Source organism: Macaca nemestrina, chromosome 8, assembly GCF_043159975.1.
Source record: "Macaca nemestrina isolate mMacNem1 chromosome 8, mMacNem.hap1, whole genome shotgun sequence".
In the NCBI taxonomy this organism is placed as follows: Eukaryota; Metazoa; Chordata; class Mammalia; order Primates; family Cercopithecidae; genus Macaca; species Macaca nemestrina.
The window spans coordinates 78937548-79059443 of NC_092132.1; the positions used below are offsets into that span (position 1 = coordinate 78937548).

Genomic DNA, 121896 nt, shown 5'->3' on the forward strand with positions numbered 1-121896 from the left:
AGAAGACTTGAACCAACCAAGCTCTTTTCCGCCTCAAGATCTCCGCATAGGTTACTCATTCTACCTTGAAATCATTTTCTTATGATCTTCTCAGACACCACCTTCAAGGAGAGACCTTACTAACTCCTCTCTCTACAGTAATCACCTCACCCAGAAGCTTATATATATATAAGCTTATATATATAAAAAAGCTTATATAAAAAGCTTATATAAAAAAATATATATATATATATATTTTTTTTTTTTTTTTTTTTGAGACAGAGTCTGGCTCTGCCGCCCAGGCTGGAGTGCAGTGGCCGGATCTCAGCTCACTGCAAGCTCCGCCTCCCGGGTTCACGCCATTCTCCTGCCTCAGCCTCCCGAGTAGTTGGGACTACAGGCGCCCGCCACTGCGCCCGGCTAGTTTTTTGTATTTTTTAGCAGAGACGGGGTTTCACCGTGTTAGCCAGGATGGTCTCGATCTCCTGACCTCGTGATCCGCCCGTCTCAGCCTCCCAAAGTGCTGGGATTACAGGCTTGAGCCACCGCGCCCGGCCTGAAGCTTATATTTTTAAGCTCAATGGTTAATTTTATTCCAATAAAGAGACAAAGGTTTTTATTTTAATTTTATTTTTATGTATTTTCAAGAAAAATGTTATCTTGTGTATATGATATAAAATAATTTAACCTATGTTAGTAAAAAAATGAGTAACATAGAGTCAATCCTGAGATAAAGAAAATCCTCTTAAATACTATTCAGGAGAAACACATCAAGGGGGCCATTGGGTAATTTATATACTGTCAGATTATATATAGATTATAAAGCAATTTCTGGTTTGAGTCAAACATACAAACATTTTGCCATTAGCGTGTTTTTCACAAATTAACACAGTCAGGTTTTAAACATTAACACTGTGTTTCTTAGAAGCAGACTCAGTGACTTGGAAAAATGATAAGCTTGTCAGTTTATAGCGTTACCGTGTGTATCATTTTATATCATTTTCATAATGGTTGCTCTGGGTATTTCAATATACACGTGACTTATCATAGTCTAATGATATCAGCATTTTACCACTTTGAGTGAAGTGTGGAAACCTCAATTCCATTAGGTCCATTTACCTTTTCCATTTGATTCTATTTTATTTTGTTTATTTATGGTTTTTTATTTTTTATTTTTTATTTTTTTGAGATGGAGTCTTGCTCTGTCGCCCAGGCTGGAGTGCAGTGGCATGATCTTGGCTCACTGCAACCTCTACCTCCTGGGTTCAAGCGATTTTCCTGTCTCAGCCTCCCAAGTAGCTGGGATTATGGGTGCCCCCCACCATGTCTGGGTAATTTTTAAATATTCTTGGTAGAGATGGGGTTTCACCATGTTAGCCAGGCTGGCTTTAAACTCCCGACCTCAAATGATCCGCCCACCTTGGCCTCCCAAAGTGTTAGGATTACAGGCGTGAGCCACTGCTTTGGGCCTTTTTCCATTTTAAAAGTACATTGTCTTAAGTATTAGATAGTGCTATAATTTTTGTTTTGATAATCGTGTATAATTTAGAAAACTTACAAGGAAGATAATCTATTATATTTGCTAATATTTCTGCTGTTATTCTTTTTTCCTGCCTGATGCTACAAGATTTCCTTTAAAAAAATCATTTCCTTTCTGTTTGAAGAAATTCCTTTAGTCATTCTTTAATGGTAGGTCAGCCAGCAACAAATTCTTTTAGTTTTCATTTATCTGAGAATGTCTTAATTTCTCCTTCATCCCTGAAGGATAGTTCTGTGGATACAAAATTCATGGTTGACAGTATTTTTCTTCTCAGCACTTGAAAAATGTTCCATTTCCTTTTTGTCTCTATAGTTTCAGAAGAGAAATCTGAGAAATATGCTGTCATTTAAATTGGTGCTTCTTAGAGGTAATGTGTCCTTTCTCTCTGGCTGCTTTCAAAAAATTTTCTGTCTTTAGGTTTCAGAAGTTTAGGTGTGATATTTCTTGGTATGGATTTATTTGGAAACCCAGAAACCCAATTATTAGAATTCACTAAGCTTCTTGAATATACAGTTTCATGTTATCTTAACCTAATTAGTAAAGTTTTAAGCCATTATTTCTTGGAATACCCTTTTAGCCACCTCTTTCTCTTATTTTAAGATTCCAATGATACTGATGTTGCATCTTTTGTTGTTGCCCCACAAGTGCCAGATGCTCTGTTTTTTTCCTTTTTCTCCCTGTTTTTATGATGGCTCTTCTAAAATTCTTGTCAGATAATTCCAACATCTGATTTATCCAGATGTCAGTATCAGTTGATTGTCGTTTCCTCATTCAAGTTGTGAATTTTTGTTTGTTTTTTCGTATGATGGGTGATTTTGGCTGTATCCTGGATATCTTGGCTATTTTGTCAGGAAGTACTGGATCTTATTTAAATATTTTATTTTGACAGGCAGTCACCCTGTTTAGGTTTAGCATGCAAGTCCTGGTCTACTTTTGTGGGCTACAGTTTTTTTTTTTTCTTTCATTTTGTGACCAAGCAATGGTTATGGATGGCCTATGATTTTAATAGCAACTTAATTTGCAGAGACTTTGTGGTGCCATTTTTGTCTGCTTGGATTATCTGGTGCCCTTGTGGCTTTAGCTGATCTCTGGTGGTCCTGCCTGAGGTGGTGGAAGTAGCTTCCCCAGGTCTGCATGACGGGCTGGTGGCTCTAGGTGAAGGAGAGGTCTCAGGCCTGGTAGAGACAAAGGACACCTCTAGGGCCACCTCTAGGACAAAGGACACCTCTAGGGCCATGTCTGCGGTGCCAGTTGTGTTTCAGAGAGGGTTCTTAGGCCTTTTTAGGAAAGCCCTTCCTTGGCCACTTATTGTCAGCATAGCACAGATGGATTCTTCTTGCTGGTTCTACTGGGCTTGCTCAACCCAGAAATGTTATATCCCAACATCCTCATTATTTCTTTCATTGTACTTGTTATTTGAAGTAATATTTATGTATTGATTTTCTTTTTTACTGTCTGTTTCCCACACTAGAATATAGCTCTTTGAGGGTAGAGATTATTATTTTCATTTTTAAAAATTTACTGCTGCATCTCAGCACTTGGAAAAAATAGGTTCTTAGTACAAAGTTGTTGAAGGAAAGAAGAAATTCCAAGAGATATAAAAGATGGTGACAGCTGTAAGGAGGACATGAGAGCAGATTGAATTCTTAAGATATATTGCCTATCTGGGCAATAGGACTAGGACTAAAATTCATTAACTATTTTGCTTCCTAAACACTTAGTGAGTTCCTCTTCCGAACCAGATATTGTGTGTCACGTGTGAATTCGAAGTGAGCAGGATGCAGTTTTGGCCCCAGGCAGCCTGTGGTCTAGTTGAGAAGACAGAACTATTGAACTGTGTATTCTCCAACACCGGCAAAGGCCAAGAAGTTGTTATATGAAACATTGAAAAGACCTGATTTGGGGCAGTCTGTCCCACCTCCTTAGCTTTGGATTAATTAGATAGTTCTTAACCAAATTTAAGCAAGGATTCCTCTTCCCTGACTGTTCCCAAAAGAAGTTCTAATAACCTTAAGGTTTTTTACTTGAGCGAAAGAAATGATGACCAGTACATCTGGTACTTTCAGGACAAGGGGTGGGTGGATTTCTTCCTCCTTGCCATATTTTCACAAATTCTTGCTGGGTATTGATCACGTGCACTAGGCTAGAGATACAAAATAAGAGAAGACAAGGTCCTCGCTCAGAGTCTATTCTGGAGGGACTTGTGGAAATTGTTACGAAACAGTAAGACGGTCACTCCAGTGGAGAGAGGAAGAAGGTGCTGGGGGTATGGGAAGAAGAAACTCCTTTATGTGCGGTGGAGTCAGGGAAGGCTTTCCAGAGAAGCTGGGCTTCTGGTTGTGCCCTAAAGAATGACAACTTTCCTGATGGCCAACCAGGAGGAGGCCAGCCCTTCTGGAAGGACGAGCTGCTGTAAATGGACAAGCTCACATGGTAAGTTTGTGGATCTATAAGAACTTTAGTATTGTTGGCACGAAAAAGCAAAAGAAACAAGAGATGAAAAAAGAAGTGGAAAGTAAAGTGAAGTACCAGACTGAAGGATCTGCTGTGCAAGCAAAGGCGTTTGCCTTTTATTGCCTGGGGTGCTGGGATTTTTAGACTGCAATTAGAATTACCTGGGGAACGCAGTGGCTCGTGCCTGTAATCCCAGAACTTTGGGAGACTGAGGTGGGCAAATCGCTCAAGTCCAGGAGTTCAAGACCAGCCTGGGCGACATAGTGAAATCCCGTCTCTACTAAAAATACAAAATTAGCTGGGTGTAATGGCACACAACTGTAGTTCCAGCTACTTGGGAGGCTGAGGTGGGAGGATCACCTGAGCCTGGGAGGCGGAGTTTGCAGTGAGCCGAGATCAGGCCTTTGCACTCTAGCTTGGGCAACAGAGAAAGACCCTGTCTCAAAAAAAAAAAAAAAAAAAAAAAAAAAAATTACCTGGGGGAACTTCTGATTCAATAGGTGTGAGATTCAATAGGCCTGAGCACTAGAATTGTTTTTAAACTTTTTCTTGAGATGTAATATACGTTCATGTTCAACTTCTACTCCCTTCACTCCTGCTACTGGCTAGTCTCCAAATGTGCTGTTTTAAAATTTTTCTGTCTTTTCTTTTGTGCATGCTTTTCATAGAATGTCCTTGAGTTTGACCCTGTTTCTCTAACTGTTAATTGGCTATCATGACTCACTTCTAGCATTGCTTCTTCTAGGAGGCCACCCCTGGCATTTCCTGACAGTTATGAATCCCTCTCCTGTATTTCCGTAGTACCTTGCACGTGATTCTCTGTGACTGGCATCTAGTTGACTGAGCTTGGGTCTTGGGTAGAATACCATGAGTTAGTCATTCTACCCAGATTGAATTCATTGGGGAAGTCAAAATTTGAAATGAACACTGGGCATCAAAACAGCAAGTATACTTTTCAAGTTTTGTAGACCCATTGTTCCTAAAGATATTTAAGGTGCCTGTCTTTCTACTAGACTGTGAGTTCCTTAAGGGCAAGTATTGTGTGGTATTAATCTTTGAATCCTTAGGTCCGAGGCAAGTGCTTGGCTCAATAAATGTGAAGTGAGGCATTCCTGCCCTTAGTCTTAAAGCTATGGGTTTATTTTGAGGTCTATCTTGAGTGGCATTTATCCTTTCTAAAGTGTCTGCACTTTATTCTGTCAGGCTCCCCAGGGCTTCAAGGATGAAAAAAAAAAATGCATCATAGCTTTTGAAACTGTCATTCACCAGAGAAAGTCTTTGAGAATATCTAAATCCTTTTCACTTGGCATCCTGAAGAAGGGATGCCAGAATGTAAGGGTCAGTGATGGGAGGACGGGGGAGCGTGCAGCTGGAATACAAATGCCATGAACCCATGGACAAATGTCCTCTCTACCTGCCAGAATTCAGATTGGTGATAAGGAAGACAGCAGAGGCTTTTGGACTTAGGATGAGAGGTGCCCAACACAAAATGAATGAGATGGGTGGACAGGCCAGAATGGAGGTGGGGAATGTTGCCTTAATTCTACCATATCTGGTGAACTTTCTCAAAGGATTGCTTTTAACTTATATTTAAAAATTGGAAGGGAAAGAAAAGCTGATCACCAGGGAAGCTGACACCTAAGTGTTAGCTTATAAGCACATTTTCTCGATCCTGGGTCATTTCATAGTATTTCTCCGGAGAGGAGAGGAGTGTTTTTCCACCAAACTTACTACTTCTTCAGGGGCAGACTTGGATTTGGTTTTATGAACAGTAATGTTTTTTTAATAAGATGTGCTTTACTTTCACCCAGGATGGTATGATTCATAAAATAAAGCTATTATGCCTTAATTATCCTTTCCAGGAATAAACCTGATTTCCTGTAGCAATCATTCCTATTGTAAACCAGCTAGGTCCTTGTATCATTGATTGTTGTCTTGTCTAGCCACACTAAATGTTACAAAATACTTTAGAGTGAGAGATGAAAGACAAGAAAGAAAGCAAGAGGAGAGAAAATGGCCGAGTGACATCTGGTGGGCCCCCCAACAAAGAATGTCTCAACACAGCACATACCTGTTGGAGCTCTGGGGAGGGAGATGGAGGAGATGGCAGAGCATTTTCATTGAATGACCATCTCTGTAAAAATTTGCTTGAGTGATCAAAGCTGTCTTTTCAGTGCTGAAGATGAATGGACTTACCTGTCCTCTCCCCTTCCTTCCTCACCTCCCCTACCCATCTGGGCAGCTTGGACTACAGAATTCCTTAATTAACTCAATGGAAATAATGATTGCTGTAGTGACCTTCCTGGCCTCCATTCCCCCTTCCCCTGGTGGTACAAGCATCTTTATTTTCCCCTGGAGTAGGGGTGCAGGTGACCACCCGTCTTGCCTGTCTATGCTTCTTCCATCTGAGACCTGAGGTTGGCTTACAGAAAACAGTCCAAATTCTTTGGCATGGGAAACAAATAGGCAGCATAATGAAAGAGATATTTTGGGAATAATAATATAGCAGTAGAAACTAAAGGCAGGGAGTAAATTAGCAGCCAATTAGAGTAGTTTGGTATGATATTGGCCTCAACCAGGAAGGCATTGTGCCAGAACTATTATTTAGAAATAATTTGAACAAAGAATGTACACTGAAAGCCTTTCAAGAGCCAAGCCCTGGGCTAAGTACTTTACATTCAGGATCTCATTTATGACAAAAGTAATTCCCCTTCCAGGAGCCTTTTATAGCAGCCATACTTATCTGCTATAGCACTTTTCACAACTGGTAACTACATAACCATTTATGTGGTTACTTGTTTTAATGTTTGCCTCTACTCACTATATTTTCAACTATGTGCCTGGCACATAATAGATGCTCAAAATGTTTGTTCAATGAATAAATGACTATGTTTTAGTTAGGACTCTTGAACTTAGATTAATGGGAAGAAAACTCATGGGGAGAAAACCCGAATAACCAGAATGCAGGAAGGGGCTAAGTAAGGCGGCTCTGGGAACCTCAGCAATTCCATCCTCACTCCAGAACTTGGCCTTTAATGTGAATCAGTTCTCAATGCTCTGGGACTTTGGCTCTCTGTTTAAATTGTTGAGAGAGGTTCTGATTGACCCGGCTTAGTTGGGTGTTCACTCATGACCCACTCAGCTATGATCAGAAGGGTAGAGTCAATGGGAGGTACACAGTCAATGGGGGTCCTCCTTACCCCCGTTGTGGGTGGTAAGGAGGCAGTTCTTGGAGAAAGGGAATTTCTAAAGGTTGAGATGGTAACCCAAATCATATTTGCTATAATACAGGACTGGAAACAAGAATGTTACACTATGTGTAGAGATGTTTTGAAAAGATGTGCACTGTGACATGGTTTCCGGATGCCAGGGCTCGAGTCCCAGACTCAACACTTCCTTCCTGTGTGATCCTGGGAAGACAACTTAATCTCTTTGTGCTTTAGTGTCCTTATCTGCAAAGTGAGGATTCACAATAGTATCAACTACTTGGACTTGTTACAAGTTTTACATGAGAGAACGCATGTGAAACACTAAACACGGTGCCTGGCATTGTAAGCACTCAGTGGTTGTCAGTTAGCATCAGTCTTGCAATAAAATCTAAGGAATTTCCACCTAGAATATCTTTTCTCTTTAGTAAAATAAAGAATCCCATCAGGACTTTCTTAGGATAGGTAACTTCTGGAAGGGAGTAGGGCTTAGTGTGATGGAGAATTTCAAATTTGAGGAGATATGATCTAAACAAGTCCAAAGCATTCATGGATCATTTGATCCTCAATTCTAACAGCTTATTAAAACAGCAAAGTAGATTTAACATCGATCTCCACATAGGCCCTTAAAAAATCACTTCTGTACTTGCTAGTTCCACTAGGCTGTGAAGTTCGGAGATTCCGTTTCAGGGTCATTTTCTCTTCACCTAGACCCAATGTTGAGGCACAGAACCCACAGGCCAGTGCTAACAGGAAAGTGATGCAGTAAGCCATTAACTGTTGAGGCTTCTGACCTAATCACTCTACTAATGCTTTTGAAGGTGTGCAGTGAAACTTGTAATCTGTAGCTGTTGCGGTAAGCAGATCAGGCAACTGGATATGACTATGGATCTACTTAAATCAAAGGTCATTGATTTTATTTCTTCACATTTAGCATTATAATCAGAAACATAGATTACAAATGTCAACCTGTACTTCTGGAAGCCAAATGAGCTCCTCTGCCAAGTGTCAGAAGGGACATCGAGAAGCAGGTTGGAAAAAAGACCCTTCAGAAACTTTATGAAAAGTGATTATACATCAAATGTGAGGTTTTCTTTCAACTTAATCATATCTGCCTTTTGGTCCCCTGAGGTCTGGGTTTCTGCTTTCCATGCCAAGGGATATATGGATAACAACCTCCATTTAAAGTCAATTTATATAAGGTGATATTATATATAATTAGAGTAATTCCTTTGAGATTCTGATTGCTTTTTGATCCTAAAATTTCCTTTGATTGTCAGGTCATGTATCACTTAAATGCAGATGCATCTGCAGGTGGAGAGTTAAGGAGAAGAGATCTCTTTCTTTAAAAACACATGGGTCTAGGTTTCAGAGAATCTCAGCACTGGAAAAGAATGTAGAGATCTGCTGGCCTGAACCCTCTATCATGTCAACTGAAAAAAGATGAAATTCAAATTTAGAAAGGAAAGCTTTATTTCTTATAAAGGGTTGCAGCCTGCAGGGCAGCCATTCTGACAGGCTAGGAAGCTTAACCTCCGGTCTCCAGCCGGAAACAGACACCTTGGGGGTTGGAAGAGTAAAACAGGGATTTATGCAGGACAGGGTGGCCAAATATACATATTCAATAAGCTGTAAGAAGAGTCTCAAATATTTATTTATTTTTATTTATTTTTGAGACAGAGTATTGCTCTGTTGCCCAGATTGGAGTACAGTGGCACAATCTTGGCTCACCACAACCTCCGCCTCTCGAGTTGCAGGGATTCTCCTGCCTCAGCCACCCAAGTAGCTGGGATTACAGGCATGTACCTCCATGCCTGGCTAATTTTTGTATTTTTAGCAGAGACGGGGTTTCACCATGTTGGCCAGGCTGGTCTCAAACTCCTGACCTCAGGTGATCTGCCCCCTTTGGCCTCCCAAAGTGTTGGGATTACAGGCGTGAGCCAAGGAGTCATTAATATTTATGAAGGGAGAAACAAACACATGCACAATGGAACTTCATGCCTTTCTGTGGGTTCTAGGTTAAAAAAAATTACGGCCTTAGTATGATCCAGAGATGGAGTTTTTGGTGCTCTGACATCAAAGGGTGAAGCAGAGGACACAAAAACCCTCATTGCACGTCCCCTGTAAACTGCCCAGAAACTGTGGTTAGTGGTTTCTCATCAGGAAGGAATGCTGGTGGATTGTAGTGTGGCAAATGCAAGAGGAAGGGGCAGCATCAGGCAGTTGGTTGATATCAACAGTGGAAAGAGTCTTTCAAAAGGGCTGCTTTCTACTTAACTTTTAGGGAAGAAAGCCTAAGGGCCATTAGCGAGAGGAGTATATAAGAAGTGTATTCAATCTCTCATTTTCTCAGGGCTAGGAAATCAGTTTTAAGATCATCTGGGGTCTTCTTGGCCAATAGGGTTGGGGGATTCATTCATTCATTCAAGAGGGTTGGGTGATTTAGGATTTTGTTGTTTCTCAGCATCATATATGAGAAAACTAGAGACAAGGGAAGTTACATATTTAGCTCAAGGACACTCATCTCTAGAGGGGCAGAGGCGAACTTCTGGATGAATAGACGAAAGTCCTCACCACTGAATATGATGAGCAAAAACCAAGTCAGACTCCTGTCCCTTACCTTAAGACAAGTTGGTTACTGTGAGGATTATTTTGTTTTACCATTTGGGGCTTTGACATTGTTGTTCAGACAGCTCTACTTTGGATGTTTGTTTTCCAGGGTGCTTAGAGCTCTCAGTAGTATGCTTCTGGATGAAAGGTTCTAGATAATTCTGTCAGATGCAATTTCATGCATTAACTTTTGGAGCTGAGATTATGGTTTTGGTTAGTTTAATGACTGCTGTAATTCCCATGTGTGAGCTTAAGCCAAAAGGCTCAGGATCCGTCATTAGATTGACCAATATAACCTTATTTGGTAACTTCCATTTTCATGAATAGGTGTAAATATGCTCTATTCATCAAGTATTTTCTTCTAGCGATGTGATAAAGCCCTCCTAAACCAAGTATAATATTAGGAAAAGTCTAGTGAATTGATGTATGCTCTTAGGTGGTAATCTTTTAAACATTAGGAAAGGCTTTTTAAGTCTCTCTGTAGGAAGATCTTGTCCCATCTATTAGGTTTTGAAGGGAAGGCGAGGGTTAAAGAAAGACACACACACACACACACACACACACACACACACACACACACATGGCGGCTCAACAATAACACAGGTATATTGCAGACACCTACGGAGGTGGGGGACCAGGTTAATGCCAGAGTCCACCGCCGCTTACAGGCTAGGGTATTTATCGGTATGGGCAGGAGGGGTCTAGGCAGTATGGCTTGCTGCCCGGCAAGATATTGATAAGACGTTCCTATGATCAGGTGGTTTGGCCCCTTTTCAGGTGGGATGTGATAGGATGTTCCTTGGACCTTTGCCCGGTAGGGTCTGATAAGAATGTTTCTTCAGCTGGGTCTTTGTCTGGCTTGTGGTCCGGTGGTTAGGCAGGGTGTTTCTCACGGCCCGAACCCCTGTGGGATGTTTCACTTTGACCAAGGTCTGAGGAATGGCAGGGGGCTTACAAAATGGTACATTTGGACTAATATTCTAGCCTTCTACTTTCGCATAAAAGGAAGAGGGGCATTGTTGATTATCTGGCTGCTTTCTGCTGAATAGGGGCTCTGTAATCAGGGTTTGGGTTTTGAAGCAGTGGGTGTCCGACTTCAGAGTTGTTTTCCTGGAGGCGCTGATACTGGACTTGGTGGAGGAGAAGGATGGTATCACTGTGTTTCTGGGTGGCTGTCTGGACAAGAGAGTTCAGCCTTTGGGAGATAAAGCAGGATATGAAGGTGTGTATACATTGGCTAATTATTAGTATTAGGAGGAGGAATATTGGGGGCTCTAAGAACGGGGCAACCTGCTATCCCAATGCTGAGTGCAGCAGAGATGTTTAGTCCTGCCAACAGGGGAATGAAGTGTATAGGCTGCTTGGTGTGTGTGGAGAAGGGGGAAATAGGGATTACTAAAGGACCCTGAATGGTCTAATGTTTAGAGATTGAAACACCAGGGTGTATGTTTTTGACCTACCTGCCGGCAGGCAAAGATAAGCGTTTGTTTCACACAGACAAGACTGGGGTTTGACAGGCAAAAGTTGTAACTGAAGGTAGCAAGCCATGAGAAGATGGGGGTGGAATCCTGGACAGCCTTTTTGTTCCAACTTTTTGTTTTTCCAAATTGAACAGCTGCTAGCAAGGGTAGCCCCTGGGAGGGCCTGATAGGGAATGTTGGTGAGGGAGGAGGCAAAAGGTGTCTGGTTTTGGAGAGAGAAGAAAATAGGTTTTTGTTAACTGATAGCCATTGCAGTCCTGAAAGGGCAGAGGGATAAAGGTTGCAGTTGAGGGAATTGTGTGCTGTGATAGTTAATACTGAGTGTCAACTTGATTGGATTGAAGGATACAAAGTCTTGATCCTGGGTGTGTCTGTGAGGGTGTTGCCAAAAGAGATTAACATTTGAGTCAGTGGGCTGGGGAAGGCAGATCCACCCCTTAATCTGGTGGGCACCATCTGATCAGCTGCCAGCGAAAAACGTGAAAAGGAGAGATGGGCCCAGCCTCCCAGCCTACATCTTTCTCGCGTGTTGGATGCTTCCTGCCGTCGAACATCAGACTCCAAATTCTTGTTTTGGGACTCAGACTGGCTATCCTTGCTCCTCAAGCTTGCAGACAGCCCACTGTGGGACCTTGTGATCACATAAGTTAAAACTTAATAAACTCCCATATATATATATATGTATCTCCTATTAATTCTGTCTCTCTAGAGAACCCTGACTAATACATGTGCCTTTTTTTCTAGGGAGTGCCCTTGAGTTGGATACATGGTGAGCAGCGCTGGCAGAGAGGGGAGGGGTTGGTAAGAGGTGTTTCATGGAATTGGGCTTGTAACATGTTTAGTTTTAGAGGCCATGAGGTGAAGGAGGGTGTCACCCCTGGGTGTGATGGTGTGGGTGGAGTCAATGAATTGGGGGAAAGGTGTTTAGTTGAGCGAGATTATAAACAGGTTTTGGGAGTGCATTGGTTGAGTAGGTGAGATGCAGGTATATTTTGGACCAGGTTTATGTGGCCAGGTTGACAGGAAGAGCTGTGAACTGCCGGATTGATGTGGACAATCAAATTTAACAGTTGGAAGAAAGAGGGAAGTGTGACTGATTTAAGAGGCAATGTGTGAGGTTGACGAAGGGGGCCCAACTGCCAGAGGTTGGGGGTGGTGACTCATTAATTTTATTTGGGGAGCATTATTACTCTTTAAAAAGTACTTACTTTTTCTTTTTATTCTAAAGTGTACCTTACACACAGAAAAGTATATGAAACCTGTAGGCACATTTTAAATAATTATTGTAATAACTCCCTTGCTTTTCTTTATAGTGTTACCACCAGTATATTATTTATTATTATTATTTATTCTTCAATAAAAAGTAAAGTACTTTCAAATGTTTTATTTTATTTTTTTAGTTTTTAAACTTTTATGTTAGGTTTGGGGGTACAGGTGAAGGTTTGTTACACAGGTAAACTTGTGTCATGGGGGTTTGTTGTACAGATTATTTCATCATCCACGTATTAAGCCCAGTACCCAAGAGTTATCTTTTCTGCTCCTCTCCCTCCTCCCACCGTTCCCCTCAAGCAGACCCCAGTGTCTGTTGTTTCCTTCTTTGTACTCAGAAGTTCTTATCATTTAGCTCCCACTTATAAGTGCGAACATGCAGTATTTGGTTTTCTGTTCCTGCATGAGTTTGCCAAGGGTAATAGCCTCCAGCTCCACTTACTTTATAATGTTTTATAAGATGAGACAATATAGTGAGTATTCTTTCTTTCAACACTACATTATGTATATCATATTTTATTCAACACTGTTGAATTCATGGTGAAATTCATATTGCTCCATGCAGTGGGAGTTTTAAACTCTCTTGTTGCTATATAGTATTCCAATTATGTAAAAATACTACAATATATTTACCTATTCTCATGGATGTCTATTTAGTTTGTTTCCAGATTAGGACTATTACTATCATGAATCATCTATAAATAAACTTGTACATGACTTCAACCACTATGTGGAAAAATTTCTGTAGAGTTTACACCTAGGAAGGAAATGCTGGGTCACAGAATATGCTCTCTTTCAAATTTACTACAATAATTATTCTAAATGCCAGTTTTTCAAAGTACAGTCTATCCTCATTATTTGTGAATTATGTATCTGCAGATTCTCCTACGTAATAGAATTAATTTACAACCCCCAAATTAACACTGACTGTGCTTTTGTGGTCATCTGGAGATTATGCGTGCAGAGTGAAAAAAAAATTGAGTTGCATGATTTACACATTCCTGGCTGAGATAGAACGAGGCAAAACTTTGCCTTCTTGTTTTAATTTTCTTACTGTAAACGAGTGTTGTTACATGTCTATTAGTATCACTTTTTCTGCTTTGTGGTGCTTTTGTTGGCTGTTACACTGTTTACAATGGCCTTCGGAAACAACAGATGTTGGAGAGGATGTGGAGAAATAGGAACATTTTACACTGTTGGTGGGAGTGTAAATTAATTCAACTATTATGGAAGACAGTGTGGCAATTCCTCAGGGATCTAGAACAAGAAATACCATTTGACTCAGCAATCCCATTACTGGGTATATGCCCAGGGGATTATAAATCTTTCTGCTATAAAGACACATGAACACATATGTTTATTGCGGCACTATTCACAATAGCAAAGACTTGGAATCAACCCAAATGTCCATCAGTGATAGACAATGTGGCACGTATACACCATGGAATACTATGCAGCCATAAAGAAGGATGAGTTCATGTCCTTTGCAGGGACATGGATGAAGCTGGAAACCATCATTCTTAGCAAACTAACACAAGAACAGAAAAACAAGCATCACATGTTCTTACTCATAAGTGGGAGCTGAACAATGAGAACACATGGACGTAGGGAGGGAAACATCACACACTGGGGCCTGTCAGGGGTGGGGGCTAGAGGAGGGATAGCGTTAGGAGAAATACCTAATGTAGATGACGGGTTGATGGGTGCAGCAAACAACCACGGCACGTGTATACCTACGTAATGAAACTGCACATTCTGCTCATGTACCCCAGAACTTAAAGTATAATAATAATTTTTAAAATGGCCCTCAAGTATAGTGCTGAAGTGCAGTCTAGAGTTTCTAAGTGCAAGAAACTGTGAGGTGTCTTAGAAGAAAATAAATGTCTTATTAGTTAAGCTTCATTCATGGATGAGTTTTACTGCGGTTGGACATGAGTTCAAGGTTTAGAAATCAAGAATATATATTAAATAAGGTGTCTTTAAACAGAAAATCACATAAAACAAGGGTATAAGTTGATTGATTGATGAAAATGTGATTAGAGCCTCTGAGAAATCTAACCCTGTGTTCCCCCTAACAGCAGTGGTTTAATATTGGTTAATTCAGTGTTTGTGGCAACTTCATAGAATATAACAATTGTAAATAAAAAGAATGAACTGTAGTTGGAGATTTATATGCCTAAGAACAGTGTAGGAAATTTCCTAATGGAACATATTCCTGAAAAACCCATATAATGTCAGATTTTGATGGTGGATGTGCAGTAATATTCCATAATTGCTTTAATTTGCATTTTCTTATTACTAATGAAATTGAATAATAAGAAAATAGAATATATTCATAGGTTTATTGGCTATTTGAATATTCTTTTGAATTGCCCACTCGAAGTCTTTGGGACATTTTCAACAGATTGCCTTTTTAAGTGATTTTCAGAAGTTAAAAAATTGCAATTTAGATAGTAGTCCTTTGTCAATTATATGTGTTCTCGATACCTTCTCTTTGTGATTTTATTATTATTTTTATTATTATTATACTTTAAGTTCTAGGGTACATGTGCATAACGTGCAGGTTTGTTACATATGTATACTTGTGCCATGTTGGTGTGCTGCACCCATCAACTCGTCAGCACCCATCAACTCGTCGTTTACATCAGGTATAACTCCCAATGCATTCCCTCCCCCCTCCCCCTTCCCCATGATAGGCCCTGGTGTGTGATGTTCCCTTTCCCACGTCCAGGTGATCTCATTGTTCAGTTCCCACCTATGAGTGAGAACATGTGGTGTTTGGTTTTCTGTTCTTGCGATAGTTTGCTGAGAATGATGGTTTCCAGCTGCATCGATGTCCCTACAAAGGACACAAACTCATCCTTTTTTATGGCTGCATAGTATTCCATGGTGTATATGTGCCACATTTTCTTAATCCAGTCTGTCACTGATGGACATTTGGGTTGATTCCAAGTCTTTGCTATTGTGAATAGTGCCACAGTAAACATACATGTGCATGTGTCTTTATAGAAGCATGGTTTATAATCCTTTGGGTATATACCCAGTAATGGGATGGCTGGGTCATATGGTACTTCTAGTTCTAGATCCTTGAGGAATCGCCGTACTGTTTTCCATAATGGTTGAACTAGTTTACAATCCCACCAACAGTGTAAAAGTGTTCCTATTTCTCCACATCCTCTCCAGCACCTGTTGTTTCCTGACTTTTTAATGATTGCCATTCTAACTGGTGTGAGATGGTATCTCATTGTGGTTTTGATTTGCATTTCTCTGATGGCCAGTGATGATGAGCATTTTTTCATGTGTCTGTTGGCTGTATGAATGTCTTCTTTTGAGAAATGTCTGTTCATATCATTTGCCCACTTTTTGATGGGGTTGTTTGTTTTTTTCTTGTAAATTTGTTTGAGTTCTTTGTAGGTTCTGGATATTAGCCCTTTGTCAGATGAGTAGATTGCAAAAATTTTCTCCCATTCTGTAGGTTGCCTGTTCACTCTGATGGTAGTTTCTTTTGCTGTGCAGAAGCTCTTTAGTTTAATGAGATCCCATTTGTCAATTTTGGCTTTTGTTGCCATTGCTTTTGGTGTTTTAGACATGAAGTCCTTGCCCATGCCTATGTTCTGAATGGTATTACCTAGGTTTTCTTCTAGGGTTTTTATGGTATTAGGTCTAACATTTAAGTCTCTAATCCATCTTGAATTAATTTTCATATAAGGAGTAAGGAAAGGATCCAGTTTCAGCTTTCCACTTATGGCTAGCCAATTTTCCCAGCACCATTTATTAAATAGGGAATCCTTTCCCCATTTCTTGTTTCTCTCAAGTTTGTCAAAGATCAGATGGCTGTAGATGTGTGGTATTATTTCCTAGGACTGTTCTGTTCCATTGGTCTATATCTCTGTTTTGGTACCAGTACCATGCTGTTTTGGTTACTGTAGCCTTGTAGTATAGTTTGAAGTCAGGTAGCGTGATGCCTCCAGCTTTGTTCTTTTGACTTGGGATTGTCTTGGAGATGCGGGCTCTTTTTTAGTTCCATATGAACTTTAAAGCAGTTTTTTCCAATTCTGTGAAGAAACTCATTGGTAGCTTGATGGGGATGACATTGAATCTATAAATCACCTTGGGCAGTATGGCCATTTTCACGATATTGATTCTTCCTATCCATGAGCATGGTATGTTCTTCCATTTGTTTGTGTCCTCTTTTATTTCACTGAGCAGTGGTTTGTAGTTCTCCTTGAAGAGGTCCTTTACATCCCTTGTAAGTTGGATTCCTAAGTATTTTATTCTCTTTGAAGCAATTGTGAATGGAAGTTCATTCATGATTTGGCTCTCTGTTTGTCTGTTACTGGTGTATAAGAATGCTTGTGATTTTTGCACATTGATTTTGTATCCTGAGACTTTGCTGAAGTTGCTTATCAGCTGAAGGAGATTTTGGGCTGAGACAATGGGGTTTTCTAAATATACAATCATGTCTTCTGCAAACAGGGACAATTTGACTTCTTCTTTTCCTAACTGAATACCCTTTATTTCTTTCTCTTGCCTGATTGCCCTAGCCAGAACTTCCAACACTATGTTGAATAGGAGTGGTGAGAGAGGGTGTCCCTGTCTTGTGCCAGTTTTCAAAGGGAATTTTTCCAGTTTTTGCCCATTCAGTATGATATTGGCTGTGGGTCTGTCATAAATAGCTCTTATTATTTTGAGATACGTTCCATCAATACCAAATTTATTGAGAGTTTTTAGCATGAAGGGCTGTTGAATTTTGTCAAAGGCCTTTTCTGCATCTATTGAGATAATCATGTGGTTTTGTCTTTGGTTCTGTTTATATGCTGGATTACGTTTATTGATTTGCATATGTTGAACCAGCCTTGCATCCCAGGGATGAAGCTGACTTGATCATGGTGGATAAGCTTTTTGATGTGCTGCTGGATCCGGTTTGCCAGTATTTTATTGAGGATTTTTGCATCGATGTTCATCAGGGATATTGGTCTAAAATTCTCTTTTTTTGTTGTGTCTCTGCCAGGCTTTGGTATCAGGATGATGTTGGCCTCATAAAATGAGTTAGGGAGGATTCCCTCTTTTTCTATTGATTGGAATAGTTCCAGAAGGAATGGTACCAGCTCTTCCTTGTACCTCTGGTAGAATTCGGCTGTGAATCCATCTGGTCCTGGACTTTTTTTGGTTGGTAGGCTATTAATTATTGCCTCAATTTCAGAGCCTGCTATTGGTCTATTCCGGGATTCAACTTCTTCCTGGTTTAGTCTTGGGAGAGTGTAAGTGTCCAGGAAATTATCCATTTCTTCTAGATTTTCTTGTTTATTTGCATAGAGGTGTTTATAGTATTCTCTGACGGTAGTTTGTATTTCTGTGGGGTCGGTGGTGATATCCCCTTTATCATTTTTTATTGCATCTATTTGATTCTTCTCTCTTTTCTTCTTTATTAGTCTTGCTAGCGGTCTATCAATTTTGTTGATCTTTTCAAAAAACCAACTCCTGGATTCATTGATTTTTTGGAGGGTTTTTCGTGTCTTTATCTCCTTCAGTTCTGCTCTGATCTTAGGTATTTCTTGTCTTCTGCTAGCTTTTGAATGTGTTTGCTCTTGCTTCTCTAGTTCTTTTAATTGTGATGTTAGAGTGTCAATTTTAGATCTTTCCAGCTTTCTTTTGTGAGCATTTAGTGCTATAAATTTCCCACTACACACTGCTTTAAATGTGTCCCAGAGATTCTGGCATGTTGTATCTTTGTTCTCATTGGTTTCAAAGAACATCTTTATTTCTGCCTTCATTTTGTTATGACCCAGTAGTCATTCAGGAGTAGGTTATGCAGTTTCCATGTAGCTGAGCAGTTTTGATTGTGTTTCTTAGTCCTGAGTTCTAGTTTGATTGCACTGTGGTCTGAGAGACAGTTTGTTATAATTTCTGTTCTTGTACATTTGCTGAGGAGTGCTTTACTTCCAATTATGTGGTCAATTTTGGAATAAGTGTGATGTGGTGCTGAGTAGAATGTATATTCTGTTGATTTGGGGTGGAGAGTTCTGTAGATGTCTATTAGGTCTGCTTGCTGCAGAGATGAGTTCAATTCCTGGATATCCTTGTTAACTTTCTGTCTTGTTGATCTGTCTAATGTTGACAGTGGGGTGTTGAAGTCTCCCATTATTATTGTATGGGAGTCTAAGTCTCTTTGTAAGTGTCTAAGGACTTGCTTTATGAATCTGGGTGCTCCTGTATTGGGTGCATATATATTTAGGATAGTTAGCTCTTCCTGTTGAATTGATCCCTTTACCATTATGTAATGGCCTTCTTTGTCTCTTTTGATCTTTGATGGTTTAAAGTCTGCTTTATCAGAGACTAGTATTGCGACCCCTGCTTTTTTTTGTTCTCCATTTGCTTGGTAGATCTTCCTCCAACCCTTTATTTTGAGCCTATGTATGTCTCTGCATGTGAGATGGGTCTCCCGAATACAGCAAACTGATGGGTCTTGACTCTTTATCCAGTTTGCCAGTCTGTGTCTTTTAATTGGAGCATTTAGTCCATTTACATTTAAGGTTAATATTGTTATGTGTGAACTTGATCCTGCCATTATGATATTAACTGGTTATTTTGCTCGTTAGTTGATGCAGTTTCTTCCTAGCCTCGATGGTCTTTACATTTTGGCATGTTTTTGCAATGGCTGGTACCAGTTGTTCCTTTCCATGTTTAGTGCTTCCTTCAGGGTCTCTTGTAAGGCAGGCCTGGTGGTGACAAAAATCTCTAAGCATTTGCTTATCTGTAAAGGATTTTATTTCTCCTTCACTTATGAAACTTAGTTTGGCTGGATATGAAATTCTGGGTTTAAAATTCTTTTCTTTAAGAATGTTGAATATTGGCCCCCACTCTCTTCTGGCTTGTAGAGTTTCTGCTGAGAGATATGCTGTTAGTCTGATGGGCTTCCCTTTGTGGGTAACCTGACCTTTCTCTCTGGCTGCCCTTATGATTTTTTCCTTCATTTCAACTTTGGTGAATCTGGCAATTGTGTGTCTTGGAGTTGCTCTTCTCGAGGAGTATCTTTTTGGTGTTCTCTGTATTTCCTGAATTTGAATGTTGGCCTGCCCTACTAGTTTGGGGAAGTTCTCCTGGATGATATCCTGAAGAGTGTTTTCCAACTTGGTTCCATTTTCCCCCTCACTTTCAGGCACCCCAGTCAGACGTAGATTTGGTCTTTTTACATAATCCCATACCTCTTGCAGGCTTTGTTCATATCTTTTTCTTCTTTTTTCTTTAGATTTCTCTTCTTGCTTCATTTCATTCATTTGATCCTCAATCGTTGATACTCTTTCTTCCAGTTGATCGAGTTGGTTACTGAAGCTTGTGCATTTGTCACGTATTTCTCATGTCATGGTTTTCATCTCTGTCAGTTCGTTTATGGCCTTTTCTGCATTAATTATTCTAGTTATCAATTCTTCCACTCTTTTTTCAAGATTTTTAGTTTCTTTGTGCTGGGTACGTAATTCCTCCTTTAGCTCTGAGAAGTTTGATGGACTGGAGGCTTCTTCTCTCATCTAGTCAAAGTCATTCTCCGTCCAGCTTTGATCCGTTGCTGGCGATGAGCTGCGTTCTTTTGCAGGGGGAGATGCGCTCTTATTTTTTGAATTTCTAGCTTTTCTGCCCTGCTTTTCCCCCATCTTTGTGGTTTTATCTGCCTCTGATCTTTGATGATGGTGACGTACTGATGGGGTTTTGGTGTGTGTGTCCTTCCTGTTTGTTAGTTTTCCTTCTAACAGTCAGGACCCTCAGCTGTAGGTCTGTTGGAGATTGCTTGAAGTCCACTCCAGACCCTGTTTGCCTGGGTATCAGCAGCAGAGGCTGCAGAAGATAGAATGTTGCTGAACAGCAAGTGTACCTGTGTGATTCTTGCTTTGGAAGCTTCCTCTCAGGGGTGTACTCCACCGTGTGAGGTGTGGGGTGTCGGTCTGCCCCTAGTGGGGGATGTCTCCCATTTAGGCTACTCAGGGGTCAGGGATCCACTTGAGCAGGCAGTCTGTCCATTCTCAGATCTCAACCTCCGTGTTGGGAGATCCACTGCTCTCTTCAAGCTGTCAGACAGAGTTGTTTGCGTCTGCAGAGGTTTCAGCTGCTTTTTTTTGTTGTTGTTGTTGTTTAGCTGTGCCCTGTCCCCAGAGGTGGTGTCTACAGAGACAGGCAGGACTCCTTGAGCTGCTGTGAGCTCCACCCAGTTCCAGCTTCCCAGCAGCTTTGTTTACCTACTTAAGCCTCAGCAACCAGCCTCGCTGCTGCCCTGGCGTTAGATCGCAGACTGCTGTGCTAGCAATGAGGGAGGCTCTGTGGGTGTGGGACCCTCCCGGCCAGGTGTGGGATATAATCTTCTGGTGTGCCCGTTTGCTAAGATCCTTGGTAAAGCGCAGTATTGGGGTGGGAGTTACCTGATTTTCCAGGTGTTGTGTGTCTCAGTTCCCCTGGCTAGGAAAAGGGATTCCCTTCCCCCTTGAGTTTCCCAGGTGAGGCAATGCCTTGCCCTGCTTCAGCTCTCGCTGGACGGGCTGCAGCAGCTGATCAGCACCGATTGTCCCGCACTCTCTAGTGAGATGAACCCAGTACCTCAGTTGAAAATGCAGAAATCACCTGTCTTCTGTGTCGCTCACGCTGGGAGTTGGAGACTGGAGCCGCTCCTTTGGCCATCTTACTCCGCCCCTCGTGATTTTTTTTTTTCACTTTCTTTATGGTGGCTTTTGGTAAGTATAGATTTTCAACTTGTCATTTAATTTAATAGAATTTATTGATCATTCTCCTTATGTTCATGCTTATTGTGTCTTGTTTAAGAAATTCTTTCCTATCAAAATACTATGAAGATATTTTTCTACACTTTACCTTTCCTATTTAGATCGACAATTCATCAGGGACAGATTTTTGTTTAAGATCAAGATTCTCCCCTCCCCTTGCACCTGTATGAGTAATCAGTTGACACAGAACCATTTATTGAAAAGACTATTTCCCTTACTGTTGTACAGTGTTACCTTTGTCATAAATCAAATGTCCATATGTGTTTTGGCTTGTTTTGGGACTCTATTGTACCCCATTGGTCTATTTGTCTATCCTTGCCCTGATACCACATCATCTTAATTACTGTAGCTTTATAGTAAGTATTGTATGTAAGACTTCCAACTTTGTTCTTTTTCTGAAAAATTATTTTGGCTATTTTGGGTCCTTTGCACCTTTGCATTTCTACAAAAATTTTAGATCTCTTTATAGATTTTCACAAAAATAAACTCTTGGGATTGTGATTGTGATTTTTCACTTGTGGATTTCAGATTAAAATCAAGAGTAGTTGAAATCTTTACTTAGTTTTCAAATCCATGGTATATGCCTTATTTATATGGATCTTCTTTAGTGTTCTTCAATAAAATGTGTAATTTCCTTTATAAAGGTCTTGTATAACTTGTGACAGACTTAATTACCTCATACATTTGATGCTATTGTACATGATGTTTCTATGCTTACTTTTTGTAATTTTTTTGGTTGGAATGTAGAAATGTAATTGCTTATTTATTTTATATCCAGCAACCCTGCTATTAATTCTCTGATTATTATAAATCTAATTTAGGTTATTGTGGATTTTCCACAAAACCAATTATATCATCCAATAATGACAGTTTTGTTCTTCTGGGACTCTGACTAAATGTTTGCTGGACTTTCCCACTATAGCTTCTATGTCTTTTAGTCTTTCTTATTTTTCTTGTCTCTCTCCTCATTCTGCATTCTGGGTAATTTCTTCTGCTCTGTCTTCCAGTTTACTAATTATTCTTCAGCTCTCTGTACTCTAATTTTAAACCCATCCCTTTTGTTTTGAAGTTCAATTGCTACAATTTTCTAGAAGTTTCATTCTGTTCTTTTTCACATTTGCTTGGTAGCTTTTAACACATTTTCCTATTTCTTGTAAATGTTTTCAAGTTTGACTTCCATTTCTTTAAACAAAACAAGCAGAGTTTTTAAAAAAATTCTTCAGATAATTCCTTTAGCTGAAGTGTTTATAGATCTGTTTTTTAATGTCTACATTTTCTGGTGAATTTTGATTATTTTTTCCCTCTGTGCTTTGTGTTTTTTGATTGTAATCTGTATATGTATATAAGTATGAATATATTTATTTTTTAAAATAATTCTTTGAGGTACAAGATAAAGTTATATTTCTCTGGAGAAGATTTATTTTTGCTTTTGCTAGGTGCCTGATTCATAAATCTAATAGAATAAAATTTCCTGACTTGTAGAATGTTAAGTACAGTTACCAAATGAGGTAAAATAGTCAAAGTCCACCTGCTCCAAAAGAAAAACTAAGATTGGCTTTATGTTTGAGCTGACTACTTATTAAGTATACTATTCTGTAATTTGAGAGAATATGGTTCTGCACTTTCAAAAAGGTTGATAAATTATTTCTAGGCCTAAGTGTCAATTATCTGGCTAAAATGTATGGCCCTTAGTATGGGAATTCATTCTTATCCTGGGCCTTGTCCAATAATTATTACTATGTCTCATTTTTGGAAAAATTTTGGTCAAAAATCATTATTTCCTGGTGGAATTAAGAATAATCACTGCCTCACTGTCTTCTGGCTATTGCCTGAACATTCCTGAAGCATTCTATTATAAATAAAAGCAATATAGACAAGTCATTGTTTTTAAGGTGCTTGTCAGTGTCAGAAAAGTTTCCAGTAGATGAAAATAACTTTTTTGGCGGGGAGCTGGAAAAAATTAATTAATTACCACCAGATGTCTCTGATACCATGCCATTTTTATTATCCAATTTAACTAATGTTTATTGAGTATCAGCTAACCTCCCCCATCACTATATCATACAAAATTGCATATAGATGCATAAAGATGGAAGGAATTTTATAGCAAATACTAATATACCCACTACCTAGATTCCATATTTAATATTTTAAAATTTGCTTTACCACCTAACCATTTACCTGTCTGTATATTCATTGTAATTTTTTATGCATTTCAGAGTAAATTGCAGACAGTAGTGCAGTTCTCCCCTAAGTACTTCATTCAGTATGCCTATCATTAGAGTTCAATATTTATTCAGTTATTTCTCACTGTAGATTCCATATTTCTTAGTCATTCTTGAGGTAAATTTTATATTCTTTGACATTCACAAAATTTCAATGTAACATGCAATGACTTTTGATTAACGTATGCACCCCATCTGTATCAACAGAAGAGCATTAACCATCACCTTAGACATTTCCCTCGGGCTCCTTCTCAGCCATTTCCTGTGACCCCCTCAGAGACAGCCACTATTCTGTGTTTTTCCCATAGATTAGTTTTGCCCTTTCAAGAATCTTACACAAGTGAACTCATACTGTATGTATGCTTTTTGAAGACACTTTTTATTTTAGAATAATTGTAGATTCATAGTTGTAAGAAATAATAGAGAGATTCAGTACACCTTTCAGCCAGTTTTCCCCAATGTTTTCATCCCACCTAACTATTGTACACTATCACAACCAGGAAATTGATGCTGATAGAATCCACCCACTTTATTCAGATTCTACTAGTTTTACATGCACTAATTTGCATGTGTTTGTGTGTGCCTCTGTTTAGTTCTAGGCAATTTAATCACATACGTAGATTCATGTGATCAGCACCAGTCAAGATGCAGCATACTTCCACCACAAGGACTCTTTTTTAAGAATTATTATTATTTTTTGAGACGACGTTTCTCTCTTGTCACCCAGGCTGGAGTGCAATGGCGCAGTCTCTGCTCACTGCAACCTCTGCCTCCTAGGTTCAAGTGATTCTCCCGCCTCAGCCTCCCAAATAGCTGGAATTACAGGTGCCTGCCACCACCATGCCTGGCTAACTTTAGAATTTTTAGTAGAGACGGGGTTTCACCATATTGGCCAGGCTGGTCATGAACTCCTGACCTCAGGTGATCTGCCTGCATCGGCCTCCCAAAGTGCTGGGATTACAGGGCTGAGCCACTGCACCTGGCCTGTACTACCCTTTTATAGACATAGCCACTTCCCTCCTTCCCCCACAACCCTTGGCAACCATGAATCTTTTCTCCATCTCTATAATTCTGCTGTTTGAGAATGTTATGTAAATGAGATCATACAGAATGTAACCTTCTGGGACTGGCTTTTCTCACTCAGCATAATTCTCTAGAGGTTATTCCAGGACGTTGTGTGTATCAGTAGTTCTTTATTGCTGAGTAGTATTCCATGGTGTGTTTGTTCTACTTTGTTTAAACAACTCACCCTTTGAAAGACACTTCGGTTGTTTCCAGTTTGGGGCTATTGAGTAGAGCTGCAATGAATAGTCATATACACTTTTTTGAGTGAATGTAAGTCTTCATTTCTCTGGGATAAATACCCAAGTGTTAAATTGATAGGTCATATGGTAGGGAGATATTTAGTTTTGTGTGTTTGTTTGCTTTGTTTTACATTTTTGTATTATGATAAAATATTACATTTGCCATTTAAACCTTTTTTTTTTTTTTTTTTGAGATGGAGTCTGGCATTGTCTTCCGGGCTGCAGTGCAGTGGCGCTATCTCGGCTCACTGCAACCTCCGCCTCCCAGGTTCAGGCAATTCTCCTTGTATCAGCCTCCCAAGTAGCTGGGATCACAGGCACCTGCTACCATGCCCAGCTAACTTTTTTTGTATTTTTAGTAGGGACGGGGGGGGGGTTTCACCATGTTGGCCAGGCTAGTCTCGAACTCCTGACCTTGTGATCTGCCTGCCTCAACCTCCCAAATTGCTAGGATTACAGGCGTGAGCCACCACGCCCAGCCCATTTAAACCATTTTAAAGTGTACAGTTTAATGGCACTAATTATAATCTATGCAACCACCGCCACTATCTATTTCAAAACCTTTTCGTCACCCCAATACAAACTCTGTAATTATTAAGCAATAACTCTCTACTTTTCACTCCCCACTGTACCTGGTAACTTCTAATCTTGCTGTCTTTTTGAATTTGCCTATTCTACATATTTCATGTAAGTGAAATCATACAATGTTTGTTCTTTTGTGTCTAGCTTATTTCACTTAGCATATTTTCAAGATTCACCCATGTTGTAGCATTTATCAGAACTTTATTCCTTTTGATGACTAAAATTCCATTTATGTACATTCCACATTTTGTTTAGCTATTCATCTGTTGATGGAAATGTAGGTTTTCACCTTTTGGTTATTATGAATAATGTTCCAATGAATATTGTTGTACAAGTATCTGTTTAAATCCCTATTTTCAATTCTTTTGGGTGTATACCTCGAAGTGGAATTTCTAGGTCATGTGGTAATTCCATATTTAGCTTTTTGAAGATGTGTACAGATTTTTATGTGAACATTAGCTTTCATCTCTCTGGAATAAATGTCCAAGAGTGAAACTGCTGAGTCATATGGTAGGCACTTGTTTGGTTATGTAAGCAGCTACCAAACTGTTTTTCAGAGCAGCTGTACCATTTTACCTTCCTATCAGCAGTGTATCAGTGATCCCGCTTCTCTGCATTCTTGCTATCACTTAGGATTATCACTGTTAAAAATGAATTCTGGTAGATGTGTAGTGACATCTCATGTAGTTTAACTTGTATTTGCCTAGGGCCTAATGATGTTGAACATTTTTCCTGTGCTTATTTGCCATCTGAATATTCTCTTCGGTGAAATATGTCTCTTAATGTCTTTTCAAACTGGCTTTTTAAAAAGCTGTTGACTTTTGAGAGCTCTTATGTACTCTAGGTACAAGTCCTTTGTTGGTTACGTGGTTTGCAAATATTTTCTCCCAGTCTGTGCGTTTTCAGTCCTCTTTACAGGGTCTTTTACAGAGCAAACTTAAAAAAAATAGCTTTATTAAGATTCAGTTCACATACCACATGGTTCACTTATTTAAAATGTACAATTTAATGGTTTTTCATACATCCACACATATGTGCAACCATCACCACGGTCAATTATAGAACATCTTCATCAACGCAGGAAAACTTTGTACCCTTAGCTATTCCCTCTATATGTAGACTTTTGTGACTGGCTTCTTCCAGAATGCTAGTTGTGAATAATGCAGGAAATTGATGTTACTAAATGAGTAAGATTTGGGCCATCTTGTGCACTTTCAAATCTCTTTTTAAAATTATTATTTTATTTTATTTTACCTTGTGTAGGGACAAAGTCTAACTATGTTGCCCTGGCTGATCTCAAACTCCTGGCCTCAAGTGATCCTCTCACCTTTGGCCTTCCCAGGTATTGGGATTACATGATTGAGCCACCATGCATGGCTAACAAAGTCTCTTAAAAAAGAAAAATTATTGTCCTCATCTTAACCTGTAATATTAATACAAAACATGTAGTAACATAATCTGTCTATTGTTATTTTAATAACTTGTATTTCTATATACCATATGACTATGTAAAACCGAAAGTTCTTGTAAAATACCATTTATAATTATTCCAGAGAAAACGAAATACTTACGTATAAATCTAACAAAACATGGCCACATCTGTATACTTAAAATTATAAAATGCTGATGAAAAAAGAAAAATCAAAGATAACCTAAATAAATATTTTAAAAATACGTTTTCTAATATTGTAAGGGAATTTATTAACATTTTATTTTTAAAAATATGCTTTTCTTAATGATAGCAATTATTATCTCCCTTATATAAGGCCATAATGAAACGGAAAATGGAAGTTATAAAATCAGAGGTTGTACATAATTCACTTTCTATAGGTTTCCATAGTCTTTGAAAATTAAGATTCTTATTAAGTCACATGTGTACTTTAAAGACAATACATTCAAATTACATATAAGAATGATACTGCTCTATAGCCTCATAGGTTTTTATTTGAACCACTCAAGGGCCAGGCACAGATCTCTGTTAAATTTGATAGTCAGCATTTTCATTTTTGGATTCATCACTCTCTATGTGTGATCTTTTTATTCACAGACGATGCTTCTGACTGGTTGTCAGTAGTGCATGTGCTCTAAGTTATTTTTATGACCTGTCAACCAGATAGTAATTGAAATCTTGCTGTGTGACCTGTTCTGGGTGACATGGGAGCAGATCAAAGATGTGGAGGATATGCATTCTGCCCTCTGAAATCTCACAGTGTACTTCGGCAGACAGGTTATTGCAAGATACTACAGAATATCAAAGTGCGTTGTGCAGACACTTAGAGGAGAGTTCAGATTTTAAAAGACAGCAACCATGATCCACCCACAGTAAACACATAATAAGTTAGGAAAGAGAGATTCTTATTCCTTCCTTAGAGATGGCATTACCCTCTTTTATTTTCCTCATAGCTCTAAGTGTGCATTTAAATATTTATTTGCTCTTACTTACATTCTCGTCTGCCTCCCCACAAGAATGTAAGTTCCATGAGATTTCAGGTTCAGTATGAAAAGTGGACCTTCTAAACAAATGAAATACTTACTTTATAAATGACACCCAAAAGCGAGGCTCTGTGTGCTTCAGAGAGCAGAGAGGACTTCCCTGGGGCGGTAACATTTGCTCTGTGCCAGGAGAAAATGCAAAGGATACATTTATAGAAGTAGAGCTGCTGCTGGGTCTAAGGGAATGCATGTTTCACATTTTGTTAGATCCTTTCAAGTTGCTACATTGTAGAGCAATGTCTAACTTGTCTTCCTGCCTTTCCACATTTATTGAGCACCTATTCTCTGCCAGAGACACTGTTCTAGAATTTGAAGAATGAGCTGGAGTTTGTTTGGCAGGGACAGGTGTGAAGAAGGATGATATTCCAGGCACAGGGAGCACCAGGAGCACAGGCATGGAGAGCTGGAATGACATGCAAGCAATTGTGTATTTTGGTGGGGAATGGCCAGACATAAAGAGGTAAAAGAATTTAGGGCCAGGTCCAGAATTAGGTGAGCTGAAGACAGGGCAGATCCCTCAGTGGAAGTAATACACATCAAATTTTGGAATGGCAAGACAAGAGAATCTAAGTTAAAGATGAGTAGGGACGTGAATCAATTTCCGTGGATTATCTCCTGCCTACGCTCTCTTACTTCTTTCCTGTGTGTCTAACTTGTCTTTCTGCCTTTCCACATTTATTGAGCACCTATTCTGTGCCAGACACTGTTCTAGGTGCTGAGGAGAACAAGGCAAAGTCCTGCTGTCATAGAGCTTGCATTCTAGTGGAGGAGACATACAATAAACAAAGAAAGTAGGAGAGGAATGAAGGAGGGAAGAAAGGAAAAAAGAAAGTCTAGAGGGTAATACAGGCATACCTTGAAGAGATGATGGGTTCTGTTCCAGATAACTACAAAAAAATGAGTATCACAATAAAGTGAGTCACATGAATTTTTTGGTTTGCCAGTGCATATAAAAGTTATGTTTACACTATACGGTATTGTAGTCTATTAAGTGTGCAATAGCGTTATGACTAAAAAAAAATCCTTAACTTAAAAAATATGTTCTTGCTAAAAAATACTAACAGATGAGCACATGTTGTTGGAGAAATGGTGCCTGTAGACTTGCTCAATACAGGGTTGGTACTGTTATGCCCAGACCGTTTATTCCCCGAAGAAGACCACCAGAGTCCAGAGTCAAAGCTAAGCAGCAAGGATCTTTATTACAGGTTCGAACCTGGAACTCTCCCTCGCTCGTGAAACGAGACGGGCAGGAGAGCTCCCCCACTGAGCTCCGAGCAGTGTTATATAGTCTAAGAAAAGTGGGCATAGAGTTATTATACAAATCAGATATATGATTGGCTAGTGTTTGAACAAGGCGATTTGGCTAACTATGATTGGTTCCCGCCATTTCTGATATTTTGGTTCAAACTTTGAGGCGGGAGAGCAGGTTTATGGCAGCAAGAGTTTATCTTACTTAAACACGTCTTGTGACCTTGCCTCAGAACTTACAAAATCTCTGGTATGTGCAAAACAAAATCTCTGGTACGTGCAGAAAACCAGGTACTCACAGAACTTACGAAATCTCTGGTATGTGCAAAGATTAGAGAGCAGAACAAGGGTGTAGCGGGTGGGGGGCGGGTACACATCTATCTTTGTGTCCTTTCAGTACAAACCTTCAATTTGCAAAAAACACAGTTAACTGCAAAATGCATGAAAGCAAAGCACAGTAAAACGAGGTGTGCCTGCAAGTGCTATGATAGAAATAACTAAGTCGAGTAGAGTTTGGTGTGAGAGTTATATAACTGATGGCTGTGGTGGAGGGAACAGGCAACCTGGAGAGCAGATGCTGTACCCTCACCTCCTGCTGAAGTCCTGCCCTGCCCCATTTGCAGCAGCTGTCACTGATCACACAGGCTGATGGGATTTCTCTCCTCTCTGAACTCAGCTCACTCTGATTTTGTGGCACCTCTCTCCTTCTGGCTTCTATTTTTGTTGTTAATCTTCCCTCTTCAACTGCAAGTTCCTTGATATGGTTAGGCTTTGTGTCCCCACCCAAATCTCATCTTGATTTATAATCCCCATAATCCCCGTGTGTCAAGGGAGAGACCAGGTGGAGGTAATTGGATCATGGGGGTAGTTTCCCCCATGCTGTTCTCATGCTAGTGAGTGAGATCTCACGAGATCCGGTGGTTTTATAAGTATTTGGTAGTTCGTCCTGCATTCATTCTCCTTCCTGCTGCCTTGTGAAGAAAGTGCCTTGCTTCCCCTTCGCCTTCCACCATGATTGTAAGTTTTCTAAGGCCTCCCCAGTCATGCTGAACTGTGAGTCAATGAAACCTCTTTCCTTTATATATTATCCAATCTTGGGCAGTTCTTTATAGCACTGTGAAAATGGACTAATACCCTCCTTGAGGACAAGGGCTGAGTTTTTTCATGTTTAGATCCCACCCTGGAGTACAGTCCCTTGAAGCACATAACCCTTATTTTTAAAATGAATACCAGTGTTGAAAACTTAGCTAGTTACATTTTCTGTTTTTCTTTTCCCCTGTGTCTCAAAACATTTGCATGAAACATAGTCTCGGCTGCTGAGGAATCCTTTTGCTCCTGCTGAGTAGTTCCTGCCTGCATCTTTAATCCTACGGAGGTGATAGCTTTTGTTCCATTCAGGGCAAGATGAAGGGCCTCTAGTATCGTGCTCCTGACCTCATAATGAGAATTACCAGCAGGACTGGATGGATTCCTAAGGAATGTGAGCCTGCTCTCTTGTAAATGTTTTTAATAATAAATGATAAGAAAGGCAAAAGCACAATGTTTTTATTTCTTTATTATGGAAAGTCCTTGTAGATGTTCAGTGCCCAAATCTAAACTAAAAAAGAAAAGTATCATTTTGGGCCTTTGGTTTCATATCATGAAGTAATTTGTTTGGAGTGAGATAATGCTTCCTTTGGGATCAGAGGAGTTTCTGGAAATTATGAATGCACCTTGTTTTTTGGCTTAATTGCAGAAAGTTTTGATAAGGGTGATTGTATTAGCAAGAGCTTTCCAGAGACATAGAAATAATAGGCAATATAACTCTGTCTCTATGTAATCTCTGTCTCTAGTATCTTCATCTCCATCTCTTGATCTGTCCCTCTATTATAAGGAATTGGCTCATGTGGTTATGGAGGTGGAGAAGTTCAAAGATCTACAGCTTGCAAGCTGGAAACCCAGGATAACCTGGGTTCCAGTTTGAGTCTGAAGGCCTGAGAACCAGTAGAGTCAATGGTGTAAGTTCTAGTCTGAGTCTGAGTCTGAAGTCAGGAGAAGACAAATATCCCTGCTGGGAGACAGGAATAGAGACAAAAATTCTCTCTTCCTTCAACTTTGTTCCATTCAGGCCTCCAACAAACTGGGTAAGGCCCATCCACACCGGGGAAGGCAGTCTGCTTTACTCCGTCTACCAGTTTAAATGTCAATCTCATCCAGAAACACCCTCACAGACACATCCAGAATAATGCCAAACCAAATATCTGGGCACCCTCTGGCCTAGTCAAGTCGACACATTAAAATTAGCCATCACAATGATGTTAGATTGTGACCGGTGGGTTTAAGTGGGAAATGGATTTTGATTAGAAATGTGAGTTAGCTTTGTCCTGAAAATCTTCAGAAAATCATAACTTTAGGTCCTTGTAGGAGAAGTCACCTTTTGATAGGTGGCAGGAACGTGGCAGGAAAAGCTCTTTAGTATCAGATTCTAAAAATATAAACTGTTAGCACCAGAAGGAGAATTAGTGAGCCAGCCTCTTCATCATATACTGATAGAAGTGAGAGCCAGAGCCGTGAAGGACTTACAGTCAGGCAGTGGTTCCGACATGTTTACAACCTAGGTCTTTTGATTTGTTTACATTCCTCTATGTTGTTGAAATGTGATGAGTGAAGGAGCTTGGTGACTGTAAAATATTACACATATATGAACTACTATCATCCCATCATCTCATTGTGCTGTCTCTTATCCTAACTTACTATTAGTGTGACATTGACCTAGTCATTTGATCTCCCTGGGCTTTAGCTTACTTACTCTTCCATAGCTCATTTTCAAGATAATAGAGATAGTGGTTGAAAGAACCTTAGAATTCACCAAAATCCTCGTCCTTTGCTTCCATTGACTCTCCTTTTGTGTCACCTCTTGCCTCTTTCTGCCCATCCTATTTCCTGACCTACTGGCTGAACTGAAAGCACAATTCCCCAAATACCCCAGGTTCTTTTTTTTTTTGTCTGAGATCATCTGCACATGATGTGCCCCCTGCTCTCTTTACCCTGCTAAATCCTATTATTTTTAAGGCTCAATTTGAGCATCAACTTCTGAAGATTTTCTTGGATGCTGTCTTATAAGCTTCCCCAGCACCCAATGCCTCCTGCTATCACAGTGTTTATTGCACTGTATTGTAACTGTCTACTAAGATCTCTCTTTTTCCAGGCTGTGAGCTCCTCAACTCTGAATACCAGTGCCTGCACTGTACCTGAAACATAGAAGAGGCTCAATAGATGTTTGTTTAATGATATGTAGATAGATTGCTGATTAGTTATTTCCAAGAGATGACACTGTCTTTCCTTTCACAGCTCCTGGAAAGCCCCTGAGTGCTACTTTCCTAATGGAAAGAGCTCAGAGGGAATGGCTTCTGAGCCTTCACCACCGAGGACAGCATGAAACTAGCCACTTGCCACCTGGCTATACCTAATATGCTAAACCACGTATAAAGAAGGGAGCTCCAGAAAGATATATTGCAAGCCCCCAAGAAGGTATGACTCCTTGTGAGTTTGCAAGATCTAGCATACACAGGCAGGCTCTTTATTCTGGGGAGGTAGGTGTGAGGTTTTTCTCTGCTACTGGAGGATGGGAAGAGGTAAGCCATTCTCTAAATCTCAGACGTTTTTCTCTCTGAGTTTGTGGAGTGGTTTCTAATGTAAGTGCTAACTTACACTGCTGCTAATTGCTGCTGATTGCTGGTAAATTGCTGGCAATAGCAACTGGCTGTCCTGGCAGCAGCAATGGCATATCCCAAGATAGCAGAAGCAGGGATGGAAAGCTGTAAGTGGTGCTGGGATGCCTGGATGAGAAGCCCAGATTGCCAAGGCAGCCTAACAAGCCACTTGGCAAGGGGAGCCCAGAAGGAAAACCTCACTTGGAAACCCAAGGCCACTAAGAGGTAGGGAAACAGAGAGCATGATTCCAGCAGACACTGGGACTCTGCTGCATTAATCTTCTTGTTAAAAGTTGAATGGATGCCACTAACCTTGAGGAAAGTTGCTTCTTAGTAGCTCAGTGTGTCAGAATTCTGAAGAAATACAAGATAAAATAAGGGGAGTAATATCAAATGGAAATAAGGAAATTCAAGATTTTGGTAAACTGATAAAAATTAGTGAAGGGCATGCATGCTGACATGTAACAGAAGATTATTCCAGAATATTAGGATTACCTAATAATTATTGGCCCATCCTTCTTCTCTCCAGCACACTTTTAAGGGAGAACTTTCTTCTTCACTTCTGATTTTCCTCTTCTCCTGGGCTGGTGTGAAAATGTGTACAGAAGAAGTCCTTTCCATGTATGATTGATTGATTTATTGAACAAACGTTTATTGAGCCCAGTGACTGCACTATCCTAGGCTTTAGGCCTATAACATGATATTAGATGGAATTTAACTTGTTTCAGGCTTTTTCTGCTCTTTCCTTACTCCTTTGACAGTTTAATGCAGCTATCAACCCTGCCTGGATGCTCCTTCCTTTTCTTTTTTAGGTTGGGATGGATGGGGGTGGGACAGGTGGGACTACCTGTCCCTGAGGCAGACAGATGATGTTCCAGAGGGAGACTAGGGCACTTTCTTGGTAATTTATAGGTCATCAACAGACATAAAGGGAAAGGAAGTGCCACTTGAAGTTACTGTGTCAGCTGAGGACTCAAGCATATGAACATGTGATGTACCATTCCCTACTCATTGGAACACCTATAGGTATTTTTAAACCCGTTTGACACATGAAGCATATTAGGGAATTTGCCCAATATCATATATCCAGTAACTGGGAGAACTGAGATTTGAACTAAGATTAGTTTGAATCTGAATGTCATATTCTTTTGGCTGCAGCCTTTACATCCCTCATTCAAGGCAGTAAAAGATGGGAGTAGCACCATACTTATCTGTCCCTTTTATGAGAAAAGAAAAAACTACCTTGGACAACCCCAGCAGACTTTCGCTTGTTTCCCACTGACCAGAATTGTATTACGAGGACCCCTTAGGCGATCCTCTTATATGGCTCCTTATATCCCCTCCACCAGCTGCAAGGAAAGCTGGGAAGGCAAGTGTTTGGCGTTTCTATCCCATATAGTGAAAAGTGACAAGGGAGTAGGGAGTTGAGACAATCAACAGAGGCTGACTTCTTATTACTACAACTTTTGTGCCACATTCTTTCATTAGATAACTTTGCACATTTTATATGATTTTAATCAATTAATGCAAGACTCCTCACTTTCTGGGTTTTGAAGGTGACAGCATATCTCTGATTTATTATGTATTGATTTTACAGTTCAATTCTGAATATATTTTAATTTTTCCTGTCTCTGAGTTTATGAGGGACACTTATTCAGAAAGCCCATAGGGGCTAACAATAATGCCTGTGGTGCCAGGATCAGAGATCAAGAGTGGAAAGTCCTGAACATATTCTCTGTCACATAGCAAGCATTCAGCAAATAGTTACTGCTATGGTTTAAATGTCCCCTCCAAAACTCATGTTGAAATTTAATTGTCATTGTAACAGTATTAAGAGGTGAGACCATTAACAGCCAATTAGGTCATGATGGCTCCATCCTAATTAGTGGATTAATAGCAATTATAAAGGGGCATGAGGCTGCAAATTCTCTCTCTTGCTCCCTCTTGCCCTCTTTGCCCTTCCACTGTGTGATGCCTCCTGCCATGTTATGATGCAGCAAGAAGACCTCGCCAGATGTCAGCACCATGTTATTGGACTTCCCCGCCTCTAGAATAATAAGAAATACATTTCTACTGCTTGTAAATTACCCAGTCTGTGGTATTCTGTTATAGCAGCACAAAATGGACTAAGATAGTGACTACTATAATTAGTCATCCTTTTTACCTTTGGAAGAGACTTGGATGATAGAGGAAGATCTCAGAGGGAAGTGACTGGCTATGCAGGTAGTGTTGACAAGTAGGGTTTGGATGTGTGAACCCTAGTTTAAGACACCAGGATGATGCATTTTTGCCTGAGAGTAGAGAGTGGATGGAGGGGTGAATTTCATTTGCTCAGAAGCTAGCTAACAGCTTTAAACTGAATAGGGAAAGGAAAAGAACAGAAAACTACAGAGAAATCAGTGAAATCAGTTCTATAGAAAATGGAAATTGTGAGTTCTATAGAGAAGGGTAAAGTTGTGGAAATTTGTAGTGTGTCACAGGAGAAACAATAGGGGAGGAATCTGGAAATTATAACACTGCATTGTCCTTTCATTGGCTGACCTCATTGTACTACAATTGTGTCGTATTTACATTTATCTTGCCTTATAAACACAACCCGAGATAAGACAAGCACCATCCTAACTTTCTTAAAGGGGATGGAAGTAGATTCCAGACCTAGAGATGACATCAAGTTGAGATGTTGGCTTAGGGGAAGGGATATTCTCAGGTGACTATGTGAGGGATCTATGGAAAACAATAATAGTATCCCTTAAATGACATTTACTATGTTGTGGGCACTATTTTAAGTACTTCACCGAGATTATTTCATTTAATTTTCATAACAGCCCTAGGTGGTAGCTAGCATTCTTATCTTCATTTTATGACTGAGAAAACTGAAACATATGGAGGTTAAGTGACTTGACTTATGTCACACAGCTCATAGAGGTTTAAACCCAGCTGACTTGCCCTGGATGCCAGGCCAGTTCGCTGTGTCTATGCAGATAAATGCTGTTGGCTTAAACTCATTTCTTTCTTTGATCAGAATTACTAGGTGGCAATTAGGGGCAATGTGGTTACAATGTGTATTTGCTTTTGAGAATATTCAATTCTATTGTAAAAGACGAATATGTTTATAAACCATAGGTGACACATCTTACAGGATGTTAGACATAGATTAGCAGTCAGTCGGTAGAGCATGTGTGGGCTAAACCGAGATAAGAAGGGCTAAAAAGACCAAAAGATCCCTAATATTCATGAGGCTACAGACTCTAAATATTCATTATACACTACATATGTGTGACATATGAGATTCTAAATATAAAAAAGCACATGTATTCAGGTTACATTTGATGAACACTTAATATTCATGAGGTCCTAATTCTTAGCACCCATTCTGCCCATGTGCCATTTGCCCAAGAAACACAAATAAACCTAGGTTGGTTCATCAGCTAAATGGTGAGCAGCAGCTGAATCTCTTTAATGCAGCCAATTGTGTGTCATTGGCCCAGGGAAACTTCCATCCATGAGTCCTCCTGCTCAAATCTCCATTCTAGTCCTTGTAACCATGCCATCAGTAGGAAAGGCTAATGATGTATATGTGGGGTGTGTGTGTGTGTGTGTGTGTGTGTGAGAGAAAGAGAGAGAGAGAGAGAGAGAGAGAGGAGAGAGAGAGAGAGAGACACAACAAATAAACACTGCTAACCTCCAGGATTCAAGCAGTAAGGTCATCCTATCCTCTCTAATACCCATCCCTGAGTGTGTTAACTTATTGTGGTCTCTTTCCCCTTCTTTCTCACTGTGTGTTATAAATTAATTTTCATAAACAATCCCATGATATCCTGGTAGTATATTTGGAGCCTATAATACATCCAGATAATTTCCCACATGACAGTGGTAGACACAGGCTGTTGGGACCTCAGCAAGGCCCTGCCCAATCATGCCTAAGATTCTGGTGGGCACAGATAAGCTGGGAGGTACTACAAAGAGTGGAACTCCTGGTCTGCTGCTGGTGGCAATATTAGAAGGCCAGTGCCACAAGAAGCGGGTTTCTGGTAATGCTCCATCTTGTTGGTCTGTTCTGGTGATAAGTGAAGACACACAAGCTAAGTTAAATGTAAACATGAGGAGACTATTGAAAGGTTTTCATGTTGGAGAGGAGTTTCGTCTTTTCTCATTCCGTGAGTTGAGCTGGGAAAATCAATTTCATTTTGGGGCAGATTATGGGATGTGAGGGGGTGGCAAAGTGTTGGGCCTGGGCCAGAGAATGTAATGGGGTTGGGGACTTGGAGGCACAGAGGAGAAACTATGGGGAAGCTGGAGGCAGAGCAGCCAAGTCCACAGAACTGAGTGAGCTCAGGCAGGGAAGAGTGAGAACAAGGCCCAACACCGGGTGTGTTATGGCAGGAGGGAGGTAAGAAATCAGGTCCCAGGTGAAGAGTGCCACAGAGCAAGAGGTGAACAAAATGTGGGGCACCCCAGTTGAGGGGGCTAGTGGTTTTCCTGGAAAATATGAAGGAAGCCACTATCACCCAGATTCCTGGAAACCAAATCTCTTCAATCTGAGGGTTTGTTTTGCCAGTGATAAGCCAACCTGGCTCACTACAAATTATCAGCAGGTCCAGCGGAGTGTGGACACACTCAAGGCTGGCCCAGCAATCACTTGAGATCCTGTCCTTACTATTTCTAATGAGTTCTTATTCTATTCCCTTCAAACTCTGAATCATTGTGATGTGAGCCTTTGGATGGGGACTTTGAAATCTAGTTTTCTCTAAAGAAGTTTTCATAGTTTTTTGACCTTGACTCAGGAAGAAACACATTTTACATCACAATCCAGTATACATATACCAATGTATGCCTATGTATAACATTGAAACAAGAATTTCATGAAATTTACCTTTACTGCATTTGATGAACTCTAATTAGTCCATTACTTTTCACTTTAAAAATGCTAATCACAACACACTAAATTGATATGCATCCCACTAATCAGTTGTCTTGATCCATTTTATGCTGTTGTAACAGAATATCACAGACTGGTATGTTGTGGTATTCCACAGGAACAAAAAAAAGTACATGATTTATGGTTCTGGAGGCTGGGAAGTCCAAGATCGAGGGGCTACATCTGGCCTTTGTACTGTGTCGTAACATGGCAGAAGACATTACATGGTGAGAGAATGTGTGAGAGGACAAAAAGGGGCCAAACTCACTTTTTAAACAAACCCACTCCTGCAATAATGACATAAATCCATACTAATCCTATTTATTTGGATATTTCAATTCTCCTTCCACAAATGAAGAAAACAAGGATCAAAGAAGTTACATGGTTCATCAATAGTTACAGAGGTAAGTAGTGCGATAATTGGAACTTAAACCAGGACTGTTTGACTGTAGCTTCAGGACAAGGTGCTTTTGGTCCTGATGAGATTCCCACCCACAAACCTCTCCTATACAGCAATTCTGGAACTTGAATTACGTTTTCATTTCCCTTCACGAAGTCCAAGCCCTCTCTTTGCTATATATTTGTGGAAGCTAAAACAATTCCATCTTGGTTGCTAACCCACCTGATTAACCCTGATTAACCCTGTTCTAGGAAGCCCTCTAAGATTTCCGGTTTATCTATTGTCCCTTGTGTAAGAGCACGTACTTGCCACGAATCCTGTCCTTAAGTCTAAACAACCTTGAGATTATCATACTTCAGTTGTCCGACACATCCCTTCTGAATCATATGCACCCTTTCCCTGTGGTATATAAGCTCTGTGTCTGGGAGGTAATGGCACTGGAATCCATCCTCTTGCCGGGCGCAGTGGCTCACACCTGTAATCCTAGCACTTTGGGAGGCTGAGGCAGGGGGATCACCTGAGGTCAGGAGTTCGAGATCAGACTGACCAATATGGTGAAACCCCATCTCTACTAAAAATACAAAATTAGCTGGGCATAGTGGCACATGCCTATAATCCCAGCTACTTGGGAGGCTGAGGCAACAGAATCGCTTGAACCTGGGAGGTGGAGGTTGCAGTGAGCTGAGATCATGCCATTGCACTCCAGCCTGGGCAACAGGTGTGAAACTCAGTCTCAAAAAAAACAAAAACAAAAACAAAAAACAAAAACAACAAAAAACAAACCACCCTCTTGTCTTGCGACTGCTGAAGACACAGACAGGGCTTCTGTTTGTAAGTCCTTATTAAAAGTTTCTTTTGGAGAAACTGGACTTACCAGCTTCTTTCTTCAGCCTCTCAGTTTTCTTGGACTTTGGGGGTAGGTTTGCATATGTCTATCCTCCATGGACAGTGTGCCATTGAAATAAAGATTTAATGTCACAAACTTCCTTGTCTTGTATAGGTATGTCTGGTGGCTGTCCTCAGCCCCAGAGACTGAGGTATATATAACAGTATATATAACTTCATCTTAATCCTCACAAGCGTTTCTAAGCAACGTTTTGACTGATACAAGAGCTGACATTGCAGAAGCAGCTGTTCATTCTGTTGTCTCCCATGACATGTGACAGTCTTCCTCCTTAATTAGGAACAGGATGTATGTATGATTTATATCCCCAAGTAATGCCTCTCTAACAGGTGAAATCTCAATAGTCAATATTTGAAATATTCCTTTATAAAGCCTAAAGTTAATACAACAGAATGTGAATGACAACATGGCAGATACACCAGTCTGTGGTAAAACTCCATATTTTTCTGTATCTTCACTATGTATGAAGTAAATGTGGCAATACATATAGAGGCCAAGGATTATAGAATTTTAAAGCTTCAATTTGTTTAATTTTGGGGTTAATGTCCTTGTGCTTGGAGGAAATTTTGAAATGGGTTGGGGGTAGTTTTATTGCGGCATGGGACATGAATCATGTATAAATAAGTGGACAGGATACTAGAATTATTTCAAAGAATAGAAGCTTGGTTATTTAAAACACATTACATTTTTTCTAATTATACAATGAATATCCATTTATTATAGATAATTTTGAAACAAAAAATGTGTGAAGAAAAAACCCTACTCTCAATACCCCAAATCAAGTACTGTTAACAGTTTTGGTATATTTCCTACCAGTCTTTTTTCAACATGTTGCTACATAAACATGTGCTCATTTTTACAAAATTGGGATCAAATGAATTATGCTGAAATTGAAAATATAGTTTTATAATCTTTGCTTTTTTGTTACTTATGCTTGTGTCAAGAAATTTCCTCATTCCACTAAATATTCTTTGAAAATGTATATTTTAAAATTTATTCCTTTCCTGGACATTCTGGTTTATTTTTAGAATTAAGTGTATGATTAAATATTCCTATGTTTTTATATGCCAAATTGTTAAATCCCTACATACAAGCAAAGTGATGCAAAAAGGAGGAAAACTTATTGAAGACATGGCTAGTTTATGTAAAATCGACTTAACGTTAACATTACCTGTTGACAATACTTTAGCATTAACTTCCCTGTACGGTGCTTTACTCATCTGTAAAATGGAGGTGACACACTGCTTTGTTTTTGTTTGTTTTAGATGGAGTCTCACTCTTTCGTCAGGTTGGAGTGCAGTGGCGCCATCTCGGCTCACTGCAACCTCCGCCTCCTAAGTTCAAGCCATTCTCCTGCCTCAGCCTCCCAAGTAGCTGAGATTACAGTGTGTACCACCATATCCAGCAATTTTTGTATTTTTAGTAGAGACAGGGTTTCAGCATCTTGGCCAGGATGGTCTCGATCTCCTGACTTCATGATCTGCCCACCTCAGCCTCCCAAAGTGCAGGGATTACAGGTGCGAGAACATAGGTAATTGTTTACTTGTATTTGGTTTACACAGTACACTCCTCCAAACACCCCCCTTTCTGTGCTCTGATTGGAATGCTATCCATGTCCTGGCAGTGATCGATGTTAGCTGATGGTGCTGATCCATTGAATAATTGTTGTCAACTTCAGAAGGAATGCCTTTTATTAATGCCATTGCTTGACTAATAGATTTCCCTTTAAATGCCAAGTATCCATAATAAAATATTTCAATAAGACTTTGTTAGTTACTTTTTTTTTAAAAAAAGGTTATTTCGTAAAGAAAGGAGTTTGAAAGGACAAATACTCCTACCATTTCCTGTATTACTATTCACTTCTTAACTCAGCGAAGCAAGTGTCAGGAAGGCACCTGGGGCTGGGCTTGGGGCTGCTCTGGGCTCCAAGGATGCTGTCTGTGGTGGCTGCCCTTTAATTGTTCACTGTGACTGGAACTTTTGGTTGTTCTGCTTCTATTTAATATTTCCCATAAAGATTTGATTTTTTTATCTGTGTTGTATTAATTATTAAACTAATTTTGTAACAGTGATTTTCAAACCATGATCCACAGACCTGAAGGGTGAGGTTTCTCAAGTGACCTGGAAACTTGACAAATATGCTGGCTCTAGATCTTAAATCTAGAGATTTTGACTTGGTAAATGTGTGACAGCACCCACATTTTAAGGACCACTTTCCTGGTGTCTTAGTGCATTTGGGCTCCTATAACAGAATACCATAAACTGAGTGGCTTATAAATAGCAGAAATTTATTTTTCACAGTTCTGAAGGCTGGGATATCTATGATCAAGGTGCATTTTCAGTGTCTGGGGAGGGCCTGCTCTGGTTCATAGATGGCTGTCATCTCGCTTTAACTTCATGTGGTGGAAGAGGTGAGAGAGCTCTCTGGGATCTCTTTATCATAAGGGCACTAATCCCACTGACAAGGGCTCTACCCTCATGCCCTACTCAACCCCCGAAAGCCCCACCTCCAAATAGCGTCACATTGTGTGATTAGGTTTCAACTTATGAATTTGGGGGAAATACAACTGTTTAGCCTATAGCACATGGGGAGGGGCCTGGGTAGTGGTAGGCTTACGGGTGGACTTTAACAACCCCTTTCTCTATTCTATTAGAATAGAATTTTTTTTAAGTCTGAAAATAGCCATTCTAAAGAATGCTCTGTGTATTCCACCCTAACATAAGCTTCAGAAAAGCATTGACTTTCAGAAGCTTACAGAGAACCAGGGGCTTATAAGAGGTGACTCTATAACACAAGGTGGCCACCAGCTACTGCGTTGCTGGAAAGGGTAAAATGCTTTGTTCACTACTACCTTCCTCTTGTCCTTTCCCACCTCTGAGATTGACTCTGCAGTCTATGAGTCAGTTTAGCGCTTAGAGTGACGCTAGTGGATGTTTTTATGAAAAAATGAGAAAAGGGACTGGGTGCAGGGTGCAGTGGCTCACGCCTGTAATCCCAGTGCTTTGGGAGACTGAGACAGGAGGATTGCTGGAGACCAGGAGTTCGAGACCAGCCTGGGCAACATGGTGAAACCCCGTCACTGCGAAATATGCAAAAATTAGCCATGTATGATGGCATGCACCTGTAGTCCTCACTACTTGTAGTCCCAACTACTGAGGCAGGCTCATCACTTGAGCTCAGGAGTTTGAAATTACCTTGAGCTATGATTGTGCCACCTGGGCAACTATGATTGTTACCAGCCTGGGCAACAGAGTGAGACCGTGTCTTAAAACAAAACAAAACAAAAATGGTGTGTGTGGGGGAGAGAGAGAGAGAGAGGGCAGAAAGATTTTCAATAGCATACAAATATGATAGTAATGTGCTTCACAATTTTTGGTGTAGAGGAGTCGTATGGATCATTCCTCACGTGAATATGTTGCTTCTTCCAAGTGGGTTGTTGAAAACAAGAATAATAAGTTATTTAAAACAATGTTGAATTAGGGGGTCAATAATTATGTTTTAAATACCTCAACATATACATGTTATATATGTACATGCATTTGAATTGTTTGGACTCCACTCAAATTTGGGCAGTCATTCGCCCCAAGTAAAATGTGTGTTTCCAGGGATGGTTAGTTTATATTTAACCAGACAACATACTCTACAGACATTTTTATTTTATGTTATTATTTTTAATTTTTTTCATTGAAAAGAAAAATGGTATATGTTTACTATGTATAACATGATATTTTGACATATGTAGATATTGTAGAATGGCTAAATTATGCTAATTAACATATGTATTACCTTACGTAACACTTTATGTAGTCAGAACACTTAAAATCTACTTTCAGAAATTGCCACGTAAACAATATTCATGTTGTTAACTGTAGTCATCATCGTGTACAACAGATTTCTTGAACTTACTTCTGGGACCAGACATTTTGTTAACATTGTAAATGGGGTAATAATTAGTGGTTTGCTATTTTGTACAATGGCTTTTAGAAATTGTTTATCTTTCCCTAAAATTATTGGTGTTTAAGATATATGGACTGACCAAAATATTTTAAAGATGCTTTCCCACTCTGCACAAAAGAGAGTAAGAAGCTAGGAAGCCCATCTCCCTTTACATATGGCGTTGGTGCTTGAGATTTGAATACGACATGCTCTTAAATTCCCACATTTAGAAGATTCTGGTCACTTGATACTGACTGAGAGGTTAACCAAATTTTGCTTCTGGAATTCACGTTTTTATTGATATTTTAAAAATTGCAAGGTATAGTCGGAACACTTAAAAAGACGGAGCCCAGGACTTCTTCCAGCTAAAAAACAATCGCTTTGTGCTAGCTGCTAATAAATGCTTATATTTGTGGCAAAATTTAATCTGAGACCTGTTTTATCTGTAACTTGCCACAAATATAAGCATTTACTAGCAAGCTAGTGCAAATGGACTTTCATATAACAATATTTATGATGTCAGGATTAGAATTCAACAAGTTTTTAAATATTGAAACAAACTATTCAACAAGAAAGCTTGTCTTTGCCTTAAAAAGAAACCCAATTTCCTGATGCTACATATCAGAATAAATACAGATTAAACTTGAATTTTATGATAATTAGTATATTATTCACCTGCCAATATAATGACTAAGTGGTGCTTTGTCTTTTTAAAACACCTGTGCCAATCGTCTTTCTATTTCTTTAAATATTCTTCATGAAGTAGCTAAAGGAGAAGCATTTCTTCTTCTGGGAAGATGGAGTTGACATACTTTTCCCTATTCTTTCTGCTAAATACAACTGAAAAACCCTAGACAGTGTTCATAAAATTAACATAAGAAGATTCTGAAATATGGAAGAAGAAGGCAGATCAGTTAGAGATCTCAGAACCCAAGAAACAACATAGCGGTGGGTTCTTTGGATTTTTTTTTTTGGCCTAAGTCTCAGACTTTAACAAGCTGGCAACCTGGAAACACCATGTGCACATGCGTGCTCTCTCTCTCTCTCTCTCTCTGACACACACACACACACACACACACACACACACACGCCCCAACACACAAAACTGCTTTCTTTAGCCAAAGGACCAGGAACAGGGCATCTTAGCAAGACAAAAAACTTTTAGGAAACTACTCTATTCCAGTTAAACACCACAGAAAAACTATGACAAAGACTCTCATCCTCACCAGATTGTAACAAGGAGAACTTCACCTGGGCAGGTGTCAGAAGAAACCTAGAAGACAGTCAGGACTTTCATCACCCTCAGTGGTGATGAGACCACATCTCTGAACCCCATGGTGTCAGTAGAGGTATATATTATGAATATATAATGTAAAACCTAATCAACCACTAAAAAAACTATACAAAAAGATACATTTAACTATACACACACAGACACACACACACACACACACACACACACAGAGATAATATATATATATAGATACATCTAAATGGAATTCTAAAAAATGTTCAAGTAACCCACAGGAAAATGGGAAAAAGAAAGAGAAATGAAAAACTGAAATGAAAACAAAAAATAAAATGGCAGACTTAAACCATAATATATCAATAATTGCATTAAATGTAAATCATTTAAATATACCAACTAAAAGACAGAGATTGGCAGAGTATATTAAGAAACAACCCAACTATATGCAACTATATGCTGTCTATAAGAAATACACCTCACATATAATATAGAAAGGTTGAAAGTAAAAAGATGGAAAAAGATAATGTCATGCAAATGTTAACCAACATAAATCAGGAGTGGCTATATTAAGAGCATATAAAGTAGATTTCAGAGCAAAGAAAATTACAGAGAAGGAACATTACATAATAACAAAAGGTCAATCTACCAAGAAAAGATAGTAATCCTGAAGGTGTAGACACCAAGCAACAGAACTGCAAAATATGTGAAGTGAAAACTGATAGAACTGAAAAGAGAAATAGACAAATTCATAGTTATAGTTGAAGATTTCAATATTTCTGTATTAACATTGATAGAACAACTAGACAAAAAATTAGCAAGGACATAGAAGAACTCAACAGTATCATTGGCCAACAGAATCTAATTGATATTTACAGAAAGCTCCACCCAACCACAGGAGTACACACATTTTTTTAAATGCATCTGAAACATATACCAAGATAGACCATATGCTAGGCCATAAAACGAACTTACAAATTTAAAAGAATAGAACTTCTATAGTATGTGTTCTCTGACCACAATAAAATTAAACCAGAAATCACCAAAAGAAAGACAACAGCAAAATCTCTAAACACTTGGAAACTAAATAACACACTTCTAAATAATCCATGGGTCAAATATTATATTGAAGTAAAACAATTGAACTGCATGAAAATTAATGTACAATGTATAAAAATTTGTGGGACATAAAAAATTAGTGTTGAGAGGGAAATTTATAGCACTAAATGCTTTCATTAGAAAAGAGAAAAAGTCCGAAATCAGTAATCTAAGCTATCACCTCAAGGATCTAGAAAATGAAGAGCAAAATAAATCCAAAACAAACAAAATAGAATAAATAATAAAGAGCAGAAATCAATGAAATTAAAAATAAAAATAGAGAAAACCAATTGAACAAAAAGAAAGTTCTTTGAAAAGCTCAACAAAATTGACAAATTTCTAGCAACTGTGATGAAGAAAAAAACAGATAATATGCAAATTACCAACATAAGGAATGAAACAGGGGATACCACTAAAGACCCTGCAGGTATCAAATAGATAATAAGGGAATATTATGAGCAACTCTGCATGATTTGACAATTTAGATTAAATGGATCGATTCCTTGAAAAACACAAACTACCATAACTCACCCAAATTAAATAGACAATTTGAGTATCCCTGTAATTATTCAGGAATTCAAATTCATTTAAAAAGTCCTAAGTAAATCTCCAGACTTAGAAATTTTCATCAGAGACTACTAACAAGTGTTTAAAGAAGAACTAACACCACTTTACACAATCTTTTCAAGAAAATAGAAGAGAAGGGAACACTTCTAACATTTTATGAAAAACCAATATTGCTTTGATACCAAAACCAGATAAAGACAGTACAAAAAAGAAAAAACTGCAGATGAATACAACATCCCTTGTGGATATAGACACAAAAATCTTAACAAAGTATTGGCAAATATAATTTGGAATTCTATAAAAAGAATTATCATACTCTATGACCAAATAAGGTCTATTTCAAGAATGCGTACCTGGTTCAACATTTGAAAGTCAAACAATGTAATCCACCATAGAATCAGGCTAAAGAAGAAAAATCACATAATCATATCAATCAATGCAAAATGTTTTTTGAAAAAATTCAGCACCCATTTTTTGTTCAAAAAATCTCTCAGAAAAATAAGAATAAAGAACTTCAACTTGATAAAGTAAATTGACCAAAATCCTAAAGTTAATATCATGCTTAATGGTAAAAGACTACAAGCCTCCCTTTAAAAATGGGAACAAGGCAAAGATGTCTGCTCTAACCACTTATTTAGCATAGTGTTGGAAGTTCTAGCTGGTGCAACAAAGCAAGAAAAAGAAATAATAGACACACATACTGGAAATGAGGAAATATGTCTGTCCCTATTTGCAGATGACATGAAAGTTTATGTGGAAAATCCCAATGAACCTACGTAAGAAGCAGGAGGAGGAGGAGAAGGAGAAGAAGAAGGAGGAGGAGGAGGAGGAGGAGGAGGAAGAGGAGGAGGAGGAGGAGGCCTCAACTCATAGAACAGAACAATTAATTGAATTCAGCAAGGTCACAGGATACAAGATCAACATAGAAAAGTTAATTATTTTTCTATATATTAGTAATGAACACTAAAAGTATGCTGAAATTAAAAGAAAAATGTCATTTACAACTGCTCAAATAAAAAATAGCATAAATATAACAAAACATAAACAGGACTTTATTCCACAAACTACAAACAAAACACTGATAAATCAAAGCTCAAAATAAATGGACATATCATGTTCATGAATTAGAAAATTCAGCATGGAAAGCATGTCAGTCTTCTCCAATTTGCTGTGCATGTTTAATGCAGTTCCTATCAAAATCCTTACAAGACTTTTCATAAAATATATAGACAAGATTATTCTAAACTTTATATGGAAAGACAAAGGAACTAGAATAGCTGAAACAATTTTGAAAAAGAAGAATAAGGTGAAAGAAATCGCTATCCAACTTCAAGGCTAATTATGTAACAACAGTAATCAAGATTGCTTGGTATTCATGGAGGAACAGAAGGGGAGGAGTAGACCCATAGGTCAATGGAACAGAATAGAAGACCCAGAAAAAGATGCATTCAAATATGCCCAACTGGTTTTGACCAAGGTACCACAGCAATTCAATGCAGGGAGAATACACTTTATGACAAAAGGTAAAATTAACCCCATCTAAACCTCATAGCTTATACAAAATTTAACTCAAAATGGATTGTGAACTTAAATGTAAAATGCAAAACTATAAAACTTATAGAAAACTTATAGAAAAAAACACAGGATGAGATTTTTATAGAAAAAACACAGGATAAGATTTTCAGAATCTAGGGGTAGGCCAAGTGTTCTTAGGCTGGACACCAAAGCATGGTCCATAAAATGAAAATTGATATATTGCACTTGATTAAAATGTGAAACTTCTGTTCTGTGAAAGACCCTGTTAAGCCAATAACAGAAAAGCTACAGACTGAGAGAATATATTTGCAAGCCATATATCCAACAAAACACTAGTATTAGAATAAATAAACAACTGTCAAAACTCAATAGCATAATAAAAGAACAAATAATCTTACTAGAAAGTAGTCAAAAGACATGAAAAGACATTTCTCTGAAGTGATATACAGATGGAAAATAAATGCATAAAAATGTGTTCAACGTCATTAGGTATTAGGGAAATGCAAATTAAAGCCAAAATGAGATACTGCTACACACCTATCACAATGGCTAAAATAAAAGATAGTGACAATACCAGATGCTGGAGAAGATGAAAAGAACCGGATTCTATTGCTGGTGAAAATGTAAGCTGGTACAGAACCTATGGAAAAGTTTGGCAGTTTCTTAAACATGCAATTACCTATGACCCAGCAATTGTACACTTGGGCATTTACCCCAGAGAAATGAAAACTTCTTAATGTTTGTGCATAGCAGCTTTACTCATAATATCCCCAAATTGGAAATAATAAAAAATGTCTTTCAATGGGTGAGCAGTTAAACAAACTGTGGTATATCCATACTATTACACAGTAAAAAAGAACAAATTACTGGTACAGGCAGCAACTTGGATAAATGTCCAGTGAATTATTGTGAGTGGAAAAAAAATCCAAAGGATTACACACTGTGTGATTCTATTTATATACATTTTTGAAATGAGAGAATTATAGAACTGGAGAACTGATGTGTGGTTGCCAGGGGTAAATGAGGCAGAGGTGGGAGGGGCTGTGGGAGGGGCTAAGGGAGGGTACAAGGGAGAAGGAAGTGGATGTGATTGTAAGAGGGCAACATGAGCGATCCTTGTAGTGAAGACGTTATCTTGACCCTGTCAGTGTCAATATTCTGGTTATGATATTGCACCATGGTTTTGCATGATGTTACTATTGGGGGACACTGGGTAGAGGGTATGTGGGATTATTCTCTATTGTTTCTTACTGCTTCATGTGAATCTATAGTTATCTCAAAATTAAGAAAAAAATAGCTAAGGAAGAATCATTGCCTCTGATTTCAGTTACCTTTTCTAGCCAAGGGTCATTTAGAAAACATGGGTTTATGGCATTCCATTTCCAGGTATCTGTGATGTCTATCTATGCAATGATTAAATTACCTTTTATAAATATCAATACCATCAATACCTTCCATGACTGACCAATCTTTGTGATTGACATGGCTTTTTAAGACAATAATTACTTTCAATCAAGCTATAATTAAACCTGCAGGCCTGGGAGTCATCTTGTCTCAGACTTTTTCACATATCATTTAGTCTTGTACATTGATTTTTAGGCCATGCCATTGCCATGATGTCTAAGCTCTTGGATGAACATCATTATAACTCCCAAATGTTGAGAACCTATTTTATAGTTGTAATAGTTACTATTTCCTCCAGGGCACTCACTTTGAACTCATATGGGACTACTAGTGATGTTTCCCATGGCTGGCCCTGAAAATTGGGAAAAAGCAAATTTGGTTCTTAGTTTCCCACCTGCCATCCACCACCTGCCACCTGTGCATACCACACTTCAGCTGCCAAGCCAAAGAAAATGCGTTGTGAAGGCACATGTGCATTCATAACATGACGTTTCTTTGGCAACCCCACTGGGTGCTCAGCCCCAGCCCAGTACAGGGTACCTGAGTGACGGTCATTGCTCCATGTTGTCAGACAAGTGGAGTGTGGGGCAGAGAGAATGGAAGTTCCTCTGGGGTGTATTAGAGTGTTTGGGTACAGAGGATCCTTCAGGTTCTGCCCGGTCTGCTGACTTCCAAACCCGATAATGGTTCCAGTGTGTTTTGCCTGCTGAAGTGACTACCCTGAGTAATTCACTCTCCATGGAACACAGTGCCAGCTTAATGGGCAGACCTCTTTGGATTTAACCAAAATCCAAATCTAAATCCAAATCTCTTTGGATTTAGACTTTGGTCTAAATCAGGCCTGTAGCATTCAAAGCCCAGAAGGATGCTGCCCTGCCCATTAAAGTATATTTCGAACAGAAGAAGGATGGTGGTTTTGAGGAGTGGGTGGTATTTATCATGTACTCTGTCTGATTGCTTTTCAACCCTACAGGTCTGGGCTCCTGCTAATTTGTGTGGCTGTCCTAGTGCCTTAAGATCCTGGAGTGAGAAGTATTATGCACTAGGTTGGAAAGGTCAACTGTGACAGAAAGAGATTCTATCCTTGTTAACATCTTGGCTTGATTAATCTCTACTGTTTCTGTCTTTTTCTGCAAGTTTGGCTCACCGGATCTTAGGTTCACCAATTCTTTTATTTACTGAAATTTAGAAGACAGAGGCAGAAGAAGAAAATATTGTAAACTCTTTTTTTTTTTTTTTTTTTTTTTTTTTTAATAGAGACAAGGTCTCACGATGTTGCCCACGCTGGTCTCAAACTCCTGAGCTCAGGTCATCCTCCTGGCTTGGTCTAAGATTTTAAACTTTGAATTTTCACTGTTTGGGGTTCAGCACATAATTTTTTTCTATTAAAAGTATTCGGATAAGACTAAATTTATATTAGGTCTTTGTTAGATTATTTTTGATAGTTTGTTCATTCTATCATCATTCAAATATGCTGTAAATTTGTATATATGGAGATTGTTTTGTATTACAGGACTCTCCAGGCATGAATGGAGCTTATTTAGCCAATGGTATTTAGCATTCATCCTATAATCTACACATAGATATTCAGTCATTTTATGATAACAAATCTTCTTAGGATGTGGGGTGAAAATAAACTTCATTTTTGAGGCAAATAAAACTTCAAAAACAGTTACTATCTACAGTGCTTATTAATAAACTATGATCCCTTGAGGATCCTATACTTAAATAACACCAAAAATGAGGGAGGCAAATGAAAAGAAAAACGGAAATGAAGACCTGCTCCCCGCCTCAGAGTTTACTTTTTTCACTCTCCATTTCCAGGCCGGAAGCCTCAATTTTTTAATCCTGAGTTTTTAGCACCGTTTTAGTCTTCAGCACCGTTTTGCATTTCCTGGACATATATCACGCGGTGACTCACAGAGCTTGGGTGCACAGGGAAGGCACATCGAGTTGCTCTAACAGAACAAGATGACGTGATGTCACAGAGTCAGCCCCGTGTAATGCGTCATCCACACAATATTACCAAGCAGTTCTTGTCTTGATTCTTAATCTGAGAAGATGCTGCAAAATGCTGGAGGGGAAAAAAAGTCTGTCTTGTGGGATTGCCTCCCTCAGGCATATAATGAAAACTAATTTGATCTTTTGGAGGTACCTTTGCTCCCAAAGGATCCCAATGTACTCAGCCTCTGCCCCAGGAGTATTAGTCATGCATCTCGGAAATGTTACCTCCCCTGTGCTGGAAAAGGCAGGTCCCTCTGAGGCAGCCCCCTCTGTAACAGGTTTTATTTTGAGTGGGATATTAAATAGAATTTCTAATTAGAAAGACAGGGGAAATTGTAGGGAGACAAAATAATTTCCCATGTTAGAAGTTGACCAAGACATAGTGGTTAATAATCTTCCTTTTTAAGGGGACTGTATAATTTAACGAGAATAGACCCTCCTTTATTGCAGAGGGAATAGTGTGAGTGCACAGGGACCTGAATAGGATGAAAGGGCCAGAGCCCCAGTTGGAGGAAAAGTGGACAGTAATCAATAAGGAAGAGAAGAAATCAATCAGTAGGTTGAAATGGTTGAGAATGCTGCCAGGCCATCATCTGTATGAGAATATGTGCCTGGTGTTTTAGAAATGTTTGTTAGAATTGAAATGACCATCAAAAGACAGGATACAGTTTCCTCTTGAAGCTCTTTAATTGTCCATCATATTAAAGATGAAGGTCCTTAAAGGCCATCGGCTCCATCTTCTGCATTCAGACTGAATTGTTTAAAAACTTCTCATAAAGATGAGAATCCTAGGGAAAGAACGTCACAGAACCAAAGGCTAGTGAAATCTACATGAAATCCCTCAAGTTTCAACTGAAACTCTTCTTGTTTCAGTTGTTTAAATCTCAGGGCTGGTGGCTGGACTAGGAGAACTGGTGCCAGCCAGTGTCTCCCATGATGCACTGCTCTTGAACAAGGCTCTTCTTGTTCTTGGTTTAGAGGAGATAAGAATTAGTTCTTCACAGTGTAAAAGCCACACTTGACTTTGTTAACATGGCTCTTCTTGCTAAACTCAACAATCCATTTCCTTAGAAGTTTTTCTGTTTCATTTCTCAATTCTGACCCTGTGAAGGTTAACGTGAAGGTCTGATACTGAATGAGGAAGCCCTTGAACCCTGACAGGACCTTACTTACTTAAAGCATTTTTACTATTATAGTCATTCCGAGGAGCTGCAGAGCCCTTCACTGTGGAGATGGTAGACAGTTGGATAGCTGACAGGACAGGAAAAAGCCAGTGAAATCTTTGAATTTGTGTAGCACAAGAACCAGTGACGTGTTGTAAACTGGTGATAGCAAAAGCAGTTTAACACAAAAGCAATTTTGACTGAATTGGGCTTCCAGTGGTGCCTGTGGGAAGAGTCCCAGAGCAGGGCATCATGGGAGATGCTGTCTGGCACCAGATCTCCTGGTCCACCTACCGGCTCTGAGGTTTAAACATGGCGGCTCCTGTTTTCCTCCCAGCCCTAGTGCCAAACAGCAGTCCCACAGGCATCTTTCCCGGAAATGGTTAGGGTTAATGGAACGATTGTTATCACGAGGTAGGCTGGGGTTTACAAGTGTAGTATCCCAGAGGCTGTTGATGTCCTTCTTTGCAGCCTGTCTATAATCCAGATAAATTGCACTAGGTGGATGGCGCTGACGGGCTTCAACTTCTTTCTCCTACGGGTGAATAACTATGTTGAAGGTAACACCACATGTTAATTGGAGCAATTTTTAAACTAATTAAAATAGTAAAATTATCTGTCTAAATAACATGTTGCCATAGCATATTAAAAAAAAAAAAACGAAATACGTAAGTAGGATAAAATATAAAATACAATTTTCCACTAACCTTGAACTTCGGTCTCTGCTTAGGCAAATCCTGATTCTGAGAAAATATTGGGGAAAAAAAAACATTCATTCAACAAACGTGCTTTGAGACATCCTTTGGAATCAAGCATCATGCTAGGCATTGGGTTTGCTATAGTGAATAAGCAAAGTTGACCTCAGAGAGCTCACATCTGCAGTAACACACTCTCCCAATGAACTGCAAACCTCTTTTGAAATTGCTGTTGTTTCAGGATATATGTGCTGCCTGGGTTCCGACTCTAGTTCCTGGGAGTTTCAGAACAGGAAGGGTATGAAAACCTTTGTAAGTCCAGGGGAATCAAAATAAAAAATGCACCAGGCGAAGGACAGTCTTTTCACCTGATTCTAGTTCTCAGAAGAGAAGCATTGTTTGCTCCTTCTTTTCCTTGTGGCAAAGCAGAAGAGGAGTACTGTCTGAAGCATCAGTCTCATGTTTTTCTTTTCTTCCAGAGAGCAATTGCCCTGCTAACTTGTAAGTCTTTTCTGCTTTCCTTCACCTTCCAACAGGTGAATAGTTTAGTTTCATAGAGTGGTTTCCTTACCTTCATATTTTGATTCCCTGTGATTTTTATAGTGTGGCCATTGAGATAGTTTACTAATATTTTCAAGTAATTATTTTTTATAGAATATATCCATTAAAAACTGTGCATGCTCATTAAATTTGAAACATGCAGATATGCAGAAGGAAGAAAAAAGTCTATAATCCTACCATCTAAACATATCTACCATTTGGTACTTTGGTGAACTGCCAGGCCATGAACTGTCCCAGGCCATATCTTTTTGGCTTAAATTTTATTTAAAAATATGAAATCATAATAAACATTATGCACACTTTGATTCCCTACGCGTTTTGACTTAGCATTGCATCTTAAGCATTTTCCATTGTATAATGTTCCTTTTCCAATCCTTGGCTTGATTACATCATAATATTCCATTGAGTGAAGTTACCTTATTTTATTTAATTATGTTCTCTCATATGTAGAATGCCAACTTTTCCCTGTTATAAACAGGATAAGATGAATATCACTGTGCAGATTATTTTAATCTAAAACTAAGAAGATACCGTTTCTATCAAAACAAGTTCAAGTGCTCTTCAGCAAGGCCTAGGGCTTTAAAACACCATCCTTGCATCCTAAGAATAAATTCCACTTGATCGTGGTGGGTGATTCTTTTAATGGCTGTTGAATTTGGTTTGCTAGTATTTTGTGGAGAATTTTTGCATCTATATCCATGGGGAGATGGTCAAAGAGCACAAAGTTTTAGGTAGACAGAAGGAATAAGTTTTTGAGATCTATTGCACAGCGTGGTGCTAAAATTAATAATAATGTATTGCATATTTCAAAATTGCTAAGACAGTAAATTTCAAACGTTCTCACCATTAAAAATAAGGATGTGATGTGATGGAGATACTAATTAGCTTGATTTAGTCATTCCACATTGTACACATATATCAAAACATCACCTTGTACCCCATAAATATATCGCAATTGTAATTTGCATTTAAAAATTAAAAAACAAAGCCATGACTCTAAAGGCACTGACATTCCTGAAAGTTTCCAGTCACTCTTGGGATGCCTCTCTCTGATCCATCACTCTCCTCCATGAGGAGGAGAGTCTTGCTGCTCCTTTAAGTTTCTCCTTTTTCCTGTCAACGATGTCACTTCTCCCATCCAGCCCTCATCAGTCAGATTTCCCAGTGACCAGACTGTCTTTCTGGAAATGGTTCAATCAGCCCATATGTTCCTGCCTATAAGTAAAGCATAGACTTTGGCAACAGTCTGATAAATTTACCTCAAGCTTCCTAGAAATAGCTTAGGTCTGAATTATCAAGTTGGTTGGAATCAGGGATGTTGTGATTTGGTGATAGCCAGGTGTCTTTTGTTGGGAGAGGGGGCAGTTGCACCCTGCTTGCCAGGCTGGGCATGTGAGGCTTCTTCCTTCACAGCCTCTGCTGCAAGCAGGGGATCGTACAGCTGACCTGCTCTCTGATTCTACAAGAAGAAGCTCTCTGGCACTTACACTGCTAAGTCCTCCTTAGCAATGTTAGTTAGCAATTGCTAACATTGCTCTCTGTGCTAAGTTCTCCATATGCACAGCTGTCAGTTATGCAGAAACCAAAAAATGCAAGGGGTTCAAAGAGAGGCAAAGGTAGCTCTACTGTGTTTAATTGTAGTTTTCTTTGTAGGACTTCTCCCTTTGGATGTAACTGCACTAACTGAGCCACACAGAACTAATCAGAGCCTTATAAAAGGAGACTAGATCAATGAACCAACACACCTATCATCATTCCAGAGGCATCTCCCTTATCTTTGTTTTGTACAGTGTGAAAAGGGAGATAAATAGATGCTGTAGTTCTGTCTTGGTACTTGATGGAATATAAAAATTCAGGGTATTTAGTTATTCCAGTGGCTGAGGCACGAGAATCTCTTGAACCCGGGAGGGGGAGGTTGCAGTGAGCCAAGATCATGCCACTACACTCCAACCTGGCAACAGAGCAAGACTCTGTCTAAAAAAAAAAAAAAAAAAAAAAAAAAAAGTCCAGGGTATTATCCACGGTCCACAGTATTATCCACGGTCCACGGTGCTGAATGAGTACTTGTCTTAGAGAAGTGCTAACAGCTGTAATGTTTACCCAGTTCAATTTTAATAGAGAACTAAGAACTCTACTTATTATTAAAAGAAAGAGCCTTTTTTCAAAGCTGACTTTCCACTTTAGCTGCTTGCATGAGCCACACTCACACAATGGACTCACCTCTCCTCTTCTTTGGCATACCTAGTCCCAGTCACGGAGTAACCCTGAGATTTGGCACATCGTTTCTCACCAGGCCATTCCCAAGTGTTGTTCTGAAATGGGTTCTGTGAAACCTTGAGGAGGAATTGTTGGGGAAGGAATCAAACCACAGGCTGTGAGGTGCCTGGCAGGATGGGGAGAACTTGATTTGGGGAATAAAGTTGAGATGGGTGGATGACTGTGATGTCAGAAACTTCAGGGAGGAGTAGTTGTTGGTTTTTTGTTAATACTTTTTTTTTTTTTTTTAATAAGAGGGGAGGAGTGATGTCTAGAAGTAGGAAGAATGTCCATCTGTCTTCATGGCGTGTGGGAGGGGAGTGAATGAACAACCTCCACTTGAGAGGCCTTCAAGGAAAGTTATTTTGATACTCACTCAATAAATATTTATTGAGCACATCTGCTGCACTAAATCCTGAGCTGGGTGCTGGGAAAGCAATGTTTCCGTGCAGTTATGATCTGGGAGATAAACATGGTGCAGTACCAAGGTCAGTGACTTTATGAGCCGCTGTCAATCACGTCAAGGGATGTCAGTCAGCAGGAGGCAGAAGTCTATAGAGTTTGAGGGTGTGGAGTGATTGATTTGCCATGGTCAGGGCTCCAGGGGTTAGAGTGGAAAGCGTTGTCAGGGAGGGAGCAGTGAGGGAACCCAGGAAGTCCTCCTCTCTCTCCTTCCTTGTTGCTTCCTTCACAGCTGCCTCTTGCTCCATTTCTCCACATGGACTTTCTCTGCTGCTTGGTCCACTCAGTAGAAGCTGGCTGTCCTCAGAGCCCCTGTTCTTCTTCTTCTTCTGTGTGTGTGTGTGTGTGTGTGTGTGTGTGTGTGTGTATTTTTAAATCTCTTGTGTTCACAGGACCAGCCCAGATTGAGACTGGATGCTCATAGACCTGATTCCAAATTTCCAGCTCTAGCCCAATCTAGTTGCCCAGTACCAGGAGGGGTGGTCACAGAGTGTGAACATGTCTGGGACACTTAGCTTTCCGAGAAGAGAGATTGTTGAGAAATGGGTGGACAGCCTCAAAGGTGTCTTCCCTGGGCCTGTCTTCTGGAGGATGTCAAGGGTGTGAGTCCTCCAGTGTAGTTATTATGAGGGCGGACGCTGCAGTTAGGACTCACAGGCATGTTGCTGCTATTCCCCCAAAGTCCTAATCAGACAACTCCAAAGGCAAGAAAATGCTGAAATAGCCTCTGGCCTGATCGCATTAACCATAATAATAAAGAGACCGATTTGCCACCTTACTCAGATGTTAAAAAGAATCAGAGTTGGCTTTCCTTCTTCTCAGCAGGTCAATGTTAATTGGCAGCATGTTTTTATTCATAAAGAAAATTTAGTATATCTTTAAACCAGATGAAAAATTCATATATGTCTAAATGACAAAGTAACATTTGTTATGATCTCTCCATCCACTATATACAGAAGTCGGCTTTGTTTCTTTTCTTTCCTTTTTTTTTTTTTTTTGAGAGGAGGTCTTGCTCTGTTGCTCAGTCTGGAGTGCAGTGGCAGAATCATAGTTTACTGCAGCTTCGACCTCCCAGGCTCAAGTGATCCTCTCCCCTTAGCCTCTGAGTAGCTGGGACTACAGGTGCACACCACCACCCCCAGCTATTTTACTTTCATTTTTGTAAAGATGAGGTCTCCCTGTGTTGCACAGGCTGGTCTCAAACTCCCGGGCTCAACTAATCCTCTGGCCTCGGATTCCTAAAGTGCTGCGATTACGGGCATGAGCCACCACACCCAGCCCTCTTTGTTTCTTAGACACTCTATTTGAGTATCCAAAGGCAAGCTGCCAAAGCTTGTGTCCCTGAGTTGCTGGGCCTGCATCCCTGTCCTCACTTCCTGGTGCTGATGGCAGGATTAGCCCCATGATTGATGATGGCAGGTGTGGCCTTTGGTGTCTGATGGATGGGGCCTGGGCCCAGATTTATGGATTGTATTTTCTTTTTCCTTTTTTTAAATTTGCTAACAATGTTTTGTTTTTAAAGTAAACGTTATTGTGTATATTTGAGGTTTACAACTTGATGTTGTGGGATACATATAGACATATGGGTTTCTGTAGTGAAACAAATGAAGGGATCTGTCATCTCACATAGTTACTCTTTTGTGACAAGAGTAGCTTAGATCTATTTATTTAACAAACAGCCCTAATGCACTACAATTTTATTAACATGAGGATGTTGTACATTAGGTCTCTAGACTTGTTCATCCTACACGTCTGCTATTTCGTACACTTTGACCTATATCTCCACCATTTATTCTCCACCGACTGTGGTAACCACTGTTTCATTCTCTATCTCTGTGTTTTTGAGCTCTTTTAAGTCAGATCATATTTTTCTTTCTGTGTTTGATTTGTTTCACTTAGGATAATATCCACCAGGTCCATCTATGTTGTGGCAAATGACAAAATCTCTTTTTGTTTTAAGGCTGAATGATAGTCTATCATTGAATGCTGTGCTGTGAAGTTGCTCAGTAAAATATATATATATATATATATATATACCCACACACACATATATATGTGTATATATGTCACTTTTTTTTCTTTTCTTTTTTGAGACATGGTCTTGCTCTGTTGCCCAGCTGGAGTGCAGTGGTGCAATCACTGCAGCCTCTCCTGAGTTGCTGGGACTACTGGCATGCACCATCACACTCAGCCAATTTTTTTTGGTATTTTTAGTAGAGAGGAGGTCTCACTATGTTGCCCAGGCTGATCTTGAATTCCTGGGCTCAGGCAATCCTCCTGCCTTGGCCTTCCAAAGTGCTGGAGTTACAGGCATGAGTCACCGGCCCCAGACCCACATTTTCTTTATCCATTCATCCATCGACAGACATATAGGTTGACTCCATGTCTTGGCTATTGTAAATAAGGTTAAAATGAACACGGTAGTGCAGATATCTTTACAAGGTAGATTTCATCTCCATTGGGTATATACTCAGAAGAGGAATTGCTAGGCCATATGGTAGTTCTATTTTTAATTTCTTTAGAAACCTCCATGCTATTTTCCATAATTGCTCTACCAATCTACATTCCCACCAACAATGTACCCTTTTCTCCACACCCTCACTAAAAATTGTTCTCTTTTGTCTTTTTTATAGTAGCCAGATTATATTTTTTGATATGATACAGTCAAAACCCAGAGAACCTGGGTGGATCCTTGGCGTTCCCTTCTTGGATGGACCCTGTCAACAAGAAAACAGTGAGTGGAAGAGGCCTCTCAGGGACAGAAGGAAAAAATCAAGCTTTACCCCTGTGCTCATTTACTCCATCCATTTTTCAGTTAATGTTTTCTCTATGCTATTGTCCACTCTGTACAGTAATGGTACAGTGATCTGGACCCTGCCTCCAGGGAGCTTTCTGTTGAGGAACAAGCAGTTTCCAGCATCCTGATGAGTGCTTCAATAGGGGAGCAGAGGGGCTAGGAGGGAACCTAGGAAATGTACTGACCAGGGTTTCTGGGGAGCTCAGACAACCTCAGCAGGAGAAATGTAAAGGATAAGCAGGTGTCAGCAGGCAAGGAGGGTGCTTGGCATAGGGAATGGCTACTTTGGAGAGAGGAAAGACGTGTTAGAGAATCTACAGAAGCCCAAGAGCACAGGTGTGGCAGTGACCTGGACTGGTGCAGAAGCCACACTGTGCAGACCTCATGACTGGTCAAAGAGCTTGAACTTCCTCCCAAAGGCAATGGGAACCACTGGAAGGCTTTAGGCAGTGGAGGGGGTTCACCCTTCCTTAGCTCTTCCAGCTCCTCCGGCAGGGTCACTGAGGCTTTAAGTCCACGTCAGAATTGGGGTTTTATAAACATTCCTGGGTCCATGTGTGTGAATTAGAAGTCGATTAAAATGAAGAACATTCACATGTCTGGTCTCTGGAGTCAGTTGAGGCCATTTCTCACTTCCTCTCTCCATATATAGAGTTCCTACAAAGCCTGGTCTTCTATCTAGCCTGTCCTCTGGCCTTGGCACAGGAATGACTTCTATAGAAGCCTATGACATATTTTCGTCTCTGCTCGCCTGGTAGGAGCTGAGTTACTTTCCCTGTGAGGCATACAGGAACCAGTGTCATTTGTGCACAGTCTATAGATAGTGCAGAAACAAGAACCCAGGGCACAGCTGTTACAATGAGGCTGTGCAAGGATCCCCACAGGGCCCAATCTGCTGGAGGCTTACTTGGGTACAAGGAGGTTATTTTCTTCTCTTTGGTGCTGCTTCAGTCTGTGCTTCCACTCAGGTGGATTTCTTGCCTCATCCCACCATCTGCGTCAATGATTGGAGGACAGGAATGGGAAAAACAATTGAGGAAGATTCAGTCCAGTTATGTCAGTAAGATCAGCTCATGTGCTTTGTGCCGGATGTGCAGAGGACAGGGTTACATCTCATTCAATTCAAAGTTTGGTTTCTGACTCTGATTTCTCAAGACCTGTAGGAATTGATGGTGACTCAGCCAACAATATAGGCCCTCAATTGAACCACCTGGGGCCAGACTCCTAGATCTGCCACTTACTGACCATGTCGGTGTTTGGCAAATAACCCCTTGGCTTCTTCTCTAATAGAGTGTGGACAAGGAGGCCTAGTTCAGAGGGTGCTGTGAAGTTGCTCAGTAAATGATTGCTATTATTGTTAATTATTAGTGTAACAACCAGCGATGGAAAGCAAAGGCTGTACTCTAGGGATGGGAAACTCATATCCCTGAGAACATGAAGGAACTGCTGGAGAAAGGAAGTGGCTGGATCCTTCCCACCTGTGCTGGCACTTCCAGCCACACCCTGCTCACGTATTTTGTATTCCCTGGGAAGGATCTTAGCACAGCAAAAAGACATAGATAAGACAGCTTGGAGTTATGCCACCACAAACCCACCAGAGCACGCTGGGAACAAAATGCGACGCTCACGGATGTTCTACCGCTGAGTGAGCAGCCCAGCTTGGAGAAAACAGCTTTGTCTTATAGCTCATTAAACTGGAGTTTGCTGTGGTTTGAATGTTTGTGTCCTCCCCAAATTCATATGTTGAAGCCTAATCTCCAATATAATAGTGTTAAGAGCCAGGGCCTTTAGGATGTGATTAAGTCATGAGGGTAAAGGCCCAGTAGATAGCATTAGTATTCGCATACGAGAGGCTTGAGAAAGCTTGCATAATCCTTCCACCATGTGAGGACACAGCTAGAAGGCACTATCGTGAGAAATGGGCCGTCACCGGACACCAAACCTGCCAGCTCCTTGATCTTGAACTTCCCAATGCCCAGATCTGTGAGCAATAAATTTCTGTGATTTATACATTACCCAGTCTAAGGTATGTTGTTAGAGCAGTAGGAAAGAACTAAGACAGAAGTGAGAGGGTCCACGCAGACGTGCCAGTTATTGAAGAACAGCTGTGACTTATGCTTCCAAATTAATCTTCAGCATTTTTACCGCAGCTGGATAGAAAGATAGTGGTTTTAATTTCAAAACTTGCTTTGAACAGGCCAGATGCTACAGTCAGAAACCCAGCACTGAGCAGTGTCCTGACTGGTCCAGCCACAACAGGGACCTGAGCCAGCCCCGAGTGGGCCTTAGACTTGCAGCAGTGTGAATATGAGAAAGTAATGGGTGCATAGCGGCCCTGCAACTGCTCTGCGTGTTGGGACAGAAGCAAGTTGCACATTTTAGCAGCAGCTTTGAGTTTCTGCTATTGTTCCCCTTCAAGGGCTCTCATCTAGAAGAATGGGTCCATGGGGTGCTGAGAAAGATCAAGGAGAAAAACAACTAGGAAAAAAAAAATTCTCTTCATCTTGGCAACCATTCATGACCACAGCTTGAAAGATGACATTCAGGACAATGGTTTGGAGCTCCTGAAATGCCATCCTGTGGGTTCCCGTCTTTGCTGAAGTCTCCAGCTTTCGGGACCAGGCTGGCATGAGACAAATGGACTAAATTTACCAGCTCACCTCGTTGTCCTTGAGGGCCGGAGTCGGGACAGAGGTCATTCAAGCCTGCTGACCACGTGTCCACCTGTACTCCTGTGGTGATGGCGGGTATTGGAGCCAGCACCACCATTGGCAAGATGCATCACCATCTTTGTTCATTCACTGGAACATGTTTGATGCCCACAATGTACCCACCTGAGTAGGATCTGAGAGAAGCCTCCATTTCTTCTCTCAGAGTCACAGGCAAGTGGGTAGCACAGACAAGTGGGCTTCATAGTATGGTGTGATGAGGACCAGGCAGGACACCAGAGAGGTGCAGGGGAAGGGCACTCAGCCCAGCCCGGCCTAGGGATGATGCTCAAATTATGGCTTTTAGGACCATTATAAGTGGAACAGTGTTCCCTCCAAGAAAGATATGTGGGAATCCTGAGCCCCAGTACCTCAGAATGTGCCATTATTTGGAGTTAGGTTCTTTACAGGGATGATCAAGTTAAAATGAAGTCATTAGAATGGGCTCCGACCCAATATGACTGGTGTCCTTATAAAAAGGGGAAGGTTTGGGCACAGGAACAACTGCACACAAGGGGAATGCCAGGTGATAATTGGAGTTATGCCACAACAAACCAGGGACCCACCAGAGGCTAGGAGAGAGGCCCTCACACCTTCGGAGGGAGCATAGCCCTGGCGAGCATCTTTATTTCAGACTTCTGGTCTCCAGAACTGAGACCATACATTTCTGTTGCTTTAATACACCCAATTTGAGGTATATTTTTAGAAAGTAACTAGGAAATGAATACAAGGACTCAGGGTCTATCCAGGTGGAGAAAGAGGGCCAGACACTCCCAACCCTGGTGTGGAGACGGGGACCCTGGTGCACTTGTTGGTATAACTGAAAAACGGGAACAGGCAGGGGGGGCCATGGTAGTAGTTGAGGCTGAAGGGGCTGGAGAGAAGGGAGACCCTTTCCTTCTGCTATGGTTTAAATGTTTGTGTCCTCTCCAAAATTCCTGTTGAAACTTAATTCCCAATGCAATTGTGTTGCGAGGTGAGGCCTTTAGGAGGTGAGTAGGCCATGGGGGCTTGGCCCTCATGAATGGATTAGTGCCTTATAAAAGGGCTTGAAGGGGCAACTTCATCCTTCCTGTCCCATCTGCTATGTGAGGACACAGCACTCCTCCCCTCTGGAGGATGCAGCAACAAGACACCAACTTGGAAGCAGAGAGCAGCCCTCCCCAGACACACATGGAATCTGCCAGTGCCCAGGTCTTGGGCTTTCCAGCCTCCAGAACTGTGAGAAACAAAAAGTTTATGTTCTTTATAAGTTACCCAATCTCAGGTATTTTGTTATTGCTGCAGGAAATGACTAGGACACTCTTTCTCTACCCCTGGATGACCCCTGAGTCAGGTATTAGTTTCCTAGTTGCTGCTATAACAAAGGTTGGAGAGGAGGGTGTTGCTTAATCATGAAGACCTCGGCCTGATGCCATACTAAGGAGTGTGGGTTTTATTCTAAGAGCAATGCCAGTACAAAGGAACAACAGTACAGCCCACTTGCCCCCTTGGCAGCCTAGCAGAGACTGCTGCAAGGGGAGAAGCTCAGGGAGGGAGGCACCGATGTTCTGCACAGGCTACCACCCTACTCAGTCTGGGCTCAAGGAGCCCCAGAATCAGGGCTGTGGCTGAGGAATAGGGAGACAGGCCAGGAGGAGGCGCTGTTGAGGAGAAGGTGATGAGGGTGGGCAGGGGAGCTGAATGGCCTGGGGAACTGTAATAGCTGAATCCTGGCAGTGTTCACTGCAAAAGGGAAGGCAGGAAGGGGAGTTAGAGAAGGACGTGTGGTGTTTGGAACCTGCTGCATTTGAGGAACTGATGAAACCTCTCCATAGAGATATCCTGCAGGGACCTGGATCCATGAGAAGGACTTAGGGGACTTACTCAGACTCCTCGCTGGTGTGGACAGAGTCACCTGTGTGAAGTGTGGAGCAAAGACAGGGCTGAGAGAGACCTGGCTGTGTCACCACCTTCCCATGGCTGAGGCCCTGATAGGGATCCAGGGGTCACACCAGATGGACCACCCCTGGCTGCCCAGTCCCACTGACCCAGGGCTGAGCTGAGAGATGGACGTGTTTGTTCATGGGGCGGCATTTGGGGAGTCCACCCTGGAGATCTGAGCTGCTTTGCCAGTCTGAGTGGCTCCTAATCCAAGTTTTCTATTTTTCTGATTTTACTGATCTTCGCGTGTCGTCACTGTGATTATGAGATGTCAGCAGGTGTTGGTGGAAAGACTCCTTGGCTTCGAATGCAGATCGGTCACATGGGTCTGATCTGCTGTGAATGGTACAGGCAGCTTAATTTCACCCTGTCTCCCCATGCCTCAGTTTCCTTCCTTCCGTCCCAGCCACAGTAACCATCGAATCAGATTGCAGAGGGATTTGGCTACACGGGAAAATGCTTTGACCTCTCTGAAGGAGAAGTGCCTCACAGCTGTACATTTCATTATATTGTTAGTGTTATTAATAAACTCTTCCCTGCTGGAAAGCCTGCTGTATTGTTTTCAACTCTCTGCTGGGAGGTCATGCTCAGTGTTTGATTTCTCTCCATTCATACCTCACCTTTTCCCAAACTGGCTCTCTTTTAAGACTCGATTTCAGGCCCACATTACCTTAGGACCAGTTTTCCCTTGGTGTTTTTCTGTCACCTCCTTTTCAAGTGACTCTTGCAGCACTTGATATGGTTTGATTGAAGAACACACTCACTTTCCTCTGAGCCCGAGCCGGTCTCCTGGAGTCTCTCCCAGCAGCTGCTGGCTGCATTGAGGAAGCATGCCTCACTTTCCTGTCATCACCAGGCTAATTCCTTTATGCTCTTTTCAAGACCTGTAAGCCCACCATGCACAGTGAGAAGGAAGAACTGGATTCCCCCTTAGAAGAAGCTTGGAAGGATAAAGGGAAAAACTTTATGACTATTAATATACATTCACAATTTACCAAGTGCCTAAGAGGGCACTGGCTCCATACAGCACAGAAAGTGACACAGCCTCATCACGATGCAGAAATTCAGAGCCAATTAAAGGGGGATAATAAGTATATAATTTTTTTCTTTCTCTCTCTTTCTCTTTCTTCTCCTTCTCCTTTTCCTCTTCCTCCTCCTCCTCTTCCTCCTCCTCCTCCTCCTCCTTCTGTCTCTCTCTTTCTCTCTTTCTTTCTTTTCTTTCTCTCCTTCCTTCTTATGAGGTCTCACCATATTGCCCAGGCTGGTCTCAAACTCCTGGACACAAGTTATCCTCCTGCCTGCACTGGGCCAATCATATAGTGTCCAATCATCTATCAGCCCCTAATACTGGATGCCATGATTCCCAAACCTGGCTGTGCCTCAGCTCCACAATCTGCAGGGTGAGGAATGTGCATTTTTAAGAAGCTCCCTGGGGAGACTTGGGGGCATGTTTAAGTTTGGGGACTGCTGAAGTGGTCCTGAGTGGGGCCGTGATGTACTGTCCTATCAGGCATCAGAGGCATTTGATCATGCTTACCCATCTTCCTCCAGGCTCACTCGTATTCATTCATTCAACAAGAATTTTACTGAGGGCTGGCTGCAGGCCAGATGCCATGCCATGTGCTCGATGCACCCTGGCCGATGTGCAGATGAGCAGGAAGAACAAGGTCCAAGCTCCAAGACACCCAGCATCCTCTGTGGGCACCTTGCCAAGGCTCCTCAGCCGAATCAGGGAAGGCCGGGAGGCCTGCAGGTGGGGGACAGAGTCTGTATGGCTAGAAATGTGGACAGCTGTAGAAATAGGAGGAGACAGGCTGGGTGTAATAGCTCATGCCTGTAATTCCAGCACTTTGGGAGGCTGAGGTGGTCGGATCACCTGAGGTCAGGAGTTCGAGACCAGCCTGGCCAACATGGCAAAACCCTGTCTCTACTGAAAATACAAAACTTAGCTGGGCATGGTGGTGTGCACCTGTAGTCCCAGCTACTTGGGAGGCTGAGGCAGGATAATTGCTTGACCCCTGGACGTGGAGGTTGCAGTTAGCAGAGATTGCACCACTGCACTCCAGCCTGGGTGAGAGTGAGACCCTGTCTCAAAAACAAAAACAAAAAACAACAACAAAAATAAACCCTGACACTTCTGGATTTCTTGTTGTTTTTTTTTTTTTTCCTTTTTCTTTTTTTTTGCCTTTCTGAGACAAATATTTGCAGAGGCAGCACTTTATGGAGACCAAGCACCTGCTGTGGGGCCAGGTTGCTCAGTTTGAGTGCCCCATGTGGGCAGCGTGGTGCTGGGCGAGTTCCTCTGCTGGATGAGGCTTCTCCAAGGGGAGAGGGTGGCATGAGCAGGACCTGTGAAGTGCGAGTGGACTCTGGGCTGGACACTGTGACAGCTTGAAAAGGCGAAGGGGCAAGGCCTGGCGCTCATAGAGCTCATATTCCGGAGGGAAGAGCCCAGTGAAGACAGGATAAGTTCGGATGCTGACACTGCCATGAAAAAATAACCCAGGAGCTGATGGGACAGTGACTCCTGGGGCTGAGGGTGGGTGTTAGGGGAAGCAAAGACTTCCCGTCTCCCCCGCTGGGTTCCATAGCTGGGCCTATGAAACAAACGAATAACAGGCAGATTAACAGGAGAAAAAATCAATACATTTATTAATTTAAAATAGTACGTGCACAGGAGCATCCCAGGATAATAACTGAATACCCCAAAAAGCAGTGAGATGTGAGAGCTTGTTTCCCTAGGGGAAGGGGAAGGGGAAGGGGAGGTAAGCCACTTAGGGCAGATTAAATGGTTTTTAGGAAAGACAGACGAGACCTTGGAAGAGTAGGCGGGAGAAATGACAGTTTGGGCCAGTTTGTCTGGGTGCGGTGTGGACTTCTAGCATCCTCTCCTGGTATAAAGTAATCAATATACCAAAGCAGCATATTTTGGAGTGGTGTGTCCTGAACTCCTTTAGGGTGACCCCATGGAGGAGGTTCTGGCTCAGCTGAGTCCTGGCAGCCATCCTGGAGAAGATCAGCGTGGTGGGCGATGACCCAGAATGAGGGGCAAACAGGGTGCTCACTTGAGTGCAGTGAGAAAGGGGTGAGGCTGACAGGCTGGCTCCCAGAGACAGGCATGACCAGACCAAACTGTGGGTCTTGGGGTTTTGTTTTAAGTGACATAGCAAGCTGTTGGAGACTTTTAGGCAAGGGAGATACATGATTCAATTTACATATTAAAAATACACCCCCTCCCACCTTGTGCGATAAAATATCACCAGCATCCACCCAAACCTGAAGCTTACGCTGGTTTCAGACAAAATTTCAAATTTGGCCATGCACTGATGACACTGGCCCTTGAACAGTTAGCAAGATTTGAGGTAGACACTTCCTCCGCCTCATTCTGTAAACAATGCCTAAGTCCTGTTCCCTGGGACAGGGCACTAGGTACAAGCCTCCTGTGTTCCCACCCCTCTGCCGTCTGGAGGGTGCCGGTGGCTGTCAGGCAGGGGAGGGCTTTGTGGACAACCCCCAGTACCTTCTTCCTAGCTCCTCCTTGCCCTGCCTCCTGGATTCCATCTTTTACCTGAATTGTTCTGTTTTACAAGGTTAGGTGGCCAAGCCTTGGTTCCCCTGTCTTCTGTTTGCCTGGAGGCCCCACGTCCGGGACAGCTGGTAGCTCGTTCAGTTTCTCCAGGCTCTGTGAGGCAGGTGGGATGCGGGGCTCTCCTGGGTGACTCACCTGGCACTAGCAGGGCTGCATGGGGATCTGTCAGAAGGGAGGGCAGCTTCTACCCTGGTCTGTTTCGGTTTTCCTGGCGCATTCAAGTGGACCTTGTGCAGAGCTTGTTTGCCAGCTTGTTTATGTCACTCCTAACTTATTCCTAATATAATTTAAAGTATCTAACAAACATGCATAAAATATGGATTGGAAAAAGTTGAGAAAGAAAGAGGAGAAGTAAAAGTGGAAACAAAAGAGTGTAGAAATGAGGCCAATTTAAAATGCAGATGGTATGATCTTCATGCTTGCTTATGGGTGGATGACACATACGCCTCTCTCACAGGCAACCTAAGGGGCGCTCCTCCCCCTGCCTGCTGTGGCATTCATGTCAGTCTCCACGCTGAGGGATTCATGAAGGGCACAGGTGCTCTGGGTCCCAACCTCAGCGTGCTGGGCAAGGCTTCTGTTCACACACACATCCCTCCTGGGGGCAGTACAGATGGGGCTGGGCAGGTGTAGGCAGGGCTGGGCTTCCAGGAGTGCTAGGATTGAAGTAGGGAAGAGGTTGTGCGTGCCTGGGCTGAGGTGTCGTTCAGTGTTGATCCCGTTACTCTGCTTAGTAGCTGCTGATGTCAAACAAGTTTCTTCACCTTTCTGAGCCTTAGCTGCTTCATCATAAAATTAGGCCAATTATGCTTAGCTGGTGAGAATGGAAAGATCTATGTTGACTCAGAATAGACTTCAAGAGTGCAGCCTTCAGCATTATCACCATTGAGATAAGTTTATTGATTGACAATTGACTAATCATTCTTGAAAGCCAACTATATTAATATCTGTGTATTTTTCAGAGTTCCCTAGAGAAACAGAACCAATAGGATATCTATAGATACATAGATATAGATAAAGATATGAATATGGATACAGATCTAGATATAGATGAGGAGATCTATTATGGGAATTGACTCATGTGATTATGGAAGCTGAGAATTCCCACCATATGCTGTCTGCAAGTTGAAGAACCAGGAAAGCCAGTGGTATAATTGGGTTTGAGTCTGAAGGCCTGAGAACGAGGGGTGAGGGTAAGGATAGGGTGCTGGTATAGTCCTGGAGTCTTAAGGCTTAAGAAGCAGGAGCTCCAATGTCCAAGGGCAGAAGAAGACAGATGTCCCAGTTCAAGCAGAGAGAGAATGTGTCCTTCCTCTGCCTTTTTGTTCTGTTCAGGCCTTCAACAGTTTGGTTGATGCCCACCCACTGTGGTGTTTGGATGATGTCCACCCACCATGGTGAGGGATCATCTTTACTGAGTCCACTGATTCAAATGCTAATCTCTTCTGAAACACCTCGTAGACACACCAAGAAATAGTTTCTCCAACTATCTCAGTGTCTCCTACCCCAGTCAGGTTGACATAAAATTAACCATTGCACTATGCTAACTTGTTTATTCCCACAACAACCTTGAAAGGAAGGCATTATTACGCTTTTTGCTTGTTTGTTTTTAACTTTTATTTTAGGTTTGGGGGGTACACGTGCAGGTTCATTATGTAGATAAACTCACATCACAGTGGTTTGTTTTACAGATTATTTCATCACTCAGGCACTAAACCTAGTACCCAATGTTACTTTTTCTGGTCCTCTCCCTTCTCCCAGCCTCCAGCCTCAAGTAGGCCTTAGCATCTGTTATTCCTTTCTATATGTTCAAGGGTTCTCATCATTTAACTCCTTAAAAGTGAGAACATGCGGTATTTGGTTTTCTGTTCCTCCATTAATTTGCTGAGGATCATAGCCTCCAGCTCCCTTCATGTTCCCACAAAAGACATGATCTTGTTCTTTTTTATGGCTGCACAACATTCCATAAAATGTGTGTATATGCACCACATTCTCTTTATCCAGTCTATCATTGATGGGCATTTAGGTTGATTCCATGTCTTTGCTTTTGTGAATAGTGCTGCAAGGAACATTTGCGTGCATGTATCTTCATGGCAGAATGATTTATGTTCCTTTGGATATATACCCAGTAATGGGATTGTTGGGTTTAATTGTAGTTCTCTTTTTAGCTCTTTGAGGAATTGCCACACTGCTTTCCACAATGGTTGAACTAATTTACACTCCCACCAACAGTGCATAAGTGTTCCCTTTTCTCCACAACCTCACCAGCATCTGTTATTTTTTGACTTTTTAATAATAGCCACTCTGACTGGTATGAGATGGCATCCCATTGTGGTCTTGATGTGCATTTCTCTAATGATCGGTGATGTTCAGCTTTTAATCATATGCTTGTTGGCTGCATGTATATCTTCATTTGAAAAGTGTCTGTTCATGTTCTTTGTCCACTTTTTAATGGGGTTGTTTGTTTTTTTCCTGTAAATTTGTTTAAGTTCCTTATAGATGCTGGATATTAAGCCTTTCAGATGCATAGTTTGCAAAAATTTTATCCCATTCTGTAGTTTGTCTGTTTACTCTGTTAATAGTTTATTTTGTTGTGAAGAAGTTCTTAAGTTTAATTAGATCTGATTTGTCAATTTTTGCTTTTGTTGCAGTTGCTTTTATGTTATTCTCATGAAATCTTTGCCCATTCCTACATCTAGGATGGTATTGTCTTGGTTGTCTTCCAGGGTTTTTATAGTTTTGGGTTTTATATTTAAGTCTTTAATCCATCTTGAGTCTATTTTTGTATACAGTGTAAAGAAGGCGTCCAGTTTCAGTCTTCTGCATATGGCTATCCAGTTATCCCAGCATCATTTATTGAATAGGGACTCCTTTTCTCATTGCTTGTTTTTGTCAGCTTTGTTGAAGATCAGATGGTTGTAGGTGTGTGTATTTGTTCCTGGGCTCTCTATTCTGTTCCATTGCTGTAAGTGTCTGTTTTTTGCCAGTACCATGCTGTTTAAGGTAAGGAACGATAGGCTCAGAGAAGTTAAGGAATTTGCTTAGGATTCCCAGCCTCCATCTGCCTTGCTTTTAAGAGGTTAAAAAGAAAGTGCTTTAAGGAGGAACTTCAGTCCTGCTTAGGAGGTACTAATAGTAATATTCATTGTAAAAATAATGTAAACCAAAAATAAAATTCTAAGTCCCTAGATCATCTGAATGGACACCTCTTCTTGACAAGGGCATTTCAAAGCTAACCTGAAAAATGAATTCAGGCCATGATGGGAAGCAGGAGTTGGACATGTCTCATTATACCCTCTTCCTTTTTAGAATTACTGATAGAACAGACTATTTAAGTCTCATAAGAAAGATTTGCAATCGATTCTCTCCAAAGCCTGCTACCTGGAGGCTTCACCTGCATGATAAAACCTTGGTCTCCACAACCCCTTATCTTACCCCAGTCATTCCTAAGTCTTTAGGCAATAATGTAACTCAGCGTAACAGAAAACCTTTGAATCTACCTATGACCTGGAAGCCTCTGCTTGCATTGTCCTGCCTTTCCAGACCAAACAAATGTACCTCTTACATGTATTTGATTGATGTCTCATGTCTCCCTAAAATGTATAAGACTAAACTGTATGCCGACCGCCCTGGCCACATGTTCTCAGGATCTCCTTAGGGTTATGTCATGGGCCATTGTCACTCACATTTGGCTCAGAATAAATCTCTTCAAATATTTTACAGAGTTTTATTCTTTTTGTCAACAATAATAAACAATTTTATGTTAGCATTGGGCTTGTACATTTTACATGAATTATCTTAATCCTTACAACAACTCTCTGGCATAAGTACTATTATTGTGGCTGTTTTCTCAGTGAAGATACTAAAGCTTAGAAAGGTTACTACAGCAAGTTGAGAATCTAGAATTTCAGAAACAAGCATAGGAAACTTTGTTATTTGAGCTAGTTCTCAATAGCTCAACAGCTAGCTTTTGAGTTGCTAACATCTCCCACATACTGCAGTAGGACCTGAGAGTCCCATGGGGTCCAACACAGGCTTGCTGCCCTCATGGAGCCTGGAACTCTTGCGGGAAAATGTTCACATGTAGTGAGTGAATCACATCTAGGGCTGAGGTCCTGGTCTCTTGTCTCTGATTTTGGGGTTCCTTCTCTTATACTATGCAGAGGGGGAGCTACAGGTTACCTCCCAGCCTGCTGGACTGCAGTCTGAGGCCCTTTTAACTATATAAAACCCAGATGGAATCTTATCAGAGCAAACGGCCTCCTTTTCTGGACTGGTGTTTTTGTTTTTGTTTGTTTTAGCTACAGAACTCTCCCTTCACACAGAAACTTCCATATAAGCCCAACTTTGAAACGGAAAAAAAGCTGGCACTTTCTGGTTGAAGGTGAGGAGTGGAAAGCCTTTGTCACCCCCAGTGCTACTGGGAATCACCTCACAGACTTGAGAGAACCCACTTTGAAACGACTGGTCTGGACCAGCATCATGGTCCCTGTGGCTTAGGAGCAGAAATCAGACGTTGAGGCATTTTCATGGGAGGAAATGGCCCAGCTATGGAAAGCTCTGTTCCTTTTGATTCTCTTTCTCCCTTTTGTTGCATTTTTTATTGCTCGTTAGCATCTTTACATGAAGGTTGACAGGGAAGGTCGGTGCTATTAGCTAGGAAAAAGCCTTTTTGGTAGGAGGCTGGAAACGGAAATAAGATATGGGGATTTTCCACTGATTTAGTTTATCCAAGTTCTGCCAATCCAATAACCACAGAGAATCAGGAACTGTGTTAAGGTCGAGGGCTTTTTTTCCCCATTCGGTCATTTTTTTTTGTTCTGTTATTTTCCATATTTGTTTTGGTGTTTTTAGCTTTCAATCCCCTTATCCTGAGATCCAGCCACCAGGAAGCCAAACAGCTAATAGGAGAGAACTTATTCCTCTTTGTGCTCTGTGTATTATATATAGTCACATACACACATATACACCCAAGCACACAAGTACAAATATATACATACACACACATATATATGTGTGTGTGTGTGTAAATTCTTCCATGATCCTTGCCCACATCCCATGAGGCACAGACATAACAACTAGTGAGAGGGGATCTGCAAATAATGGTGTCATTTCCAAACTTCTTTTCTTGGTCAGAGATTGAGGTCCACTCTAAGCAGAGGTCACCCATCTCCATAAATGTGGAATTCACCTGCCTCCTTCACATGCATGGGAGTGCTGAGAAATTTATACCTCTTACATTTATATCACCTTCTTCTGTTTATTCCATAAAGATTTCTTGATTATTTGCCAGATGCCAGGCATGGTACAAGCGGCTGGGGATACAAGGATAAAAGCCGATCCCACTTTTAATGGGCTCACAGCCCAGTGGGAGACAGCCATGTAAATACATAATCAAATATGATATGCTACATGTTAGGATAGAGAAGGTCCCACAGTGCTACGGGAACCGGAGGAGAAAATGCTCAACTGTGGTAGGGCTGGGGAGTGCGATCAGTGAAGAATTCACAGAGGAGAGGGCTTTTGAACTGAGTTTGAAAGGCTGGGTGGGAGATGGCCAGGAGCACGAGGACATTGCTGGCAGAAGGAACATGTGTAAAAGGCAGGGAGGCACCAACACCGTGGTGAGTTTGGGAACTGTTTGTGATACCGTGAGTAGAGCACAAGTGGGTTACTGGGGTTATGAGCTTAGGTATGTGGGGAGAGTGCAGATGAGGAGCCTGGAGAAGCTGTCTGGGTCAGCGCATGAAGGGCCCCAAAGCACCCTAACAAGAGAGGAGAGGGTGGATTGGAGGGCAAGGGTTCAGTAGCATGAGTGGAAATATAATTGGACAAACAGATTAAGATTAACCCTGGGCTGGGTGCAGTGGCTCACGCCTGTAATCCCAGCACTTTGGGAGGCCGAGGTGGTCAGATCACCTGAAGTCAGGAGTTCGAGACCAGCCTGCCAACATGGTGAAACCCCATCTCTACTGAAAATACAAAATTAGTTGGGCATGGTGGCGCAGGCCTGTAATCCCAGCTACTTGGGAGGCTGAGACAGGAGAATCATTTGAACTCGGGAGGTGAAGGTTGCAGTGAGCCGAGATTATGCCATTGCACTCCAGCCTGGGCAACAAGTGTGAAACCCCATCTAAAAAAATAAAAAATAATAAAAAATAATAATCCTGTAGACAGCCTGCATTTGGATTTGGACAGAGGCACTTTCACTATCTTCCTGGCTGGGCCAAGTGGAAAGCTGAAAGTTCAATGGCTTCTGACAGTAAGTTGGAAAAAGTTGAGTATGTTCTGGAATATCGTCTCTGCCCTGGTAGCTTTGATTATTGTTACAGCCTGTGCATGGCCAGGAAGGAATTATACAAATGTATTTCCCAGTGGCTACTGCTAAGCCAAAGAAAAAAGAGCATTTGCATTTCTTAAAGAAATGATTGAGATTCTAAAGTCACAGTGGAAATTTAATAGTAAAAATGCACAGCTTGAAAGGTTTTGCTTTTTGGCATGAGAGTGTAGGCCAGATTGACTCTAACTGTGACGCAGTTTTAAATTAAGTGTTTATAATGAGACATTTATAGCCACTCAAGAGGCCTTTTTGGTCCTTTGGGGAGGAGAAATGAAGGTGGATATATCTGTAATTCCAGCAGAAATTAATACGTAAATAGACCTCCATGTGCACTTAGAAATAGTTAAACAGGAGGAAGCACCTTGTGAGGTGAAACTTGTCACGCAAATTAAAACTGAATATAGTTAAATTAAAATTGAATACAGGAAACTTGGGGCGATATATGTAGGTTAAGTGTTTTCACTCCAAAGCATTTGTTATGGGGTATCAGCATTAACACCAATAAGGAAATTAGACAGTATTTTCAAGTTGATTAATTCACATTTGATTTAGATTTAATAAGCATCATGTTAAGTCAATACCAAATGTTTCCTTAAAGCAATAGAACTGCAGCTCAGCTGCCATGAAATAGATGGATCTGTATTTCTTACCAAGTAATTAAACTCCATCAGTAGCTTGATATTAAATTTGCTATGACGGGTCAGGACAATTTGACAGGAATTGGCTAAAACTAGACTCAAGTGTATAATGTATAACAGGGCTGAACTATAAAATAGTAGCCAAATTTCCCTCTCACTTCCTACCTCCACACACAGGCGCCACTACTGCTGTGATTTCTGGACATGTCTTTCTTAGGTGGGGCTCAGTCTCTGAAAATAGGAGTTGGTGTCTAATATTTGTGCTTTCTTTTGTTTTTGGCATTGATGTTGAACTACTTAGGGATCTGTGGGATACTTCATAGTGTCAGTTCAGATTTCCAACTACTCTTTGTCTGCCTTTAGGAAGGTGGAAGGCCCAAGCTAAAAAAAAAAAAAAAAAAAGGAAAGGCATTGCTTAGGGAAACTGTTAAAAAATTTTTTTAATTGACAAATAAACATTGTATATATTTATGGTGTGAAGTGTGATGTTTTGATGTATGTATACATTTTAGAATGGCTGAATCAAGCTACTTAACCTATGCATTACCTGGCGTATCATTCTGGTGTGTGTGGTGAGGACATTTAAAAATCTGCTCTGAGCAGTTTTCAAGTATACAATGTATTGTTATTAACTGTAGTCACTATAATGTACAATAGCTCTCTTGAGCTTATTCATTCCATCCAGCTGAAATTTTGTATCCTTTGACCAACATCTCCCTATCTCCCTCCTCCTGGCCCCAGCCTATTACCAGTATTTTACTTTGCTTCTATGCAGTATTTTACTTTTTTTACATTCCACATATAAGCAACCTCATGTGGTATTTGTCTTTCCGTGCCTGGCTTATTTCATTTAACATAATGTCCTATAGGTTTATCCATGTTGTCTCAAATGACAGCATTTCCTTCTTTTTTAAGGCTGAATAATATTCTGTTGTGTATATATACCACATTTTCTCTATCCAGTCATCTGTCATTGGACACATGGGTTGATTCCATGTTTTAGCTATTGTGAATAATGCTGTAATGAACATAGCATGTGGGATATCTCTTCAACATACTGATTTCTTATCCATGGGATCTATACCCAGTAGTGATATTGCTGGATAGTATGGCAGTTCCATTTTTGATATTTTGAGGAAACGCCATACTGTTTCATAATGGTTGTACTAATTTACATTCCCACCAACAGTGTACGAGGATTTACTTTTCTCCACATCCTTGCTAACACTTACACCTTTCATCTTTTTGATAATAGCTTTTCTAGTAGGTGTAAGGTGATACCTTGTGGTTTTAATTTGCATTTCCCTGAGGATGATGTTGAGCATTTTTTTCATATACCTATTTATTTGCCATCTGTATTTCTTCTTTTGAGAAAAGTCTCTTCAGATCTTTTGTCCATTTTTTAATCAGATTGTTTTTTGCTATTGAGTATATGAATTCTTTATACATTTTGGATATTAACCCCTTACTTAATTTCTTTTTCAGTGAACTCATATTTCAGCTAGCTCATATAGTTGTATGGTTTGCAAATTTATTTTTCCATTCCTCGGTTGCCTCTTCACTCTGTTGATTGTTTTCCTTCGCTGTTTAGAAGCTTTTTAGTTTGATGTAATCTATTCGTCAATTTTTGCTTTTGTTGCCTGTGCTTTTGGGGTCATAACCAAAAAAATCTTTGCCCAGACAAGTGTCAAGAAACTTTTCCCCACATTTTCTTCTATTAGTTTTATAGTTTCAGGTCTTGTGTTTCTGTCTTAAATCTATTTTGAGTTACTTTTTGTATATGAGGTGAGATATGGGTCCAATTTCATTCTTCTGCATGTGGATATCCAGTTTTCATAGCACTATTTATTGAAAAGACTGTTCTTTACTCATTGTATATTCTTGGCATCTTGGTCAAAAATCAGTTGACCATAAATGCATGGACTTATTTTTGGGCTCTTTATTCTTTTCCATTGGTCTATGTGCCTGTTTTTATGCCAGTACCATACTGTATTGATTACTATAGCTTTGTAGTATATTTTGAAATCAGGTAGTGTAATGCCCTCAGCCTTGTTCTTTTTGCTCAAGATTGCTTTGGTTATTTAAGGTCATTTGTAGTTCCATACAAATTTAAGGACTATCTTTTCTATTTCTGTGAAAAATGTCATTGGAATTTTGATAGAGATTGCATTGAATCTGTAGTTTTGGGGAGTAAGGACATTGTAACAATATTGATTCTTCTGATGGATGAACAAAATAATATTTTCATTAATTCATTTCTGCTATTTCTTTCATCAAAGTTTTATAGTTTTCAGTGTACAGGTTTTTTACTTCCTTGGTTAAATTTATTCTGAAGTTTTTTTTTTTTTTGGTAGCTATCATAAATGCGATTGTTTTGATTTCCTTTTCAGCTAGCTCATTATTGATGTATAGAAATGCTACTGATTTTTTTTATATGGATTTCATATCCTGCAACTTTACTCAATTCATTTATTAGTCTTAACAAATTTTTGGTGAGATTTTTAGGATTTTTCTGTATATAAGACCATGTTATCTGCAAAGAGACAATTTAATTTCTTCCTTTTTGATCTGGATGACATTTATTTCTTTCTCCTGCCTAATTGCTCTGGTTAGGAACTTCCAGTACTATGTGAATAGTGTTGAGAATGGGCATCCTTATTTTGTTCTTTTTGTTTTTTTTTCAGAGTTGGGATGTCACTATGTTGCCCAGGCTAGTCTTGTACTCCTGGGCTCAAGCAATGCTCCTGCTTCAGCATCCTGAGTAGCTGGGATTACTGGCACATGCCACCGTGCCTAGCTCCCTTGTCTTAATCTTAGAGGAAAAGCTTTCAATCTTCCACCATTCAGTATAATGTTAGCTATGAATTTGTCTTATATGACTTTTTATTGGGTTGAGGTACATTTTTTCTATACATAATTTCTTGAGAGTTTTTATCATGAAAGAATGTTGAATTTTTAGAATGCCTTTTCTGCATTTATTGGGATGATCACATGGTTTTCATCCTTCTTTTTTTAATGTGATGTGTTACATTTTATTGATTTGCATCCATTGAAGTATCTTTGTACCCCAGGATTAAATCCCTTACAGGGATGTCCAAAGGTGTCCCTGTCATGGGTTCTTAGCTTCTGCTTCTGGCAGGGCTGGTAAAGCCCCTTTCTCATTTCTCTTTTCTGCTTATCACTAGAGACAGAAAGTGAAAACCATGGCTTCAGGCTGCTAAAAACCTGACATGAAACGAAGCAGAAGGGCAACAACAAAATAAGGTGAGTTGGACAGGTTTGCATGGTGAATGATTCTTTAATGCAATGTTGAATTTGGTTTTATAGTATTTTGTTGAGGATTTTTGCATCTATGTTTATGTGGGATGTTGGCCTGTAATTTTATTTTCTTGTACTGTCCTTGTCTGGGTGCTATCAGGGTAATACCAGCCTCAAAAAATGAGTTTGGAAGTAGTCCCTCCTCCTCAATTTTTTTGGAAGAATTTGAGAAGAATTAGCATTAGTTCTTTAAATGTTTGGTAGAATTCAACAGCGAAGCCTGATGGTCCTGGGCTTTTCTTCAATGGGAGATTTTAAATTATTGATTCAATTTCCTTACTTGTTATTGGTCTGTTATTGGTCTGTTCAGATTTTCTATTTCTAGAAATTTATTCATTTCTCTAGGTTATCCAATTTGTTGGTGTATAATTTTTCTTAGTAGTTTCTTATGATCCTTTGTATTTCTGTGGCATCAGTTATATCTCTTATTTTGTTTCTGATTTTATTTGTCTCCTCTCTTTTTCTTAATGTATCTGAATTTATTATTTCAAAAAACCAACTCTTAATTATGTTTCTATTTTCTATTGCTTGTCTACTCTCTATTTCATTTATTTCTGTTCTGATTTTTTTTTTTTTTTTGAGATAGGGTCTCACTCTGTCACCCAGGCTGGAGTGCAGTAGTATGATCATGGCTCACTGCAGCCTCGAATTCCTGGGCTCAACTGATCTTTCAACTTCAGCCTCCCAAGTAGTGGGACCATAAGTGCATGCTACGAAGCCTGGCTGATTTATTTTATTTTGTAGAGACAGGGTGTCCTTATGTTGCCCAGGCTGGTCTCATACTTCGGGCTCAAGCAATCCTGCCTCAGCATCCCAAAGGGTTGGGATACAGGCATGAACCTTACGCTGGCCTGCTCTAATCTTTATTATGTCATTCGTTTTACTAACATTGGGCTTAGTTTGTTTTTCTGTTTCTAGTTCTTTGAGGTGTAACATTAGTTGGTTATTTTGGATCTTTCTTTTTGATGTAGGCTTGATGTGATTTCAGTCTTCTCAAATGTATTAAGACTGATCTGTCTAACATATGATCTATCCTAGAGACTATCCTGGATGTGCTTGAGAAGAATGTGTATTCTGCTGCTGTTGGATGGAATGTTCTATACATGTCTATTAGGTACATTTAGTTTAATATGTAGTTTAAGTCCAATGTTTCCTCATTGATTTCCTGTCTGGATGGTCTGTCCATTGCTGAAAGTGGGGTATTGAATTCCCCTACTATTATTGTATTGCAGTATCTCTCTCTTCAGATCTATTAATAATGTTTTATGCATTTAGGCGCTCTGATGTTGGATGCATATATATTTATAACTGTTATGGCCTCTTGATAAATCGATTCCTTTGTCATTATATAATGACCTTCTTTGTCTTGTTTTACATATTTTGACTTACATCTATTTGATCTGATATAAGCATAGATACCCCTGCTCTTTTTGTTTTCTGTTCCCGTGGAACATCTTTTCCCATCCTTTCACTATCAATCTATATGTGTCCTTAAAGGTGATGTGATTCTCTTGTAGGTAACAAATAGTTGTCTTTTTTTTTTCTTTATCCATTTGTCTACTCCTTGTCTTTAATTGGAGAATTTAATCCATTTATAGTCAAGATAATTATTCATAGGTAAGGACTTACTACTGCCATTTTGTTCATTGTTTTCTGGTTGTTTGGTAGATCCTTTGTTTCTTTTTTTCCTCTTTTGTTGTTTCTTTCTTCCTGTCTTCCTCCTCTGTTATTAGATGATTTTTCTCTACTGGTGTGTTTTGATTCCCTACTTTTTACATTTTGTGCACTTACTATAGGTTTTTATTTTGTGGTTAGCCTTATAAGGCTAACATAAAACATCTTGTAGTTATAACAAACTATTTTAAGCTGGTAACACTTAACTTTGATTGCATAAAATAACTCTACACTTTTACTTTTCTCACACACATTTTATGTTTTTGTTGTCACAATGTACATCTTTTTGTATTGTATATTACTTAACAAATTATTGTAGCTATTACTATTTTTAACAGTTTTGTCTTTTAACCTGTCATAGTAATGATATAAGTGATTTACACACCATCATTACAATATTAGCATATTCTGAATTTGAGTGTGTACATACTTTTACAAGTGAGTTTCATACTTTTCTATGTTTTTATGTTACTAATTAGCATCTTTTTTATTTTGAATAATTCCCTGTAGCATTTCCTGTAGACAGTTCTGGTGGTAATGAACTCCCTCAGCTTTTGCTTATCTGGGACAATCTTTACCTTTCCTTCATTTCTGAAAGACAGATTTGCTGGATAAAATATTCTTGGTTTACTTATTCTTACTTTTTTTTTTCTTCAGCACTTTGAATATATCATCCCACTCTCTCTTGACTTGTAACATTTCTGCTGAGAATTCTGCTGCTAGCCTTAGTGGAACTCCCTTATATATGATTTGTTTCTTTTCTCTTGCTGCTTTCAGAATTCCCCCTTTGTCTTTGATTTTTACAGTTTGGTTATAATGTGTCTTGGTGTAGTCTTATTGAATCTGATCGGAGACCTTTGATCTCCTTATCCCTGGCTATTTCTATCTCCCCCCAGATTTGGAAAGTTTTTTGCTATTATTTCTTTAAGTATTCTTTCTGCTTTTTTCCTGTCTTCTCCTTCTTTTAACACCGGTAACTTGAATATTCACTCTTTGATGCAGTCCCCTCAATCCTGTATGCTTTCTTCATTCCTTTTCATTTTTTTTCTTTTCCTGGCTCTGACTGTATGTTTTCAAATAACTTATTTTTGAGTTCACAGATTGTTTCTTCTGCTTGATCAATTCTGCTGTTGACACTATCACATTCATTTTTTTCATGTCATTCATTGTATTTTTTCAGCTACAGAATTTCTATTTAATTTTAAAAATAATGTTAATCTTTTTGCCAGATTTCTATTTTTGGTCATTTATTGTTTTCCTACTTTCACTGAAGTATTATTCTGTATTTTCTTGAAGTTCACTGAGCTTCCTTAAAACAATTATTTTGAATATTTTGTCATGCAGTTTGTATGTCTCCATTTATTTGAGGCTTGCTACTCGGAAATTGTTGTGTTCTTTTGGTTGTGTTATGTCTTTTTGACTTGTCATGTTTCTTCTTTTCTTATGTTGATATCTGCCTGTTTGGTGGAGCAGTAACCTATTGCAGACTTTAAAGGCTAATTTTGCTATGAAAATACTTTCTTCTGGGGAAAGGGTGTGAGGTGCTTGCTGGGTAGGGTGCAGTGATTCTGACACCAATGAGGAAACAGTTGTGTAGTCGTTGTGCAGCTCTGTCAGCCAAGGTTAGTGTTGACAATTATTGCAGAGATCCTCAACACTCAATGTTGTGGATGTCTGCAGTGGTGATGAAGATTGTTGGAGTCTATGATGGTGATGATTACTAAGGTTCTCCTGATCTATTTTTTTTCCATTTGGCTAAAGGGATTCCTGTTGGCACTGGGTCTGGTTTGCAGGCCCACCTGAAGTGGCAGTGGCACCAGTGTCTTAAGTGTGTTGCCCATGGAGTAGTTACATGGCTGAGGCCTGAAGCATGGCCATATGTGAAGAGACTACAGCTCCGGGATATGGGGCAGCTATGGCACTGGTCCTTAGGGTTCAAGCACTCCTGCTGCCACATTGCCAATAGCATGTAAGGTGTGGAGGCTTGTGAAGTAGCCAGGGAACCAGAATAGGAGCACAGACTGAGACGGAGTTACAGTGGCTCCAAGGTTAGCTTGGAGCCTACCTTTCTGTGGTGGCTGAGCTGAAGTCCAGAGTTTGGGTGTGTGTAGTAAGAGCTTAGCTCCAGGGTCCAAAGTGTGAACTAGCTCATTATGGTGATGGCCGTGGTGTCTAAGATGTGGCTGAGAGGAGTGCAGCCACAGAGATGCCCTCATCTCAGCAGAGATGCATGCTGTCTTCCTATAGATGGAACACAGTGGAACAAAACAAAAAGAATATTCACACATAAAAGATCTTTAATGGGCCTTTGAGCTCTTTCAGGGCTATTCTGGTTGTGGATAGCTATCTATATATTCTGTCTTGTGTCAGGGGGATAAAGGCTGGTATCACCCACTGTGTCATCTGAATTATGTCCTAAGGGAAGCTGTTCAAACTGGGTAGACAAATAATGTGTGTAGTCATAACACTGCTGCCCCTTTTGGACAAAACAAGATAAATAGACTGTCTCCCAGAATACCCTGAAAAACAACATAATAAATTCCCACTTTGCATGACCACACAGCACTAATATTCTGGGACCTCAGTAAGTGTCAACTCTTTTCAAAATTGTGTAGATCCTGGCTATGGTCCTGTCCTACTGTTTTCTTTCAGGAGCAGCCTACTTCTCCCTGGAGAGCTCTCAAGAAATTAGAGCATTCTTATTTATCCCCAATTGCCCTCTCTCTGCCTCCAATGCAGGACCCAAGAGCCACTGGGAAATGAGCACTGTTTGTATTTGTTTGGTTTGGTTTTGGTTTTTACCTTTCAGAAACAAAATCAGACATATTGAGGATGTACCAATGTCCTTCCATCCTAGGTTGCTGACCAGAACTCAACAGTGAGGGAATTTACCTCCTGCTTCATGCATGCAGCTTCAATATAGTAAGTCAAAAGTACATGGAATGAGATTTGATGAGTGTAAATCTCACTGTGCTAAGTTCGAGTGGAGCCACTCAGGGAGGTGCTTGCCATATCTTTAGAGAACAGTTCGATTTGAGTGGTGCTGCTCTTCTGCAGGTACACTGGTCTCTTTGCAGTTCCTAGGAACACTCCTTCCCCTAAGGAGTAAGAGCATGTCTAACTCATTCTATTCTGTCAAGTCTTGGCTTTACTGTTACCTTCCCAGTGAGGTCTTTTCTGACAGCGTAGTATAAAATTGCGTTCTCCCAGCCCTTTAACCTACTGGACTTTTTCTTTTTCCACAGTACTGTTACCCTCTAAAAAGCCATATATGTTCTATATTATATGTTTTCTTTATTACATGTCTCTCTTTCTTCCCTAACCCCTGCTAAGATGTATGTTCCATGACAACATCTCTGTCTTTTCCTTCTTTGTTGTTTTTTACTGATGCACCTCAAGTGGTTAAGACAAACTGGTACGTTATGGTTATCCAAATGTTTATACTGACAAACTATACACCTGTGAAGTCACCACATCGATTAAGATATAGAACATTTACTTTGTCCCAGAAATTTCCCTTAAATGTCTTTCCAGTCAATCCAGAGGCAATCAATACCACATAAATACCAGTGTTTTGATTATTGTAGCTTTATAGGAAATCTTAAAACGAAGTAGTGCAAATCCTCCAACATCATTCTTCCTTTTCATTGTTGTATTGAGTATTCTGTGTCATTCATATTCTTATAGAATCAAATTGTTGATTTCTATAAAGCACTTTTGGATTTTAATTTGGATTGCAGTAAATATATAGATCAATTCGGGGAGAATTGACATCTTAACAATGTCAAGTCTTCTGATCCATGAACATGGTATATATTTTCATTGATTTGGGAAGTCTTTAATATCTCTCAGCAATATTTTGTAGTTTCAACATGAAGTCTTAGACAACCTTTGTCAAATTTATTCATAATTATTTAAAATTTTGGATGCTATTGTAAATTTGTTTTGCTTAATTTTTCAATTGTTTGTTGTAGCTATATAAAAGTACAATTAATTTATGTACACTGACCTAAATTTACTTATTCTAGTATATATGTATATCTATATTTTTGAGACAGTGTTTCACTCTGTTGCTCAGGCTGGAGTGCAGTGGCATGCTCATGGCTCACTGCAGCCTAGGATTCCTGCACTTGTGCGATCCTCCCACCTCTGCCTCCTGACAGCTGGGACTGCAGGCACGCACCACCGCACTGGGCTAAGTTTTAAATTTTTTTGTAGGGACAGGGTCTTGCCATGTTGTCTAGGCTGGTCTTAGACTCCTAAGTTCAAGCAATCCTCCCACCTCAGCCTCCCAAAGTGTTGGGATTACAGGCATGAGCCACTGTGCCTGGCATCTAGTATTTTTGGTAGTTTCCTTAGGATTTTCTATGTACACAATTGTGTCATCTGTGAACAAAGATAATTTTATTTCTTCCTTTCCAATTTTTGCCTTTTTATTTCATTGTTCTTATTGTAATGTTGAACAGAATTGGCAAGAGTGGATATTCTTGCTTTGTTCTGAGCTTGTTAGCTCTTCTCATTTCCTCAAATGTGTGTACCTTACAAGACCTTTCTTACTTTCTATTCATATCTTTAGTTTGGTGCCTTCAGCTATTGCTTTTGATGGCTAATATTCCTATGTCAGACATAATAGAAATTCTACTGCATAATTCTGGAGCTTTAACTAATGCTATTGCATAATGTGGAATTTTAAAACTGAGCTCAAATGTTTATGTATTTATTTTCTGATTTCTCAAATGTAGTTACAGTCTCCTCTATCTATGCCCCCTCATACTTCTTCACATATCCCTGCTTACAGCAGTGAAAATATTGCCTTGTAATTGTCTGTCTGCCTCTCCCACTAGCCCATGTCCTTGAAGGGCTGTGCCTTACTCATCTTTGTATTCTCAGAACTGTGCTTAGTGCCCTTCCCCCAAATGCCCATTGAATGAATATATGAAGAAATGGAAGGCAATGTTTAATAGATAGACATATTTTTACTTTTCTGTTGACATTGGAAATGTGTTCCTTTCCTTTCTGAGGACATCTGCGTGTGTGTGTGTGTGTGTGTGTGTGTGTGTGTGTGTGTGTGTGTGCCTATCTCTGTCCCTGGGGATTATTTCCTTTCATATCTTTTCCTCTTACATTTACATTGGTGCCTATGTTGCAAGTTACTGAGTTGATATGGAAGAAAGAGTTTTGTGTAGTGTAGATTTCTTATAGGTGGTGATAAGGTAAAGGGCCCAAATATACTGTCTACTTGAAATAATAGAAATGGTATTTACCCAAGGCTGCTTCATTTTCCCACTGTTATGGGATGTTATGTGATGCATAAGTTTATTTTACAATAAAATGCACTGAAGAACAGCCTCCAGAATTAGGATATAAATTTGTAATTGGATTCTAAGTGACTGGATAGCTTGTGAAAGAAGAACTCTCTATACATATTCTGTCTTTCATCTAGTATTCACTGCCAAGGTAGTGATGATCCTGGGTTCTGGATGAATTGTTCAGGCAACTTTGCATGAAAATATCTATTCATTTCAAATGACATTCTTTCTACTTTTGTCTTTATGTATTAAAGAACTGAGAACATGCTCTCTTAAAGATTTCAAGTTAAATTATTTCCTATCTTAAACATTATTTTTTCTTCCTTTGGAGAAGGACCTGGTCTTTAGTAATGGAAGTTTCACATTATGCTGTTTTCTTTTCTCAGATTTAAAGGCTAGAGCTGAGAGAATGACTTTAGGAAGGTCAGATTTAGTATGGTCAATTGTACCATATTTCTGTAGGGAGGAATAAATGTTTTCCTCTACTCTTATAGTTCTCAGTTAGGATGGACTCATGTAGCAAAAGACAGATTAACAAGAGAGAAACAAACAAGTATATTAACCTGTATACCTCATATATACATAGGAGATACCCAGAGAAAGGATTCTTCTTAAATCTCAAAGAGTTGGCTTTGAATTCATATTTAAATACCATGTCTGCTGAAACAAAGAAAGGAGGGTTTAGGGAAGGCCAGTTATAGGTAGATGACCAGGAAAAGCAAGACAATAGACAAGAGTAAGGCTTGTTATGCAGATTTAAGTGGATGCCTTCTCCATTGATAAGAGTCTCTATTGATTTAGAATAATACTTCTCTTCCTGGTCCAGAGAGGGAGATGCACTTGCAAATGGAGATTTCCTTCAGAGATGTAAATTTCCCATACAAAAGCATAACTTCTACTCTTATTTTCAGAGCTTCTTCTGTGTCTGCGATTTCTCAAAATAATCAGCTCAAAATAATCCTTATGCCAACAAGGCATATTTTGGAATGGCATATTCTGGTCTCCTATAGTCATATTTTGAGGTGGCATATTCTGGTCTCCTATATTTACATCCCCACTACACCCCCACAAAAATGTATAAAATATTGTCACTATTTAAAACTTTGGGGTCAATCTCATGGTTAAAAAAAAATCTTGCTTAATTTGCATCTCCGTAACTATTAGTGAAGTTGAGCATCTTTTCTACAGTTATTGGACACTGTATTTTATCTTTAAATACTGGTTCATATCACTTATTCTTATTTTTATGGGGTATTTTTTCTTATTAATTGTAGTGTAACCACCCAACAGGTTCTCCTTGCCTACCGCCTAGACTAAGCCGATTTATCAAGATGGAGGAATTGAAATAGAGAAAGAGTTTAATTCATGCAAACTTGGCTGTATAGAGATTATTCAAATCAGTCTCCCTGAAATCTTGAGGATCAGGTTTTTTGAGGATAATTTGATGGTTAGTGGGGCCAGTGAGTTGGGAGTGCTGATTGGTTAGGTCAGATATGAAATCAAAGGGAGTTGAAGCTGTCCTCCTGCACTGAATCAGTTCCTGGGTAGGGGCTACAATACTTCAAGATGATCCACAAGACCACAAGATGAGCCAGTTTATTGATTGGGTGGTGCCAACTGATCCATTAACTGCAGGGTCTGCAAAATATCTCAAGCACTGATCTTAGGTTTTACAATAGTGATGTTGTATCCAGGAGCAATTTGGGGAGGGTCAGAATCTTGCAACCTCTAGCTGCATGACTCCTAATCCATCATTTCTAATCTTGTGGCTAATTTGTTAATCCTACAAAAGCAGTCTAGTCCCCAGGCAGGAAGGTGGTTTGTTTTGGGAAAGGGCTGTTATAGTCTTTGTTTCAAAGTTAAACTATAAACTAAGTTCCTCCCAAAGTTAGTTTGGCCTGTGTCCAGGAATGACCAAGGACAGCTTGGAGGTTAGAAGCAAGATAGAATTTGTTAGGTCAGATATCGTTCACTGTAATAATTTTCTCAGTTATAATTTTGCAACAGCAGATTGCAGTAGAAGCTCTTTGCATATTTTGGGTATTAATCCTTTGTTTGTTATGTAGGTTGCAGGTTTTTTTCTCCCAAACTCTTATTTTTAACTTAGTTCATTAAAGTCTTTTGTCATACATAATTAAACTCAGGGTTTTTTTCATTATATTAATTGATCTTTTCCTTGATGCTATTTTGGTTTTGTACCCTGTTTAGATACTGCCCCATTACAAGGGTGTAAAAGTTTATTCCATGTTTTCTTCAAACTTTTAAAAAAAGTTTTGCTTTAAATATTAGTACTTACTCCATAATTTAGTTTTCTGTGGTGTAAGGTAGGAATAAAAATTTAATGTTTTTGCTTAAATGAATCCTGAACAATCCTCAAACTATTTTTGACTACTCCATTGTGTTTCCCTGCCTCTGACATAAAATGTCACATCTAATATAAACTAAATTCCAGGGTATGTGCTTACACACATGTATTTGTGGGTGTGGTGGAGTGGGTAGGAGAGGAACACAGAGAGACAGAAAGAGACACACAGTACTATTTCTGGATTTTTAATTATTTTCTATTGTTTAATTTGTCTATTTATGAACCTATTGAGGGAGAGCAGAATAAGTCCCCCAAAATATGAAGGATTGTTGAGCTGAAGGCAATTCAGAAGAAGCAAATGCAAGAAAGCTCTCTATCAACCTTCTATTTGCCTCCCATATGTCCAGGATATAGATGTACAAAGACAGAAGGTATCCTGCCCACGTTTCTACCAGGGAGAGCAAAGATCATCCACAAAAGACAGCTTTGAATTCTTATTGACCTAGAACTTGTACCAGAGCTTTACCAACTAGCCTTTATCTGCCATTCATTTGCCTTTCTACAAGTTGTTGCTCTTAGAGATTCAAAATCCTTCTTCTTTCTCATATTGCTTCTCTTGAAATTCACTCGTTTTTGTTGAAGATGCTATATAAGCCATGTAAACCCAAAATAAAATTATAATCCCCTCAAAACTGACTGAGTGGACCCTCCTCTGGGCCAAGGGGACCCAATGACCCCTAAAAATCTAGGTCAGATTGTGATAGGAAGGGGGTTTGGACATGCCTAGTGATCCTTTCCTCCCTTTGGAGTCCAGGCACACAACTGATCAGCATTAACATTAAAATAGAGATCCGAAGACTGATAGAACAGACTCTTTGTAACCATAAGATACCAAATTCCAACCTGGCTCTAGTATAACATCACATGACAGCAGTGGCCTGAAAGAAATATATATATTTTAAATGGCCCTGCAAAGATATCTCTTGCTCTGGGGTAATTTTACACTTTGTAGAGAATCTCTTTCCTTAATTAGGTCTCACCAGAGAGTCTGGTACCTTCGATAAGAGACAGTCACATCTCTTCTCTTTGAAGTGGGCTACAGGCTACCTGGAGGTTTCATATACGTGGCAAAAGCCCTCCTCCCACAACCCCCAACTCCTTACCTTAGCTTAAGCTGATTTCAACTCTTTAGGCAGAGCTTAACTCTTTCAACCAATTGCCAATCAGAAAATCTTTAAATTCACCTATGACCCATAAGCCCCACCACCGCACTTTTGAGTTGTCCCAACTTTCCTGATGAAACCAATGTGTATGTCACATATATTGATTGATGTCCTATGCTACCCTAAAACATAAAACCAAGCTGTAACCCAACTGCCTTGGGCATATGTTCTCAGGACCTCCTGAGGCTGTCATGGGTCATGATTCTTAACCGTGGCAAAATAAACTTCTAAACTGATTGAGACCTGTCTCAGATACTGTTTGGTTTACAGCTGAAATTTAAAGCCACCTTTTTGAGAACTACTCAGTCCCATGTCTCTCATGTATATATGAAATATACATATTAATAAACCTTTGCTTGTTTTTCTCTTGTGAATCTGTCCTTTGTTACAGAAGTTCTTTCCCACTATAAACCCATGGGGGTTATTATTTCCTTTCATTAATCTATACTATATTACTTCAATACTAATAGCCTTACGGTATATTTTAAATCTTATAAGAAAGTTTTTGTTCATTTGTTTCAAAAACCTATTGTCTCTCTATATACACTTATATGTATAGTATATATGTATATATATTCTGTTGGAATTTGTGTTAAGATTAATTAAATTTATAGATGGTTTGGGGGACAATGGACAACTTTAAAAAATGGCTTTCTTTCTTATTTTTTTCCAATCTTCTATTATGTTCCTCCATCAATTTTTATAGGTCTTAAGAATTTCTTGTTAGATATTTCACTAGGTTTTTCTGTTCATTTATTGGTTATTAGTTTGAATAGTATCCTTTTTTCATGACTTTTTAAAATAGATTATTGCTAATATATAAATATCCCTCTAAAATTGATTATTGCTTATATATTTATTATTTATATATTATTATTTATGAAATATGATATAAAATATTAATATATAAAATTAATTATTGCTAACATATAAATATATTATTGCTTATATATTTATTATTTATATATTATTATTTATGAAATATGATATAAAATATTAATATATAAAATTAATTATTGCTAACATATAAATATATTATTGCTTATATATTTATGTATTCATATTTATCTTATATGTATTTAAATATAAGCAATAATCAATTTTAGAAGGATATTTTTGGTTTTTTATATTCTGCAAATTTACTGCTCTTTTATTAATTCTAATAGTTTTCAGATGATTCTGTTGGATTATACAATATTATTTTGTACAAATAATGACAATTTGCTCTCATGCTTCTTTTGTCATCTTAATGCATTCAATGAGAATGTCAGTAATAAAGCCTAGCCACCTGCACCCTTGTTTTCTGAATTTAATAAGAATTATTTTAACAAAAACTTTAAGTATATTTGTTCTATGTTTCTGGTAGATATATTTTACTTTAAGAAAGTTTTATTCCTGTTCATAATGTGTTTTTTTTTAAATTCAGAGAGATTTAAAATTTCATCAAATATTTTTTAGAGTAATTTGAGATGACCACAATTTTTTGCACATAATCTGTTAATCTTGTGAATTACATCTACTAAGATTCTAATAATCCTCACAATTCTGAAATAAAGTCTGTTTTTTCATACTGCATATTTAATAACTATAGTGCTGACTCCATTTTCCAATATTTCACATAGAAATGTTTATAGTTATTCTCATATGGATTTATATGCCATAGGGAAAGGGCATACAAGCTCCAACCAGACTATTTAAGGTGACCACCCAGGACAGGCACAAATTCTGTGTGCATCATAGCCTGTAACTTGTGTGATAACATTGAGGTTGACACATTCTTACACTAATGACAGTAAATAAAGAAGAAATCAGGTGGCATTCATGAGACTGGGTATCAGGGGAACCCGCCCCCAATATTTCAACGTAGGTTCTTTCTATTTTCCATAAGTGTTGGCCGGCTCAGAAGTAAAGAGAAAGAGTACAAAGACAGGAATTTTACAGCTGGGCCGCCGGAGGTGACATCACATATCGGTAGGACCATGATGCCTGCCTGAGGCTCAAACCAGCAAGTTTTTAATTAAGGGTTTCAAAAGGGGAGGGGGTGTAAGAACAGGGAGGAGATCACATGCTTCAAAGGGCAAAAAGGAGAACTACTGATAAGGGTCTATGTTCAGCTATGCAAGTATTGTCTTGATAAACATCTTAAACAACAGAAAACAGGGTTGAAGAGCAGAGAACCAGTCTGACCACAATTTTCCCACCCCAGTAAGCCTGAGGGTACTGCGGGATACCAGGGCATGTCTCAGTCCTTATCTGTTCTTTTTCAAGGTGCACTGATTTCATGTTGTTCAAACACACGTTTTACAATCAATTTATACAGCTAACACAATTATAACAGTGGTCCTGAGGTGACGTACATGCTCAGTTCATGAAGGTAACAGGATTAAGAGATTAAAGGAAGACAGGCGTAAGAAATTATGAAAGTATTATTTGGGAATTGATAAATGTCCATATTAAAATGAAATCTTCACAATTTATGTTCCTCTGCTGCGGCTCCAGCTGGTCCCTCCATTCAGGGTCGCTGGCTTCCCACAACAGCTCTCCCTTTCTTTTTATACAAATGTGCCATGGCAATGAAGCCTTGTTCATTCTCTCGATTTTGACTGAGAGGATTCTTTGACTGGTCCGGCACACTAAAAACAAGCCGATTAAACACAGAAACATGATTCCAGAATTTACTGCAGTGGAGCACCCAATAGACTTAATCCAAGTCGTGGGGTTTAGTCTAGAAAGACTTTCTGCCAACTGATCTAATGCCTTATCTCCAGGCACAATGGATAAATGAGGTAGAGAGGCTTCAAAAATATCGGGGGAACCCACCCCCAATATTTCAACATAGGTTCTTTCTATTTTCCATAAGTGTTGGCCAGCTGAGGAATAAAGAGAAAGAGTACAAAGAGAGGAATTTTACAGCTGGGCCGCTGGGGGTGACATCTCATATTGGTAGGACCATGATGCCCACCTGAACCTCAAACCAGCAAGTTTTTTATCAAGGGTTTTAAAAGGGGAGGGGGTGTAAGAACAGGGAGGAGATCACATGCTTCAAAGGGCAAAAAGGAGAACTACTGATAAGGGTCTATGTTCAGCTATGCAAGTATTGTCTTGATAAACATCTTAACAGAAAACAGGGTTTGAGAGCAGAGAACTGGTCTGACCACAAATTTACCAGGACTGGGTTTTTTCCCACCCCAGTAAGCCTGAGGGTACTGCGGGATACCAGGGCATGTCTCAGTTCTTATCTGTTCTTTTTCAAGGTGCACTGATTTCATGTTGTTCAAACACACATGTTTTACAATCAATTTGTACAGTTAACACAATTATCACAGTGGTCCTGAAGTGATGTACATGCTCAGCTTATGAAGGTGACAGGATTAAGAGATTAAAGGAAGACAGGTGTAAGAAATTATAAAAGTATTATTTGGGAATTGATAAATGTCCATATTAAAATGAAATCTTCACAATTTATGTTCCTCTGATGGGGCATCAGCCGGTCCCTCTGTTCGGGGTCCCTGACTTCCCGCAACAACTGGGGCTAATCAGAAGTCAACGTGGCAGATTAGTATCCAAGATGAAATCAACTTTATCTACACAGATAGATTAGCAGAATGAGTTGAGATGTTTCCTATTTATGCTCTGAAAGGATGTGAATATCATACAATTGTTCTGTTTCTCAAACAATTTATAAAACTCACCCCAAACTTAGTGGCCTAAATGCCTTCATATTAGGATTAGATCTGTGGCTGCTTTTTCATTTTTCACCACAGTTACTTATCTATGCAGGTTTCTGTTATAATAGCACAAAACAAACTAAGACCTTCTTGAGTTAATTTTAGTAATTATCTTTTCCTTAAAAATTATTCATTTCATTTAAATTTTCAAATTTATTTTTATAAAATTTTGCATAGCATTTTCTTATAATTCTAACATCTTCCTATATATCTCTATTTGCTATTACATTCTGTTTTTAATTTTTTATATTTCAATGTATGTCTTTTCTCTTTTTTGTCATTGGAAGTGCCAAAGGTTTATCTATTTCATTTGTTTTCTGAAAGAAGTAGCTTTTGATTTTCTTGATCTTGTCTACTCTTCTGTGTGTTCTAGTCCATTAATTTTTTCCTACGTTATGCTTCTTTTTTCCTTCTTTCTCCTTCTATTGATATTTATTTTGTTGTTCTCTTTCTGGCTCATTAGTTTCATGCTTAACTGATTTATTTTATAATATATAGGAGTTCAGAAAAATATGTATTCATTTTTGTGGTGTGCACAGTGACTTTTTATCTCGTATATGTCTGTTAATTGTGTTTTTCAAATGCTCTTCAGTCTGCATAGTTTGCCAACCTCTGAGAGAGATAGATTTAGTTCTCCAACTATTATTGCTATAATTTGAATGCGTTCCCCAAAAAGCATGTGTCGGAACTTAGGCCCCAATGCAACAGTGTGGGAGGTGGGACCTAAGAGGAGGTGTTTAGGTCATGAGGGCTCCATCATTATGAGTAGATTAATGCTGATACTAAAAGCGCTTGGGGCTGTGTGAGTTCCATCTCTCTCTTTTGTTTTTTTTCCTTTTATTTTAGGTTCAAAGGGTATGTATGCAAGTTTGTTGCATGGGTAAATTGTGTGTCACAGGGGTCTGGTTTACAGGTAATTTTGTTACCCAGGTAATCAGCATATTACCTGATAGGTAGTATTTTGATCCTCACCCTTCTCCCTCAAGTAGGCCCCAGTGTCTGTTGTTTCCTTCTTGTGTCCATGTGTACTCAATGTTTAACTGCCACTTATAAGTGAGAACATGCAGTATTTGGTCTTCTCTTCCTTCATTAATTCACCAAAGATATTGGCCTCCAGCTCCGTCCATGTTGCTGCAGATGACAGGATCTTGTTCTTTTTTATGGCTGTGTAGTATTCCCTGGTGTATATGTACCACATTTTCCTTATCCTGTCCACTGTTGATGGACATCAAGGTTGATTCCCTGTCATTGCTATTGTGAATAGTGCTGTAATGAAGATATGCATGCATGTATCTTTATAGTGGAATGATTTATATTCCTTTGGGTATTTTCCCAGTAATGGGGTTGCTGAGTTGAATGGTAGTTCTACTTTAAGTTCTTTTAGAAATCTCCAGACTACTTTCCTCAGTGGCTGAACTAATTTACATTCCCAACAGCAGTGTACAAATGTTCCCTTTTCTCCACAACTTCACCAGTGTCTGTTATTTTGACTTTTAAAATCATAGCCATTCTGACAGGTAGAAGATAGTATATTGCATTGTGGTTTTAATTTTAATTTCCCTAATGATTAGTGAAATTGAGAAATCTCTTGCTCTCTTACATGCACTTTCTTCCCCTTCCACCATGGGATGATGCAGCAAGAAGGCCCTTGCTAGATGTGGCCCTTGATCTTGGATTTCCCGTCCTCCAGAACCATGAGTCAAATAAATTTCTGTTTATTATAAATTACCCAGTCTTAGGTGTTCTGTTATAACAGCACAAAACAGACTAAGACAATTATTGTAATTTTGCTATGTATTTTTTGTTTTCCAAGTATTTATGTAGACATTTTAGTGAAAAGATGGCAAAGGTTGTGATAGAATCTATTATTCAGATGCTATTACAACTCTATTGGTGAGGTATTTCTTAATAAATCCACAAACATAGCTATTTTATCTAGAAGTGATTTTATAAAATCATGGCAATCTTTAGATTTAATAAATCACAATAATGTCATATTCATAATGCTACCTATACTTTGGCATTTCATCTTGTGAATACGATAATGCGTGTTTTTTGTTTTTCATCTCCAACTAGATTGCATCATCTTCAAGAAACCAAATTTTTAATTTGTTAAAAACTTTTCTGGTTTAAAGACGCAAAGCACTATGCTTCCAAAATTGTCTATTTTTCTCTTTACTCTCTCTTAAAACAAGTCTCTAATGAGCTGATGAAAGGTAATTTACTTTTCCCTCCCTTCCTTTCTTTTCCTTTCTTCTTTTAATTATGAGGGCTTAATTAATAGCATGAGAGTTTTATTTAGGTAAACACATCTTGTTAATTATCGTTACTTGGGTGCTATATTTTCACTTTTCATTTTGCTAATATTTATATTGTATTGTCTTCCACTTAAGAATTCATGATGAAGTCATATTAGCTCAAATAAAGTATATGCTCTCATTATTATTTATAGAAAATGAGGAAATAGAATCTGCCACAGCATGTATTATAAGCATTTTCCTAATTAACATTTAGTAACTATTATATTGAAATTACTGTATGACAGACACTCCTGTTTTTGTGACAATTCTTGTATAAATATAATTACGTATTACTCAAACTAAGGTAAATTTATATGCTTGTGGGAATAAAAGGAATAATCACTATGAGATAGAAACTTAAATAGGATTTAAACCTGAATCTCCTGTCCCAATGTTACCATTTTCATCACATTGTCTCCTATGGGAGAATCTACAATCAGTGTAGAACTCAATTTTTTTTTTTGTTTTTGTTTTTGTTTTGAGATGGAGTCTCACTCTGTTACCCAGGCTGGAGTGCACTGGCACTATCTCCACTCACTGCAACCTCTGCCTCTTGGGTTCAAGCAATTCTCCTGCCTCAGCCTCTCGAGTAGCTGGGATTATGGACACCTGCCACCACGCCTGGCTAATTTTTGTATTTATGTAGAGATGTGGTTTTGCCGTGTTGCCAGGCTGGTCTCGAACTCCTGACCTCAAGTGATCCGCCTGCCTTGGCCTCCCAAAGTGTTGGGATTACAGGCGTGAGCCACTGCACCTAGCCAGAACTCAACTTTGAAAGGGCAAAAGCTGGTAAAATTTTAATATTTATTAAAGGCAAAGAAGATAAAGTGAAAGATGCAAAAAGAGATACAGAATTCTAAATACCAACAAATCGCAGCAAAATACAGGTTTTAAAAAGCTGGTAGAAGCAATAAACATTACAAAATTAAATACCTGACACTTGCTATAGTATTTTCCCTTACATTTTTGGCTGTAAATTCTTTACTATCTCTTCCTATGACAATTTTGTAATATTTTCTATAGCAAGAATAGAAAGACAATTTAGTTTTTTTTTTCTCATGGTTGATCAAAATGTATTATTGTTATTACTGATGGTTTAGAAAAGTTTCTTTCAGCTTCACAACTCATTATTGCCAAGTCACCTCTCTAGAAGCTATAACAGATGTGCTTTTTCTTTGTGGTACAGCTTTGTGCCCCACACTGTAAACCCTAGGATTTCTTTGATTGGTTTAAGGAAGTTGGCTGTGCATGAGATCGGGGAGCCTTTCAAAGTGGGGGTATGAGCATCAGAGGACGTTGTCTGAATCCAGCACAGACAGTTACTGGATGTTCTTTACGCTTGGTTATTTATCTGTGTCAGGTAAGATTGGATTCCCAAGGGCTTCCAAGCCAGTTTTTTAAAAAATTAAATAAACTTTTTATTGTAGAATAGTTTGTTTACAGTTTCAAGCCACTTTTTATGTGTTATTTAATTCCTTTAATATTGTAAGAGAAGAATTTTGTCACTTAAAGGTTTATGAGAATCTCACCTAAAGCGACAGCACATGTAGGCTGTGGTTCCATGCTACAGGGACATCTGTGTTAACAGCATTTACACAACAAACATTACTGGGGGGCAGTAGCAATGGTTATAAGATCATTATGTAACTAAAAGCAAGCATCTTTAAAAACAATTCCTCTTTTTTTTTGTCAGTCCACTATACTTGGATCTTTTTTTTTATGAGTTTAACCAATTTCCTTGACAACTCATTTTTCTGTCTAGACTTTAAAGTGCCTAATGAAGTCTTCATAGGACAACTAACGCCATTTGTCTTAGACTGACTGTCTTTGGTCACAGCAGAGCACTGAGGGGCTGAGCTGACCTCTTGAAGATGGATTCCATTAAGTGACCCCTAAGCATGAGAAGATGCCTTTGCAACTGGCCATGGCACATCTATCATTTAATGCAATAACATTCTCTTGACAGATCTACCATAGCTAATGGGAGAAGGAAAATTAGTATGAAATTAGGAAAATATATTGTTAAAATAAATCATCACCTACAGGGAATGGTAGTTATCTGTTATCTCTGTTACCTAAAATGATATTAAATATTAACAGAATAAGGAGTGAGAAGGGAGAAAAAACAGAGAAGTTGTCAGAGCCATTTGTTACAACTTTTAAATTTTTTCTATCATAAAGAAAATTATTGGCTGGGCGCAGTGGCTCACACCTGTAATCCCAGCACTTTGGGAGGCCAAGGCGGGTGGATTACAAGGTTAGGTGTTTGAGACCAGACTAGCCAACATAGTGAAACCCCGTTTCTACTAAAAATGCAAAAAATTAGCCAGGCATAGTGGTGGGTGCCTGTAACCCCAGCTACTCGGGAGGCTGAGGCAGGAGAATCACTTGAACCTGGGAGGTAGAGGTTGCAGTGAGCAGAGATTGTGCCATTGTACTTCAGCCCGGGTGACAGTGCGAGACTCCATCTCAAAAAAAAAAAAAAAAAAAATTATCACACTAAGATGTCATTGCTGGCCAGGCGCGGTGGCTCCAGCCTGTAATCCCAGCACTTTGGGAGGCCAAGACGGGCGGATCACGAGGTCAGGAGATCGAGACCATCCTGCCTAACACGGTGAAACCCCATCTCTACTAAAAAAATACAAAAAACTAGCCGGGCGTGGTGGCGGGCGCCTGTAGTCCCAGCTACTCGGGAGGCTGAGGCAGGAAAATGGCGTGAACCCGGGAGGCGGAGCTTGCAGTGAGCTGAGATCGTGCCACTGCACTCCAGCCTGGGCAACAGAGCGAGCTGTCAGCAATATAGCATAGTGGAATGAGCAAAGACTGGAGAAAGAATTCGATTCAAAACCTCGTTCTGGGGCAACTCGCTGTATGATATTGAGCAAGGCATTGCAACTGTTAGAAGTCTTAGTTTTCTTATCCGTGAAGTGGGGATAATTGCAAACTTGTGGGATTGTTGCTGTTAGCATGGAAAATGTGTGCAAAGAGCCTAGTGTGTTATCTGGCATATTGTACTCATGTAACAATGTTAGTTATGTTATTATTCATAACTTGGAGGGCTGCTTCCTTGTTAAAAAATAAACAAGGCCGGGCATGGTGGCTCACACCTGTAATCCCAGCACTTTGGGAGGCCGAGGCGGGTGGATCACCTGAGGTCAGGAGTTCAAGACCAGCCTGGCCAACATGGAGAAACCCTGTCTCTATTAAAAATACAAAAAAATTAGCTGGGCGTGGTGGCGGGTGCCTGTAATCCCAGCTACTTTGGGAGGCTGAGGCAGGAGGCGGAGGTGGCAGTGAGCTGAGATTGCACCATTGCACTCCAGCCTGGATCACTAGAGCAAAACTCCATCTCAAAAAATAAATAAATAAATAAATAAAATTAAAAATAAATAAATAAATAACAGGGACCTAGCAGTACCTTATTGTAGCTGTATGGACAAACAGAGCCAAGCAATCCACTGGTTTATCTGAAAGAATGCGAGGCCTATGGAGCTGAGAAGACAAAGATATAATAAAAATTTTTGTATGGTGCATCTATTTATATATAACATAGTGTGAGGGTTAGTTTTATGTATCAACTTGGCTAGGCCACAGCATCCAGATATTTGGTTAAACACCAGTCTGGTTGTTGCCGTGAATATAGTTTTTGGAAGAGATTAACATGAAATTGTTGGAATTTTGAGTAAAGCCGATTACCCTCTGCGTTAGTCTATTCTCACACTGCTATAAAGAAATACCTGAGATTGGTAATTTATAAAGAAAAAAGATTTAATTGCCTATGGTTCCACAGGCTTTACAAGAAGCATGGCAGCATCTGCTTCTGGGGAGGACTCAGGGAGCTTTTACTCATGGTGGAAGGCAAAGTGGGAACAGGTGTCTTACATGGCAGGAGCAGGACCACAGGCAAGAGAGGGAGAGGTGCTGCACACTTTTAACAACCAGATCTCCTGAGAACTTACTCACTATATAGCACCAAGGGGGGATGATAACTCTGCCCGCATGATCCAACCACCTGCCACCAGGCCACACCTCCCACACTGGGAAATTGCAATTCGACATGAGATTTAGGGGGGACACAGATCCAAACCGTATCACTCTCCATAATGTGGGTGGGCCTCATTCAATTAGTTGAAGACTGGCCTCCCCAAAGAAGAGGGGATTTTGTCTTTGTATTCAAGCTGCAACATCGACTCTCCCCTGAGCTCCCCGAGTCTGCGGCCTGCTGGCTGCAACACCGACTCTGCCCTGAGCTCCCCGAGTCTGCGGCCTGCTGGCTGCAACACCGACTCTGCCCTGAGCTCCCCGAGTCTGCGGCCTGCTGGCTGCAACACCGACTCTGCCCTGAGCTCCCCGAGTCTGCGGCCTGCTGGCTGCAACACCGACTCTGCCCTGAGCTCCCCGAGTCTGCGGCCTGCTGGCTGCAACACCGACTCTGCCCTGAGCTCCCAGAGTCTGCGGCCTGCTGGCTACATCAACTCTGCCCTGAGCTCCCTGAGTCTGCGGCCTGCTGGCTGCAACACCGACTCTGCCCTGAACTCCCCGAGTCTGCGGCCTGCTGGCTGCAACATCGACTCTGCCCTGAGCTCCCTGAGTCTGCAGCCTGCTGGCCTTGCCCTGCAGATTTGGAACGTGCCAGCCCTACAATGCATGTGCCAAGTTCTTAAAATAAATACTTCCGTCTCTCTCTCACGGTGCCCCCCATCCTATTTGTTCTGTTTCTCTGGAGAACTTTGATTAATAAGATTGATGAATATTAACATTATTGGTAAATCTAAATATTGATTGGTGGTGACCCTTCAAATTTATGTAGAGGCATCAAGTTTGGATGGACCCGTGCCTCCTTTTAGCTTATTTATCTTCTTTTACCTTCATTTTTATCTTCAGGTTTTTAGGGGGTAATACTTAAGACCTTTGCTCAGTATTTGCCCTTATGGATGATCAATAAAAGTAAAAAAAAAAAAAAAAAAAGGAAATATTGGGTAATTTGTAACTATTTATAAAATGTATGTGTATATATCATTTAATACTTACACTAATCTTTGGGATAATTAAATGCTTCCCTGTTTTAGAAATGAAAGAGTAACAATAACAAAAACACAGATAATTTATTGAGCCCATTCTGGGCTAAGCATGTCACAGAATTTGTCATAGTCTGTTTTGTGCTGCTTTAACAAGATACCACAGATTAGGTAATTTATATAGAACAGAAATTTATTTTCTCACATCCTGGAGGCTGGGAAATCCAAGATGAAGGCACTGAAAGTTAAGGCTTGGTCTCTTTGCTTTCAGCATGGCACCTTGAGCACTGTTTCCTCAGGAGTGGAGGCACGTTGTGTCTTCACAAGGCAGAAGAGCAGGAGAGAGTGAACCCATTCCCATAGCCCTTTCTATAATGGCATTCACTCATGCATAAGGATGGAGCCCTCATGACCTAAATATCTCCCATTAAACTCCACTGCCCAATACTGTTGCACTGGAGATTAAGCTTCCAACTCATTAATTTTAAGGGGACAGAAACATTCAAACCATAGCAGAGATTATCTCATGTAAGTCTCACAGCAACCCATGGCACAGGGACTTTTATTTCCGCCAGTTTAAGATGAGCGTACTGAAAAATGCATTTAAAAAAGGGCTGGGCTAGAACTTGAACTTAGATCAATTGGTTCCAAAGAAGTCTGTGCTTTTTCCTCCCATAAGGAGGTGTCTTTTTCACTTTTTTTCACTCCAGGTAGACAAGACAAAACACGTCTCTGAGCCTTTTTGTGCCACAGATCTCAGTGCAAGTGTCATATTTCTGGAACCCGACTAAAAGTCAGGTGCTCAATTAGGACAGAGATCAAATGACTCTTGGCTGCAAAACCAGTGCCTTGCTCCTCCTGAGTTAAAGAGTCTCATTTATGGTTATTAATATTGAAAGGGATAAAATGTATCTTTATATCTGCCATCAATTTTCCCCTGCCTTCATGGTAGAACTACAGGAGAACTCTGGGGAAAATTCAAGGCAACTGTGAAGGACAGAAGGCAGAGCATTCAAGAACTTAGGAGCTGTAGGACTCTTAGAGAGCTTCTTATCCTTCTCCTTCATTTGACAGATGAAGAAACTGAGGTAGGGAATTAGATTGCCTGCTGAAAGTATGTTAGACTGGAGCATCTAAAATTTAATGAACAAATAAAATCGATTTAATCTTGTTCAAGTGCAGATTCTGATTCTGCAGGACTGAAATGGGGCCCAGAAATCTGCGTTTCTATGAAGCTCTCCAGGTGAAGCTACTGCTGCTGGTCCAGTGGCTGCCCAGAGTGGGGAGGGAGAGTGAAGCATTATGACAGGTAGGAAAGTAGAAGGGGAGGGAGGGAACAAGGTGCTATGGTTTGAATGTATCCCCCAAGTTCATGTGTTGGAAACTTAATCCTCAATGCAGCACTGTTGAGAGGTGGGACCTTTAAAAGATGATTAGGGCACAAAGGCTCTGCTCTCATGAATGGATTGAAGCCATTATCATGACAGTGGGTTTGTTATGAAAGTGAGTTTGGCCCTCCTTTGCACTCTCTCACCTTCTGCCATATTATGTGATGCCTTCTGCCATATCATGATGCATCAAGAAGGCCCTCATCAGATGTAGTCACTTGATCTTGGACTTCCCAGCCTTCAGAATCATGAGCCAAATAAATTTCTATTTATTATGAATTACTCAGTCTGTGGTATTAGGTTATAGCAGCATAAAATGGACTAAGACAGAAAAACAGTAGTGTGAAGTGGGGCTGTTGCTATAACAAATAGTTGAAAATATAGAAATAGCTTTGGAACTGGGGAATGGGTAGAGGCTAGAAGAATTAGGAGGATCAAGCAATAATAGAAAAAGGCTGTATTGCTGTAAACAAACCTCTAAGGGTGATTCTGGTGACGGTTTAGAAGAGAAGAGCTGCAGGAAAAGTTTGAAACTTCTTTGAAATTTCTTAATTGGTTATGACCAGAAGATGGGTAGAAATATGGGATGTAAAGGCCATTCTGATGAGGTCTTAAATGGAAATGAGGAACAAGATGTTAAAAATTGGAGTCAAGGCTGGGCATGCTGGCTCACACTTGTAATCCTAGTGATGGCAATGGCAGCTACTCTGGAGCAGCTGCTGTCATTATGCCAGCCGCAGTGGAGAGGCATGGCCAGGGCTGCACATTCTGCAGAGCTGGCAGAATCCAGGGCCAAGTGGGATCCCCACCCCTTTAAAGTTTGTGAGACAGGAGCTCCCTGGGTGCAGCCACAGCTGCCCAAGTTGTTACTGTGGACCTGGGCCTCTCGCTGCATGGAACAGGTAAAAGCCCCAATCCCTAGGTGCAGCTGCAGCTGCCGAAACTGTGGCTGTGGACCCAGGCATCCCTGCACTCTTGGGGGCCCAGGAAGACACCTCCTCCCCTCACAGGCTCGGAAGTGTCTGCTCCTGCTCCTGGCTTCTCCCTGCTGTTGGCGCCCATTCTGATCTTGGAGCAAAGTTAGGGCCAGACCCAGATGCTGTCACAGCTTGGCCAGGTATGCACACACTCGTGGCAGTGCTGACACACCAAGTCCCTGACGCCTTGACCCCCTCTGGACTTTGGGCGCTGATGAGCATAGGAGGGAAGCCGATGGGGGGCTGAGGGCAGCTGGGCACTGGCCTTCAGGTGCCCCTTGGCACCTACAGCCTGGGTGCCATGAATGGCAGCAGGAGGCAGACAGGCTCCTGGGCAGAAAAAGGTGGGCTCTCAGGGAGGGCCTGAAGGCTAGGGGCCAGACTGCTAGTCCCACTGACTGGAGTGAGAACTTGTGGTGCCTTTTCTGGGCCTGCCCATGGCTGCCCATGGACCAATCAGCGTGCACTTCCTCCCCTCTGAGGCCCATAATCACCCTGGGCTCTGCCAGAGCCGAGCCGATGTCCACAGTCTGACCAGTTGCAGAGGGGAGCTACCCACTGTAGGGTCTCGTCTCTGCTGAGAATTGCAGACGTTGGGAAGACTGGCTGCAGAGAGGAGCTACCCACTGCAGACATAAGGATGACCAGCTGCAGAAAGGAGCTACCCACTCCAAGACCTCCTGTCTTCTGAGAGCTGCAGAGATGGCAGGATGATCTACCTGCAGAGAGGAGCTACCCACCCCAGTGCCTCCTTGGAGCTATTCTGTCACTCAGTAAAGCTCCTCTTCACCTTGTTCACTCTCTACTTGGCTTTGTACCTCATTCTTCCTGGACACAGGACACAAACGTGGGACCTGCCAAGTGGCAGGGCTGAAAGATCTATAACAGAAACAGGACTGAAACATGCCCCTTGCTCACCATGTTGCAGTTGAAAAGAAGGAGAGAAGAGATGTAGCCTTTTAGGGAGACCAAACCTGGGAGCTCCTTGAGCCAGGGCTGTGACTCTCTCTTTGGGGCTCTGTGGTTCCTGGGGTCTCCAAGATTCCGGGTGCCACTGTGTTCCCTGGTGACAGCCATGGAAGCTGCCGGCAGTGCACCTGCTCTGGCTATAGCCTTACAGAGAGCCGGTGCCTGTGCCAGCACCTGGTGCTGCCTGCCCCACTGAAGCAGCTGGCATACCTGACTGTGCACAGTGGTCAGACCCCACGCTCGCTTGCTCACACACCTCATGCTGCTCCACGCCTGGCTTGAGTTTGACAGGTGTGGGATACAGGCTGGTAGCATGAGCTAAGCTCAGCCTGCTAGGTCAGGTGGGCAGAATGAGCCCAGTGCATCCAAGCCAAACTTAGGCAAAGGTGCCACCAGCCACAGGGGTTTCTCACCAGAAAAGCAACCCCCCAAGGATCCTATAACAGTAGCACTTTGGGAGGCCGGGGTGGGCAGATTGCCTGAGCCCAGAAGTCCAAGACCAGCCTGGGCAACATGGTGAAACCCTGTCTCTACTAAAAGTAAAAAAATTAGCTGGGCATGGTGGCCCACACCTGCAGTCCTAGCTGCTCAAGAATTTGAGGCGCAAGAATCACTTGAACGTGGGAGGTAGAGGATACAGTGAACTGAGATTGTGCCACTTCACTCCAGCCTGGGAGACAGAACAACTCTCTGTCTCAAAACAAAACAAAAAAACCAACTGGAGTAAAGGCCATTTTTGCTATACAGTTGAAAAGAATTGGTGCAATTGTGTCAATGCCCTAGGGTTTTATGGAAGACAGAATTTAAGAGTGATGAACTAGTATATCTGGCAGAAGAAATATCAAAGCAGCAAAGTGTTCAAGGCACTGCAAGGCTTCTTTTGGCTGTGTACAGTGAAAAGAGAGAAGAGAGAAATTATTATTATTATACTTTAAGTTCTGGGGTACATGGACAGAACTTGCAGTTTTGTTACATAGGTATACATGTGCCGTGGTGGTTTGCTGTACCCATCAACTCATCACCTACATTAGGTATTTATCCTAATGCTGTCCCTCCCCTAACCCCCCACCTCCCGGACAGGCCCGAGTGTGTGATGTTCCCCTCCCTGTGTCCATGTGTTCTTATTGTTCAACTCCAACTTATGAGTGAGAACATGTGGTGTTTGGTTTTCTGTTCTTGTAATAGTTTGCTGAGAATGATGGTTTCCAGCTTCATCCATGTCCCTGCAAAGGACATGAAGTAATCCTTTTTTGAGGCTGCATAGTATTCCATGGTGTGTATTTGCCACATTTTCTTCATCTGGTCTATCATTGATGGACATTTGGGTTGGTTCCAAGTTTTTGCTTTTGTGAATAGTGCCGTAATAAATATTCGTGTGCATGTGTCTTTATAGTGGAATGATTTATAATCTTTTGGGTATATACCCAGTAATGGTATTGCTGGGTCAAATGGTATTTCTAGTTCTCGATTCTTAAGAAATTGCCACACTGTCTTCTACAATGGTTGTACTAACTTACACTACCACCAACAGTATAAAAGCATTCGAATTTCTCCACATCCTCTCCAGCATCTGTTGTTTCCTGACTTTTTAATGATTGCTATTCTAACTGGCATGAGATGGTATCTCATTGTGGTTTTGATTTGCATTTCTCTAATGACCAGTGATGATGAACATTTTTTCATATGTTTGCTGGCTACATAAAGGTCTTCTTTTGAGAAGTGTCTGTTCATATCCCTTTGCCCACTTTTGGATGGGGTTATTTGCTTTTCTTGCAAATTTGTTTAAGTTCTTAGTAGATTCTGGATATTAGCCCTTTGTGAGATGGATAGATTGCAAAAATTTTCTCCCATTCTGTAGGCTGTCTCTTCACTCTGATGCTAGTTTCTTTTGCTATGTGGAAGCTCTTAGTTTAATTAGATCCCATTTGTCAATTTTGGCTTTTGTTGCCATTGCTTTTGATGTTTTAGACATAAAGTCCTTGCCCATGCCTATGTCCTGAACGGTATTCCCTAGGTTTTCTTCTAGGATTTTTATGGCTTTGGGTCTTATGTTTAATCTTTAATCCATCTTGAGTTGGCTTTTGTATAAGGTGTAAGAAAGGGGTCTAGTTTCAGTTTTCTGCATATGGCTAGCCAGTTTTCCCAACACCATTTATTAAATAGGGAATCCTTTACCCATTTCTTGTTTTTGTCAGGTTTGTCAAAGATCAGATGATTGTAGATGTGTGGTGTGATTTCTGAGGCCTCTGTTCTGTTCCTTTGGTCTATATATCTGTTTTGGTAACAGTACCATGCTGTTTTGGTTACTGTAGCCTTGTAGTGTAATTTGAAGTCAGGTAGCATGATACCTCCAGCTTTGTTCTTTTTGCTTAGGATTGTCTTGGCTATGCAGGCTCCTTTTTGGTTCCACATGAAGTTTAAAGTAGTTTTTTTCCCAATTCTGTGAAGAAAGTCAATAGTAGCTTGTTGGGGATACCATTGAATCTATAAATTACTTTGGGCAGTATGGCCATTTTCATGATATTGATTCTTCCTGCCATGAGTATGGAATGTTTTTCCATTTGTTTGTGTCCTTTCTTATTTCCTTGAGCAGTGGTTTGTAGTTCTTCTTGAAGAGGTCCTTCACATCCCTTGTAAGTTGTATTGCCAGGTATTTTATTCTCTTAGTAGCAAGTGCGAATGGGAGTTTACTCATGATTTGGCTCTCTGTTTGTCTGTTATTGGTGTATATATTGTGATTTTGAACATTGATTTTGTGTCCTGAGATTTTGCTGAAGTTGCTTATCAGCTTAAGGAGGTTTTGGGCTGAGGCAATGGGGTTTTCTAAATATACAGTTGTGTCATCTGCAAACAGAGACAATTTGACTTCCTCTCTTCCTATTTGAATATCCTTTATTTCTTTCTCTTGCCTGATTGCCCTGGCCAGAACTTCCAATACTATGTTGAATAGGAGTGGTGAGAGAGGGCATCCTTGTCTTGTGCTGGTTTTCAAAGGGAATGCTTCCAGTTTTTGCCTATTCAGTATGATATTGGCTGTGGGTCTGTCATAAGTAGCTCTTATTATCTTGAGATATGTTCCATTGATACCTTGTTTATTGAGAGTTTTTAGCATGAAGTGGTGTTGAATTTTGTTGAAGGCCTTTTCTGCATCTCTTGAGATAATCAGGTGGTTTCTGTCATTGGTTCTGTTTATGTGATGGATTATATTTATTGATTTGCATCTGTTGAACAAGCTTTGCATCCCAGGGATGAAGCTGACTTGATCATGGTGGATAAGCTTTTTGATGTGCTGCTGGATTTGGTGTGCCAGTATTTTATTGAGGATTTTTGCATCGATGTTCATCAGGGATATTGGCCTGAAATTTTCTTTTTTTGTTGTTGTGTCTCTGCCAGGTTTTGGTATCAGGATGATGCTGGCTTCATAAAATGAGTTAGGGAGGATTCCCTCTTTTTCTATTGTTTGGAATAGTTTCAGGAAGAATGGTATCAGTTCCTCTTTGTATCTTGGTAGAATTCGGCTGTGAATCCATCTGGTCCTGGGCTTTTTTTGGTTGGTAGGCTATTAATTACTGCCTCAATTTCAGAACTTGTTATTGGTCTCTTCAGGGATTCAACTTCTTCCTGATTTAGTCTTGGGAGGGTGTATGTGTCCAGGAATTTATCCATTTCTTCTAGATTTTCTAGTTTATTTGCATAGAGGTGTTTATAGCATTCTCTGATGGTAGTTTGTATTTCTGTGGGATCAGTGGTGATGTTCCCGTTATCATTTTTTACTGCATCTATTTGATTATTCTCTCTTCTTCTTTTTTAGTCTGGCTAGATGTCTAGATGTCTATCTGTTTTGTTGATCTTTTCAAAAAACCAGCTCCTGGATTCCTTGATTTTTTTGAAGGCTTTTTGTGTCTCTATCTCCCTCAGTCCTGCTGTTATCTTAGTTATTTCTTGTGTTCTGCTAGCTTTTGAATTCGTTTGCTGTTGCTTCTGTAGTTCTTTTAATTTTGATTTTAGGGTGTCAATTTTAGATCTTTCCTGCTTTCTCTTGTGGGCATTTAGTGCTATAAATTTCCATCTACACACTGCTTCAGATGTGTCCCACAGATTCTGGTACATTATGTCTTCATTGTCATTGGTTTCAAAGAACATCTTTATTTCTGCTTTCATTTTGTTATTTACCCCGTAGTCATGCAGGAGCAGGTTGTTCAGTTTCCATGTAGCTGTGTGGTTTTGAGTGAGTTTCTTAGTCTTGAGTTCTAATTTGATTGCACTGTGGACTGCGAGACTATTTGTTATGATTTCTATTCTTTTGCATTTGCTGAGGAGTGTTTTACTTCCAATTTATGGTCAATTTTAGAATAAGTGTGATGAGGTGCTGAGAAGAATGTATATTCTGTTGATTTGGGGTGGAGAGTTCTGTAGATGTCTATTAGGTCTGCTTGGTCCAGAGCTGAGTTCAAGTCTTGAATATCCTTGTAAATTTTCTGTCTCGTTGATCTGTCTAATATTGACAGATATGTTAAAATCTCCTACTATTATTGTGTGGGAGTCTAAGTCTCTTTGTAGGTATCTAAGAACTTGCCTTATGAATCTGGGTGGTCCTGTGTTGGGTGCATATATATTTAGAAAAGTTAACGCTTCTTGTTGCATTGATCCCTTTACCATTATGTAATGCCCTTCTTTGTTTCTTTTGATATTTGTTGGTTTAAGATCTGTTTTATCAGAGATTAAGATTGCAACTCCGGTGGGTTTTTTTTTGCCTTCCATTTGCTTGGTAAATATTCCTCCATCCCTTTATTTTGAGCCTGCGTTTATCTTTGCACATGAGGTGGGTCTCCTGAATACAGCACATGGGTCTTGACTCTATCCAATTTGCCAGTCTGTGTCTTTTAATTGGGACATTTAGCTCATTTACATTTAAGGTTAATATTGTTATGTGTGAATTTGATCATGTCATTATGATGCTGGCTGGTTATTTTGCCCATTAGTTGATGCAGTTTCTTCATAGTGTTGATGGTCTTTACAATTTGGTATGTTTTTGCAGTGGCTAGTACTGGTTGTTCTTTTCCATGTTTAGTGCTTCCTTCAGGAGTTCTTATAAGGCAGGCCTGGTGGTGACAAAATCTCTCAGCGTTTGCTTGTCTGTAAAATATTTTATCTCTCCTTCGCTTTTGAAGCTTAGTTTGGCTGGGTATGAAATTCTGGGTTGAAAATTCTTTTCTTCAAGAATGTTGAATATTGGCCCCCAACTCTCTTCTGGCTTGTAGGGTTTCTGCTGAGAGATCCGCTGTTAGTCTGATGGGCTTCCTTTTGTGGGTAACTCAACCTTTCTCTCTAGCTGCCCTTAACATTTTTTCCTTCATTTCAACCTTGGTGAATCTGATGATTATGTGTCTTGAGGTTGCTCTTCTTGAGGAGTATCTTTGTGGTGTTCTCTGTATTTCCTGAATTTGAATGTTGGCCTGTCTTGCTAGGTTGGGGAAGTTCTCCTGGATAATATCCTGAAGAGTGTTTTCCAACTTGGTTCCATTCTTCCCTTCACTTTCAGGTATACCAATCAAATGTAGATTTGGTCTTTTCACATAATCCCATATTTCTTGGAGGCTTTGTTCATCCCTTGTTATTCTTTTTTCTCTAATCTTGTCTTCTCACTTTATTTCATTAAGTTGATCTTCAATCTCTGATATCCCTTCTTCTGCTTGATCGATTCAGCTATTGATACTTCTGTATGCTTTACAAAGTTCTCGTGCTGTGTTTTTCAGCTCCATCAGGTCATTTATATTCTTCTCTAAACTGGTTTTTCTAGTTAGCAATTCATCTAACCTTTTTTCAAGGTTCTTAGCTTTCTTGCATTGGGTTAGAACATGCTCCTTTGGCTTGGAGGAGTTTTCTATTACCCTTCTGAAGCCTACTTCTGTCAATTCGTTAAACTCATTCTCCATCCAGTTTTGTTCCCTTGCTGGTGAGGAGTTGTGATCTTTTGGAGGAGAAGAGGCATTCTGGTTTTTGGAATTTTCAGCCTTTTTGTGCTGGTTTCTCCCCCTCTTTGTGGATTTATCTAACTTTGGTCTTTGATGTTGGTGACCTTTGGATGAGGTGTTTGAGTGGATGTGCTATTCCTTTCTGTTTGTTAGTTTTCCTTCTAACAGTCAGGCCCCTCTGCTGCAGGTCTGTTGGAGTCTACTGGAGGTCCACTCCAGACCCTGTCTGCCTGGGTATCACCTGTTGGGGGCTGCAGAACAGCAAAGATTGCTGCCTGTTCTTTCCTCTGGAAGCTTCATCCCAGGGGGGCACCTGCCAGATGCCAGCCAGAGTTCTCCTGTATGAGGTGTCCATCATCCCCTACTGGGAGATGTCTCCTAGTCAGGATACATGGGTGAGGGACCCACTTGAGGAGGAATTCTGGCCCTTAGCAGAGCTTGGATGGTGTGCTGGGAGGTCCATTGCTCTCTTCAGAGCCATCAGGCAGGGACATTTAAGTCTGCTGAAGCTGTGCCCACAGCCATCCCTTCCCCCAGGAGCTCTGTCCCAGGGAGATGGGAGTTTTATCTGTAAATCCCTGACTGGGGCTGCTGTCTTTTTTTATCAGAGATGTCCTATCCAGAAAGGTGAAATCTGGCGGTCTGGCCGTAACAGCCTTGCTGAGCTGCAGTGGGCTCCACCAAGTTCAAACTTCCAGAAAGCTTTGTTTACACTGTGAAGGTAAAACCACCTCCTCAAGCCTCAGCAATGGGGGATGCCCCTCCTTCACCAAGCTCCAGCATCCTGGGCCGATCTCAGACTGCTGCTGTGCTGGCAGCAAGAATTTCAAGCCAGTGGATCTTAGTTTGCTGGGCTCCATGGGGGTGGGACCTGCCAAGCCAGACCACTTGGCTTCAGCACCCCTTTCCAGGGGAGTGAACAGCTCTGTCTTGCCGGCATTCCACATGCCACTGGGGTATGGGAGAAAAACAAAACAAAACAAAAAACAAAAAAACAAACAAAAAAAACCTCCTGCAGCTAGATCGCTGTCTGCCCAAATTGCCGCCCAGGTTTGTGCTTGAAACCCAGGGCTCTGGTGGGGTAGGCATCAGAGGGGATCTCCTGGTCTGCTGGTTGGGAGGACCATGGGAAAGCACAATATCTGGGCTGGAGTGCACAGTTCCTCAGGCTCAGTCCCTCATGGCTTCCCTTGGATAGGAGAAAAAATTCCCTGACCCCTTGCACTTCCCGGGTGAGGTGATGCCCCACCCTGCTTCGGCCCACCCTCCATGGGCTGCACCCACTGTCCAACCATTTCCAATTAGATGAACTGGGTACCTCGGTTGGAAATGCAGAAATCACCCACCTTCTGCCTTAATCTCGCTGGGAGCTGCAGACCGGAGCTGTTCCTATTCGGCCATCTTGAGAGAAATTATTTAAAAACGAGATTTATAATTAAAAGGGAAGCAGAATGAAAAGGTTTTGGAAAAGGTTTATTCTCTTATGTGGCTCAACCTGGCCATGTAAGAGAATAAAAATGCATGATGGGGGGAAGAATACTAAAGGTGTGGCCAAGTGACCATTTTCTAAGAGATTAATGTGGGTAGAAGGAAGCCAGATTCTATTCATTAAGACAATGGGAGAATGACCTCAAAGGCATTTCAGAGATCTTTGGGGCAAGCTAGGACTTTGAAGGCAAGGTTTCCAGAGCAGTGCCTGCAAGACCTCACCATTTGCTACCCTGCACTGCCTTGGGACTTTATTCCTTACATTCTGGCACAGTGCTCCTCAAGTTCTCCAACCACTCCAGAAGTCCCAAGTGTGGCCCATGCCATAGCTCTGAAGGGTGCAAGCAGTAAGCTTTGGCAGCATCCATGTAGTGCTGAATCTGCAGACACTCAGATTCAACCCCATGTGAGGGTTGTGGGGCCATGGAAGCCTCCACTTAGATTTCAAAAGATATTGTGGACAGCCTAGGGACTCAGGCAGAGACTTATCATAGGGGCAGAGCCACCATGGAGAGTCCCTATAAGGGCAATGCTTAGCGGAGCTGTGGGAGGGTGGCAGCCTCAAAGACCCTAGAATTGTAAGGTCATCAGCATGCAACTCCAGCCTGGAAAAGCTGCAGGGACCAGACTTCAATGTATTAGAGCTGCTGGGTGAACTGAGCCCAGCAAAGCCAAGTTGTTATGAGCATAAATTGTTTATTCTTTTTAATTGCTGAGTAGTACTGCATGATATTGTTATATCACAGTTTTTAAACCATTCACCTGTTGAAGGACATCTGGGCTGTTTCTCATTTTGGGCTATGGCGTAATAATAAACTGTATTTGGTCTTTGACCTTGACTCCTGGAACAGAGTTCCATAAGGGTGGGGCTGCCTGAGGCCTTGGGAGACCAACTCCCACCTCAGTATGTCCAGAATGGGGAAGATGAAGTCAAAGAGGTTATTCTCCAGCTTTAAGTCTCAATGTTGTTTTTGCTGTTGGGTTTTGGACTTATTTGGAACTGTTTACCCCTCTCTTTTTGCCTAGTTCTCCCTCTTGCAATGGAAATATCTATCCTAGGCCTGTCCCACTATTATATTTTGGAAGTGTGTAACTTGTTAATATCACAGACTGACAGCTAAAGAGAAATTTGCCTTGGAATTAATCATGCCTTGAGTCTCATCCATATCTGATTCAGATGAGACACTGGACTTTGGACTTTTGATGTTGGAACAAATTAAGATTTTGGGGGTTATGAAGATGTAATGAGTGTATTTTGCATGTGAGAAGCACATAAGTGGGCGGGGGTAGTATGCTGTGGTTTGAATGTGTCTCCTCCATAATTTAGGTGTTGAAACTTACTGGCTAATTGCGATAGTATTAAGTGGTAGGACCTTTGAGGGGTGATTAGGTCATGAGGACTCTGCCCTCATGAATAGATTAATGTTGTTGTGGGAATGAGTTTATTATAAAATTAAGGTTGGCCTCCTTTTGTGCACTCTTGCGGTTTGATGCCTTTTGCCATGTTTTGACATAACAAGAAGGCCCTTACCAGATGTCGTGCCTTGATCTTGGACTTCCTAGCCTCCAGAACTGCAAGCCAAATAAATTTCTCTTCATTATAAATTACCTAGTCTGTGGTATTCTACTATAATAGCATAAAATAGACTAAGATACTACATTTTGTTTGAGATGGAGTTTCACTCTGTCACCCAGGCTGAAGTGCTGTGGGTGTGATCTTGGCTCACTGCAACCTCTGCCTCCCAGGCTCAAGTGATCTCGTGCCTCAGCCTCCCAAGTAGCTGGGATTACTGGCACATGCCACCACACCCAGCCAATTTTTGTATTTTCAGTAGAGACGGGGTTTTGCTATGTTGGATAGGTTGATCTTGAACTCCTGACCTCAAGTGATCCACCCGCCTCGGCCTCCCAAAGTGCTGTGATTACATGCATGAGTCACCTCATCTGGCCTAAAAAACATCACATTTTAGTAGGTCCTGCAATATGTGGTAGTGGGACAGGCTCTCTCAAAAAACACTAACTTATTGATGATGACATGATTTGGTAGCATCTGAAATCAGGTCATCTTCAATTGAAATTGAAACTGGCATTGAAATCATGTTAAGAGGACTAACACGGGCGCAGTGGCTCACACCTGTAATCCCAGCACTTTGGGAGGCTGAGGCGAGTGGATCACCTGAGGTCGAGAGTTCAAGACCAGTCCGACCAACATGGAGAAACCCCCTCTCTACTAAGATTACAAAATTAGCCAGGTGTGGTGGTGCATGCCTGTAACCCCAGCTACTCGGGAGGCTGAGGCAGGAGAATCACTTGAACCCAGGAGGTGGAGGTTGCGATGAGCCGAGATTGTGTCATTGCACTCCAACCTGGGCAACAGCAGCAAAACTCTGTCTCAAAAAAAAAAAAAAAAAAAGACTATTAATTTAACAGTATTGCAATATACAATAAACAGTATAACAATATTTTTGAAATATTTTTAAGTTAAGCAGAATGAATATGATTCAAAAAACTCATTGTACCTGTATAGAATGAGGAAGATACAATTTAATAACTGCCTGTGTGAAAAAGGATTTAGTGGCATTAATTGCTTATATGTTTTTAGAGTCAATAGCACGATGTCATTGCATCAACAGAAGTACAGTGTGTGGGGAAAGAGAGGTGATAGCTTCTTTCCACATCACACAAGTCATAACATGCTTGGAGGATGTGCTCAGTTCAAGATGTGTCACATTAAAAGGGATATTAGAAACCTGAAATGCGTCTGGGTGAGACTCTCTGAGCTTATCTGGGAATGATACATTTGAGAAACAGTTGAAATTGGGCATTTAATCTGGAAACTAAAATGACATACAGTATAATGCAAGGGCTGACCCAGACACTGGAAGGAACATCATGTGTATGATAAGAGTAGGCTTGTTCTGTGAGATTTCTGAGTATGAACTGGAATCAGTGGAAGTGAAAATTAGAGACAGATTCAAGCACACTCTAAGGTGTTTGTGGGGAGATGGAGAAAGAGAACCGGGCTTGGAACTGAATTCCAGTTGTGTGACATTGAGCAAACCACTTAGCCACTCTGAATCTCAGGTTCCCCTTTTATGAAATAGGAAAAGAAATTCTTCCTCCCTGGTAATTTTAGGGAGTCAGTGAGATAATATTTGATAATACATGGCCAAGTGTGGCAAATAGTGCTGATTCAATTACTTTTGAAAACAACATTATAAAACTAGAGCAGTCTAACCACAAAATTGGCTATCTCAGGAAGTAGTGAGGTCCCTGTCACTGGAGGCAAACAAGTCTAGGACAATTAACGTCTTAGGAATTGAGGGTGAGAATCTTGCACAGGTTTTACTGCTAATAGGAGATTAATGTACAATGAACATGATTTATTGGGTCCCTTCCAATTTTAAGAGTCTGTGCAGACTGGCATTACCATTCTCTTTCCCTGGCTATTAAAAATGCAGGTGGAAAAATTGCTTCATTCAACTGTAACACTATTCACTTCTCTGCCCAAGATAGGAAGGCAGAAATGACTTTATTTTGAGCATTTCATTCCCAACTCCCTAATTGAACCATCTTCCTTTGAATTCTAAAATGATATCATTTCCATTTTATAAGGTTATCAAGGGCATGTATTTCTTCAAAAATGGCACCATACAGAGTAGCTTCCTATGTGATCTGATTTGAGGAGGGCAAAGGGAGATTCAATTGCACCAAATTATCTTTTTCCCTTTGGTCCTGCTACACATCTTAAAATCCCTCTATCGTTGTAATTTTTTAATATATAGCTATCAAAATGTGAATGTTATCTAGGGTGACTAAAATCTCAAGCCATTATCTGTCTTTAACGTCATGGCCAGACTTAGTCTGGGCATTAGTGTGTTATTGAGGTGCTCATGAAAATGCACTGCCAAGTTCTGCTGTAGGGAGCAGCTTTGGCTGATGCCCCCAACAGTTAGCACTCCGGACTGTCCACTGTGTTTGCCCCTATGCCACATTTCCTGTGGACTGCTCCCAGCTGGTGACTGACCATGGTGGTGGTATTACTACAGGTCCATTCCTGAGGGATGCGGGACTCCTCCGACACATGACTCTGATTCAACAGCTCCCCATCAGCTGACTGAACTTTTCAAGGAACTGTGCACAGTCCCAGACTCTTCCTATCCAAGCTCCTCCCTCCCCGTCTCCTTCGCAGGCATTCAACCTGCATTGTGGCCTGAAGGCAGTGCCTGCCTCTTCCTGCTCCCTCCCCTTTATCCTTCACGGGACATTTCCTCCAACAAGCCTCTTGCACACTTAACCCCCGGAGGACCCAAACTAACACATGTAATGTCAGGAGCTGGGTGAAAAGACAGGTGGTAAAATGGGGTTGTGAGATGGGCTTACTCACAGCCTGGAAGGCAAAGAGGGCACCATCCTGAGTGATAGATAGAAAATGAGTGATCTCTGGCACTGAGTGGAGGCCCAAATACTAAACTTTTTGCCCATGGTAACCTGGAAAACTCCCCAGTGATGGGAGCCACCTTGCAGGAGTAATGATTCAGGAGTTTGAAAATTGCAGGGGCAGGGGTAGATGTCTACAAGGGCAGTGAGGTTGGCTGGTTACTACTCATTTGCACTGATGCCCTTCAGAGGATGAGATGGGAACGTTTCTAGTGAGAAACTGAGGCCTTGACAAACAGTTAAAGTCTAAATGTGAGAGCCAGAGGTTCTCTTTGGCAGTGTACAAAGAGACCCCCCATCTCCTGCAGTTGACACTGGACACAGCTGAGCAGTGTCTATCTGTTAGACAGCTACTTAGAATTGCAGAGCAGGTCCATTATGCTAAGGTCAGGGCCCTGGATGAGAAAACCTGGGGCCCTGGAACATGGAAGGGAGACATCTAAGTGGACATCTCTGAAGACTGCCCCAAATCCTCTGAGTTTGCCAAGGCAACCCACCCTTTCTTAGAACAAGCTAGTGTTTCCCCTCTGTGGGAGAGGCTGCAGAAACCTCTCCTCCATGGGTCAACAGGAGCTGCTGCCATGTCCTCATCTGGCTGCCAGGTGAACATCAGGTTAAATCCCAGCATTATCTGGTTGAGGACTTGCTGGGTCTGAGAAGGAGGAAAGAGATTATACACCGAAGAGGCTTCAGGACTTGCTAGAATGTAGCTGCTGTCAGAGGAGTACTCCTGGAAATAGCTTTTGAAGGTGCTGGATCAAAGGGGCTGGAGTGTATGATTAGATTAACAAAAACTCATTTTCTTGGGCACCCTTTGTTGAAACATGGGATTGAATACTAGTGATGACCCCTGGGGTTGAGGCAAATTCATTGCTAGAGTGGCTCATAGAAACCTGGAAAGAGTGACGGCCCTTGCTGAGCAAAGTGAAAATGCAAGAGTTTCCTTGGCAGACAGCAGAGGAAGGCATAAAAAAGCACAGGGAAGTAGGCATGCTAGAGTGGGTGTATTATGCAAGACCAGGAGACTGATCAGAGGATGATGTTCCCGGGGAGGGCCCAGATGACATGGCAGTCACCACGGCTGTTGGGAAATCTGAGTCTACAGGGCTTGTTGATGGTGCTCTTCTGAGGTCGGAGATGATAATATAAATCACAGAACTAGATTCGTGGGAAGTGGCCAATGGCCTGGACATCCGGTAAGGGGAGAACTGGGAGACTGGAGACAAGGAGGTCTGAGCTACAGGCTTGGGAATGGATGTACTGATGTGGGAAGACACTTGTATCACATATTAGCACCCACCAGAAAGCATTCACCTGGTTACTTGGTTACTTGAATAACCAAGTAGACAAAGTAGCTCAGCAGATGAGGTGAGCAGCCTTCGCCATCAGCCACCATAACTGGCAAAAAGGGCACATGCATGGAGGGAAGGAGATGGAAGTTGAGTGTGGGCCCAGAAGCAGGGAGTACCAATTAGCATGGGAGTTACTGCTGCCTGAGTATGCAACCTGTCAGCCACAGACACTACACTGAGCCCCTGGTATGGCAATATTCCTCGAGGGGACAGATAGCCTCTTGTGGTAAGGCAACTACATTGAGCCCTTTCTATCCCGAAGGGCTGGCAACTCATTATCACAGGAGTAGACACCTGTTCTGTACATGGTTTGCCTTCCCATGTCAGCCCCTCAGCCAGCACCATCGCTGGACTTACAGAATATCCTATTCACAGGCATGGGCTCACACAGAGTGTAACACTTGACCAGGGAACTAGCTGTGGGTACAGGAGTGGTCCCATGACCATGTATCACACACCAAATCCAGAAGCAGCCAGCCTTGTAGAGGACTGGAATGGCCTTCTAAAGGCATAGCTCAAAAGCCAGCTTGGAGGCAGCATTCGGAGAGTGGGTGCCATCCTCCAGGCTGTAGCTGTGCATACATTAAATCAGAGGCCTATATATGCCACTGTGTTCCTTATGGAAGAATGCATGGGTCTGGAACCAAAAGGCAAAAGCAGGGATGGCTCTACTTATCACTCCTAATGGTACATGGGGATTTTGTGATTCCTTTTCTCACAATTGGGAGTTTCCAGTGGGGAGTGTGCTCTTGCAAGAGGGCACAACAAGGGTCCCATTGCACTATAAGCTGAGATTGCCACAAAGGCACTTTGGACTCCTTGTGTCCAAGGACCAGCTGGTGGGAGGAGGGCTTACCATCCTGGTGGGTGTCACTGCCCCTGTCAGCAGAGGAGATAGGGTGCTTCTATACAATGGGGACAGGGAGTAATTTGCATAACCCAGAACCCAGGGCATCCACTTGGATACCTACAAATACTCCTGTGCCCCATTTCAACTGTGAATGGACACATGCCACAGCCCTGTCCTCCGAGCCCCGCCTAGGTAGTAGCTGAGGATGAGGGACCTTTGAACGGACAGTGGAGGAGGCAGAGGATGAGAACCAGATGGGGTCCCAGGACTTAACAAGGAGAACTGCAGCTCCTATTCCTAACCTCTGTCATCCAGATCTCTCCTCAGGAAGAGTGGCCTATGGGATCCATGGAGGAGCTGCTTCCCAAATCTGTGTAAAGTAGATCTTGCCGTGTAATGGGGTGACCGCGGTGGCCATGAAGAGGCACAACTCTGACCTCGGATCTCCTGCTGCAGAGAACATTGACTGACAGCCCAGCAGCTCCCGTCTGGATCCACCACCTGTTCACAGTGAGGCCAATGTCCCCCAGGCTGCTCCCAGCCCAGGGCTGAGCATGGCCCAATCCTAATGCTCTTAGAGACCTCTAGATCTCCCTAGAGATGCAGGGCTCTTCCAACAGGCCACTTTGGCTCAGGGATCCCTATCAGCTGGCCTAACCTTTCTAGGAACTGTGCTGCAGCTAAGGGTCTCCTAGCCCATCCTGCCCTTCTCTCTCTCCTTCACAGGGGCCAGACCTGCGTTTTCACCTGCAGGATCTCCTTGCCTGCTCCTGCTCCCTCCCCTTTCCTTAACATGGGCTCCCCAGTAAATCACTTACATGTTTAATCCTGACTCTGCATCTGCTTCTCCAAGGACCCATGTACAGTAGAAAATGATGGACTTTTGACTCGGTCCTGGATTCACATCTTGTCTCTGCTGCTTATTAACAACATAACCTTCCATCACTCAACCCCCCCTTATTTTTCTCATCAATTAAAATATTTCTTACTCCTAAAGTTATGGTGAATATTGGAAGAGTTAACATTTGAAGAGCACCTTTGATGTGCCTCCTAGAACAGGTGCAGTTTGTTCCTTTCTCATCATTATCTTTTAGCAGTGATGGAATGGGAATCTATGCTGTTGAGTTTTGATAAGAGATTGCAAGGAAGTGAGAGAGGAAGAATACCAGCTGCGGCACATGGCAAGTCTGCCTCCTGGGTCAGGCTCCCCTGACAGCTTTGGTGCCTGAGGCATAAAGATGCTGGGTGCCAGGGAAGGGAAGGATGGGGCACTGGAGGGAGACCAAATTCAATCATTTAAAGTCCAGTCCCCAGTTCTGTGCAATTCTTAGTGTAAAGTTTTTAAAAAGAACATTAAAGGCAATTACAAAGCCGAGAAATGGTCCTGTCTCCCTGAGCAGCGCTGTCCATGCCTAACCCACCACCCCCACCACCCGCACCCACCCCTGTCTCAGGGCCCTTCAGTGTCGCACACAAAGGGGCTGCGCCTCTGATTCACACTCTGAGGAGAGCAAGTTCGTGGATCAAAGAACATGACTAATAACCATGGAACTTTCTGAAGAGCCCGGAACATTTAATTATTATGAACAATTTAGTCCACTTCAAGTGGTTTTCATAAGCTCCACATACTTCAGCATTTGCTTAGCAACATGAAATAAAACTTTCTCTGGGGTTCCCAACATTTGGACTGGCCCTCTCCCAGCACCAGCTGGCCCGTCTGCAGAAGGTTCACGCTGTGTGAATTTCCTCGCTGGAGTGTGAATTTCCTCACAAGGGACAAGGGGAGGGAAGGAAAAAAGTGGACAGAACTTTAGTTGTTCTCTGTGACATGGGACTTCAAAAAGTCAAAATGGGGCTTTGAGTCCCTGCTGTCACTGGGCTGATGTGAGCATTAAACTAAACGTGAGAACACATTTAAAGCACAGAGAAAATGTCTGGCATTTCAGTGCTTGATAAATACTTATTGTTACTGTTTTTAAAAAGCAATATGCTCTTTTCCCTATTGCCCTTTCTCCTTCCTATAACACTCCCTTCTTCCCACCTACCTCATCTTACCTGTCCTCCTTGCTTCCTCCTTGAAGTCTTTCTGACTTGATCGAGACTACACCAATAGTTCTTCGCTGAGCGCTGTTAGAACTTGGCCAGCCTCACGGGGCCCACACACATTTTGTCTTGTGTTGTGCTCCAAGCACGCATCTTATCTTGCTTGAGGAGAAAGGGAAATCAGGGAAAGTAATGATTGGCACATGGGATGAGGAGCTGGAATGACTGGGGTTCCACCATTTACTAGCTATGCAATTAAGCAAGTGACTTATTCTTTCTCAGCCTCAGTTTCTTATCCGTAAGATGGAAAACTACAATTTACCTCATATATTTGTTGTGAAAATCTGGAGATGACTATACAAAGCACCTGGTATATAAGACGGACATATTTTATTATTAATTTATCATTTAATTTCTCTTTGTGTCTGTCAGAGAACATTGCAGGAAGGACACATTATTCACTTCATACATGTTTGCGATAAAAGTGAATTGTGTTTTTGCACCCATTTCAAAGATAAAGATTGCTATGAAACTGGTGTTTCCCATACATTCCTGAGCATGAGAATCTCCTGGAAAATTTGCTTTGGTGGGTCTGGAGTAGGATATTTTAATATGCACCTTAGGGCATTCTGACATCTGACATTGGGAAAACTGCTGTAAAGTAAACTCAAATGATGCTTATACCCCTCAATGATTATGTGAGAGTGTCTGTTTTGTAAAAAGAATGGACTTATACAGGTCTCTTAATAATGGACACACTGCTGCCCAGTTGATCTGGGCAAAGCAATCGCCGTAAAGTGTGAGCATGGTGGAGAAGCCACGTCGCCATTTAGGTACAGCTGGCTCCGAGCCATGAGCAGCTCTAGTCGGCACTGCATCGCTAAGTGGACTCCGGGCGCCTTTTCTTAATTGAATGAAATCTCAGATTTCAATTTATTTCAAGGCTGCATAATGTGGTAATTAGAAGTTTAGTTACATCTAATGCCCCGAATGGAGGTCCCAGGATTGTCTCACAACAGTCAAGAGGTCTGGATGGATAATTACCATCACTTCACAGGGAGAATTGCCAACCTCAGAGCTCTAAGGAGAGAATGCCCATGGAACTGAGGGCTTTGAAAATCCACTCAAGTGTTACCCCAACGTTAGCATTGTTATCAATGAAGAGATTTTGTCTTTTATGGTGCTGGGTTGTCAGAAAGGGGTTTCTTTTACATGGCATGGATTTCCTTTTCATTCATCAGTCCACAGTGAGGTGGTTTTAATGAGGCGCAAGCTGGGCTGAGATCGAGATGAAAGCAGAAAGATCAAGGGCCAACGAGGAAGGAAAAAGAACACTCAGCCCAGGAGAAGCTTCCATTCTTCAAGGACAATCTTGAAGGAGATTTCCTAGGGGAAGCATTTTTCAGTTTTAATAACAGACTTGAAATTTAAGCTCAGTCTATTTCTGGGCAATAAAGGAAGTATCTTTAGTGTTATCCGATTTATCTTAGATAGATTCAAAACGAATAGACAGCAATCCCTGGAATATTTCACAGGATGTAACTCAAGCCAAGTAATTCCAGAAAAGCAAGTAGTACTCTATATGCTCAAGCCTCAAAATCAAGTTCAGAAATCCAACAGGCTGGATTTTTGAACTCTTGAATGGAAACTGAAAAGCAAGGATACTGAATTTGAGTTACACATACTACTTTATAGCATACACTATTTGCCATCACTCCTTATTAAAAATATTCCTTCATCTCTAAAGCTTAAGGTGAATGGTGTTATCTCCAATAGACACTGGAAAAAAATGTTGCGGAACAAAACCCCCAAATCTGCTCACCATCTTACTTTATAGAAAATGTTTTGAAATATTGATGCCCCTCTTCAGATAGTTATACATAAGAGATTTGGTTGTTATTGAAGCATTTCATTTATGCTGAGACAAGTAATACAAATATGTATGAAGGTGACCTGCAAGTTAAGACATTATGTCATGGGGGCTCAAATGGGGAGCAAGTTCCATGATATATCATATTTCCAGACTGGTCTGAGATCAAGATGCTCAGTGAGTTCATCTAGCTGACTGCCCAGGCGTCCACATCTCATGGTGGTATTCATGAAGTAAAAGAAAACTGATTTTTCTGTGGTTAAAAAAAAAAAAAAAAAGATTTGAAAGGAAGGGTGACCAAGTATTGTTGACAGAAGTAAAGAGAAAGTTGAGATCAAAGACAGTTTTAGTTCTTAACTAGAAAACCGAAGTCTTGGGTAAATGAAACAATGGAATGTAAAATTCAGCAGTGACCCGGTTCTATGAATACAAGCAATTCGCCATACACTCTCTAAAGAAAGAAAGAAAAATCACTTTGTAAAACAGTTTCAGCTGGTGTCTCAGCTAGTATGAAAATTGCTCATATGAAATGAAAGATAAAATTTTCGTGGAAATTGAAAAGAAAATTTGTGGTATAATGAAATGCACAAAAAGCCTATTCCTGTACAGAAAACTGATTTAAGTGAAACCCAGAGATTTCCATAACTGAGATCGTGAGTACTTGTGAAAAACTAGATACTTACCTTCCAAATGGATTAAGAATAGGAAGTAACTCACATATCTCTCTCTTTCTGTTTCTCAATAATCTGTATATCTACCTATCACATATATATGTATGTTTCTTTCATCTATCCATCCTGTCATTCTTTTTTTGAAAAATAAGAGAGATATGTGTAAGACATTGTGCTAGGAGGAAGGATATAGACTTTAGAGGATACAGACACCTTTTTTTTTTTTTTTTTGAGACAGGGCCTTGCTCTGTCACCTAGGCTGGTGTGCAGTGGCGTGCTCACCACTCACTGCAGCCTTGACCTCCCGGGCTCAGGTGATCCTCCCACCTCAGCCTCCTGAGTAGCTGGGACTATAGGCCCATGCCACCATGCCCAGTTAATTTTAAATTGTTTTGTAAAGATGGGGTTGCACTATGTTGCCCAGGCTGGTCTCAAACTCCTGGGCTCAAACAATCCTAATGCCTCAGCCTCCCAAAATGCTGGGATTACAGGCATGAGCCACTATGCCAGTAAGAAAACTGATTATGAAATAAGGGCAGGCATGGTACAAAAGTAGAAAGAAGGGAGCCCTTATGGTTTAGCTCTTCTTACCCACTTTCCTCTCAGTCTACTTTTTGGCATTATGCAATTTGAAGCTAGGCAAATCCACTCAACCTTATCCATTGCTTGATTTTTTTTTCTTCCAAAATGTTTTTCAAATAATCCTTGATTAATTGGCCCTACATATCATACACTACAGGGCAGCTTGTCAACAGGTATAGAGAATGTATACAGGAATGAAAGGAGTAGTTTGTAACTTGGTCTTCTGTGCCTTCCTATGAGTTTCTGGTGACTTGAGAAGTATTAAGAGTTCTTTCTTGTTGCTGAGTTTGCTGTCTGCATAGATGAGAATACCATCATGGGAGCTGATGGTTAAAGTGGTTTTAGAAGGAGGATTGAGAACAGGGACTAGCTTTCTGTCTTTTAGGATCTCAATATAAACTCATCTTATTCCACTCTTTGGC

At 40.7% G+C, this 121896-nt stretch overlaps 1 long non-coding RNA gene across 2 annotated transcripts; it reads left to right on the top strand.

Moving 5' to 3' along the window:
* The first annotated feature begins 50200 nt into the window (after window positions 1–50200).
* On the top strand, window positions 50201–121116 carry LOC139355832 (uncharacterized). 2 transcript variants are annotated; one of them, XR_011606971.1, is made up of 5 exons: window positions 50201–52407; window positions 52497–52585; window positions 77180–77258; window positions 81844–81908; window positions 116624–121116. It is a non-coding gene; the product is annotated as an uncharacterized lncRNA (long non-coding RNA). The 2 variants fall into 2 exon arrangements; XR_011606970.1 differs by having other exon boundaries at window positions 50201–52585.
* Window positions 121117–121896: the final 780 nt, after the last annotated feature.